The sequence below is a fragment of the Rhineura floridana genome, chromosome 5 (assembly GCF_030035675.1).
Source record: "Rhineura floridana isolate rRhiFlo1 chromosome 5, rRhiFlo1.hap2, whole genome shotgun sequence".
NCBI classification, from domain to species: Eukaryota; Metazoa; Chordata; class Lepidosauria; order Squamata; family Rhineuridae; genus Rhineura; species Rhineura floridana.
This window is the reverse complement of record NC_084484.1, coordinates 148405895-148550073: the sequence shown is the minus strand read 5'-3', so window position 1 is coordinate 148550073 and position 144179 is coordinate 148405895. Positions and strand designations below refer to the sequence as shown.

The 144179-nt window shown below is 41.2% G+C and overlaps 2 protein-coding genes across 7 annotated transcripts; both read right to left on the bottom strand.

Moving 5' to 3' along the window:
- Positions 1-36605: 36605 nt before the first annotated feature.
- On the bottom strand, positions 36606-76941 carry CCDC169 (coiled-coil domain containing 169). Of its 2 annotated transcripts, XM_061628412.1 has the most exons (8): positions 76562-76940; positions 70993-71075; positions 69723-69833; positions 69569-69609; positions 50526-50624; positions 50262-50315; positions 44094-44170; positions 36607-38783 (listed from the first exon to the last, which is right to left on the bottom strand). In XM_061628412.1, the coding sequence occupies exons 1-8, from the start codon at positions 76639-76641 to the stop codon at positions 38681-38683; spliced, it is 648 nt and encodes a 215-aa protein (XP_061484396.1). In that variant the 5' UTR covers positions 76642-76940; the 3' UTR covers positions 36607-38680. The 2 variants fall into 2 exon arrangements, with proteins under 2 accessions (XP_061484397.1, XP_061484396.1); XM_061628413.1 differs by lacking the exon at positions 50262-50315 and having other exon boundaries at positions 36606-38783; positions 76562-76941.
- Positions 76942-78564: 1623 nt separating this feature from the next.
- Positions 78565-103564, bottom strand: SPART (spartin). 5 transcript variants are annotated; one of them, XM_061628407.1, is made up of 9 exons: positions 103272-103559; positions 98580-99418; positions 96841-97038; positions 95639-95743; positions 91685-91805; positions 89666-89860; positions 86438-86596; positions 86249-86339; positions 78565-79832 (listed from the first exon to the last, which is right to left on the bottom strand). In XM_061628407.1, exons 2-9 carry the CDS (start codon positions 99387-99389, stop codon positions 79643-79645), a joined length of 1869 nt encoding a protein of 622 aa, XP_061484391.1. In that variant the 5' UTR covers positions 99390-99418; positions 103272-103559; the 3' UTR covers positions 78565-79642. The 5 variants fall into 5 exon arrangements, with proteins under 5 accessions (XP_061484391.1, XP_061484393.1, XP_061484392.1 ...); XM_061628409.1 differs by having other exon boundaries at positions 103201-103291; XM_061628408.1 differs by lacking the exon at positions 103272-103559 and adding an exon at positions 102807-103064.
- Positions 103565-144179: the final 40615 nt, after the last annotated feature.

Genomic DNA, 144179 nt, shown 5'->3' with positions numbered 1-144179 from the left:
CAGAGGGTTGAGGAACACAAACATCAACTCATCCATTTTTCATACACAGTGCTGTTCAACTGCACCTACTCTGTGTGTGTGTGTTTGTGCGGGGGGTGGTATCTACACTATGTTAGAAGCAAGCAACACTGATGCTGAATTGCCTCAAGACCTTCATCATAAGACTGTTTATCCCATAACAGCATGAATATGTCACTCAGATTTGAACAGACTGTTATACTACAACTTAAGAATCCTGCAGATGGTCACTTTAGTTTGGACTCCTACTTTAGTTTGGACTATATTCTGTTCACAAAGCATTTTAATTGTTTTAGTGTCAAATGATGTTCTGACTATGTCGACTGAGGACTAGTTACATAAGCAGGAAGGAAGGTAATGTCTCTCTGCTTTCTCCTTTGCTCTTGTGTTTCTTTTCTTCAGGAGTATCCCAATATGCGAAAGGATTAAATTGTTAACACAGTCTTGTCAAGAGGCACTGTCCCTCTAGAGATGCTGAACAGTGATCACTCTGAAGTGTCAGAGTTTTATTGCAATGTGTTAAGATAAATGATAGATAATCCTCATGATATGAAACAGAACACAGGCACACGGCTGTCAGAATTAAAACATGCACACCCTTAGAAGTACCTTAGAAATAATTAAAGAGTTCTCGGAGACACCATCAGAAGAGCACATCTGTTAAGTTCTTCATACACTCAGGGACTTTCTAACTGCTTGTTTAGTCATGCAAGCAAAACAACTCCAGCTTATCCAGGACGACACACTTAAAAGTTATGTCTACACTGAAACTCCACTAACATTCCTAACCTTTCCATTTGTTTCACATTTCCAAATTTCTACTTATGTTCTTACAAGCCTACATTACACATGCAGCTGCCTTCAAAGGGGCATGTTTGGAAATCTCAAGTGGTTCAGGATACATCAGTTTAGACATCTGAAAAAAAAAGTCAGTTTTAGGATTTGTACCTGCTATCAGTTTGTTTCAGACACAACTCAAAGTACTGACTTTTACCTTTCAAGCAGCTTGTGGCCTGGCTGTTTGAAGTGTCATTTTCTCCCATATAAACCTACTCAGTTCTTGAGATCTTTTCCATGTGCCCTTTCTTTCGGAGATGAGCCGAGTGGCAAATATAGAGTAGGCCTTCTCAGTGGTGGCATCGCTGACAAACGACGGAGGTACCTGTTACCGGCAAGACTATCCTCTTGCCAGCATATGCATAGGGCAGAGGGTTCTTGCTTTCTCCTTATTCCCATATCTACACAGTCCTTCTATGTTGAACCTAAGCTCACAGGTTATCAACAGCAGTCGTCTAGTGTAGGTGGAGAGTAGAATAGAGGAGACCCCACTCAAGAATTCTTAAGTCTTGAGAGGTACCAGAAATTTTTTATTTGGGAGTCAGACTTCAGACAGCAGAACAGTCATTATAATATGTGCTATTTTTTCATATCTTGCACACTACAACTAATAAAATGCATTCTAGGAGGCCTTAGCCATCATTGCAGAAACAGAAAATTGCAGAAAATAGATAGATGATAGATAGATCGATTATATATATATATATATATATATGAACGTAATTGTGATTAACCAAACAGAGGTTTTTATTGTATTAACAAAACGTTTCAGCTTCCGCCTTCATCAGCTGCTAACATACAAATGCTGTTACCAAGGTGGCAGTTATAGAGCTTTGAGGATGGAATGCTCAGAGGGGCTTCATTTGCAGAAGCTAAGTAGTGGTGGTACTGTCCTCCAGGTTCATAATAATAATAATAATAATAAATTTAATTTATGCATCGCCTATCTGACCAATGGCCACTCTAGGCGACTTACATGTGAAAAATTAAAACACAATACAATAATACAAAATACAAAATAGAACAGTGCAACAGCAAAACCAATAATAATACAGGGGATGAGGCATTTAATCATAGCATTTAGCCCTCCCCATGGTTCAGGCCATGTGGTGCCAATGCGTCAAGGGAGTAAATCCAAAAGTTCTCCCTTTCAGTCAATGCTGCTGGATCTGCTGGCATCTCTATCGCTGTAATGGAAAAATTCAACAGGCTGTGACCCTCGATGTTAAAATGCTTTGCAACTGGTTGGTCCACTTTTTTTGTCAAAATTGCCGACTTGTGGTTCCTGAAGCGCGTGCGTAGGTCAGTTGTGGTCTTTCCTACGTATTGGATATGACATCCTGGTCTTTTGCACTCGATGATGTAAACTATATTGCAGGACCTGCAGGTGATGTTCTGTTTGATGTAATATGTCCTGCCTGTCCTAGTGCTTGTAAAAGTGGCTGTCTCTCTGAGGTACACACAGGTGATACAGCGTTTGGAGTCACAAGGATGAGACCCTGGATTGGTGATAGGTGGCTTAAGCCTTTTGTATGTTTTTAATTATATGTGTCGTTTTATCTGGAAGCTGCCATGAGTTCCAGTTTTGGAAAAAGGGCGGGGTAAAAATAATGATAATAAATATAAATAAATACATAAGCACAGCTCTCACCAACAGTCTGCACAAATTAGGAGGTTGGCGAAATGCTATAAGAGGAGGCCTGCTGATGGCTCTAGTAAGATGTTCAGTTTGCCAGCAATGGGTAGCTCTCCCTGATTGCTCGGTGATAGTTAGGAGATGCTGGATGGAAATCTACCACAAATGGAATCCGTTGCTCTCTGCTCTTTGACACCTCAATATGATGGAGGAGGTTTTCTCTGGACAGAATGGAGGCTCGGTGGATGTTGCAATTGATAATATGCGAGTCATGGCTTCATCATATGCGAATCTCTTCATGGGTAAACTGGAACAGGAGATCCACTTTTACAAGCACTGGGACAGGCAGGACAAAGTATGATAACCTCAGTTTCATCATTTTAGTGATAGTTCTGGTTTAATTTGTTCTGACACCCAATTATTTGTCTTTTTCGTAATCCATGGTATGCGCAAAGCTCTCCTCCAACACTATCTTTCAAATGAGTTGATTTTTCTCTTATCCGCCTTTTTCACTGTCCAACTTTCACATCCATACATAGAGATTGGGAATACCATGGTTTGAATGATTCTGACTTTAGTGTTCAGTGATACTAATCTAATCAGCAAATCTAAGCATATTTAAATGATTTCAGCACATTACATGCATATTTTAAGCCATTATCTGGATCTTCCCATTACATACCAAATTTAATATTATTCAGCTACAACCGATCTTGTTTCACTAAGACTTTCAATGGCTGTTTTTGATCTGTTGAGGCTGCACATTTTTACAAGATGCTAGTATCTTTTATTTTATTACTGCTAATCATTGCTTCTGTTTGCAATTGTAATGATACTAATAGGTTTTAAATATTTTGTGAGGACGTGTTTTATGAATTTTATTGCTGTAAACCATTTTGTAGGCAGTCAAGCAGGACGGTAGCATGTAGATATTTGGAATAATAATATTCACAGACAAGAGAAAAGGCTATCTTCTCTTCCTGAATGGAATAAAAGAGCATGTCAAGGCACTTTTTAAAATGCTCAAGCCAATCTTGGAAGTCGTGGTTGTTGGGAGCAAAGCACCAATGCTTGTAACAAGTAACCTGAATTAGGGGTGGGGGAGATAGACAGAAAGGCAACTTCTTCACTTGCTGATTCCGTCTTTAGCAATAACTTGTTTGTTTTTCTCAGGCTTTACTTCTTTTCTTTTTCTAGTGAGTTAGTTGTAGACAGTGTGTCTAAGTGCTAGACTCATGACTCCATAACATGTATGTCTGTACTCAGAATGACTTTATTTCCCAGTAATAATAAACCTTATGTTTCTTAATTTTTTCAATAAGCAGTCTTATCAGACTCATTGTTTCTGCACTCCAATGCAGTATAAACCAAACTCCAACAGTGGTAAAAACTGATAATTTACCACCTCTAGCCAAAGCAACTAACCAAGCCAGGGGATGCATCTTCCATGATCAGTCTTCATGCTTATAAGATAAGACTTTTCCAGCTTTGTAAACTTCATCTTTATCCAAAAGCAAAGAGCAAACACATAGCTATTTAGTACAAAGAAAGCTGACAGCATCTAATGGCCCAATCCTGCTGCACCAGCATAGACACACTTGACATGGCATGTACCAGCAACTACATGACAGGACAATGTCATAAAAACATGACAGTGTGTTGGTGTTGCAGGCAGCAAATCCAACACAGATGTTAAGTATTCATAATTCCCTCTGCTAAAGCGGATAACTAGAAGCAGTCTCAATGTTACCTAACCATCCTCCCACTACTTATCAGAAAGACAAAAAGAATAAATGAAAATGTAAATCTGGAAATGAAACAGAGCACCTCTGAAATGCAAGGTTAGCTTATCACTTGGTTATGCCAGCTAGCTACATCCAATATAAATGCTGAAATCCTTACAAAGTGAGGGTTCTTTATCTGGGGTTCAGGGGGTCTGTGAACTGGGCACACACAAAAAATCAATTTCCAATGCAATAAAATTACATATATATATATATATATATATATATATATTAATGGGGGTCCATAGCTTTCACCAGATTCTCAAAGGGATCTGTGAGCTGAAGTCTGTTCACTGAAGGAAGTCTGTTTCACTGTTCCTGACTTTTAGGGTGCAAGAAGTATAGCTTACTCTGCAATCCACCTCACTTAGAAGTACTTGTGATTCACAAGAGAGTGTTCTTTTTAATCCATCTCTAAGACTGCTGCATCAACTATTTTCTACTCCAGACAAATTTAACCTTGCTTTTGTCCAACAGAAAGGCAAACATCTGCTAGGGTGTCGACCTACAGCTCAAGAAAGTCCAGCAGGAATCACCACTGTTGAAAGGTAATTTGCTCCTCGAGAGGATATACAAAGATGGACATTTCCTTTTTTTCCTGTTTGTTGCTCTCTAAGCTGGTGATTAAGCTTTTTATTTATTTATTTATAATTTGTAATTATTATTTATTTATATATATCCTGCCCTTCCTTCTAGTAGGAGCCCAGGGCAGCATTTAACTTTTAGTTTAGTCATTTTGCTGCCTTGATGGACAAGTTAATGCCGCCTCCCAGTCTAAGTACATTTAAACTGGCACTTGAATCTTCAGCACTGGTGACAGGACAGTATCCTCCACCATACCTGAGGGCAGGGGTCTAACTTCAAGTTGGCAGCCTGGGGTACTCCTGTCCTGGATACTGATTTGCTGCTTGAGCCCAAGCACCTGTTTCCAGCTTTGACTGGCTTGCCAGCTGCAGATGCATCTGGATCGGGATAGCCTGGCTACAATAAGTAACTCATGCTCTGGTAATCTCACAGCTAGATTACTGTAATGGGCTCTGCGTGGTGCTGACCTAAAATATGGTTTGCAAACTACAGCTGCTGCAAACTGCAGATGCCAGAGTGCTGACTAGTTTTGCTGCTTGGAATCATATAACACCATTCCTAAAAGATCTGCACTGGCTGCCTATAGAGTATCGAGCCCCATTCAAGGTTTTGGTTTTGACACATAAAGCCAAGAATGATTTAGGACCCAGTTATCTTTCCATATTGCCTTGCCTATGATTTAAAATCTGCTGGGTAGACCCTTCTTGGGAGAGTGGGGTGTGGAGGAGAGAATTTAGCTTGTCACACAGGCAGCACATGCTGGGATTCCATCTTCTGTGCAGCTGTTGGAGGTGTCCTCTTTTCCATCTGGCTAGGGTGGGCATATATTCTATTTGACAGAGAACAGTCCTCTGGAGGTGTCAACTATTTGAAGGGCTGTCTAGTTAAATTCTGCTTTAAAGATAAATGACCGTAGAAATGAGAGCTGCAGAGGGGCCTTGAAGCAAATTTTATGCAAATATGTGCCGGTGAGGGATTGTGTAAGTAGTTAAGGTCTCTAGTTCAACTCTCCCTGCGCCATATGGGAAAATTCAGAGTTTTGATAATTCCCAACAGCTTCTGCTAGAAGAACTTCAGCAAGGGAGAGCCCCCCTTCAGAAAATTAGTTCCTTTGTCAAATTGCTCTTACTGTAAGACATTTCCCATAATGTTCAATCAAAACTTTCTCATAATGTTCACCTGAATGTGTGAGGTTGGTAAAGTATATTTAATCTAGAAATGGATGGATCAGTTTATTTAGTCTAGCATATTGACTGTACTGTTGATTCGTATGGAAGTGACAAATAAATTTATGCTGCCTTTTCCTATTGTATCTTAGACTTATAGAATTGTTTTTATTTTATTTGACCTGTTAATTTATTGTAGTAGTTTTATATTTTTATTTATGTACATCATCCTGATGCTTTATCAGTGAGGGACATATATAAGTCAGCAAGATAAAGAGAGAGAGAAATACACCTTTGCCTATTGATGAAGCCTGAAGTGCTACAGCTTGGGATAGGGCCTTCTCTGTGATGGCACCCTGGCAGTGGAATAGCCCCCTCTCTGAGGTGTGGCTGGTACTGATACTGAAAATCTTCACTCTCCTCCTTTGGGGACTGAGAGCAATTACCTCAAGTTACTTGGCCTGTATCGAGAAGCAGCAGGAGCTGTGAATTGCCTAGTCAACTGTGGCTTGTTCTATTTTACTGATTCTTTTTATTGTATGATTTATTATTATGACCCACCCTAAGTTCCCCCTTTCAATAAAGGGGGGGATATAATTTTTATAATTAAATGAATAACCTGTCATGCGCTCCCTAAATTTTGTAGCACGTCTAGCTCTGTGGTCCAGCACCTTGCCACTACTTTCCTACTCACAGTCTCACTTTGCCTAATGGTTCATCTGTCTCTGAGCTTAGGATTTCCTTTATGATCCCCAAGCTAGTGAAGAAATTCAAGACAATATTCTTCCCCTCTTGTATTTTATAAACCTAGCAGGGGCTTGCTTGACTGATAGGACTCCCAGCTGGTCCACTCTACTAGAGAATGCTGTTGGAAGTACAACAGCAGGGATCATTCAGCCAAACAGGGAGTGGTGGAGGTGTTGCTTAGCAACCAGGCACAGTGCCATGATTTTTAGTGAGGTATCATGTTCTGTGATTGGCTGGGTAGTTCTGAGGGAATGTTTTCCTCTGTATGTTTCATTGTGTCTCCCTGCTCTGTACAAGGCCTAAACTGACAGACAAAACTTGTCTGTTCTTTCCCCCTCAAATTATACTGTTTGCTCAGTGAAGTGAATTTTGTGATGCAACTCTCCAACCAATGTTTAGAAAAATGAATACATTAAGGGAAAGTGTGCATAAAAATGACTATATTAGTGAAAATAACATAAAATTCATTATATTGGGAGAAATTGCTTGCAAAAATGAGTCGAAATTAGTACATTAGTCAAAACTACCTACAAAAATGTGTTTATTAGGAGAAATTCACACTGAAGTGCTGATGAATTTTCATGAGCACTTTTTAATTTGCAAATTGCTGCAGAAATGTGGAGAACTGAATTTAAGCATGGAAAAAATGAGTAACTGAAAGAACCAAATTTGGCAGAGCTTTTCATCCCTTCTTCTAATATACATGTATATGACTGCATTGTAAAGCCTTAGTCTTATTTTCCTCATTTAAAAAATGATAATCTGATGAATCCACAGAGAGCCGCTTCAAGCATTCTCATGTTTATTTTTAACAATTATTTCCTTTTTACTGGCAGGGGTGTGTTGTGTTTTTTGTCTGTAGAAGAAATAATAGGTAATTTTAAATAGCTTTATGCAATCACAGGTCCCCTCCCAACCCCACTTTTTAATGTGGGTGCAGCAATCCGCCCACTTCAAGCAGCTTTTAGAACTAGAGCCTTCTGCCACAGCTGCCTTGATTAGAATGTCAGCCAAGCCACCCATCTGGCCCCTCCCTCCATTCTGTTAGCAGCAGTAGTGAAGACGGGGGTGGGGCAAGGGGAGAGAGAGAGGGAGTTATTTACTGGGTGCTTTGGGAGGTTTTAGAATAAGACACTGTGCTCTTTTATTCGTGCTGTTTTCTTTTGTGTTTGGGTTAAATCTGTGTGCACTGTTGTTGTGCTCTTTAATTGCAGTTCACGGTTCAGCCCCTTCCCCCCCCCCAAGAAGATTTTGACATTTAACATTGGAGTACAAATTCTTTATGCACTGAGGGAACAAGGTCAAAAATAAATTGATCCATGTGTAGAGGAAAGGGGAACAAAGAGTCAAAGGCTGCCTCTGCTTCTTAGAATGAGATTTGCCTGGCTGCTCGATTTTATTGCCTTGGAAGATCATGAGAAGCCTTTTCTTTTTCTTTTTTTTGCTGAATTCTAGAATCAGGTTTAAACATTGACCTAAAATCTGCCACTGGGTTTAGTATATTTTCTAAACTGGCAAAGTGGATCCATGTGTGGGACAGTGTAATTTTTACTTACATAATGCCATTTATTGAATATGGAATCCTTACTGAGTCAAGCCAACAGTTAGGTCCCATCTGCACTATACATTTAAAGTAGTATCATGCCACTTTAAATAGTCATGGCTTCCCCCAAAGAATCCTGGGAAGTGTAGTTTGTTAAGAATATGGTTAGTCCCTCTTCCTTGAGAACTCAGAATTGGAGCTTTGTGAGGAGAACAGGGATCTCTGAACAACTCCCAGCACCCTTAACAAACGACAGTTCCCAATATTCTTTGAGGGAAGCTATGACTAGTAAGATACTGCTTTAAATGCAGTGGTGGCTGGCACCCATTGGGATTGGTGGGAAGAAAGGCGGAGAGGCCCAACAGTAGGTAGAACCACAGCCCATGATAGATGGAGTCAGGTCCAATTACAGGCAGAGCCAACTAATTCTGGTTTGGGCCCCGTTCTCCTCCTTGCTGAGTTCTATACTGAGAGATTATGGAGGAAGAAGGTGACAGGCAGGGCCATTCCCTGGACTGGATACAAGTAAGAAGGCAAGCAGGAGAGGACTGGCTGAGAGCAGAGTGAGGTTGGTGGGGCAACGCCTCATTTGCCCTAATGGACCAGCCTCCACTACTTAAATGTATAGTGCAGATGAGGCTTTAGTCTAGGTCAGTGTCTTGTCTCCCTGCTGCCTACCATGAATGCTTTAAGCGACCTTATAAACAACCCTCAGGATCTAATTAAATTGCATCCAATAATCTAAAGTTTCTTTCAATAAAAGAACACATGCCTTCACTGTTTCACCTAATAGTGATTGATATTCTGTCTTTAATGAAATTGTGTGGTCTTTTCTTTGACTTTTCTGTATTTGGCCTTTACCACAGTCTATAGCACTGAAACTGATAAATTGTGCTATTGTTTGCTTCTGTTGTTTGTAGTTGTGTGCTAACCTTCATTATGTGTTGATCCTCCCCTTCCCAGAGTGGTTTAATAATCATTCCCTCTTCGCAAAGAACTCTGGGAATTGTAGACTGTGAGTGGAATAACGGGTCTCCTAACAATTCTCAGCAACCTTAACAAACTATAGTTCCCAGGATTCTCTGGGGAAAGCCATGATGGCTTAAAGTTGTAAAATACTGCTTTAAGTGTATAGTGCAGATGGGGCCTAAGTCATACTTAGAGTAGACCCATTACTATGACTAATACTGGATCTCGCCTTATATTTGTAAGATTCTAGCCCTTTTTGTGTGACTGCTGTGAAGAGGCTCTGGGGCTGAACCTTTCACTCTGCCACGTTGTCCTGTGGCTGTTTCTGGTTTCCCTGCATTCTAGTGCAGTGTTTTACCATTTTTTCCCCATGGACCACTTAAAAGTTGCTGGGGGTCTTGATGGGCAACAATTATTTTTCTGCCTGTTTTAGCAATTGTAATGATCTATGCTAGATGCTGTATGATTTTTAATTGTATTTTTACAGATACACAGCAGGCTTCCTGAATGAAGCTCATGGACCACTGCTGATCTGTGGATCACAGTTTGGGACCCCTGAGGAGTCTTTTCTTATCCCTGGAGGCTTCCCAAGTGGTTAAGAACCTTGGAAAGTTCCATACAGGAGAAGGTACACCAGAATTTAGGGAAGCCAGCAGGAACTGTCCAGTGATGGGGATAGGGCTAAAGGCCCCACAGCCCTTACCTGGCATATTTAGGTAGGGCTGGGAGAGACTCCTGCCTGAACCCCTGGAGAGTTGTTGCCAATCAGTGTAGACAGTATTGAGCAAGATGGACCAATGGTTTGATTCAGTGTAAGGCAGCTTCCTTTGTTCCTTATACCTTCACAGTTGCTCCTTTACAGCTGTAGTCTTACTTTTTCATGTTCTGTATTTATATTGCTACTTTTTAAGTCTTATATTTAGTCACTGGATTTAATATACTATATTAGTGTTTGCACTGCTTTAAAACTGCTGCTAGGATCATATTTTTTCTTTTGATTTTTAGTGGTTTGATGTTATGTTTTAATGACTTTTTAAAAATGATTTAGTTATATTGTGATCCACTTTGAGTAGATCCACTTTGCCCTGAAAGGTAGCATCCAAATGCTGAAATAAATATAAGATGATATAAACAAAAGACCTAGGTCTTTTGTTGGTGTTTAATCTTCCATCAAAGCCAAATAGGAATAGTTTCAATTTCAGGATTCAAATTTTGAATTTTGAAAATGTCACATAAGTTCTAGAATCTAGTCTCTTCCAATTCTTGGGAATCATCTTATTTTATACTTAGTTACTACAAATGTTAATTGTTATTTAATTTTGAGAATTGTTATTTAATCTTGAGAACTGTATTATTTTATTGATGTACTATGTTTTATTGATGTATTATGTTCGTGTTTTTTGTAAGCCGCCTTGAGGGCCCTTTGGCCATAAGGCGGGGTATAAATTTAATAAATAAATAAATAAATAAATAAAAAATTCTAATCTGTCCTTTTTGAAATATGATGACCAGAAATGTACACACTACCCAAGTTTAAGTAATATTGCTTTGTAGAAGTGTTTTATGAGTTATCATTGTTGTTTGTATTTCCCTACCATTGCCTATTTTTGCCTATTCTTGCCTATTTGAGAACATTCATTCTTCAAGTTTTCTAAGACATCTTATGAATGATAGCTTCTAATTCAGAAATAAAGACATTGTGAATAAAATTGATGTGAAAAACTCTGCCCCATAGCATAATATATAACAAAATAATTGGATGTCACATTTCCAATGCCATCAGTGCCAGGATGGGTAATGGAGTCTCTTCCCTCAGTGTGTTCCTTTTTTTTAATCTTAAGATTTGGTTTTGTCTGCTGTTCTGGCTGGGGCTGAAGGCAGTTGTAGTATGAAACATCTAAAGTGCACCAGGTGGGCAGTTGACAACTTCCACTTTAATATGTATGTCACCAGGCAAATAGTCTCTCTTATTCCTCACTCTTGGGGAAGATCAAGCAGAAATACAACAACATTAAGAGTGGGCCTTGTGTATAAAACACTCTGTCCATAGTAACAGGATTAAGTAGATAAGAGTTCCAGTTGTGTTTCAGTACTGGAGACTTAGACTGGTGACATAAGAACCAACAGTTCTAGTCTTATGGATATGGAAGAATATTGATGGTTTTATTGATAACATAAAAAAGATGCAAGGATGACATTCATTCATGGAGGAACATATGATGAAGAACCAGAAATTTTAGAATGTGAGGTGAAAGCTGCTCTTAAAATACGGAAGAAACAAATCACCAGGAATAGATGGCATACCAAGAGAGTTGCTAAAAGCTACTGAGACTGAATCAGTCCAAATTTTGAGTAAAATCTGTCAAGAAATATGGAAAACTAAACAATGGCCCACAGACTGGAAGCGTTCAATATACATCCCAATTCCAAAGAAAGGGGATCCCAGGGAATGCAGTAATTATCAAACTATTGCCTTAATATCCCATGCAAATAAAGCAATGCTCACGATTCTACAACAAAGGCTTACCATATATGGAATAAGAAGTGCCAGATGTCCAAGCTGGATTTAGAAAGGGAAGAGGTACCAGAGATCATATCACAAATATACATTGGATGATGGAATGGACCAAGTAATTTCAGAAGGAAATTGCCCTGTGCTTTATAGATTACAGCAAAGCCTTTGACTGTGTAGATCATGAAAAACTATGGAATGTTTTAAAAGAAATGGGGGTGCCACAGCATCCAATTGTCCTGATGCACAACCTATACTCTGGACAAGAGGTTACTGTAAGGACAGAATATAAAGATACCGATTGTTTCCCAATCAGAAAGGTTGTGAAACGGGTGTATTTTATCACCCTATTTGTTTAATCTAAACACAGAACATATACGGAAAGTGAGATTAGACCAAAATGAAGGAGGTGTGAAAATTGGAAGGAGAAATATCAATAATTTAAGATACGCAGATGATACCATACTACTAGCAGAAACAAGTAATGATTTGAAACAAATGCTGATGAAAGTTAAAGATAAAAGCACAAAAGCAGGACTATAGCTGAATGTCAAAAAGAGTAAAGTAATGACAACAGAAGATTTATGTGACTTTAAAGTTGACAATGAGGACATTGAACTTGTCAAGGATTATCAATACCTTGGCGCAGTCTGTGCTGCCTCCGCAGGGTTAGAATTGTATATAGAGATACTCCTTCTGTTGTGTTAAATAAGGCATTTATTAGGTTAAGTTAAGGGATTCTAGAGGGCTGTCTCTATGCTCCCTTAGCCTCATAGTAACTTTCTGTCAGGTGACATCACCCCTCTCTTTAATTGGTTAGTTATTTTTTCCCTCCAAAAACCTGCCTCAGTTTGTTTCAGTCATCAGTGAAGCTAGCAGCAGGGCTAGTAGCACCAGAGGACAACACTCCTTTTTTAACTATCTCTCTCACAGAAGCTATCTCTCTCGCAGAAGCTACTTCTCTACCAGAATTGCCTCTTGCAGAAGCTTCTTCCTCAGAAGGTAACTCTCCACCATTTAATCTACCTCATCAACAATCCTACAATATAATTTACCTGCTACCAATCTTCTTCATCATCATCACCCTCCTCAGTTCATCATCCCCAGAGACTATATGCTTTCTTTTAAGTTTTTGTATACCTTTGTGTTTCCTGGTTTAATAAATAGTTCTGATTAAAAGAGAGAGATTGAGTTGACTGTCTGGCAAAGTGAGTTTCAGAACCACGGGCTCAAAACACAGTCATTAATCAAAAGGGAGACAATAGTCAAGAAATCAGAAGAAGGCTAGGACTGGGGAGGGCAGCTGTGAGAGAACTAGAAAAGGTTCTCAAACGCAAAGATGTATCACTGAACACTAAAGTCAGGATCATTCAGACCATGGTATTGTTGGCTCAATATGCTGAGTCATTCCTCATGTTGGGAATGGGTTAAAATGTTACTCTGTAAATGTGAAGGACACACAGCTGCAACAGATCAAAGGGCTTGGCTATATATTACAAGCTCAGAGAGCCAGGCTGTGTGGGGGGATGAAAGTAGGAGAGAAGTTTATGTTGGTGACTGGTTTATTGCTGCACTCTGATAAAGTTTGTTTTGCTTGCACAAAGCTGAAGAGTGTCGGAGTGCTTTCTTACTGGTTTACTATCCAGAAGTTCTGTTCATATGCACATTTCTGTGTTGTCCGAGCAACTGGCAGCAAGTAACCTGTTGGTACGGGACACGGAAGCTCAATAGAGGGTTATGGGCCCAGCCATAACAGAACGTTTGGCGCAGTGAACCAGCAGAAGAACCTACAACAGCCGAGGAAAAGCCAAGGGTGAAAAGGATGGCAGCGTTTGGAAGCGTGTCCATTCTCTTGGAGCGGCTGGGAAGCACCAACTACGCCTACTGGAAGGTAAAGACTGAGATGCTTCTGGTGAAGGAGGGCGTGTGGCACACAGTTGCAGAAGATGACCCCCCTGCACCCCCACCACCAGAGTGGAAAAGAGCGGAGGAGAAAGTGAAAGCTCTAATAATCCTAGCTCTGGAAAATGAACAATTAACTCATGTGAGGGGAATGCAAACCGCAAAGGGTGTGTGGGCAGCTTTACAGCATGCACACGTGAGGAAAACTGCAGGTTCCAAAGTCCTGCTTGCTAAACGGCTGTATAACACACGGTACCAGGAAGGAGAGTCCATGCAGAGGCATTTACAGAACTTACAAAGTTTGTTTGCTGAAATGCAAGAAATGGACGTACAGCATACACAAGAACAAATGGCTTACATAACGCTATCCACTTTAAATGATTCCTGGGACAGTGTAATAAGCGCGCTGGAAACTTTGCCAGACGCAGAGCTCAGCATTAATTATATTACAAGCAAGTTACTTCAAGAAGCTGAACGCCGACAGGAGAAAAGCAGACAGAGCCACAAGGAAAACCCAGAGCGGAGTGAGCAAGAATCCAAGGCATATGGAGTGAGACGTTGCTACAAATGCGGTTCCCGGAATCATCTACGCAGACAATGCCCAGTTGAGATGACAGGAAAAACACAACAAGGCAAGAAAGACTCTTTCACAGCGCATGTCGTAGGAACAAAGGAAAAAGACAAAGAAATGGACAGAAATTCCTGGGTGATCGACTCGGGAGCTAGTCATTTTTTGGCCAATGATGAAAAACAGTTTAAATCCATGACCCCAACAACACAACAAAAGGTCTACTTAGCAGATGGAAGCTGTCAAGCAGTAAAAGGGGTAGGAGTGGTGTATTTAACCTGTCTACAAACTCTAGTAACTAATGTTCTTTATGTTCCTAGCATGGATAGGAACATAATGTCTGTTGCCAAGTTAAATGACATGAATTATGTTGTACACTTTGAAAAAGGGGAATGCACAATACGTAAAGGCAATAATATATGTGTGAAAGAGTTTAAAGAGGCATTGTTTATTGTAAATGAAAAAGCCCCATCACGCGTAAATGCAGTAGGAAATAAGCCAACTCATGACAAATGTATTCACATGTACCACAAAAGGTTGGGTCATGTTAGTTATTCAACGCTTCTAAAAACGCAGAAACACAGTGCAGATCTGATGTTTAAAAACTGTACGAAGTATGAGAGCTGTGATATTTGTAATGAATGAAAGTCAACAGCAGCTCCTATCCATAAAGAAAAGCTGAAAAGCACACAGAGACCGTTTCAGCTTGTACACATGGATCTGGCCGGTCCCTTTAAGCAATCAAAAGGCCATGCCAGGTTTTATTATGTATTAGTTGATGACTACACGAGGTTCTCGTTTGTTTACTTGCTGAAAAACAAAGCAGAAGCGGCTGGGAAGTTGAAACACTTTGTGAAATGGGTTGAGGCTAGATTCAAAACCCGGATCTCAGGATTCCGGTCTGATAGAGGAGGAGAATTCCTATCCTCAAATCTGCAGAATTACCTCTTCAATAAAGGAATAAAACATGAACTAACAGCCCCCTTTTCACCCCATCAAAACAGGGTGGCAGAGAGGTACAACAAATTTCTACAGGACACAGTGAGAGCAATGTTAGCAGACTCCCCACTAGCTAGGGAATTTTGGGGTAAATGTACAGTATATGCTAACTATCTGTTGAACAGAGTATATACAAGTGCTGTAGACTGTACGCCTTATGAAATGCTGTTTGGAACAAAACCTTGTCTAAACCATGTAAAGAAATTTGGTGCAGTATGTTGGGCTCATATTCCGAAACCTCAAAGGAAAGGGAAGCAAGGTCCAAGGGCACTAAAAGGCTACTACCTCGGTTTTGAGGGGGCATATCATAGAGTGTGGGTGATTAAGGAGAAATGTCTACACGTGTGTAGGAGTGTGCAAACCCAGGAGCAAAACTTGGACAACAATACACAACACACAGAACTAATAATAGATAGCAATCACGAAGAGTTACAGGAAAGGAACATAAAGCCTAATCCCCAGGAAAAGAGGGGAGGGGAAAAGGAGGAAACCTCAGTAACAGATGTAAAACAGGAGGCAGAGGAAAGAGAAGAAAATGAGTGTGTGAGGGAGGGAGAACAAAACATAGCACAGACAGAAAGCTCAGAACCCATAGTAGAACCTGCACCCATCCTGAGAAGGTCAGAAAGAGCAAACCTTGGAAAGCCGCCAGAGAGATTTAAAATAAACAACCTACGAACAGGTAACAAAATACACGTTAAAGAATGCACACCTATAAATGAGGCAATCCGTGCAAGGCTACAGGATGGAATATGGATAAGGGAAAAATGGCAGGAAAATGAATGGGACTGACAAAATGTGTGTACAATGTTTGTATATTTGTATAAACACCTGTTGGAAATGGAAATGGAAATGAAATGTAACATAAATGTAACATGTAACAGTGGAGCAACAGAAGCACCCAACATTGTGGAATGAGGTGGGGGCTGTTGGCTCAATACGCTGAGTCATTCCTCATGTTGGGAATGGGTTAAAATGTTACTCTGTAAATGTGAAGGACACACAGCTGCAACAGATCAAAGGGCTTGGCTATATATTACAAGCTCAGAGAGCCAGGCTGTATGGGGGGATGAAAGTAGGAGAGAAGTTTATGTTGGTGACTGGTTTATTGCTGCACTCTGATAAAGTTTGTTTTGCTTGCACAAAGCTGAAGAGTGTCGGAGTGCTTTCTTACTGGTTTACTATCCAGAAGTTCTGTTCATACGAACATTTCTGTGTTGTCTGAGCAACTGGCTGCGAGTAACCTGTTGGTACGGGACACGTATTTCCCGTTCTCTATGTATGGATGTGAAAGTTGGACAGTGAAAAAAGCGGATAAGAGAAAAATCAACTCATTTGAAATGTGTTGGAGGAGAGCTTTGTGTGTACCATGGACTGTGAAAAAGACAAATCATTGGGTGTTAGAACAAATTAAACTAGAACTATCACTAGAAGCTAAAATGATGAAACTGAGGTTATCATACTTTGGACACATTATGAGAAGACATGATTCACTAGAAAAGACAATAATGCTGGGAAAAACAGAAGGAAGTAGAAAAAGAGGAAGGCCAAACAAGAGATGGATTGATTCCATAAAGGAAGCCACAGACCTGAACTTACAAGATCTGAACAGGGTCTTGTGACAGGTGCTGTTGGAGGTCACTGATTCATAAGGTCGCCATAAGTCGTAATCAACTTGAAGGAATATAACAACAAAATTGATAACACACATTTCAAATTTGCGTGCTGCCATTTTGGATGGCTTTGGAATAATAACATTCAGAAAAACAAAGCCAAAAGCATCAATGTCAAGATAAAATACCAAATAAAGCAGTAATGGCAGTATTCACATAAAGAACACAGATAAAAATAAAATTAAGAGCAGGAGCTACATTATTACAGCGCAGTTCTAACCAGATCAGCTCAAATGTAAGTCCTGTGGAATTCAATGGGGCTTACTCAAGTAGGTTTATGATTGTGCAATCCTAACCCCACTTGCCTGAGAGAGCAAGCTCCATTGAATTCAGTCGGACTTACATCTGAGTAGGTGAGGATTGCAGCTTTAGGCTTAATTGGGTTCAATAGGACTTATACCCAGGTAAATGTGTACTGGATTGCAGGCTTAGCCTGTTACAGCAGAATACAGAAACCAGTCTTAGTGCACCAGTTAAAAAACCAGTTTGTCAACCAGTGTGTCAACCCTCTGGAACAGAAATGCTTTTGCCCTACAAGGTTCTTGGGCTTTTCTACTTACTTTGTTAATGTGATCTTAATCTGAAGCACTGTTTTTCAACCTTGGGTTCCCAGATGTTCTTGGACTACAATTCCCATCATCCTCAATCAGCTTAGCCACTGGTCAAAGTATCATGGGAGCAGAGCTTGAAAAAATTGCTTTTTTAAACTACAACTCCCATCAGCCCTAGCCAGCATGGCTACTGGATTGGGCTGATGGGAGTTGTAGTTCAAAAAAGTAACTTTTCCAAGCTCTGCATGGGAGTTGGTCTAACAACATCTAAGGATCCAAAGCTGAAGAACACTGATTTGGAGGAAAGGCAACCTATATTGAGAAGGTTCTTTGCCTGTGGCTTGCAAAGCAGCATCAAGTGATAGCTGCTGGCAGTAGAGTTCATCTCTTTTTCTCTCTGTGCAACTTCAATTACTTTCTCCCATTTTTTTTACAAAAAAGCTGCACCGCAGCTAAGGATTATGGTATCTTTATTCCTGTTGCCTATCTGAAGTTTTATCTGCCCTAAGATGGAAAGTTTCTGCTTAGTAATAATGGTAGATGAGAGCCACTCCAAGATCAAACACTTCAAGTTCAGTATAAAGTGACAACATCTTAAAAGTTAGAATGTGCCTGCTTCTGTCCTGTAGTATGTGAAGCAACCACAGACTGTCTTCCTACTTACATAGTATACCACTGGGAGCTGCAATTAATCCCTAAACTGGGATATGGTATAAAAAGGCATGGTGCCAGAACACATTATTAGGTAGAAGCAGATATACACACTGAATTTTTAATAGCTGCCTGCTTCTACTGTAGCATGTGAAAGTACCCCATAGAAACATGCAAGTCATGCTTATATTCTTTTGGCTTTGACTGAGTGTAAATCAATGTGTTTAACCTATGTTTCATCTTCCATCCCTTTTACTTCCCACACCCCATCCCCAAATCTGCACCAGCAGCCACCAGGGAGGAATGCCTGATGGATCTGGCATCTACAGGAGCCCACTTGGTTAGCTCTTCCTTTGTCTGGTCTAGCTGCTAAGCCTCCCAGCACTCTCTTTATGTTAAACTCCTCCTTCACCTGCAACAGCAGGGAAGGAATCTTTATGCTGGATGGATGGGAAGTCCAACCTTCCAGCCTCTGCTTGCCACTTTGTTTATCTTATTCATTTATAAACATATTTGTAATATTTGTAGTGCTTTTTCATTAAAAACATAAAAGCGGTTTACAACACATTAAAACAACAGCCATAGAATAGAAACATTAAAAATACAATAAAAACAAGGGTCAACCGTTGCAGAAAAAAGCACAGTGGCTGTGGGGGAGATGAGCATGTAGCTTCAGTCCTTTTCTCACCTAGAGGAAAAGTGTTGCCCTGCAGTCCTTGCTGCGTGATCAGGCCAGGGCTGGGCTAGTTACAGGAAGCAAACAGTCAGAAGTAGCATTACAGTGCACTCTCACATTTTCAGCAATAAAATACACAGCACCACATACACAGATTGCAATTTCAGTTCTCCAAGTCCTAGTCTTATGCAGACAAAATGATATCACCCATGCATAGGAGACCGGTCTTTGTGGGGTGGGGCTCAAAGGCAACACAATGAGGACAAATGAGCATGACCAGGAGGTACAAAATGCCAACTTATTGTCGGAGGGCGGGAATGAAAAAACAGATGGGGTATGGAATGGAGTATCCTGAACAGAGGCACACCTAGGGTGGCCAGATGCAAAAGAGGATAGGACTTATACATTTTTAATACTTATGTACAAGAGAGAATTTTGCCATAAAATGCTGAAATTGCTTCTGCTATATTTTGTTGCAGGTCCCACTTGTTCTGCTGCTTCAGCCCTAATCCGCTATGGTTAGTATTTGCTTTGTCCCATGGCAGTGAACAAAACCAGCCACTTCTACCGCACAGATAGAAAAGTTTGACCTGGGATATGCTACTTAAGATCTTAAGAAGTCCTCTAGCTCACTTGGGCTCTCCACTCCAGCATCTTGGCTCCCATAGTGGCCAACCAGATGTCTGGGGGGACGAGGGCATATGAAATTTTGCTGCTTTGATTTTGTGTTGCAATGTTTTGGATAAAAATAAATGTTTTTGTCATAGCAGTCTTTGGGCAGAAGAGCAGGCAAGAAATATATTTAAATGCAGAAATGCATTTATGTCCCTGTTCCTGCTTTCAGCAAGGAACCCTGTGCCAACCTGAAGACAGGCTCCAACCACGGAAATTCCTGATGGTGCAAAGTCCTGATCTGTGCAATTATCCTCCCTTCCCCAACCCTCTTCACTTTTTCTTTTCAATTCTACTTTAAGGGAAAACCTCCAGTATGAACTGGGCCCATCTATGTGGTAGAAGCGTAAGGTCTCATCACTAGGGCCACCAGTCTTGTTCCTGTCTGAATGCATGAACCAGGATGGTGACTCTCTCTGTCCACTGCCCCAGTGTTATCTCTTTAATTTTAATGGAAACTTAACACCTTGGAAAAAGGCTACTCTAGCAAGATATTTTTCCCCATGGAAATATAAATAGTTACTGCCAAATAGGGATGGGTGAGAAAATCAAGTTGAATCTATCACATTTGCACTTTCTGAAGCAACATGAGAACCAGAACACAACCATCCTTCAAAATTCGTACTTATTTCAATTTTGAAATGCAGTTTGCTAATCAAATAATGTTTATAAAATGCATATGTTAGTGAAGAGTACACATAAAAATGAATATGTGAGCGAAAATAACATACAAAAATGCATTATATAATGAGAAATGGCTTGCATAAATGTGCACATTAGTCAAATCTGCCTACAAAATACGTTTATTAGGAGAAATTTGTACTAAAATGCTGGAGAATTTTCTTGAGGATTAAAAAAAATCTTTAAAAAATCTCAAATTGCTGCAAAAATGTAGAGAACTCAATTTAAGATTGGAAAAATAAGAAACTGCAAGAGCCAAAATTGCCAGATCTTTCCATCCCTACTGCTGCTAATTAAAACAAGGCCAGGATATATGCCTTTCATCAGAGATGCCAATATAGTTAAAGAAAATGATTTAATATTTAATTAGTCCAGACGTTTCTTGTCCTTTAGTGGCAGATGAAAACTTTGAAGTAACAAAAAGATAGTGAATGGGTAGCTTCTCCAGGACTGTGGCCACATTAGGAACATCATTCACAACAATGGCGGCAACAGCTTGTTTTTGGAAATAGTTTCTGTAAAGCGAGGGTTGTAGCATCTGCAGCTGCACTGTTTCCTATTAATAAGATGGTTGGCTCTGCCTGATTAAAAAACAAAGCAAAGGAACCCCTTCACAGCTGCCAATGGCCAAACTCAGGCCCCAACTCAGGCCCAGCGCTAGCACACGGCCAGGTTGGGCACTGGCCCGAGGACCCAGGATCTTATATAGGGCCCCAAGGGGCCATCCTGGGCTAAGCACAGGCCAGCAGCGGAGGAGGGAATAAGTGGGTGGCAACACAGGCAAGCCCCAGTCAACTCCACAGCAACAGAGTCTGTCCTGCTCAGCTGCACCTCTTCCGGTGAAGAGAAGTGGCAGGCCGGTTGCTAAGATGCTGCCCAGCCTGTTCTGAGTTTCAAGCATGGGAGGAGGAACAGAACTTACTGGTCTGTAACAGCAGAAGCCAGGCAATGCTGAGAAGGAAAAATGGCTGAAAAAGCACCTAACTATGTCTCTTCTAATCTCTGCTCAAAAGTAAGCTCTGTTGAATTCAGAGAGGCTTCCTCCCAGGTAAATGTAGTTAGAATTCCTGCCTAAGAGTAGGCTGTGGAGTTTGGAAGGAAGGTAAGAAGTCTTTCCTGGTTTTCTTTGGCTGCCATCCAATAATGTCTACTCAGAAGTAACCTCAATTGAGTTCAATGGGACTTACTCCCAGGTAAGTGCATTGGATTGCAGCCTTAATTACATAACAATTATTGCCTCCCCACCCCCTCATCCCCTTTGCCTCACTGATGTGATAGTGAGTGACTCTGTGTGTGCATGCATGTGCGCATGCGTTAAGACCTTCCCTTTCCTTTGACAGGCAAGCTTCCATTGTTCAGTTCTGTACTGGGGCTTTTGTATATGCATTCCCTCTCTCCTCCCCCCCCCAACCTCCCCCAGTTGTAGATGGGAACCTCCTATTATTATTTTCATTTGTATCCTGCTTTTTCTGTAAGGAGCTCAAAGATGGCTCTTCCCCTCCCCATTTTATCCTCTGAACACCCCTGTGAGGTAGATTAGACTGAGAGACAGTTACTGTCCCAAGATCACCCAGTAAGCTTCGTGGCTGAGCAGGGATTTGAAACCAGGTGTGGCAAAGGTCCTAGTTGTTATGTGACTCTTTAACTTCTTAACTTGTACATTTATAATGCCTGGTGGTAATGCAACATGTTCAGAGACTAATAGTTTGTCCCTAGAAATGCCCTTTTTTCAGCCCTTCATACAAAGCGCTATATTAGTAGTACTAATAGCATTAAATCTCCACCATTGTTGTGTGTTTATTCTGCACTAGACGTCAAAGGTGATTCCTGATATTAGACATTTTTATGAGGGTTTCTGATGGACTGAGGCATGCTGGAATATTGTGTTGCATATGTGTTTATATGGGTCTACAGTATCTGAAAGTTTCTCTGCATGTAAGCCCTGTGATGTGGAAGTATCCTTTAGTGTCATTTTTGTACACCATACACACTTCTTAACATATAGGGAATTGTAGCTGAATTATTGTGAATGCTTTTTTTGGAGAAATTGAATTTTAACTTTTAACAAATAGAATTTGTTTAAAAGGGCAGCCTTTCATCTACTGTTCTGTCCTTAGCTTGTCCTGGTGCTCTGATATAACAGTGCCACGTGGCAATAAGATGTTCTAAGATTAATTCTAGAATGTCTCCTTATATCTCAGCACAGTTGAATAAGTTGTGAGTACAGGAAAAAGGCCACTATGCAGAAGGTCCCTCAGGTTCAGGCCCCAGTGGCATCTCCAGGTAGGAGAGACTTTCTGGGAGAGATTCTGGAGAGCTGCTGCCAGTCAGTGTAGATAGTATTGGGCTAGATGGACTAATGATGTGACTCAGTATAAGTAGCTTCCTGTGCGAGTAGAAAATCCTGGTGGAGAACTGAAATGTTTATTTGAAGAGATCTTTGCAAATGACAGGAAAGGATGGATTCAACCCACCAACCCACACACACACACACTTTTTTTGTCTGTGAAAACATTAAAGTAGAGAAGCCAACAGAAACAGCGAAAAAAGAGAATTATTAATACATTTTGTAGAAGATCCCAGGCTCTGATACTATTCACATAATCTGCTTATCATTAACACGGTAAACCAGAATAAATTCTTAGGAGCTGAGACCTACAAAATAGGTACATTTACCCCAACAAATTAAAATAAATCAAAAAGTATTTTTATTTAATAAGAAGGGGTTGCAATATTGGTGAAGATTTGTTTTCTTTAAAAGGAGTGGGGCCACAAGGGAGGAGGAATGTGGTCTGTGGAGGAAAGGGAGGGGACAAGGACCCATTTATACCCTATGCCTGAGGGCCCCACGGCCCTGGCCCAACTAGATGTGATGTTTGTCCCAAAGTTTGCCCTTGCTGGTTCCGAAAATTGGAAGCTGCCCTATACTGAGACAGAACATTGGCCCATCTAGCTCAGTATGTCTAAACTAACTTGCAGTGGCTCTCTAAGGTTTCAGGCAGGGTTCCCTTCCTGACCCACCTAGGGAAGCCAATGATTGAACCTGGGACCTTCTGGATGCAAAGCATGTGTTCTACCACTGCGCTATGAACCTTCCCCATTTTTAGTTGATGTTTTAAAAAAAATATTGATATAGTAGGACCATGCCAGATTGGGATCATATCATGGCAGAAAAGGTTTAAACTCTTTGCTCCGCATCATGGTCTCAGTTAGAATCAGCCCACCCACCCCAAGCTACGGTTTGCAATGAGAAGACAGCTTGCCCATTTACATTGATCTATTGACATGAAAGAACTTTAAAGCAACTTCCATCAGAATTGTACACATGTTTACACTCCCTATAATTGGGTACATAATGTCAGCCTTCATCAGTACGAAGCTTGTTCTACAATTTTTAGTTTATTCCAAACATAGTTTTAAGATTTTCTAGTAGAGTTGCCAGGTTCAGGGCCTGAGACTGCAGAGGTCTTCTGTATCTTTAAAAGTTGTGCAGGGGGAAGGGAGAATTCCACCTTGTGGTTTTTCCCATTACAGTGTTGCAAAAACACCTGCACTTGGATGACTTTCTCTTCTCCTAAAGATACAGGATCAGGATCAGGCCCTGAATCTGGCAACCCTATTTTCTAGCTATTGCTTCAAAAAAAAAAATCAAAGTGTCTGTCTAGTTGGATTCCAGGCTTTCTACAGTTAGCTGCTGACTTGACTCTACTAAGTTTGTGCATGACAAATTGCTTTTGTTTTTACCCTTATTGCCTATTCAGCACAGAAAGTGAGGCTACTGAATGGGGACACCATTAATGTACATAGGCAGACAGGGTGTCTCTGTCTTTAAAAAACCACCAGAAATTGTAGATATTCAGTCTGTCTGGAAGTTACTTCCTCAGCCCTCCCTCAGCCCTATCATGATTGCACGGGAGTAAATCCCACTGAACTCAATAAACAAGCAAATGATCAAACCTCCCCTCCCCCTCCTGCCTACTCCCCTCCCCATCCTCCCCTCCACATCCTCTGTGGTCAGTTTCACCTATCCTAAGCATGATTGCAGGGGAGTAAATCCCACTGAACTCAATAAGCATGCAAATGATCAATCCATTCTCAGTAAACTTGCACAGGATCCCATTTCTTACCTCCCGGACTAAAAAGCAGGGAAATTCACTAATAGGCAAAAAACCTTGCAGTTTAAGAATGTACCTATAGCCAACAGATATTTCTTTCAAACTTTAAAAAGCAGGGAAACTGGGCAGCTATAGTGAATGCACCAGGGCAGCAGAAGACCTGACCTCCTCTCTGAGATATTGTACTGCCCTACAAATCTGTCAAAATGCAAACACAATTTGAGTTGGTACTTACCGGGCTAAAGGGGCGAGTTTTGCAGCCGCAGCCAAAGCCTGAGCCACCATCTTGGGGGGTGCGTGCAAGCAGGGCGCCGACGCAGCATGCAGCGAGGGGGCAGGGCAGGCAAGGGTATTTAAACCTGTGCTGCCAGCTTCCCGCCCTCTTTTGAATTTGGCGGCAGCAGCGGCAGTGAGCCTTGACCCTCACAGCGGTGAGCATCGATCTGCTGCTTCTCCCTGGACTTTGGAGCTGCACAGCAGCAGGAGGCTTAGGCTAGGCGGCCTTCTGGCTGGGATTTTCGGTTCCTCTTCTTGATTTTGGTGGACAGGAGGCTAGTGTGCGGTGCCATCCTTGTGTGTGGGGGCTCTCCTCTGCTCTCATCTCCAGTCCTTTGCACAGGAGAGCCAGGGGAAGGCTGGTCCAGTCGCGGCGGGCTTCTGTGGCTACCTTTGAGGGGCTCCCACTGCCTGGCAGCGGGCACACTAACCTCACACGCAGGGAGCCAGCGCCAGGCACCATAGACGCACATAGAATAAATAATGATAATAAATTTTATTTGTTGGTCGCCTATCTGTCCAGGTTAGTGGACACTCTAGGCGACTTACAATAATAGAGAGTACATAATACAAAATAAAATACAAGCAAACACAATCATAATCAATTTAAAACCAATTTCTATTTAAAACCTTATAAAATTAATCCTCCCCAATCCCATAGGCCCGCCTGAATAGCCAGGTTTTTAAGGCTTGGCGAAAACCCATCAGGGAGGGAGCATGTTGGAGATCAAAAGGAAGGGAATTCCAGAGGGTGGGGGCCACAATCGAAAATGCCCTCTCTCTGGTCCGCACCAGCCTAGCTGTTTTAACCGGTGGGACCGAGAGAAGGTCTTGTGAGGCTGATCTTGTCAGGCGGCATAATTGGTGATTCTGTAGGCGTTCCTTCAGATAGACTGGGCCGAAACCGTATAGGGTTTTAAAGGTCAGCACCAACACCTTGAATTGGGCCCAGTAAACAACTGGTAACCAGTGAAGATCTATTAACACTGGCGTGATATGGTCATGGCTGTGCTTAATCAAGTGTGCCGCCGCATTCTGTACCAGCTGTAACTTCCAGACCGTGTTCAAGGGTAACCCCACGTAGAGTGCATTACAGTAGTCTAAGCGAGAGGAGACCAGGGCATGTATCACCCGTGGGAGCAGATGAACAGGAAGGTAGGGTCGCAGCCTCCGTATCAGATGTAACTGATACCAAGCTGCCCGACTCACCGCCGAGACCTGAGCCTCCATGGACAGCCGGGAGTCAAGAATGACCCCGAGGCTGCGGACCTGGTCCTTCAGGGGTAATCTCACCCCATTAAGCATCAGGTCCGTAATACCCAGCCTTCCTCTGTCTCGGTCTTGTCGGGATTCAGCTTCAGCCTGTTCTCTCCCATCCATCCACTTACGGATTCCAGGCACTTGGACATGGTATCTACAGCCAACTCTGGTGAGGACTTAAATGAGAGATAGAGCTGAGTGTCATCCGCATATTGGTGACACTTCAGCCCAAAACTCCTGATGATGGCCCCCAGCGGTTTCACATAGATGTTAAACAGCATGGGAGAGAGGATAGAGCCCTGTGGCACCCCACAATTAAGAGGCCAAGGGTCTGATACCTCATCTCCCAAAGCTACCCGTTGGTGCCTATCTGAGAGATAGGAATGGAACCACTGTAAAACAGTGCCCCCTATTCCTAATCCCCCTAGGCGATCCAACAGGATACCGTGGTCAACGGTATCGAAAGCTGCTGAGAGATCTAGGAGGACGAGGAAGGTATATTCTCCCCTATCCAACGCCCTCCTCATATCATCCACCAGAGCGACCAAGGCTGTTTCAGTTCCATGTCCAGTCCTGAAACCCGATTGGAATGGATCTAAAGAATCCGTTTCCTCCATAGAGAGAGTCATCAGCATCTGGGTGCTGGTGGGCCTTTCTCCCCCCACCGCAGCTAGCACGCTGACACACATGGAGGGGGCCAGCACCCAGCACCATCTTTGGGCAGCAGGCCTTTCGCTCCCCCACGACTGGGCCGCTGGGTAGCCTGTGAGAGCTGGTCAAGCCACGGCAGGGCTGGTAGGGCTAGCTTACAGTCGAGTCTAGCGCTCAGCGCTTACATCGATCCAGGCTCCTTAGGCTGTAGTAGCACCGGTAAAGTCAGCTTTGCTGTGTTCCCACCTCTCCCTTCTGAAAGGCGTAGGCCTTTGGGTAGGTGGGTGGCCCGTTTGCTTCAGTCAGCTAAAGATGCCACCCAAAAAAGGACAAGATGGGCCAAAAGGGAAAGGCAAGGCCCCCAAAGCGGGGGGGGGCACCCGCCTCCTGCGGCTTTAGATGGGGGGGATGGGCCACCATGGGCAGCCATCTTGGCCAGGTTGGAAGCTCTAGAGCATGGCCCATGCCAGCCTGATGCACCTCAGTATCAATCTGTGTCAGGGAGGGCAAAGGAGCCACCGACTAAGCGATCCCGCAGGAAAACATAGCACTCAGTGAGCAGGGCTAACAAGGCCACTGTTGATGCCATTCTAGCTTGGTTGGATGCGCTCGAGGCTGGGCCCAGCAGCGCCAATGTGAGGATGACCAGTGCAGAAAAAGGAACAGCTCCCACTTCAAAGGCCTCCCAGGGTCCCACACCGGACAGCACACTGGGCGAGTCTCATTTTGCAGCACACCAACAGGGTCAGCCGCAGTGCAGCTGGCCCCCATGGGGGTTTCCTTACTGGCCCTTTTCTCCACCAGCTGGGACGGAGGGGTGCAGGCAATCAGGGATTTCCAAGGTGTGTGTGGATAGTTTGCCACAGCAACAGCTAGGGGAGGCCTGTGAGCAGGTGTGGCAGTCCCCTGCGGGGATGTCGACAGGAGGGGGGCTCTGCCCCCCTCATCTGCTGACTCTCTGGGCTCGGTGAGAGATGGGGCTATACCTTTTGGGCAGACGTCAGCCCCACTAGGCTTTTACCTACCCACCACCAAAGAAAAAATATGGAGGGGGAGTACATGGACCTGTTCTCACTTTTATACAGGGAACTAGTCAAAAAGGACAAGGACAAGGGTGATGACGTGGAACCGGATAAACCCAAGTGGCAACACATAGAGCACACTTGGGCTAACTGGTTGCCAGCATTCCTAACAATACATGGGGGTAGTGATGCAGAAACACCCACAGAAGGGCTCAGTACTTGTTAAATACCTCGACATCATATATCGAGGTTATTCTGAGTTCTAGGGGGCTGCCTGGCTCGCCTATGAGGGCGGCTCTTTATACTTCCCTCTCCTGGGACAAAAAGGAGGCTGACCTGTGGCTGCAGTTTGTCACACTCCAAGCCCGTGGCCGGCGACAGGACAGACAGCAGCCACCTCTTAGCTTGGCAGGTAGCAGCAGGTCCTCCCCACGGGCCGGCGGGGCAGGGGGTTCAACCCTGCCTGCTTTGCTGGGAGTTCAGCTCCAGCGGCTCCTGTGATCAGAGCCTCTGCAGATTCAGACACAAGTGTGCGATATGCAGGGGTGCACGCCTGCATGAGCTGCCCCAGGGGCGAGCCCTTCAGGGATGGGAGCAGGGATGCCACCAGCCCGAGAAAGCCGGGAGCTGCAGGCACAGCTCAAGGAAAAGGGCCTCAGCCCAGTTAAGCCCCAGAGCTCCAACACTTGCTCAGTCTTTACCCACTAGTCCCAGATGCAGTTTTTGCTGGAAGGCTTCACAATGGGTTTTCGGATCCCCTACTCGGGTCCCAGGTGGGCCTCTATGTCCTGCAATCTTAAGTCATTGGGAGGTATGGAATTGGTTGTAAAGGAAAAAATAGACAAAGAAATTAAGGCAGGCAGAGTGTTGGGCCCCTTTCCGGAGCCACCCATCCCCTCCCTCAGAGTTTCTCTGCTGGGCCTCGTTCCCAAGAAGGCGCCAGGAAAATTTCGCCTCATATACCACCTGTTCTTCCCTTGTGGTGAGTCTGTCAATGACTTCATTCCACTGGATCTATGTTCTGTCTGCTACACATCATTTGACTGTGTGGTGCGGATGGTCAGGGACTGCGGGATTGGGGCCCTCATGGGAAAATGTGACATCAAGTCAGCCTTCCATCTCCTCCCTGTTCACCCACGAGATTTGAACTGTTGGGCTTTACTTTCGCGGGAGAATATTGTGTGGATAGGGCATTTCCTATGGGCTGCTCGATTTCTTGTTTGGTCTTCGAGTGCTTCAGCTCTTTCCTAGAGTGGGCAGTCAGAGGATGGGTAGGCCTGCAATCAGTGGTGCACTATTTATACAACTTCCTGTTTGCAGGCCCTGCAGACTCTGGCGCCTGTAAGGCCTTTATGGCCCATTTTGTGGTGTGGCCTGAGTTGAGGTCTGGCATAGGGCAGCTCCTGGCTCAGGCAGGGTTTGGTTGCCCTATAGCTGCAAGCAGGCTTTGCTTGGCTCATCAGGATGCTCCTGCACTCAATTTCCCCTCTGCAGGTTCATTATTCTAATTGGGTTGTGTGTATTAAAGTAGCCCATGATTCAACCCAATGAACAGTATCTGTGCTTTATTTCAGCAGTAGGCCACAATCCAATCCACTTCCTGTGTAGCTTGGAAGAATTAGTGAATTAACAGTTGCACAGCTGCAGCAAGTTTAGCACCAGACAGTTGCAGGAAAATAAATCACAACTCCTGTACTTTACAGCAGTATTTTTAAAAATCTTAAAAGGATTATAACAAAAACAGGTAATAAGATAAATTATTTTTAAAAATCATTTCCAGATGCACCTGCTTCAAAGCGCAGCTTCTGACTTCAGCCTTTTACTTTTCAAATGCCAAATTCACAGATTATGCAGAGGAAAACCTGTGTTTGTCACTGAGTATACACACAACAGGGAACCACAGCCAGTCACAGCTCCCTAATGAGCCTATCTGTGTGATAGATGTCATTGTCATGCTCAGGCATGACAACTTAAAGATAAATTTTCAAAAAAGAAAAAAAGTCATGAGTGAGTTAGCATCATTTTACCCAGGGTAAAATGCCTTGGGACAATTGTGAAACTGAAGGAAGAGCCCTGACCATAACCAGATCTTTTTGGTTGAGCTCTGGAAGTCCTGCAGCTAAAAATTAAGTTTAAGTTTAATATATATGATTAGGCATATTATTTAGTATTTATATTGACATATGTAGTGTTTGTATTAAAGTCTTCCTTCACTTTCTGTCCACCTATACCTGAAGTTTCCCATTTTGATTCCCTATTCATTGTGATGCAGTTCTAGAATACTCTGTGTGAAGACCATGGTTTATATAATATTTAAAATGTATTTAATGTTACTAAGAAAAGCAGAAGTGTATAGAAAACTTACCAGATGCCATTTCTCCTTTCACTGTAGCACTCCAATGCGAAAAGACACATCTAACAAAATTAAAAGGAGCCAGACCTGCCAGCTCTAGCAGCTGTTGGACTCAAACTCCCATTAGCCCCAGCCAGCATGGCCAGAGTTCAGGAATGATGGGAGTTGGAGTCCAGCACCATTTTTTGATTTAAACATGTGTCACCAACCAGCCTTGAAGAGAGACTTGTCAAACCAGTGTGTTAGAGAACCATACAATCTTTTATTTCTGGAGAGAAAGAAACTAGAAACTATGGCGGTGAGGGTAGGGGAAATCCCACTACTTAGCAGAAGTGGAGAGCACATACCAAACCCACACAATTTATTGAAAGCCGATTTCAGTCTAAAGGTCTTTTAATGAGACAACTTTCAGTTTTAAGCTTTTTGAAAACAAATATACATTTTTAAAAGGCATATCTGCTTTGCTTTTGTGATTGTCTACTAAGCTGACAATTACATGCTTTTAGCACCATGCCTTGCCAGCTTCCCTGAAGACATCAAACAGTGTTGAATGCATACGAGTCAGAAATAAGGAATCAGAGGGAAAAAATGGAAGAAGTGATAGATCAGTAAGGAAAAAGCACAAGGACATGACAATAAAGACAGCACACAAGAATTGAATTGAGGCTAAAACATAACACACACATCCTGCGAAGGCGCTGTACATGGATTATTGTTTGTGTCACAATTTTATAGCTACATGTTGGATCTCCAACAAAATATTGTAGTGTGTGTTGGTCCTGTTCAGGGTTCTAATCAGCCAGCCATGCCCTTTTCCAGGACACTCCATTCTATTCCATTCTTACTTCCCTTCAACACTCAGTTAGCATTCAGTGCCCATAGAACATGTTCAATCTTCATTGGGCTATTTTGAGTTTTTTCTTTATCCCTTTAGAATTGTTGTTGCTTTTACTTTTGCACTGCTATCCAAAATGTGTGATTTCTATTTTCACATAAGGACATTTCAAGCCTTGATTCACAAATGACAAGCACACTCAAGCTCACCTGGAATAAATTACAAGCTAAGGCACACTTACTACTGAACTCAGTAGTACTTACTTCCATGCAAACAAGCATAGATCCAGCTGTTAGTTACCTCATAAATGTGTATCCTGTTACTCTTAAAAATTAAGGGAGTGGAATCATGTTATTTAATTCCAAACCTTTCAATACATTACTTAAAAACAAACTGCCAAAGATGCTCGTATCGCTTTCATCTGCAGTTTTTGAGGCAATTGAAGAAGGGAAAGCTTTATCTCGATTTTCTGCCTGATAGACATCTGCTAAAGGCAAGAGACGTATACCAGATGAGATGTCAAGTCTCATTATCAGACAATGAGATATCAGGTAAAAAGGAGCTTCTAGGTTTTGCTGCTGTTGTGTTTAAATCATTGTGAGGCACAAAGACCTATGATAGAAACTTTCTGAGTTCTTTCCTAGGAAGAAGCCATGCACTCTTGTCAGCTGCAAAGGTAACCAGCTAAAAAGGTCCTCTCCCTTATAATGGCTTGTCAATGCATTTCCTGCCCTCACACACCTCGAATTATGCTAAATTATGGGGCTACTAAGGATTTAAGGGCAGTAAATGACAGATTTGAGGAAAAGAAAGTAAGGAATTGCCTAAAGAAGCCTGAAGTAATGTGCATCCTCTTAAAACATTTTTGTTTAGGCAAGCATAACCCAGACATGTAGATGTTGATGTGTTTTCATCTTTTTTAGCTTATTGTTAATTTTAACTATCTTTTAAATGTTTGTAATCGTTTGTTCTTAACTGTTTTTAATTGATAATTTTAATATTTTTGTAACCTGTTTAGAGGTTGTATTACTATCAAATGGTATATAAATTTTGTTAAATAAATAAATAATATAAAACTATAGGTTGCCACATACAATCAGAACTGTGTTTGAGAGAATGAATGGATGAGGGAGGGGTGAGAAAAGGGATATCCAACCCACTTTTTGCTTTGGCCCTTCTCATTGCTACCGGTATGTTTCCCCTCCCCAGACCACTCCCCCCCAAGGAAATGCGACCTCCAAAAACGTTGGCCACTCCTTACATAGAGGCTGAATACCTGTTCAGTAGTGCAGTTTGATGCATGACAAAGTCCCATTAAATTAAATACGGTTTGCTTCTGAAAAAAGACAAGATTGCACTGTAGATGAAATAAGGTGGAGAGTGGACAACATTACTTCAAATCTGAAAAAAATCTTGAAGGCTCAGTCTCAGGCAGTCTAATATTTATTTATTTAGACTGTTTATGAGCTGACCTTCAACTTAAGCTTCCAGTTAAAAGACAAAAACAATACCATAGAATTAAACAGTAAAATAATATGAAACACAGAAACATCGGCATCCCCATTCCATAAACCTGCTAAAACAATGAAACAACAGTTAAAATAATATTTTTCAACATGATGGAATGCCAAGGCAAATAATAAAAAGTCTATCTATAAAGCTACAGACATAATCTAAGCATTCAGTTCACAGGGCCTATGGCATAGGTCATATATTATAAGATCTATTTAAATAACCAGGGCACAAGACATCCATAGCTGACAGGGCAACGAATCCCATATGTTTTAGAAGAAAGTTCCACTGAATTCAGGACTCTTTACCTGGAAGACAGTCCCACTAAAGTATGTATAATTTACTTCTGAGTAGGTATGCACAGGATTGTGTTGTAACCACTCTTCTTTGTCTGGCTTAATTATTTTAATTTATGAATCACTTCCTATCTTGAAGTTCACAATACAATAAAAATATATGCAACACAATTACATATAAAATTTTGTTTGATCCTAACATACTTTTTTCACCCAGACCTATCCCAAACTTCACTCGTTATTTTTTATTTCAAGCGTTGGCAATCTTAGGTAACAAAACGGCAACCAAATGAACTAAGCCTGAGGTTGAAACCCTAAGATTCAGTAGGTGCAGCCCAGGAGCTAAGGGGTGGTTCTTCAGGCAGAAAAGGGGTGCAGCCTGCTAGCACTTATTGTAGCCCACCTTCACATCCAGTTTCAAAATATATTATGCCTATCTGCTTCTGTCCTTTTTTTATATAAATCTTTCAATAAACCTTTATCCCAGTTGGTATCTGCCTTGGATTTGAATTTATTTTGTGTATGTTCTGTTGTTGTTTTAAACTGTTTTTTTAAAATTGTTTAAATGATAATGATGAAGAAAGGGAAAATAAAAATAAAGAATACATAAGATTTGTATGATGCATTTAGGTGTTCTACGTGGTTCACATGCATTATCTAGTTGTGATTCCATCAACATCCCTGTAAGGCAGGTATGGGGAACTTTGGCCATCCAGATGTTGCTGAACTACCATTCCCATCAGCCCCAGCAAGCATGGCCAATGGCTGGGGATGATGGGAGGTGTAGTTCAGCAATATCTGGAGGGCAGAAGCTTCCCCACACATGCTGGGTATACTGCAGACAAGGGGACTGAGAGTGATTTGCCCAAGGCCACCCAAGAAACCCATGACAGAAGTGAGGTTCAAATCAGTGACTTCCCAGTTCATAGTTTAGTCTCTCAGCCACTGATACACTTTGGTGGTGGTGAGGCTGGAGATTGGCCCTGTAGAAAACAGCTTCCTGCGACCTGGCTACCTGAAATGGCAGAAGCATTTCCAAGGCAGTACCTTCTCCAGGTTTTAGGGGCGTGCAGTGTGGGCCTCTCTCCTTCAGTGGGCTCTCGTCCTCTTCACTGCCACCCTTGCTTGCCAGTGAGAGGCGAGTCAGGAGAAGGCAACAGCCGATGCCCCTCATCCCTGTTGCTTGGTCATTTCCTTCCCCCAAGGGCCAGAGTTTGAGTGGAACAGGCAGCAAGAGTAATCATATCTGTGGTTCAAACAAAGCCTTTGAGGGAGAAGCATCACCAGGGGAGTCATCACCCCCTCTTCCAGTACCTTCTAGGCTAGAAGATGTGGCTTTACCTGAATACTGAGACTTGGGAGTGCATACACACACCCTGCAAACCTCACCACCCATGTGCCATAGGAACCAGCAGATGCAGAATCAGGCTACAGCTTTTTCAGAAACAGGCATCTCCTCAGAAGAGGTAGGGTTACAAGTATGTCCAGACCACCCAGCCTTCCAAAGGCCTCAGTATGCTACCGAGACAACAGCTCTCCCGCAACGGTGATTTGTCCAGGGTCCTGGCAGACTGTTTGCCTTTCGTTCCCTGTTGGCATCCTGCATAGCCCATCTTCACTCTTCTGTTGGACTTGACTTTGCCTTATTGACTTTGCTCTTTGGGACCTGCCTTTCCACTAGGTGCCAGTTTTCAACTCATCTTCTCCTGAGAGCTTTGAGCTAAAATATAAATAGGTTGGTTAGTCCAGTAGAGCAGGGTCACACAGTGGAGAGCTAAGGGAAGGGAACTGAAGGCTTGTTCTGCTGGGTAGCTGAATAATATTTCTGGGCTCTTACATAAGAACTATGGTTGTCAAGATAAAATTCTAAGCTTGCCATTTGCTGTGGTTGTGCTGTTGCTTTGGGACTAAAGCTGTGTTGCAAAGAACAACTGCTGAAGTGCCCAGTGCCTTGGCGGATTAAAGGAAAGCTTGGAATGGCTGACTATAAAGTTTGCAAGCAGGAATTGTCCAGTTTTGCTTTGGACTTGGAAGGACTATTACACTGCTTATGTGTAAAAGAAATTACTAACGCATTTAGGTTTGTGGGCAATTGCTGTGTTGTTTTGTGTAATTATGCTTCTAACGAAAGAATACAGGTTCACTTTTAACTATTTACATATTTCATTTCTTCTAAGCCTTATAGGATCCACGTAGGCAGAGGCTGCACTAGCTCAGAACCAGAGCTCTTGGTGGGCCCCTGCTAGGACATGGGCATCATCAAGTGTGCAAAAGGACTCACTTCTGATGCTGGCACTGTTTCAAGGCAGAGATGGTGTCAGACACTTGTATTGTGCAGGAAGTCTACACACAGTCCACTTTTGTAGAGCAGTCCTTATAATCAGATACATGGAGTGTTATTCTAAGTTGGAAGGAATGTATATCTATTATCTGCATCTATATGGGTCACTGTATGTTTATACATTTAAGCTTTAATGATAATGATCACAAGTGTAGTTCCTGCATTTCATTTCCATTTCTTTTCTCTATCTAATCTATCAACTTAGGATATCATTCCATGCATCTGATGAAGTGGACTCTGGTTCATGACAGTTTAAGCAATGATAGTTTAAGTCTTTAAGGTATCACAAGATTTTTATCTTTACTGTCCTGTAGTGTTAGTGTAATGTCAGGGGAAGATTATGGGAGCAGAAGGATAGACGGAAAGCTGTTAAGCCCACCTTTGAAATGCCATAGCACTACTAAGTCATCCGACCCTATGCAAAAATGGTACCAATTGTTCTGAATCCCAGTGTGAAATAGCAGGGGGACAATGTTTCCAAAATAGTCTATGCTGTTATCACTTGTTTTCTTGCACTGAAGCAGTGACATCAGGCTCATTCTGAAGGAGTTTAATTGCAACCTCACTTTAATGCTACCTCCTACAAGAACCAACCCTAGTAACGTTGCCCTTAATAAAACAAATGGCAGTAATAAATACTCCTCCATCAAAGCTCTTAAAACGCTTGAAGACAGCCCATCCATTAGGTTTGCACTGCCGTTTACCGTTTAAGCTTAACCTTGGGAGTTGGGGAGGTTAAATACAAGTTCCTTGTTGTCAATCTTTTAAAGAAGCCTGCTAAGGTTTAACACTGAATATTAATATGGATAAAGAAAATACATGCCTGAGAAGCCACAAGGTAAGACAAATTCTTCAAAACTCTTATTTGCAAAGGTGATTTGTCAGGCTCTTGCTAAAGCTTGTTGACACGTGCAAACTGAACAGCCACATCTGTGTTCATGGTAGCATGAATATGGCAGTATGCTAGCTTAAGTCCCCTGAACTGGGTTGCTACCTTTTTTTTTCTGGCAGAGCTCCTGTGCCTGTAATAGCTACCTGCTATGTTTAGCAGGTGAATATTTTCTAGCATGCAGATACAGTGAGATTAGCTTTACCTCCTGCATTACTGCTGGACAGGCAGCTACTAAAGGCACAGAAGCCTTATGAGGAAAACAAGGTGGCAACTCCACATACATTACACTTTAAGAAACCCTTTTACTGCACTTTAAATCCTGAATTTACTGAAGGAAGCCCTACAGACCTCTTTGAAGGAGCATAATCCTCTACACATAAACTTTGTTAAAATTAACAAAATTTATTGGAACTTTGTTACAGAACATTTAAGTGTCATGGATGTGCGTGTCTTGAAAATATGTCTATAGAGAACGAAGTACGATTTCCCCAGATACTTCATTTCTACTACAGGGAGTATACTTGCTGCAACTTTAGGAAGCAGTGAATTGAGATTTCCTCCCACATCAATGAACAAGACTCTGATGGGGGGAATGGGGACCATAGCTTAGCATAGCCTTCCTCCACCTTAGGGCTCCAGATAATGTTGTACTACAACCCCCATCATCCCTGACTTTTGGCTCTGCTAGCTAAGGATGATGAGAGATGAAGTCTGAGGACCCAAATCGGGAGAAGGTGACCTCCCCTCCATTAGACTCTGGCTTATTGCAGTGCTCATCAGCTGTGAGTCTCACTGTAGCTGGGAATAAGGCTACTGTGAACTCTGGGTCTTTAAGGTCCATGTGTCTCCTGGGTGAGTGCTGTCCAGGAGTGGACTTCTAGAATACTGATGACATCAAAATGATCTCTCTCATCAAATTCATACATTTATTAAATATCACAGGTGAAAACATTAAACTTTGCAGAACATCCAACACCAATCCTGAGAGGGCAGGCCACTCTTTCCCAGTGGCTACAAAAAGTAAGAAAAGGAAATACAACCACCAGAAAGTGCCAACACCGTGACCCAATGCTCTAAACAATTAAAAAAAAGGTGTGTCTTACAGTATCAAAAGCCACTAAAATATCCAACAAGATAAGCAAGAAAGCATTTCTGTCCATCCCCAGAGGCAGACCAGGGCTGTATTTATCTCAAAACCATGTCTCCAAAGTTAGATTGAAAAGTGTTGAGGAAGTATGCTTCATCCAAGCATCCCTGCAGTTGCTCTACCACTCCACAAAACTTACTCAAAAAGATAAAGTTGAGCAACTGCCTATAATTGGCTAGTTCCTCCTTGTTCAAATATGTTTTTAAAAAACAAGGGGACAAGTTTCTTTCTTTTAAAACAGGCAGGACTCAATCTTCTTCCAAGGAGGTGCTTATAATTCTAGCCAGCGGCCCACCAAAATCCTCTTGGTTGGGCTTCACAGCCATGATGAACAAAGATTTAAAGCACAGATGGTAATCTTCACATCATCTTGCACCTTGTCTTAACTCGGTGCACAAAGCACATGCTCTGCATGAAAAAGGTTCAATCCCTAGTACCTCCAGGCAGGGCTGGGAAATACCCTTGCCTAAAACCCTGGAAAGAGCCACTGCCAGTGTAGTATTGAACCACATGGACCAATAGGTCTGACTTGGTCCTATGTCAACATTTTCAGGACAACTAGAAATTGCAACAAGTGGATGCATTAAATACATTCAGTATAGACTCACTGCCAACAGCAGTCTCCAAATAATACTGAAGACAGCAAAATTGTCACTGCAAGTAATGGATGAGTCATCTTCCTTGTTAGACTCTGAACCACCTGGAAAAGCTCAGCCAGATGCTATTCAAAAGAAAAATTCTCTTTGCTGCTGTCACCGGTTATGCTGGAGCAGTGGCAGCAACACAATGCTAGAGGACATTCTATAATACTTGACCAAAATAGTGGGAAAGTTACCAGTGTTGTAAACATGGCTTAACTTTTAGATGTCCCATTTTGGGGATGGGGGGGCAACATCTGCATGTGGTTGTGAGCAAGCCATCCTCCTCCCCCATTTCCCCCACTCAACTTTGTCCTGTTCTAGTCCCAAGAAGGAGCCGGTGGGGCAAGACAGGTTGATTGTTGTAGCACCAAGGAGAGCCCCTAGTGAGCAGCTTGCACTTGTGCAGATTCTGGTTCTACAGGCCTGGTGCTGCGGGATTCGGTTCAGTGGTCTTCTAATCACCAACACCAGGGTCAGAGCCAGGAATCTGGTCCAGCTCCTCAGCCAGTGGCACTGAAGCCTCAGTGACTTGGTCTCTTGTTCATGGCTGGACTCCAGGGACGTGAGAAGCTTTTTTCCCAGGACTTCAGCAATCCAAACTTCTTTAATCCAACAAGACAGCTGTGCAAACGCTCCAAGTTGTTCCATTGCTTTTTAAGCTGGTTATAGATTGCTCCAGCCATTTCCTTTAACCCCCCCCCTTGCTGGTGTCTCAACAAAAAATGCCTCCCTCACAACATTTGGGTCTGGTGAGAACAAGCAATGTCCACCTGTCTATGGAATGTAGTTTAGATTCTAGGGGTCTGGCAGCAGTTGCTATTCAGCTTGAAGTGGAATAGTAATGATTAGTTGCTGCTAAAATCACACATATCTGGAAGCACCCTGGAAGTGAAGGACTAATGAGGAGACCCTGCAATAAACTGCAGACTTCACCAGGTTTTTTCAGTACATTGATATACATTGAATATGTCATGAATCGAACAGGTGATGCACATATCTTTATATGCAAATCTACAACAGTCATTCAGGCTTGTTCGTTCCTAAGTGTGATTAGGATGAGGGGGGCTTACTTATAATATATTCTTTCTCAAAATAATACTTTCCATGTTGCTACAATTCCTATTGGGGGAAAGAAAAAACAAGTGAATAGAAAACCCTGGAATAAGAAATCAGAGCTTCAGTTTTGGAAGATGCTTCACTCCTGCAGTCTTTTTAATTGGTCCTTTCTTTGGGTCCAATATTCGTTGATTTCTTGGAATATTGCACCTTCCTCTGAAACATAAAGAAGGGCAACCAGAATTCAGAAAACACAATTTCACTTGCCTTTGTTGCTGCAAAAATTGAAATTGTTTGGCAATCTTATACTATAACTACATTGCTACCACCATTAATCATTATAAAAAACATGGTTACTTAGATTTTGAAAAGCAGGTAGGATGTTAAGCTTAAAAAATAGGGTTAATAAACATATAAAAGAGGATGTTCCTGGAGACTAATAAAAACACTTTAACAATCATTATTCCTAATCCATAATTTTGGAATGATACAATTTATAGGAATATCAACAGGATGCTGAAGATTTGGACAAAACCCAGGAAGGTTTCAAGCTGATAATAACTGATATAAATTATTTCTTTGTAAGAGAGGGAATTTTTTTTCTGTGTGTCTAATTAAGACTTCTCTGCAGGAAGTATCCTCCCCAGAATCAGTCTTCAGTTCTGTGGCCTTACATATTCAATTAAGGAAACTGGCTAGACATACTTTTCCCAGGGTTTGTAAACACAGATGGGCACATCAGCATAAGTCATTTTTAAACATTATTGCATTTATATACCACCTTTTCCTCCAAGGAGCTCGAGATGGTGTACATAGTTCTTCCTCTATTTTATCCTCACAACAACCCTGTGAGGTAGGTTAGGCTGAGAGGTGGTGACTGGCCCAAGGTCACCCACTGAACTTCATGGCCAAGTGGGGATTTGAACCCTGGTCTCCCAGGTCCTAGCCCAACATTCTAACCACTTCACCACATTATGCCCCACTGAAAAGCATTTAGTTCTGAAAGCGCTGCAGTGGCTGCCAGTGAACTACTGGGCCCAATTCAAGGTATTAGTACAAGCATATAAAGCCTTAATGGCTTGGGAACCATGTACCTAAAAGAGCACCTTCCCCAATATCAACCATTTTGGACCCTACGATCAGCAGGTGAGGCCTTGGGGGTGGTGCTACCATTGGTGGCTGCCCGGTTGTGTTGACCCACGAAAGGGCCTTTTTGGTGGTGGCTTCCCATTTCTGAAATGCCCTCCCCAGTGAGGTGCATCTGTCTCCATTTTTTTCATGAGGAATTTAAAAACATTCCTGTATACCTGGGCACTTGATGGGTGAAGGAGACTGTCCTGGTAATCCAGAGATACTTGGATGGAAGAATGTTTTTATCTGTTAACTGTTTTAAAATGTTTTTATCTCTTATTGTTTTTAGAATTTTTGTTGTTAAAATATTTTGTTGATGCGTTTGCCACCCTGGGCAACTTCAGGAGGAAGGGCAGGATATGTATTCTATTTTTAAAAAATAATCTTCTGGAGTTGGGCATTCACAGTTTGCTTACAGGGAAAGGCACCCACCTGACAGACCTGGGTCAGATTTGTGGGGAGTAAGACACCTGATTATGACCTTACATTTAATTCTGCAACCACCTCCTGCCGCTCAGTACAACATGAGAGACCCAGAGTTTTCCATACATTTCAGAGAACTCTCTATGCCAAAGCAAAGAGACCAATCTCACCCCATGCCCTCTGTCATGCACCAACAAAGTCACAGTCTTCTCAACCTAGCTTTTCTTCACAATAACCCCATGAGGTAAGATGAGGGATTATGTATGCTACTCTGAGCTTCTTGGGGAAAGATGCAAATATAATAATAAAATTAATTCAAACAACAGCAGGTTCTCATTTCTACCTTTATGCCATACTTTGGAAGAAGACAGAAGTAACAAGAGGGGGACTCTCTGCTCTGCATTTCTCCAAAGTTTGGTAGAAAGGGGCAATGAATACATGTTAGGTTATCTCAGGGGTCGTCAACCTTTTTGGGCTAATGGGCAAATTTGGAATTTTCAGAAAGTGCTGTGGGCACCTGTCACAAACTGGCTTATTGTGGGGTGTGTGGCATAACACAAAGAGGCTGTGGTGGGAGTGTGTAGGAGAGGACGAGCCAGTGCAAACAGGAAGTGAGCAGTAAAAGCAAACATTCTTTCATGCATTGTAGATTTTTGAGGGGATATTAACTGAGACCTTTCGTGGGAACCATAGCAGACACCGGCAGGCACACTGGCACCAAAGGGTGCTGAGTTGGTAACTCCTGGGTCATCATGAGCATGTGGTCCTCATGAGAAGAGATGGCAGCAAGAATTGACATTTTGACTAATAATTTTCAGTGTAATAAGTGAAAATCACACAGGGATTTTCAGTCACATGGTACTTTTTAAATCAATGAATCAGCAGAGTTTGATTCCATTTTTAGTTAATATGTAAAATGAAACTAAAAGCTAGCTTACTGAGGGATCTTTACCTCTTTTCCTAAACATGACTCATTTTGATAGACACGACACAATAGAAAAATGTGGTTACTGTAAAATGGAAACATTTGTTGTCAGGGTAGTTAAAGAATAGTACAAAGATGGATTCCATCACCACCTTTTCAGTACTGGGGTTCTAATCAGTGCTAAATGTAAATGCACTGCTTTCAAGTCGATTCAGACTTATGGCGACCCTATGAATAGGGTTTTCATGAGGCTGAGTGGGAGGGACTGGCCCAAGGTCACCCAGTGAGCTTCATGGCTATGTGGGGATTCGAACCCTGGTCTCCCAGGTATTAGTCTAACACCTTAACCACTAGTGATCACAAATAGCAAAGCAAGAGGTGGCATTTATTCCCAATGAACTGTGTGGGAGACAGACTGTAGAAGCTGCTCTTTAAAAGTGAATCATTCAGGAAATCTTCCTCCTACAGTAGGGAAGCTTGCCCTGATTGGCCATGTATGGTGCTCTTAAGCATCAAGGTCTATATGTTATGGAACTTTCCCTATCACTTAAAATATCACCTTATTGTTCTTATTAGTAGATAGGGAAGTTTGCCTGAGGAATGTTATCACCTCCTCAAACACTTTAATGATGTGAATCCAAGCAACCGTCTTCCACATCCTGAGGAGGTTTTCAGAGCAGTTCCTGTCTTGCAGAGATCATCATCAACATTGTTTGCATGAACTACATCACCATAAATACCTGGTGCCCCACCACTGGGGAGGCAGGTGTCTCAAAAAAGAAAAATTTCCCATCTATCTGTCTGATTTTCTGAATTTGTCCATGAAAGCAAATGATTAGAAATCAAATAAAATTATTACAGCTGCTATTAAATTCATACAAACAAAGAAATAAAAAATGTGTGTGTGCGTGATCAGTATCCTGTCATTCAATTATATAGAGCAAAACAAAAACAAAACTATTCATAAACATTTGTGATTAATAAAGTTGTAAGGTGTGCCAGAATCCAAAGAATCATCCAATGAATCCAGCTAACTTAAGGGAGCTTTTTTGGACAGCAGGCCCTACATAACACCATATAGCCATTTCCTCTAGAACTGAGGAAATTTTCAAAAGCAGGATGTGGTTTGGAATGGTAATCTCCTGTTTAAAGGGAAAAGTCCAAAATCTGTCTTAAGTAGCTCTTGGGATGCTGGCCACAGTTAAAATTCAGAGTTTTTTCCTGTATAAAGCTATCCAGCATTGCTGTAAAATAGTTGTACTCAGCAGTGACACATAGGGAAAGGGAGTGACGGCAGCACCTGTGAAGCTGCCAATGCCAGCCAACCGTGCCAATGCCAACCGTGACTTTGCTGCTGCCTTGCCGTACCCCATCCCTGTCTTGGTGAGTCGCAGTGCAGTTGCTGGGAGCACACCACTGCTGTTCTGCCTCCCTCATGCACCGTTCCTGCTTGTACTGCTAGGATCAGAAACCATATTTAAGATGATTTTCCAAACAATGAATTGTTCATCTAAGCCAGGGGTAGCCAATGTGGTGCCTTCCAGATGTTTTGGGTTATAACCCACATCAGCCCCAGCCTGCATGGCCAACAGTCAGGGATGATGGGAGTTGTAGTTTACAACATCTTGAGGACACCAAGTTGGCTACTACTTATTAAAGAATGAAATGTTGATTTTCATTAGATAATCACAAAATGTCAGTCTTCTTAGTATTGTTTTAATATAATAAATTGATAGATTTAATTAAAAAGACAAAGTAGTTAATAAGCCCTTAATCTGTGGATAGCCAAACTATGGAGATTATTAAAATGAGACAGCAGGATCTGGCTTTCATAATGGGATACTTTATTCTAGTTCTATGGCTGATTGTTACTGCAATAATTATTTCTTCTATATTCAAACTTGGCACACAAGCACCATACAGCAGAACAGTTTTATTATATTCTCAATCCCCTCAAAATGGGTTGGCTCTCTGTTCGTTATGAACATTTAATAACATGGAAAGCTTTTTGTGGCACCTGTATAATTAAAAGACCGAGTCTGACTTTTACAAATCTACCTGAAGCCATTAGGATGTGGCATAATGCCATGTTAAGATTATCATCTTCTTTATATAAAAGAGAATTGTAACATCTATAATATATTAAAAATCAAGTAGAAATCGTTGCTCAAATTTTCTTTTTTTGTGGGGGGGGGAGGCTGGGGAAGGAGAGGTTAGGATAATGAAGAAAAATAACATATTTTTCTTGAGATTTAAAGTAAAAATATGGGCTAGAATCCAAAGAGGTGTGCAACCAGACCTGCAAGCCAAAAGAAACTTCTAGCTTATGTTTTGACTTGCATTTCATAAACCAGTGAACCTTCAGCCACTGAGATGTTTATTTTATTTATTTATTTAAAATATTTCTGTCCCGTCATTCTAGCCTATAATAGGGCACTCAGGGCAGCTTATAATAAAATCGAGCACGTACATAATAAAATTGTACACAATAAAAATAACAAAAACATTAAAATAAATTAAAATATATAAAGTAATATATATACATATACACACACATACGTTGCTGAACTATAACTTGCACCATCCTGGTCACTGGCCATGCTTGCTAGGGCTGGTGAGGGTAGCAGTTCAGCAACATCTGGAAGGCAAAAGATTTCCTACGCCTGACATAAACATTAACTGATGCATATTTTGTTTTGTTTTTTACAATGGAATAAGCCAGCCTTTGCCAACCTGGCTTCAGCTCATGGTTAGCAAAGAAGAATGAGCTTAACCACAAGCCTGGAGTTTGACAACATGCTAAAGCAAACCTTGGCTTAGTTGAGTGTGGCACTGGTGTAAAAAAGATTGAGGAAGAGCAAAGTGACTATGAGCTCTTCTCCAGGAGCCTACATGTTCATGTGATCTTGATAAGCCAGTTTGCCTTATTGTGTCATGTGAAACAGGACATGTTGTGATGTAAACATGGTAAATCTCAACATAGGCTGTCCTGAGCTCCTTGAAACCATGGTCTGGATTTTTAAAAAATGATAATTAATGCTATTTACCGCATACGCTGGTTTTCCTTCTTTTTTTCTACTGCATCCATTTTCTGCCTCTCTGACAGTTTCACTGATCCTGAAATCTGAAAAGTAAACATGTGTTACTTCCTAATTCTACATGCAAACTGGAAATACTACAGATATATTTGCCAGAGATATGTTAACACAAAACTGCATACAAATATATGCTGTGTTTAATTTCTATGGCATCTGGTTCACCTTAAAGGGTCATTGTGAAGATTACTGAGGTCTGGTTAAGACAAAATGTAATATAATGATTTGGCACTGTAAAAATGAGTATTTAAGGATAGAACCACCTCTCCCTAGAAATAGTGGTTTTCAATCAAAGGGCAAACACAAGCCATAGTTTTTACCAGTTCTGAAAAATAGCAAACTATTTGTTTGAAACCAGGAAAGGAAGGAGGGAATTGCCATATATGAGGTGAAGAAGCAGCTCCCAAGTGTAAAGAGTCATTCTAAATTGCACTAAAGCACCATTGGGTGTTATGTCTCAACTAGCCCTGAGACAATGTATGAGGAAAACTTTGGAAAGTGTTATATAAATGCTACCATATTTTCAACCAATGAATGAAAGCACCTGCTGAGAACATCAATCTTAAGCATATCATTATATGAGCAACTGACCACTGCTGTTGTGGATTGCTGGTTAATACTTCAGGTTGGTTTATTGAGAAATCTATTACAACGTGAATCTTAGAGCACTCTTGCATGAGTGAGCAAAGGTGTGTTTAATAGTAATCCAAAATAATGACTACTCTTTAAAAACATAAAATCATTTTAGACATCATGATGTTAGAAGGGGAAAAAACATGTCTGTAGAGTTTTAAAACATCTGCTTTTTAGTTTACATACCTCTTCGGATGCACACCTCCTCTTCGGATGCACACCTTAATGTGGTGAGGGGGTTTGAGTGTGTTGAAGAAGCTGAGAGCAAAGCCGTCAGGAGTCTCAACCAAGAGGCTAGACTCCTAGCAGGGGCACCCAAGGCGGAAAAGTCAAAGCTGAAACACCAGACTAAGATGCATCCAAACTCAGAGGAAGGCAGTGGTAAACCACCTCTGAATATCTCTTACCACGAAAACCCTATGAACAGAGTATCCAAAATGCAACACGAGATAGTGCTGGAAGATGAGACCCCCAAGTCAGAAGGCACTCACTCAGCTACTGGGGAAGAACAAAGGACAAGTACGAGTAGCGCTGTGACTAATGATGCAGCTGGGTCAAAGCCGAAAGGAAGCCCAGAGGCTGATGTACACAGATGCGAAAGGAGAGTCCAGAGTTGTACGACACACACAATAGGAACATGGAATGTGAGAAGCATGAACCAGGGAAAGTTAGAAATTGTCAAGCAAGAAATGGAACACATCAAGATTACAATACTTGGCGTGAGCGAACTAAAATGGATGGGAATGTGACATTTCCAATCAGGCAACTACAAAATATTTTATGCAGGAAATGAGAAATTAAGAAGAAAATGGTTGCTTTAATAGTGAGAAGTGATGTAGCAAGAGCAATTAGGAGCTACAACGCAAGGTCTGAGCGAGTTGTTTAATGAGATTAAATGGGAAACCTATCAACATAATCATCATCCAAGTCTATGCTCCGACAGCAAATGCAGAAGAAAAGGAATTGGATAGATTTTACGCAGAAGTACAGGAAGAAATTGATCACACGCCAAAACAAGATGTGCTGATAATCATGGGGGACTGGAATGCAAAAGTAGGGAACAGAGAAGAATTAGGAATTGTGGGGAAATGGGGCCTAGGAGACAGAAACGAAGCAGGAGAAAGGCTTATTGAATTCTGTGAAGCCAATAATTTGTTTCTTGCGAACACATGTTTTGAACAACCGAAAAGACGACTGTACACGTGGACATCACCAAATGGCCAATATAGGAATCAAATTGATTATATAATTGGTAGCAGAAGATGGATAAGTTCCATACTTTCTGCGAAAACAAGACCAGGAACAGACTGCGGTACAGATCATGAACTGGTCGTATCGAAAATCAGAGTAAAGCTAAAGAACAACAACAAAGCAATAACAATGCCAAAATACAATTTAAATAACACCAGAAGCATATAAAGATCAAATAAGGAACAGGTTTGAGGCTTTAAACTTAGTTGACAGAGAACCAGAAGAACTATGGAATGAAGTCAGAGATGTTATCAGAGAAGAATGCAAAAAGACAATACCTCCAGCTAAAAAGAGAGAAAGACCCCAATGGATGACTGAAGAAACTCTTCAAATGGTTTAAGAGAGAAGGAAAGCAAAAGCAAAAGGCGATAGAAACACAGTCAGAACCCTGAATGCAACAATACAGCGACTAGTACGTAGGGACAAAGAGAACTATTACAATAGTTACTGTATAGAAATAGAAGAGGACAACAAAAAGAGTAGAACAAGAGCCCTGTTCCAAAAGATTTAGAGAAATGAAAGGGAAATTTAAACCAAGAGTAGGGATGTTGAATAATCAACAGGGGAACACAATTACTGACCGAGATGAAATAAAAGGAAGATGGAAGCAATACACTGAAGAACTCTATAAAAGAGATGCCAGGATGGCAGATTCATTCACGGAGGAACCATATGATGAAGAACCAGAAATTTTAGAATGCAAGGTGAAAGCTGCTCTTGAAATACTTGGAAGAAACAAATCACCAGGAATAGATGGCATACCAAGAGAGTTGCTAAAAGCTACTGAGACTGAATCAGTCCAAATTTTGAGTAAAATCTGTCAAGAAATATGGAAAACTAAACAATGGCCCACAGACTGGAAGTGTTCCATATACATCCCAATTCCAAAGAAAGGGGATCCCAGGGAATGCAGTAATTATCAAACTATTGCCTTAATATCCCATGCAAGTAAAGTAATGCTCAAGATTCTACAACAAAGGCTCTTGCCATATATGGAGTGAGAAATGCCAGACGTCCAAGCTGGATTTAGAAAGGGAAGAGGTACCAGAGATCACATCGCAAACATACGCTGGATAATGGAACGGAGCAAGGAATTTCAGAAGAAAATCACCCTATGCTTTATAGATTACAGCAAAGCCTTTGACTGTGTAGATCATGAAAAACTATGGAATGCTTTAAAAGAAATGGGGGTGCCACAGCATCTGATTGTCCTGATGTGCAACCCACACTCTGAACAAGAGGCTACTGTAAGGAGAGAATATGGAGAAACCGATTGGTTCCCAATGGGAAAGGGTGTAAAACAGGGGTGTATTTTATCACCCTGTTTATTTAATCTGTACGCAGAACATATCATACGGAAAGCAGGATTGGACCAAGATGAAGGAGGTGTGAAAATTGGAGGGAGAAATATCAATAACTTAAGATATCCAGACGATACCATACTCTTAGCAGAAACCAGTAATGATTTGAAACGAATGCTGATGAAAGTTAAAGAAGAAAGCACAAAAGCAGGACTACAGCTGAACGTCAAAAAGACTAAAGTAATGACAACAGAATATTTATGCAACTTTACAGTTGACAATGAGGACATTGAACTTGTCAAGGATTATCAATACCTTGGCACAATCATTAACCAAAATGGAGACAATAGTCAGAAGAAGGCTAGGACTGTGGAGGGCAGCTGTGAGAGAACTAGAAAAGGTCCTCAAATGTAAAGATGTATCACTGAACACTAAAGTCAGGATCATTCAGACCATGGTATTTCGGATCTCTATGTATGGGTGTGAAAGTTGGACAGTGAAAAAAGCGGATAAGAGAAAAATCAACTCGTTTGAAATGTGGTGTTGGAGAAGAGCTTTGCGTATACCATGGACTGCAAAAAAGACAAATAATTGGGTGTTAGAACAAATTAAACCAGAACTATCACTAGAAGCTAAAATGATGAAACGGAGGTTATCATACTTTGGACACATAACGAGAAGACATGATTCATTAGAAAAGATAATAATGCTTGGAAAAACAGAAGTAGAAAAAGAGGAAGGCCAAACAAGAGATGGATTGATTCCATATAGGAAGCCACAGACCTGAACTTACAAGATCTGAACAGGGTGGTTCATGACAAATGCTCTTGGAGGTCACTGATTCATAGTGTCGCCATAAGTCATAGTCGACTTGGAGGCACATAACAACACCAACACCTTTCAGCCATAGTATTATATAATTTCCGAAGTGCCTTCTAGCAATGAAATGTACAAACTCTTTGTGTAAAAAAAAAGAAAGAAAGAGGAGTCTGTTTGGAACTCCGTGGCCATAGCAAACACTACTAGACCTGTGTATGTTGCTCCTTCCATTTACAATGTGGAAACATTTAAATGGAGGTCTTATTGATTTTCAAAGGAAGGTGGGATGACTAACTTTTTCCAGATTCCTCCAATTGATTTCAAAGATGGTTAACCTAAATCTTGCTGAATAGAGAGTTAGATGCCTATGAATGGACACATACCCTATCTATTCCCTTCCTTTCTTTCTCTTAACTGTCCTTGTATATGTGTTATAAAACACAAATGCATCACTATTAGCCAACCCAACAAGGCAAAATTGTTCTTCAGCAATTGCACCTCATTCCATAATACACAGATAATTATACAGAGTGAACCATTTGCCTGCTGGTTAAATACATGGAAACACGGCTAATTGCAGCCTTCCCTTTTCTCTGCACTGATACACAATGAACTGAATGACAGTTGTTTGCTTGTAATTGAGGCAAAGCATCACACTAAGCTACTACTTTGTATACTATTTAAGGAAGAGCTTTCTTCAGACAATAGGAGAATCTTTCCCAAAATATGTTTTATACAGTATATTATATAATAGTATAATTATTCAAAGCCTTACTAATTTGACTGACACAACAAAATATTGGTAGGACATGCCCCTAGTTACAGTTCTGTAATTTGAAAAACATGGTCCAAAAAGGTACCCGGATCCAAGAAAAGCCCAGAAATTAAAACTGATACACTTCTCCCCAAAAGACAAGGAACTCTGCTCCAAAATGGTTAAGGCAATTCAAGATTAGTAAAAGAGCAGAAATTAGGCATATATAGTCCTTGATTACTAAAGGAGTATGAAAAATGGGATATTTTGCACCAAACAGTCAAAATGCAGTGCACCAGTCCTGTACAGAACAAGCCATGCCTGCTGGGTTGTGGGGCTACCAAATCCTCTTCAGATGGATTGCAGAAAGAGGGCACTTCCAACAGGAGATAGGATATGAATCATTTACATAAGCTTCATTTACATGTATGTATGCTATGAATGTATATATGTAATATGTGCTGTATATGAGACAAACAGCACACTCCATTATGAGACACCGAGTATTTTTCAACTGTCCAGCTTTCGAAAGGCTCAGATCTACTGCTGCAAAAGACTATTAATACATAATTACAAAATAGATTTTGTTGGAAAAGCAGTCTATAAATCATATAAATAAATAAAGAATGGCTAAATCTATAAAGAAGCCTGTGCCAAGGAAGCCACACACTAATAGGGTTGGCTGAGGGAAATCTGTCTGAAGGCAGGTTGATGCTAAGGCATGACACTCGCATAAACGCAGACAGCAAAATGCCTTCATAAAAGGGATTCTCCCTCATCTTCCCCACTTCCAAGTAATCAAGCATGGGAGTGTTTTGTAAAGGACTGGGAGGCTTTTGCATTTCGAAGTTTAATTAAACTCAAGTTGTAAGTCAACAAATGTTGCTGGTTATTCACAGGGAATGATCTAGTCAGGACTAATGTGGGAAACAAAAATATATAAATGAAAATCTTTCACCTTACAATGCTCTCAAAGTGGTACAAAGGCTTATTTTTAATAGAACTACAGCTGAGGGAGAAGAAGGAAGTTATATATGGTGAACCTGTCTATGAGCTGTAAAAGTTAATGCAGCACAGAAATGAGGGTGGTGGTGGGGGAACAAAGCGGTCAATTGGCTGTCAAGGGTAGAAGCTTTGTAACAGCACCAATTCAACCATTTAAATTCAACAAGGGCAAAAAGATGGCATGAGTGATTAACATCCCTTTCTAGCATTCCAGCTGAGTCAGACTTAGCTTTGCAGAGCTTTCTGGTTTGGAGGCAAATCAGCTTAAAATAGAGAAGAAAAGTCAGCGTGAAAAGAGTAACAATCACCTTAGGATAAAATGTTTTCTCATCAGGCTACAGAGATTTTTGGACTTACTTGTGAAATCACTGCTAAGTATGCATGGCGTTCATCATTAGCTTTATGGTAAGCCTAAATTCCAAAACAACAGATAAGTAGTTACAACAGAAGAAGTGACAAAAGATTAGAGAACAAGCATAGCCCAGGATTGATTTATTGATTCATTCATTCACTCTTGCCTGGTCTTCATCAGTGTCATTGTAGGCAACAGCATATCAGCCTGCAAAAGAGGGCAATACTTCAAAAGGATGTGAGGTGTTGGTTATATATTTATATATATACCTTTGCTTCTTGTTCCAATCTAAGCTCATAATCTTTCAGCTGGTTCTGGAGACTTTTCTTCTCCTCTCCCAGTTTTTTAAGAAACTGATTTAAAGAATCCTGTCATTAGATACATAAATAAAATAAAAGCACAGGTTTATACATAGTTTCTTGTAATTTCACTAGGTTCAGAAATGGACCATTTCTATCATTCACAATTTATGGATGTATGCTTTAAATGCTTAGCAATTGCAGTCGCTGTTCTTCCTGCTGTTTACTAGTCTCCTGCTCACTTGCCAAAGAGATGCAGAGCAAGACAAAACAGGCCACATCAGTTCTGCAGTGTAACGTTTCAGTATTTTAATGAGATGCTTGCAGCTCAGTTTGGTTTTTGTCCTCCCTCAGTTGAGCAAAATGAGTTCCCCATAACTCCAGTTTTGGTAAATGCAGTGGATAGGGAAGATCATAGGTCAGCTGCACAAGCCTACTTTGCTTTACCAGCTTCTTGGTTATTCTCAGTGCCATTTGCAAAATTCTGTGTCAGTTCTTTTATTTGTCAAAAGGCCTATGAGCTGATCCAGTTCAAATATAATAACTATGGCTTCCTGCTACTTGAACTAGCTGAAGTGAGGCTTGAGCTGCTGTGTTTCTCCTTCATTTCTCGTAATCAGAGGAGATTAGAAGCTTCCACTTCTGATTTTAAAACAAACCACAGTTCTCTGTGATGTCCAACTTGATGGAGGTATAGTCTATTTAAACTAGTTTGAAAACAAGCCAGGATCCAAAACATCTGTTTGATTCTGGATTGTTCTCCCTAGCTGTAGTTTTAAACTAACACTTGCTTACCAACAGGCATCACCAGGAATTTTACAAAAAGCTTCCAATCTCCACCTTATGGGTATGAAAGAGAAGGAATGTATGCCCCAGAGGTTTGCTACAGCTCATTCACACAGTAGAAAACCAAGGACTGCCATTACATCTCTATGTAGGGTTGGGAGTGACCCTATCTAAAACCCTGGAGACCTCCAGCCTGCAGGCCATTTCAGCCAAGCCATGCCCACCTACTCTACACCTGTCACTGTGAGGCAAGTAAAAATTTGGCTCAGCCAAAAGGGGAGCTGCAGGCTGCAAAGCCCTGTGCAAAGAGGGCTCGCTCCTGCAAAGTCTTGTACAAAGCACTACATAAGATAGTGCTTTGAAAGAGCCCTGGCAAGACAGCTTCCCATCTAAACCAAAGAGTAAACAGAAAAGATTATGCTGGTTTATTCAAGGCCTCTGGTGGACTGATGTTTGTCCAACAGAAGCTCTGTACTTTCTTTGGATAGGGGAGAAGAGGGATGGCCTGGCATCTGCTCACTTTGTCCTGGTATCAAGTCAACAAATCTCCCAGGCACCCATCCAGCAGAACCAGTGCTTCTCCTTTCATGAAGATCTTTAGACTGCTACCAACAGTGAGCTATGAATGGACACCATAAATTATCTCAAACTGTCTCAAAATGTACAAGTTGTATAGACTACTTTAAAGCACGGTACACCCATCATGTCTCTTTTTAAACCTTGGCCTAAAGAGTCAAGATGAAGGGATAATTAGTACCACTACAGACTACTACTAATGGTGACAGACATAGAAATAAATCCTGGCAAGTAAAACACAGGACATTTTGTTGGATTAGACCCCAGTAAGCTAACCTCCAGTGTGGTGTAGTGGTTAAAGTGTTAGACTGGAATCTGGGAGACCAGAGTTCAAATCCCTGCTCAGCCATAAAGCTCACTGGTGACTGACCTTGGGCCAGTCACAATCTCTCAGCCTAACCTACCTCACAGGGTTGTTATGAAGATAAAATTGGGAGGGGGAGAACCATGGTTGTACTCTACCTTGAGCTCTTTGGGAGAAATGTGAGATAAAAATGTAATAATAAATAAATAAAAATTTTGAGATAAAGATGGAGATATTTGTGTGTCACAAAAGTCCAAAGATACAGATTATACGGCAATATGGTCAACCCCATTATCACTGTGGAAACATATGGGAATCAGCTTCTGTAAAAGATATCCTGACAGTGCAGTTCTACACAAGACTATTAGAAGTAAGCTCCATTGAGTTCAGTGGGACTTACTCCATGTAAATGGTTAGTAAGGATGCAGTCCTACACAAGGAGTAAATCCCACTGGACACAGTGGGGCTTACTTCCACATATACACATTTATTTTGTACCACCCTTGGTCAAGCAGCTGTTTGACCAGAAGTTAAAAAAAATAGAACTCAAGGATCCTTCTTCAAACCACCTTCAACTTAGAAAAATAACCAATCAACTCAAAATAGGCTAAGAATCCACCCATTTTTAATTATTTTATTTGTTTATCTAAAATATTTACATACTACTCCTTCATCAATAATATCTGGGTGGTTCATAACAATATCATTCCAATAAAACCAACACATTACAATGCATCATAATCCATAGTAGACACCAGATACATATCACCCAGGTTGAGATATCACAAATGCCTGAGTGCATAGAAAAGACTTTTGCAAGTGTTGAAAGGTCATTGAAATTGCTGCTTGCCTTATCATGTAAGGGAGGCAGTTCTATAAACTGGGCACCGTAACAGAATAGGCCCTGCTTGCAGGTTGTTGCAAAATGAACCTTAATGGGCCACATCACAACTAGGGGGGGGCTCATCCAAAGATCTTAGCACACAGACAGGTTTATACAGAAGAAGGTCTATGCTTTGCTAATTGTCAAGTGCTGGGGAGAAAATATCAAGTGGTGGCTCTCTCCACCATATCTTGCCATTGAGCGTTTCCAAAGGCATCTGGTTGGTCACTGTCAGAGAGTGAATGCTGAGGTAGTTGGATGCTGGGTCCAACAAAGGATGTCAAATCATGTTTTTAAATGTAAGAACATTAGAAGAGCCTACTGCTCTCACAGTCCAACCAGATGCTTATGAAGCGCCTGCAAGAAGGAGCTGAGTGCAATAGCACTCTCCCCACCTGTGATTTACAGCAACTGGCATTCAGAGCCATACTACTTCCAACAGTAGAGAAAGAACATACCCATTGTGGGTAGTAGCCACTGATAGCCTTATCCTTCACAAATTTGTCTAAATTCTTCTTGTAAAGCCATCCAGGTTGGTTACCATCACTATATTAACATCAGTTCATCAGAACTGATGAGTTGTTTCATATTGCTCAAGACCAAGTTTTTATCACAAGGCTATGCTTTCGTAATGGTCAAATGAACAAGCAAACCAGGAGGGAAAGGCACTCCTTCCCAATTCCTTTCCCACTATGGGATAGAATAGAGGGATTCTCACTGCCTGGTGATTTTTTAAAATGTTAAGTGGCTTATAAATCTTTTAAATAAATAAATAATAGGAATTACTGAGAAGCTAAAATATATTTGTTACCAAAGTAACTTTAATGCAGGATCCAGCACAGTCCAAAAGAGAGTGCTACACCAAAGGCAGAAACAGGATTTTTGATGCAAATGTTTTTGGGGCAGTCCAGCATTCCACAGCCTAGCTGCCTAGTACAGCCAATTGTGATTTTTAAAAAGTTTATAATTATATTATTAGCATTTGTCTTATGCATGTATGCACATGCCTCTGCACATAACAGAACAATGACCCCAGAGTTCATTACAAGTACCAGAAGTAAAATTCCTGTACAGAGATGGACAGATCAGCCTATTTCTGCTCCAAGTCAGCTTTGCATGTGTTCAATAATTAGTCCATTCTGTCTCATTTTCTGTGGATTTTTCTTGAAAATGCAATAAATTAGCATTTAAGTAATACACATTTTTATTTTCACTTTTTCCTAAATTATTCAGTTTATTCATATTTTGTACACCTTTTCCATATAAAATGTGCAATTTTTTGAACCAAGACTGCATCACAAAATACAGAAGTACATAATCCAATTGTTGATTATGTTCCAATCGGCATATAAGTTTGGGAACTGTGAAGTAGGTTGCAGTTTAAAATGTGGACCAAATGAAATTCTTCTCTATTCCTGTATTTGGAGTGGACCCCCCACCAAAAAACCCCCCAAATATGTTTGCCCCAAAGCAAGTGGGAGAAAGAAATCTTTGCAGTGCAGACAGAATGACAACACGTCAGGAGCTATAAGCTTCATCTGTCACACAACTCCAATGGGTTTTGACAAGGTGAACAAACATTTACCAATGAGTATCCCATTTCACTTCAGAGACAAGAAACAATCAACTAAAGGAGCTGAAGAGTAAGCCAAAGAAGTATTACACGCCTGCTTTCCTCCCACTGTGAATAAGGTATGGGTAGAGAGGTGATACTGATCAGGACTGCAGTGGGGTGGTGGTGGTTAAAGACCCTATTATCCAACCCCCTCACACATTACAATTCTCATTTGACTTGGGCTTCCCTGCATCATCTATTAATTTTTTTATATACTTAGCTACACAAGGGCAAACTACATGACAGATACCACGTCTAATTTGGCCCTGAGAGAGCAAGCTATAAGCTAAAACCATCTAGGGATACACGAGCACCTGTCTCTGGAGATTTGATGCAGGGCTATGGAATTTGCTTCTGGTAAATGGGTTAAGCTGTGTGCCTCCACCTCTGGTCACCATGTCTATTTGTAAATAAATCCAAGTATTACAGAAATGCCTTATGTCTCAAGCAAGCATCTGCTACCAGGCCAAGTTCAAGGTTCTAGTTTTGGTGTACAAAGCCCTATACAGCTTGGGACCAGGATACCTGAAAGACCATCTTACCCTTTATATACCCAGTTGATCACTGCGCTCTGCAGGTGAGGGCCTCCTGCAGATACCATCTTATCAGGAGGTTTGTTCTCCACAATATAGGAAACGGACCTTTAGTGTGGCAGCACTTACCCTGTGGAATTTCCTCCCTTTAAATATTAGGCAGGCGCCATCTCTGCTATCTTTTCGGTGCCTTTTGAAGACTTTCCTCTTTCAACAAGCCTTTTAGGTTGAGACCTATCCCAGTCTGCGTCTGTGTTAGAATTGCTTAATATGTTTTTTAATAATGTTTTTAACCCTTTTTCAAAGTTTTTTTTAAAAAATGTTTTTAACGCTGTTGTTTTAATGTATTTTAAGATCTGTTTTTATGAGGTTTTAAAGTGTTTTTAGTGCTTTGTTTGCCGCCTTGGGCTCCTGCTGGGAGGAAGGGCGGGATACAAATTAAATAATAAATAAATAAATATAAATAAATAAGCTCTGTCTCCAAAACAAAACAAAACCAGGGTAATGGCTACTCATGCAACATCTTGCTTCTCTGGGATGTGGGACTGTGAAATCCTAGGTATCTTTACTTACAAGTGAGTCCCACTATGTTCAAAAGAGCTTCCTTCCAGGTGAGGACGGAACAAAATTTTGTTTGGTATGCATTTTCAAGGGAAAGTATCTAATTCACACTTCCCAAGCCAAAACACAAACCAAAATGCTGTTAGCATTCTCCAAATTTTGCGATGCAGTTCTCTACCAAAACTATATATACAATGAAGTATATATAGAGGAAAGTCTACAGAAAAATGCTTATATTCATGAAAATATGCCAAAATGCTTCAAAGGAAGGGAAATTGCTTGCAAAATGTGTATATTAGGCAAAATTGTATAGAAAAATATGTATATTGCATTAAATGTGCACAAAATTTCATGACTTTTTAAAAAAAAATCACAAACGTATGCAGAAATGGGGTGAACTTAATTTAAGATATACAAAACTGAAAATGACAGATTTGTAGATTCCTACTGCCAGGTAAGTGTGCATAGAACTGCAACCTAAAACAATGTTATGGAGCATTAGAACTTGGTGGGCTGCCGAGACTTCCCAGGAGGATCCCTCCGCCTGTGCAGCCTCTAAGACGGGCTCCCGTCTTGGATGAAACTTTTTCAGTTAAATCCAGTCAGAAGGGTCTTTTTTGACTGGGGATAATTTCTTCCGGATAAGGAAGAAACGTGAGATTTCCCACACAGCTTTGTTGTGATTGTTGGAGACTGGAATTCGTCAGAATTGTCTGTGAAAGAAGGTCTTCCAGCAGCTCGGACGGAGCGAGGATTTCTAGCTAAGCTCAGCTGAATAAGTGACCCTTTTTTTTTCTTTAAAGATAAACGGTCTAACAGGCAAGCATTCTCCTGTCTACGCTTATCACTTTCTTATCTATACAGCTAAAGAGATTTGTCAAAGAATCCAGCAATTAAGATAACCTGGGTGAGTTAAAACTTTCCTTCTCTTTTACTCACGGAACTAAGGGGGAAGAAAATAAAAATAGCCTATCTTTTTTTATTGCAAGAAGCTGACATGGAAAATAGCATTATAAAGATTACAACGGATGAGGGTTTTCTTTTTGATTTATAAGACTTTTGTTTGGGACTATTTTTTCTGATCTACTTTCTTTTTGACGAATCTGCTCATTCTTTCTGCTACTAGTTATTCGGACGCTGTGAACTAAAGCTGTTTTTGCACTTCTGGGCATATAAGAGATAAGGGCTGTCTAGAGTGTGACGCCAGTTGGTTTGAAAGATTAACTCCTTTGTAACTGGATAAAGAAATAAACTGCTCTTTGCTTGGGACATTGAAAATTGAAGGAGTTTTGTTCCTTTGGCTTTAAGAATGACAATTAAGAAGATCATGGATGTACAAGAAGGGACTTTATCTTTAGACATGTTTCAGAAAATAATGAATGGGATTAAGTCAATAAAACAAGAACTGAGAAATAATAGTCAAGCGTTGAAAATTGAATTTGACGAAATGAGACAGGAGCTGAAAGAAATTCAGGATTCTATGAGAAAGGAGAATAAAGATAGATCTGGAAAACCAAAAAAGGATGAAAGAGAAATTAAAGGCAAGGTTCAAACTATGGAGATTGGATTAAATATGGACATGGAAAAAGATTTGGATTTCCTGGCTGTGATGGATCCTGGAGACAAATATTACGGTTTGGAACTCAGCGCTGTCCCTGAAGGAACTGAAGAGATTGGAGATAAAGATATTATCGGTTCAAAAAAATTCCTGGACTGGAAGGATTTGATGGAACTTGAAATGGAGAAAGCTAACAGAATTAATCCCTGTTTTGTGTCAATGGAAAAATCTTCAAGAGATGTGCTAGTGTATCATGTAAAAAAGAGGAACAGAGACGCGGCTTTGCAACAATACTTTAGTGATACGTTCGGAATTGATGGCAAGAAAATATCTGTGAAAAAGGAAATTCCTATCAGACTCTTATTATATGACTATGACAGCAAGATTATTGGGCACGTAAAGATGGAAGATGGAACCAATACGGATAATGGAAGAAGAGCGATTTGAAATTACTGGACTTAGTAGACTTGATGAGTTGGATTAATTGACATGTTTATCTAGAAAAAAAATTGATGGACATATATCTCAAGGATTGGAAACTTCTCTTTGACTTTTTGTGGAAGAATAAAATGATATGATGTTAATGAGATTTGTAACCAATTAAGATAACCGCTGGAGGAAGGTGATTTTATAATCTATTAAGATACAGGCTTGTTATATATTATAGACTTATAGCTGAACTACGACAAATCGGAAGTCAATTTTTTTATATATTTTTTCTTTTTATTGTATTAGTTATGGATTTGTGTTTTTTCTTTTTGTATTGTTTTGGTTTTGAAAATTTGAATAAAAATTAATTGAAAAAAAAAAGAACTTGGTGGGCTGCCCTCTTGATTTCATGTCTTATTTTTGGCATTCAGCAATGCCTCTGATTTCAGAAGACAATAGCCTCATCAGATCCCTATTTCTCTTCTTCTGCAATATTGCAGTTTAAAAGTATTGGGTGGCACTCAGCCTCTGTTTTTTTAAAACCATTAACATACACAGTAATCACATTCTGGGTAATAGAGCACATTGCACAATTAGCAATGCAAGTAGCGTTTCTAATTAATTAGTCCCTAGTATTCAAAACACATTTTAAAAAACCCTGCAAAAGATTGCAAATTTGTTTTCCCCAGAATTTGGCATATTAACTGCTGAGCTAGTGACATTTTCTTCTAGTCTCAATTCCCTTTGATTTTCTCCATTGGGTAGAGGCACAGATGTGATATATTTGTCTGACACATTGTGAAAAAGACAGCCACTATGAAGCCCCTGTAATCTAGTCAACCTGTCATCTGAAACTGAATGCAAATATTGGGTCAGAGAGAGAACAGTATCCCCTCCTTCCAAAACTAACAGGCGGTCTCTACCAGCAGCCTTAATGACATATATTATAAAATTACAAGCCACAACTGTGAGGCTTATATGATGCCAGCACTCAGGAAACCTAATGTTGGTTGCAAATCTAAGTGGAAATAAAACTAGATAGGCTGCACTTTGTCTGCTACCGAAACAAAGGTTCCATTTTACCTACATGGAATTTTTATACTGTATGTAATACTTGTGAGAAAACCGCCCCAGGCCTACTCTTCAATTAAACATGAAACTCAGATACAATAGTTATGACAATTTTAAGACAGTTGTTGTCACTGAAACCAACGGGACTGCAAAGTGGGTATATCTGCCTGGATTGTGACCAATATGTTAAATAGCTCACCAACCTCTGTCAGAAGATAAAGATTCCGAAACTAGGAACCTAGAAGCCCAGAGCATATTTAAATATGAAGTGCCCCCTGGTGGCTAATTTTAAAATTTACAATAAAGTTGATTGAATAAACCCACATTACTTTGGCAATTCTATGCCAGTTGATTTTCCTAGGATATTTTCCAGAACACACTGGGAAGAATTGGTTCATTCTGCAGCTGATGCAGTCATCAGAAGGAAAATCATGCCCTTATTAGGGCTTCCATTCAAGGTTCTATCATAGAAAGTCAGTGCCTCACTCAGTAGAGATAAAGACATCCCCACAATATCCTGTGATGTCTGCTAGGCAAGGTCTTGGAGTGGGTGGTTGCTAACCAGCTCCAGACACTTTTGGATGAAACCGATTATCTAGATCCATTTCAATCCGGTTTCAGGCCCGGTTTTGGTACTGAGACAGCCTTGGTCGCCCTGTATGATGACCTATGTCGGGAGAGGGATGGGGGGAGTGTAACCCTATTGATTCTCCTTGATCTCTCAGCTGCTTTTGATACCATCGACCATGGTATCCTTCTGGAGCGACTTATGGAGTTGGGAGTTGGAGGCACTGCCTGGCAGTGGCTCCGCTCCTACTTGGTAGGTCGGCTCCAGAAGGTAGTGCTTGGGGAGGATTACTCGATACCCTGGGTTCTCCAGGGGTCCCGCAGGGGTCAGTTCTGTCCCCCATGCTCTTTAACATCTACATGAAGCCACTGGGGGCGGTCATCAGGAGTTTTGGAGTGTGTAGCCATCAATATGCTGATGACACGAAGCTCTACTTCTCCTTTTCATCTTCTTCAGGTGAGGCTGTCAATGTACTGAATCGTTGCCTGGCTGCAATAATGGACTGGATGAGAGCTAATAAATTGAAACTCAATCCAGACAAGACTGAGATGCTGTTAGTGAGCGGTTTCTCTGATCAGATGGTGGATACTCAACCTGTCCTGGGCGGGGTTACACTCCCCCTGAAGGAGCAGGTTCGTAGTCTGGGAGTTCTTTTAGATCCTTCATTGTCACTTGAGGCCCAGGTAGCCTCGGTGGCACGAAGTGCGTTCTACCAACTCTGGTTGGTAGCCCAGCTACATCCCTATCTGAGCAGCGACGACCTCGCCTCAGTTATCCACGCTCTGGTAACCTCAAGACTGGACTACTGCAATGCACTTTACGTGGGGCTACCTTTGAAGACGGTTCGGAAACTGCAGCTCGTGCAAAATGCTGCGGCCCGATTGTTGTCTAGGACTAAACGATCTGAACATATAACACCTGTTCTGGCCCGTTTGTACTGGCTGCCTATATGTTTCCGGGCCAGATTCAAAGTGTTGGTTTTGACCTATAAAGCCTTACACGGCGTGGGTCCGCAATACCTGATGGAACACCTCTCCTGATATGAATCTACCCGTACGCTGCGTGCAACATCGAAGGCCCTCCTCCGGGTACCGACTCATAGAGAGGCTCGGAGGATGACGACAAGATCTAGGGCCTTCTCAGTGGTGGCCCCCGAACTATGGAATAGTCTTCCTGACGAGGTGCGCCTGGCGCCAACATTGCTTTCTTTTCGGCGCCAGGTTAAAACTTACCTCTTTTCACAGGCATTTTAATACATTTTAATATATTTTAATATATTTACAACACTTTGGTATACTAAATTAATTGTGTATTATGTTTTAGCTTTTGAGTATTTCTGTTATGTGTGCAGTAGTTATTACGTGGTTTTATCATATTGTATTTTATATTCATGTTGTTCACCACCCAGAGAGCCGTTGGCTGTAGGCGGTATAGAAACTGAATAAAATAAATAAATAAATAAATTGTGAGGAATATTATCCTCAGTTTCAAAATAAGCAGCAGTGCCAATACTGTCAACCTGTAAGGAAGAATGCTTATCCTGGCAAGCTGGAGACTTTACCTGTAAGTCAATTTACTCATAAAAATGGCAACTGGCCACCAATATCAGCAAACTGGTATAGCACCTTACAAGTATATTGACATGCCCTTTGCAATCTGATCTGCCTCTTACAGCACAGTCCTAACCATGTTTACTCAGGTGTAAGTCCTACTGAATTCAATGCGGCTTACTCCTAGGTAAATGCAGCCTTACCACCCCTCTACTACACTCTGAAAGTACATATGGCAAATATGCAAGGAGTGAGACAGGAAAATTGAAGGACAAACCAGGGGAAGGGCTGTAAGAACATAAGAAGAGCCTGCTGGATCAGGCCAGTGGCCCATCCAGTCCAGCATCCTGTTCTCACAGTGGCCAACCAGGTGCCTGGGGGAAGCCCGCAAGCAGGACCCGAGTGCAAGAACACTCTCCCCTCCTGAGGCTTCCGGCAACTGGTTTTCAGAAGCATGCTGCCTCTGACTAGGGTGGCAGAGCACAGCCATCACGGCTAGTAGCCACTGATAGCCCTGTTCTCCATGAATTTGTCTAATCATCTTTTAAAGCCATCCAAGCTGGTGGCCATTACTGCATCTTGTGGGAGCAAATTCCATAGTTTAACTATGCGCTGAGTAAAGAAGTACTTCCTTTTGTCTGTCCTGAATCTTCCAACATTCAGCTTCTTTGAATGTCCATGAGTTCTAGTGTTATGAGAGAGGGAGAAGAACTTTTCTCTATCCACTTTCTCAATGCCATGCATAATTTTATACACTTCTATCATGTCTCCTCTGACTCGCCTTTTCTCTAAACTAAAAAGCCCCCAATGCTGCAACCTTTCCTCGTAAGGGAGTCGCTCCATCCCCTTGATCACTGTAGCTCAGTGGCAGACCATCTGCCTTACGTGCAGAAGATCCCAGGCTCAATCCCCGGGATCGCCAAGTAGGACTGGGAAAGAATTCCATCTGATATCCTAGATAGCCACTGCCAATCAGTGTAGACAATACTGAGCCAGATGGACCAATCAGTCTGACTCAGAGTAAGGTGGTTTCCTGTATTCCAAAGCAAAATGAACTGCAGCAGAGGGATGTTGGTGTACAGCAACCTCAAGACAATAGTTCTGTACAGAGCTACAGTCTTTGGAAGTATCTTTTGCCTCTTGTCTATGGATTTAACAAGGGGGGGTAATATGCCCAGAATATATGCACTTAGTCTTGAAACCTACTTAAATATCCAGTTCTGAACCTAAAAACTGGAAAGTACTAATAAGTACTTTCCGCACACTTCTAAACAGGAGTAGCTCACCCTATGCATCAGAGTTTAAGAAGCAGCTGCCACATTAGACTGCCTCAATTACCTGCCCCCCCCCCAAATCCCAAACAGGGAAATTTAACATCAATTAAGTGGGCATCCTACAATGTAGTGGGTCACTGCTTGATTCCTGCAAAAGTAGGTCAATTGTTTGTTGCTGTTTATGAACTACAAATTTCTGTGCACCATGTTGGTGGTCTAACCCTTAAAAAACAATCCACAGGTGGATCCATGCTCTTCACCTATAATCAGAGGAAACTTTTTTGTCCCAGAAGTGAGAAGAGAAACTGATGAGAACTGGAGCCGTGCATTTGGAGCAATAAGGGTAGCTAACTGGGCTGGATTTGAGCTATTGAGGGCAGTCCTGTTTAATATCACCTAACCTTGATTTAAGAAATTGCTATTCCTCTAGTTGTGTATAATTGCCATAGCAAGCTCATACTGGAAAGGAAATTATTTTTATCTATTCTACAGTGGTATAATATTTGCCAATTGGCTGTTTCATAACTAAGAAACAAGCAAACTCGAAGACTAGAAATACCACAACCCTACACTTTGGCTTGCTAGTCTCATTATCCACAGCCACCCCCCTTCATCTTGAAACCCAAATGCCATAGCAAAACTGGTACAAGACCTAGGGTTACAGAGCGTATGACATTCAGTGTGATTGATAGCATGCACCCCAGCTTCCTCAGTTATTCCCAACAAAAAACTGCTAAGATGATGTTAACAGAATTGCATGTATCTATCTACAGAAGCACTATTCATCAATTTATTTGCATATAAGGTCTCTCAAGTTGTTTTCATCACTGTGACAGAAAGAGAGGAAGGCTATATTTGCAAAAGTATCAGTGATGGACTGGATGGGAGCGAACAAGCTGAAATTAAATCCTGACAAGACAGAGGTGCTCCTCGTCAGTCGGAAGGCGGAGCAGGGAATAGGGATTCAACTTGTGCTGGATGGGGTTACACTCCCCCTGAAATCACAGGTTCGCAGTTTGGGAGTGCTCCTGGACTCGGCTCTGACTCTGGAGGCACAGGTCTCGGCTGTGGCTAGGAGTGCTTTCGCTCAATTAAGATTGGTGCACCAACTGCGCCCGTTCCTTGACCAGTCAGACTTGACCACGGTGACACATGCCTTAGTTACATCTCGATTAGACTACTGTAACGCGCTCTACGTGGGGCTGCCCCTGAAGACTGCTCGGAAACTGAAATTGGTACAAAGAGCTGCAGCCAGGATGTTAACTGGGGCGGGATATAGAGAACATACAACCCAGCTGTTGTATCAGCTCCACTGGTCGCCCATTTGTTTCCGGGCACAATTCAAGGTGCTGGTTTTGACCTATAAAGCCTTATACGGCTTAGGTCCAGGCTATCTGTCAGAGCGCCTCTCCCTCTATGAACCTGCTCGGACTTTAAGATCCTCCAGCGAGATTCTACTTATTACCCCTTCCTTCCTGCAAGTTCATCTTGCAGAGACACAGAATAGGGCTTTTTCGGTGGCCGCCCCTAGACTGTGGAACTCTCTCCCTATTGAGGTCTGGTTGGCTTCCTCATTATCAAATTTTCGTGCACAGGTGAAGACTGTTCTATTTAGACGGGCTTTTAACCAATGTAGTTAGTTTTAACCTATGTTTATTTAATTCCACTTTAAATTGCTTAAACTGAATATCATGTTTATTAATTATTGCTGTTTTAATGTTTTAATGTAAGCCGCCCTGAGTTCCTCAGAAAAAGGGCGGGGTATAAATATTTTAAATAAATAAATAAATAAATAAATAAATAAATAAATAAATAAATAAATAAAAGGGAAAAATTAATTTCTAAAGAAAACTTTTGTACTTTGATGAAAGGATTCTGGCTGGCTAATGTTGCAGAAAGCAACATTCACAATGCACGCTCCAAAGAAATTGCATTTTGATTGCTTCGTAATTATTGCCAATATAAAAGAAAGCATGAGGAGCACTAAAGAACATACCAATTAAATAGAGCTCACAGCAGGGATGGTATTGAGCTGTGCTTGATTGTGGGGAGCAGTGTCAATATCCACCCCTAACAGGCAGACACAGATCCTCCTAATCTGCTATACCTGTCAGTTTTACCCTGCTGTGTCTAATCATGCCCATGAATTCTAGTCCACCATCACTTTGGAGAAGAAATTAAACTAAAAAGATGTACTTAAGAACACCAGTATGCTTAGATAAGAATGGACTGTAAATAACTCTCAGAGCAAACGGCTGTGACCTTTTGCAGCAATTGTGCATTGAACATCCAATTTGCTCCTTCATTCGTCATCCATGCATTTTCATTAACATTAAATATTCCACAGTATGCCTGTCCCCATGATGCCTAAACAGCTACTTTATTATTATTACCATATTACTTTAACTCAAACATATTAACCTTTGCAGGTGAAATGAAAATGTGAGGGAAAACCAAGTTCTGGTAGAATAGGCTATTCTGATTTGTACCTCTGGTGAAGACATAAATGATGGTCACAGGCAAAAGGCAAACTGACTTCAGGTTGATTAGGAAAGGGGTCAACTAATAACAAGTAATCTTAAGAAAAATCTCAGAAAAGAATTGCTTTCCCCTCAAGAGTTTTAAATTAACTCAGAATGTTGCCATATTATCTTAAAATGGCTTAAAATGTCATATGCTCTTAGTCCAAGATCTGGTCACAAATTGCTGCTCACATGGAGCAAAGCAATTACAGTCCAAGAGAAATAGTTTTGGAAGATGAGGAGGAGGATTTATTTCTCACCCTTTAACCTAAGGTCCCAGGTGAGTGTGATGGGTTGCTAGAGGGCGCTGGTCCTTTGCTGGCCCACAGCCCATTAGTAAGCCCCAATCGACACCAGAAGGCACCAGCAAGCAACACCCAGGCAATGACTGGACAGCCACCTGTCCTGTATGCTTTAAGTTTGATTCCTGCATTGAGCAGGGGGTTGGACTTGATGGCCTTATAGGCCCCTTCCAACTCTACTATTCTATGGTTCTACATACTGCCTGGAGAGTTTACCTGTGGGAGAAGGAGGGTGGGGCACTCTCCATCAGCTGCCTGGTGCAGAGAAGGAGCCCAACTGTTGTGTTTTAGGCAGAAGAAAGTGAGGAGAGTCAGGCAGGTTATACAAGGCCCCTGAGAGAGGGAAGGGAGCCCCGCAGAGACACAGGGTAGAGGTTGGGGGGAAAGTGGTCTGTACTTCCTTCATGGAGGCCCTCTTCAGCCTATCCCCCTAATCCTATCATGTTTGGCCAGAGCAGGAATGCCAACAGCCCAGACTCATCTAGCCTTCCTTCACCCTAGGAAGACATAGCGTCCCTTGATTTGAGCTTGCCAAAGGCACTGAGGTTGAACACCCCTGTCTGCTCTGCAGAAGAGCCTCCCTGGAACACTGAAGCAGCCCTGAGAAGGTCTGCTAAAGGACTTGGTGCTGGGGAAAAATGGGGCTGGGGTGACATTAGATAATGTGAAGTAACATTTCTGTAATAAAGCTGTATATACAACTGATCAGACAAGAGTTGGTGCTTTTGTTTTCACCTCCTTACCACGTGGGACCCATGGAACCCATGGAGCGTGGCCAGTTGATTTGACCCTTCCCCAGGGACAGCAGGTCGCAAGAATGTAAAATACAACATTAAAAACACTTTCGCAAGAATAGGGCAGGTCTTAAAAATATACGTCTCAACTATCACAGACAAGGGTAAAGAGGTGTGTCTTCAGCATACAACAAAACCTGAATCATGAAGGTGACAGATGCATTGTGAAGGTTATAGAGACCAAACCCAGTGACACTCCCAAGCCTAGGAAGCTGTACAGCCCCAGAGTGTATCCAACCAAGCTCTGAAAGACCTTCCTAACTTAGCACAGACTTTTATTACTGGTACCACCAGCTCTCCATCTAGCCTATTTAAGCCTTGGGCTTCTGGGGAAACTTTTGAAACAAAAGCAAGCAAACAGGCCGGTTAGCTTAACGTCTGCTCCAGGAAAACTGGCAAAAAGTATTATTAAATACAAATTAACAAAGCATATAGAAGAACAAGTCCTGCTGAAGCAGAACCAGCATGACTTCTGCAAGGAAAAGTCCTGCCTCACTAACCTATTAGAATTCTTTAGAGGTTCAACAAGCATCTAGACAGAGGTGATCCAGTGTACAAAGTATACTTAGACTTTCTAAAAGCTTTCAACAAGGAACCTCACCAAGAGTCCTGAGTAAACTTAGCAGTCATGGAATAAGAGGAGAGGTCCTCTTGTGGATCAGGAATTGGTTAAGTAACAGGAAGCAGAGAGCAGGAATAAATGGACAGTTCTCCCAATGGAGGGCTGTAGAAATTGGAGTCTTCCAAGAACCAGTATTGGGACCTGTGCTTTTTAACTTGCTCACAAATTATCTAGAGTTAAGGGTGAGCAGTGAGGTGGCCGTTTACTGATGATACTAAATTGTTCAGGGTTGCTAAAACAAAAAGGGATTGTGAAAAACTCCAGAAGGACCTCTCCAAACTGAATGAATGGGCTGTAAAATGGCAAATGAAATTCAATATAAACAAGTGTAAACTTATGCATATTGGAGCAAAAAATCTTAATTTCATATATACGCTCATGGGGTCTGAACTGGCAGTGACTGACCAGGAAAGAGACCTTGAGGTTGTAGTGGATAGCTCGATGAAAATGTCTATCCAGTGTGCAGCAGCTGTGAAAAAGGCAAATTCCATGCTAGGGATCATTAGGAAAGGTACTGAAAATAAAACTGTCTATCACAATGCTGTTGTATAAATCTATGGTGTGGCCACATTTGGAATACTGTGTACAGTCATGGTCGCCTCACCTCAAAAAGGATACTGCAGAGTTGGAAAAGGTTCAGAAAAAGGTAACCAGAATGATCAAGGGGATGGAGCGACTCCTCTATGAGGAAAGGTTGCAGCATTTGGGGCTTTTTAGATAAGAGAAAAGGCTAGTCAAAGGCGACACGACAGAAGTGTATTAAATTATATGCATGACATGGAAAAAGTGGATAGAAAAAAGTTTTTTGCCTACTCTCATAAAACTAGAACTCGTGGACATTCAACGAAGCTGCATGTTGGAAGATTCAGAACAGACAAAAGAAACTATTTCTTCACACAGTGCATAGTTAACTATGGAATTCGCTCCCACAGGAGGGAGTGATGGCCACCAACTTGGATCACTTTAAAATAAGTTTAGACAAATTCATGGAGGACAAGGCAATCCACGGCTACTAGCCATGATGGCTGTGTTCTGCCACCATAGTCTAATGCAGTATGCTTCTGAAAACCAGTTGCTGGCAGCCCCAGGAGGGGAGAGTGCTCTTGCACTCAGGTCCTGCTTGTGGGCTTCCCATAGGCATCTGGTTGGCTACTGTGAGAACAGGATGCTGGACTAGATACGCCACTGGCCTAATCCAGCAGACTTTTCTTATGTGTCAGGAGGCAATGGAGTGTTCATGTTGGAAGTGGGGCAAGAGCAACTCCTGTTTTGTTCTTTTGTTTGTGCTCCAGAAGGGAGATAGAGCTAAGGTCCTCCAGATGGATAGGCTTGTTTACCTTTACTTGTGATGCTCTGACTGACTTCCTTCTGTCACCAGACTGTTACGTCTTTAGGGAAGCTTACCTGCCCCTCCTCCTTCTGCCCTTTCCACTCCTTTCCTCTCTAACTGTCCAGGAGAGAGGAGACATCCCTTTGTCTCTGCTCTCTCTAAGCCATGAGGCTAACTCCCGCACCTGGGCGTAATGCCTCCAACTTAGCTAGTTAGTTAGAACTAGGTATGCTTTTCTATCTACAATGTATTTCTATAATTAAAGTAGCTTTTCTTATTTTACTAAGTCTCCAGTCTCAGTGATGCTGATGCAGGGTAAAAGCCTGCTTTCTTAGGTAAACGCACGCACACGCTGGCACATTTGCATTTCAACATCTGCTGTTACTCTGCTGCTGTGGTGTTGCTTTAAACGAAATTAAGCACACAAATTACACACAGCATAACAGTTCAAACATGTCTCATCCCTCCATATGGTATTTTGTGGTCATTATAGTACATGCACCCAAAAAACTGAAGCTTAATCCAGATACGCCAGAAGTGCTGGGGGTGGAGAAACTTACAACTCTAGATAGTTAATGAGGTTGCAGTCCCTCTGAATGGTCTAGTTCACCATTTGGGTGTGCTTCTGTTTGTATGCCAGCTGTGACCGTCTCTGGAAATTCCAGACCTTGTCATGGCTATTCATCCACTAGTGACTTCCAGGCTAGTCTACCATAATGTGCTTTACATGGGGCTGCCTTTGAAGATTGTTCAGAAACTACAACTGGTGCAGAATGCAGCTGCCTGGCTATTAGTTGGGGCCAGGAAATCAGCTCATGCTACACTGATACTTCCTCAACTGCACCAGTTACCAGGGTGTTTCCAGGACAAATTCAAGGTGCTGGTGAAGACCTTTACAGCCCTAAACAGTTTGGGATCAGGTTATCTTAGGGATAGCTTGCACTCATATCAACCTAACTAAGATTTATGACAGAAGCCTTGTAAGATGCCCACCAGTAAATTTTATCAGGCTGGTGGGCACAACAAAATAACGCCTTCTCTGCAGCCCCCCCCCCCAATATTCAATTCTGGAGAAAGTTAGGCAAACTCTTCCTTTGATCTCTTTTAAAAGCTGTAAAACAATGGCTTTTAGAGACTAAAGTGAGACGCCAGATGTTGGTTTGAAATTGGGCCATTTGTCCATTGCTGGTTTCAATGTTTATTCCTAAAGGTAATAGGATTTTATAGTTTATTTTTGCCTTGAATGTTTTGGATATATTTTATGGACTGTACACCACTTTCTGAGGAGATTGTTCTAAAAAGCAGTATAGAAGTTTCTCAAATAAACAGACAACCCGGAAACACCAACACCACCACAATGCATGAAAAAGTCCTGAGAAACAGGGTTTATTCCCACCATTTGCCAATGCGTTATTAAATCCAAACTGTACACATAGCAGTGATCACCTATGACTGGCTTTCCAGGGGTTGGGTGCTGGCACAGCTTTCCCTGCAGCTGTCATGGGAACAGGCCAAAAGTGGCTGAGATAGTTACCCACAAAAACACAAGTTAAAAACCATAACAGTTCAATGGTAAAAGCCAGCCATTATGCAGAATTAAAGTCAAACCATTTCTCAACCTAAATGCTACAGAGCGAGGGGGGGAAAGATTACCAGCCTGTCTGCAATACAGAACAGATTTCTTTATATGATAGAATGACTGGACATTTATTCAATTAAATGCCATCATACTTACCACATGCATTTGATCAAAGGAGCGAACGGAAGCCAATCTGTCTACAAATTAGAGAAAACAAAAACATTCGCCTTTTGAGCAACAATATGCAAACATAGAAGATCTCTGTTTCTACTAGTTGTCAATGCCAGACCAAAAAAACCTTATGCCGTACCTGTTGGGCTACCACGAACATGCTCCATCTTTCCTTGGAGAAGACCAATTTGCCTCTCTAATTGTCTATTTAATTCTATTTGGGTTTCATATCTGGTTTTCCATTCACTGTCTTAAAACAACAAAAGAAGGAAGTATGATTCAGTACATCAAATTATCACAAAGAACTTTTAAAGCTTACACTCTAATCACAAAGCATGCATTGACCTATGAAAACCTGAACATACTGTAGTTAACATTAACTATGGCTTGCTTGAAACTCTCAAAAACTTTGCTGACATTTTCATCTGTAACAAAAACTGAAAGGCTAATTAACCCCACAGCATGCTAGAACAACATCTCATAGGTCCTCAGTCCATGGGACAGCATATCCCAGGAGAATGAGGCACCTAATAGACTCTTTCCCCTGCTAAGAACTGGGCAGGATGACTGGCTGCTGGCAGGGAAAGACCCTTACTGATCTCCGTACTAGTCCAGAGCAAGGGAACTGTTGTCCCCACACACTGGAAGCCTAAACCTAATCTTATCCTTACAGATGGCTGGCAAATTCCTTTTGCTAGGTAGATGGGTCAGGTGAATTCTGATTATGTGAGCTAATTTTTAAGATGGGGTACCCAACACAATGCATGCCAGATGTTAGACTATGATTCCCATCAGCCCTGACCATGGGCCATTAAGAAAAGGTTTCTTGTAAAAGAAATCTTTCTTGAATGTTTAGAATGGGAAAATCATCTGAGATTGGTGTTTGTGTGTGTGCGGGGCGGGGAGAGGGGGGAGAGAATAGGAAAACCAGCATTTCATTTTGGAACTTTTTGGAATAGTCAGAGATAAGAGACAGAATTTGTGTGTGTGCGTGCATGCACACGTGCTACATATTGAGCCTGAAGGCACCTTGTCATGCAGGATTTCTCTGGAGATTTGTTGAGTATTAGTGGATCTGCTGTCTTGGGAGGTGGGCCTCTGCCCTCATTTTTTCTTTACTTCAATATTCATAAATAAAGCAAATATTACAAAAATGCTGCAAGTCTCTAGTGTGTTTGCCGCCAAAGGAACCCCAAAGCCGGTTGCCACTGCTCCTGCGGCTTCTTGCTACTCAGGGGTGGGAAGCACGCAGTAATTTGCTTTGAGCAGCAGGCACAGCTAAGTGTCTGGCATTTTAAAAGATATTTCAATACCAATGCCTGAAGACTCTTGTTGTGTTGTTATTACAGTTAGATATACATCATGGGCTTTTTATAACGTCCCCAGAAGCCTAGATGTGAGCCTCTTACCTTCATCCTCAACACTGTTAAGTCTTTTCTCCAGTTCTGCTACTGTACTTTTCATTTCAAATACTGAAAGTTCTAGCACTTCTCTGTATTATGGAAATAATAAATGGTTACTTAATTTAGAAACTTATAATAGGCCAGGGTGGGGTGGAGACCTTTTTCAGTCCAAGGGATGCATGCAGGAGCAAGCAGAGGGCCAGAAATAAAACTGGAAGGGCAACAGATGTGACTGTTATCTTTGTACAGTGGGCTACAATCCATGCACGCAAGTGCCAGAGGTTTCTATATCACACACATACATTCTCCATCCAGGCAAGTAAGAGATATTATCACAGTTCAAGGACACATTCCAGCCAGGCAGAAGCACTAAAGGTGCAGAGCTGGGGCATGACTTAGTGAAACAGGAGAGAGAGGGCTGCATTCGGGCCACATGCCAGAGGTTTCCCACCCTTGCAACAGTCCAAAAAACTATGGTGTTCAGACACATGAAAATGGTATTTGTGTGTATATACAGTATAATAAATTACTTAGAAGGCTATTTAGAAAGGATTCTTAGAATGTTTCAAAAACCAGAACCAAGCATCTTCCCAGTTCAGAGCCGATAAAACTGTGAAGCAGATGTCAACACAAACAGTAGATTCCTCCCTTCCCCAGAATTAGCTGGGGGGAAAACATGCAGGTGTTAAACTAAATAGACAGATGGTGACGTTAGCTCTTGCTATTGAGCAAGACCACGCTAAGACTTTGCAAGTCTCAGGACAAATGGATTATTGAGTTTCCCACTCCTGTTGAGGCTGTATGTACTTTCACTATTCTAGTATGTTAATTTCTTGTTCATATTTTATCATACCCAAGAGCAAACTTCCATTCCCTATCCACAGCTATTCAACATTAATGCATTATTTACTAGAAGATTTATATCCTGCCTTTTAAATCTGACTGAAGCTGCAATCCAATACACACTTACCTAGGAGGAAGTCCCATTGAATCCAATGGAGCTCACTTCTGCAAAGACATGTATTGGTTGCAGCCTAAATGTTTTAAAAGACTGTTTCCCATTGCTTCTAGGTAATGCTGCAGCTCTGAGTTTGATGGACCCTAAACTTATAGAGTGTAAAATGGTCTTCACCAACCTAGTGCCCTCCAGATGTTTTAAACTGCAATTCTCATCAGACCCCAGCCAGTGGTGCTGGTTGGGGGCTGATGGGAGTTGTAGTCCAAAGTGGTTGGAGGGCACCAGGTTGGTGAAGGCCAGTCTAAAGGAAATGGGGAGCTGCAAATTACAGCCATTCTATACATGATTTGACTATTGTTATTTGATAGGTGTAAGGCTCAATAATAAAGTCACCTTTGTAAAATGGTGGAAATAGTGATGACATATATGCAAGGGTGCTTAATAAGTCACTTAAAGCTGAACAGGTAAAAACCAACACCTTGCACAATAGGAGGACACAGGTAGAAAGTAACATCCAGGAGCGTTGGGGGATTTTGCTCTGGGCAACACATCTCATAAGGAAACAGGCTGCCATGTTCTGCATCACTGAAGCCTCTAAACTTGTGGCTTTCAAACTGTGTTGTGGGGAACCTGCAATTCCTTGGCAGCTAACCAGACGGTTCTTCAGTAAGATCAATAATGGTGGACATATTGACTGAAAGCAAGCAAGCAAGGAAGTGATACAGAGTGTAATTTAGGGAATGCACTCAGTTCATGTGAGATGGCACAGTCTTAGGTAGTGCCCAGGGCACTACACAGGGGGTTCCACAGCAAGACAATGTGGGAAGGATTCCCCAAATATAGAAAGCTTGAAAACCATTAGGGGTAACCAACACGGTGCGCTCCAGTTGTTGTGGACTACAGCTCCAATGATCTCTGTCCTTGGAGATGCTGGCTGGGGTTGATGGGAGTTGGAATCCAACAACATCTGGAAGGCACCACATTGGCTACCCCTGCATAACCGTGAGCCAGGAATGAGCAGAAGGTAGATCAACTGGTAGATTGTTAAATGACTGCTGGAGATCAGCAAGCATCACCAAGACCCACAGCACGCTCCTATACATGTTTACTGAGAAGTAAGCCTCAGGATGTTCAATGGGGCTTACTCCTACTGTGTTTATCAATACCAGCAACAAAAAAGCCTCCCCATCCATGGCTAAATAAAGCTGGAAGCAAGGAAGATCCCACAAGTCCAAAGTCTGCCCACTCTCATCCTAAACCGTTTTCAAGACAGCTACATGCAGAACAATTGCAGTATCACTGTAAATTTAGGGGGCAACCACCCGCCTCCATTCTATGTCTGGTAAGTGCCTGCTGGATGAAGCCAAAGGCCCATTTAGCCCAGCATCCTGTTCTCACAGTGGCCAATCAGATGCCTATGGGAAGCCCACAAGCAGGACTTGAGGGCAACAGCACTCTTCTGCTGCTGATCTCTGGCAACTGGTAATCAGAGGCATCCTGTAGGCAGCACGTACACACTTTGACTAATAGTCACTGATAGCCTTATCCTCCATGAGCCTGTCTAATCCACTTTCAAAACCATCCAAGCTGATGGCCAACACACCCTGTGATAGAGTATTCTACAGTTTAACTAAGTGTTGTGTGAAGAAGTGTTTCCTTTTGTCTGTCCTGAAATTTCCCACCATTCAGCTTCACTGGATGACCCCATGTATTATTAGAGAGAAAAAACTTCTCTATCTCCTTTCTCCATACTGTGCATAATGTTATTCACCTCTCTCATATACTCTATTACTCACTCTTTTTTCTAAACAAAAAAGCCCAAACACTGTAATCTTTCCTCATAGGGGAATTGCTCCGGACCCTTGATCATTTCGGTTACCCTTTTCTGCACCTTGTTCAGCTCAACAATATCCGTTTTGAGGTCTCCATCTGCACCGCCTTCTCTTTCACATGATGTCTCATGTGACAATCTCAATTTTCACTCCTTCCCAGCTTGAAGACAAAGCGAGAAATTTATGGTACGCTAAGAACTGAATGTCCATGTTTACAGGCGTTTACGTGTTTGGTATTGTGGTATTTTATAGATCATTATAATATAAATTGATATTAGTGCTGTGTTTTGTATATGGAATTCTGGGTGTATATATATAAGGTGTACGTATATGAATGAAAAAAGAAAGCTTCCTTCACTCATGAACCTCACTGGGTGACCTTGGGACAGTCAGTGTCTCTCAGCCTAACCTACCTCACAGGGTAGTTATGAGGATAAAATGAGGGATAATAAGACACATGTGTGCCACCTTGAGCTCCTTGGCAGAAAGGTGGGATAGAAATAAATAAATAAATAAATAAAATTCCTCGGGTCAATCAATGCACGAAGACATTTATAGCATCTTCTGTTGCTCAGCCACACTATTAAATCCCCAGTCCCTGGTCAGGAACAAACATAGGAAACTGCCTTATACAGAGTCAGACCACTGGCCCATCAAGCTCAGTACTGTTGTTGCCAACTGCTGGGTTTCAGGCAGGAGTCCTTCCTAGTTCTACCTGGATATGCTGAGGGCTGAACCAGGGACCTTTTACATGCAAAAAATGTGCTCTGTTCCAGGTCTACAACCCTTCCCTAAGGTCCTACCCAAGGCACTAGCCTTGTCATGAGGGATCTTCCCCAGTGACACGACACTAGAGGTTTACTTATTTTGCATTCTTGTATACCACCTTTCATCAAAATATGTCCTCAGAGCAGTTAACATCAAAATAAAACATATCAAAAGGAACCACATAACCAAAAAAACAGATACATATACAAGTAACAACCAGCAATAGAACTATAACAATTGGGATAAAACACAGGAGGACCAGAGGCTTAACAAAAAAAGGGAAAGTTAAATTAAACATGGCCTCCGAAAGCTTGGGAGAACAAATTTGTCTTCACTATGCAGGGGAAGCCCGTCATTGCCATGGCCATCTGCATATCCATGGGGAGAGAGTTCCACAACTGGGCCGCCACCACAGAGAAGGCCATGCTTTGGGTTCCTAGATAATGGCCCACACCTGTTGGTGGAACCACATGCAAGACTCCTCTGCTGATCTCAGGGCTTGGACTGGTTGATGTAAGGAGAGGCGTTGTGACAAAAACCTAGGTCCCAAGTGGTTAAGAGCTTTATGCATTAAGTTAGTACCTTGAATAAGGCCAAGTAATACATAGGTAGCCAGTACAAATCCCACGGAATAGGTGTAACAGGACATCGCACAGAACTATCAGTCAAAACTGTTGCAACTGCATTTTGAACTAGCTGCAGGTTCTGAATCGTCTTCAAGGAGAGCCCAATCTGGAGCATGTTGCAGTGTTTTAGATATATGAATGTGGAAGATGGGGGTGCCCATTCTAGCCTTGTCACCATCCCAGTTCCATCCCTAGTGTGTCCACATCCTTGGATTCTATTTTACCAGAATATAGTATTTATTTATTTAAGAATATTTATATTCCATCCTTCCATTGTAAAAACAATGCTCAAAGTGAGTACAAGATATCAAAAATCACCAAAAAGGCATCTGAGTGCTGAGATGTACATTCTGTATCCTTTGGCTTCATAGAATATTTAACAATGGCCTTTAGCATACTGAATTAATCAGACAGCCAAATACAGCGGTAGCAATAAATATACTAAAATGAATTTCAATAATAAATATGAGTGAAAAGTTGTAGTGAAAAGTAGTAAAGTGGTAGTTGGTAGTAAATCCTATCATTTTCAAGCCTAATTCCAGCAAGGGGTGTGTATTTAGCAAGGGAGTAACAAACATTGATATGAGGCTTGAAAATAGCCTTTTATGTCAGCAATAGAAGACTCAAGTGTAAATGACAGGGAGGGTTAAGGAGGGGAGTCTGCAGATGGGGAGGCACCCCCACCCCCCTGTATATAGATGCCTTCCTCTCCTCAAACTACACCCATACACGTGCAAACACAGTTAGCTGAAAAGGACAGGTGACAGCAATGACACTTTGCCCCATCTCCAGGTGAACTCATGCAGTGGCCTCCTGCGTAGGCAGAAACCAAAGCCTTTGCCCATCAATATTTTAACATTGCCTTAATGTTTACTATGAATGTGTAGTCAATGTCAACGCTGAGAGTTACTGTGATGTATTGGCTATGAATGTTACGTAATTAGCTTGGATGCCCCAGATTCAAGTCTTCCCTCGGCTATAAACACAGGCAAGCCATTATTCCTCTCCCTCCCAGCCCCACTCTTGCTTCTGTCTCACAATATGGGGATATTCTTACTGCCCTACGCTACAGGGCTGTTGGTAAGGATGACTGAAACCATGCAAGTAAAGCCTTTTAAAGCTCTAGCTAAAGTATTATTACAGGACACAGAAGGGACAACGTGTATCGTCTGTGTGAGCATTTGTGGAAAAGAGTATTTCCTTCAAGTAACCACAACAGTCCAACAACCGGGGGGGGGCTACTTGTCTACCCCTCTGGCGTCCCCCAAGGTTGGGAAGAAACAGTACTGGAAGGGGCGGGCTCTAGTCGCCCGTGAGTCAGAAACTAAGCAGGCACGTACGCCCCTTGCGCACGTGCTTTTCGCCGCGTGGCTCGGCCAAAGGAAACTCACTTCATCTGTTTCTCCTGCCCCAGGTCCAGCGCAATCCGCTCAAAGCCCAGTGCCTCGCTGCAGTCTGCCCCTTCCCCCATGGCTCCCTTCGCACGGCGACCGCAGCCCGTCCCCTGCGCCAGCACAGCCGCACTGCGTCTTCGTCGCCTTGGAGAAAGACGGTAGGTGGGAGGCAGGCGCGGGCGGTCACGTGGCAGGGAACACTCGCTCCCGTTCCGTATTGTCACATCACGGCATCCGCCCCAGGAGGCTTGTCGTTCAGACGGGACAAAGCTGCCGTCGTGCCTACGTCAGGGTGGGGCCGGCAGACGGCGTCCTATCCCCTCAGGTGGAGGAGCGCAAGCGCTGGTTTGCGGAGGAATGACGGGCTTAAGCTCGTACCCGCCACGCATTTAAAGTACATTTTCTACCCTCTCAAAGAAGCCTGGGAATTGTAGTTCACCCGTCACAGAGCAATAATTCCCAGGACCCTTAGTTACACGTCCCAGAATTCTTTGGGAGCCAGGAAAAATGTGCTTTAAATGTATTGGGCGTACGCAGCCTGACATAGTTCTTTTCCTCTTTATTGTCAACGTGGTGGCTGTCGAGATTGCTTCCGAGGACGAGCTATTTGTTCTGGAGCTTTAAAGAAGCTTGGTAGAAGTCACGCTGCCTACTGTGCCTCATGCTGGAAAGGGCGCTTGAGTGTTTAATGCCACCTTGCTGCCCTCGAGATAATTACGGGAGAGGGGGAGAAGGTGCACTTGGAGCGGGGCGCTCTCCGCTGCAGCTTGAGGAACATCAAAGAAGAAAGGGCAACAGACCATGCCAACTGTAGTTAAGAGGCGTATTTGTGATAGCTTACTTTCAAAATATTTTTGATACAGTGTTTAGCTGAAACTTGGAAGGTAGCCTCAGATAATCTAGCTTTTCCTTCGGAATGTAGTATTTTCTACCCCCGCAAGAAGCTGCATGCTTTAAGACAAAAACCTTTGCCTGCCAGAAAATTAGCTATTAAAAGGTACCAAGTCCGCCAGTCTGTGTGTAAATGAAACCCAGGGTAGGGTTGTGTTGTACCGGTTCCAGTGTGTCTCCAACTCCAAATGGGGCCATGGTGCTAAAACCACAGTAAGATCAGCTTGAGTACGTTTTTTTAAAATTTATTTTATTTATTTATTTATTTATTTATTTATTTAATTAAGCTTATATACCGCCCGACTAGCAACAGCTCTCTGGGCGGTGAACATTAAAAATACAATAAAAATAACACAAAACTGTACACAAAACTGTACAGTCTAAAATCAAAATATAATAATTTACAATTAACAGGAATTAAAATGCCTCAGAGAAGAGAAAGGTTTTAACCTGGCGCCAAAAAGATGATAGTGTCGGCACCAGGCGCACCTCCTCGGGGAGACCATTCCATAGTTCGGGGGCCACCACTGAGAAGGCCCTAGATCTTGTCACCACTCTCCGGGCTTCCCTATGAGTCGGAACCCGGAGGAGGGCCTTCGTAGTAGACCGTAGTGTACGGGCCGGTTCATATCGGGAGAGGCGTTCCGACAGATATCGTGGTCCCGTGCCGTATAAGGCTTTATAGGTAAGTACCAACACTTTGAATCTGGCCCGGAAGCATATTGGAAGCCAGTGCAAGCTTCAGGCAAATTTTGCAACAGATTGGTAGATCTACCTCTTACCCCTCCAGGTGTGGTCAATGGAAATGCTTTGCTGTGGGCTCAGGCAGAGACAGTGATTGGCCCCATGCTTTGCTGTAGGGATCCTGAAAGGTCTGAAGACGGCAGAGAAGAAGGGCATGTGGCCAGCAGAGGGCAGAGTCGTTTCAAAATGCAACCAGAAAAATCGTTCTGGCTGCTTTTGGAAGAACTAGTGTGCCCACAGCCTCAGTTCTTTCTCAAGGGTGGGTGATCCACCTATACAAAAGTAGTAACAAATATAACCCCCCACCTCTCAGCCACTTCTCACTGTAGTTTTGCCATTCAAATAAAAATGAAGATAACCAATACTTGCATGTTAAAGTTTATTTATAATTTTAAATTCATAAAACAGTTCAAGTAGTTGGCTCCTTAACCACTGAGTGAATCCCTCTTCAAGTGCCATTGTTTCTCTGCTCTAGGCTAGCCTAGCCCCTCACTACAGTTTTTAGTATCTGTGAAACCGAAACTTCACTTAAACTGAAGTCAAAATAGGAAGCAAAGCCAAGGTTAGAGATTCAAGATTCCCACGTTAATAGCAGATGAACTCTTAGATACTGATGTGGAGTGGTTAACTATCTTAAATGAAATGCATTGCATTCTATCACAAGGCAACAAGATTCACTTCTGAATATAGGCTGAAATTTTCAGTAAGACAATTTACAATGGGGTAAATCCTATATAACATAGGTCAGAACCATTAAAGCTTTTATACAGAGTCCAACATTTTCTTTAGTGGCCTCTGCACTATCAGAGCAAAAATCTGTTCCCAAATACTGGCTGGATAATGGCTAAATACAATGATACCAAGTCCTTCATATCAAAATAGGCTAGCATTTTGTTTCCTATTTCAATGAAATCTAGGATTTCACAAAAGTTTGGTTAACTCCAGGTCATTAATTCAGGACATACCAGTATTCCAGTCTTTGGTTTGTTCAAGAGTTTGGATTTTCCTTTTTTTAAAAGAAGGACAAACAAGATCAATCAGTTTGTTTACAGCTAAAGTAGTGCATATTATTTGATAAGACAAGTTCAGTTACAGTAAGTATACAAATGATTAGTTGCTTATAATCTTGTCTACGAATAGTTACAAAAATAGTCCCTTTATACATGAAGCTAGACTCTAATTTCCACTTTAATTTGAAAATAGGCATTTGAGTCCTCCTTTTGTGGAGGTTAACTCTATTGCAAATTCATATGTCATCTAAATCATATAATACTGGAGTGACAGATACCAAAAACCATTCATTTTCAAAGAGGCTGGACTTCCAAGTACAATATGTTTCAATCCAGGAACCTTAGGAGTTAGAAACACAATATTAACAGTTCGGCTCTTTAAATAAGCTATATGATAAATTAAGGCTTTGGAAAATTTATCCACACAGTGTCTTCAGTATCCATCCTTTTTCTCTTTCTTCTCTACAATTTTATATTCATCCAACACCGCATGGCCTGTCTCCTTTGCAGTTTTTTTCACTATAGCTTTGATTCCAAGGTTGTCGATATTAAAAGCTGCCACACCAACATTGATAGCAGAACTCACTGCATTGTCTGTAGCATGGCCAGCATCATCCCCGTACCTTAATGTACATAAGGAAGATGTCAAAAGAGTTTCTTTAGTTGTACAGAAACACTGAAATTGTTCAGTCCTTATATATATACCCTTAATCTCAAGTAGCTTCTTTAATATTAATTTGAAAAAACCTGAAATCAATAAGCAATCAGACTGGCTTGATTCCTCGAAATTTTTCCAGAGCATGGAAGAGGATGATTAGATAATGCAATCATGATTTTATAGGCCTGTTAATCTGTCCCAGATTTAATGAATTTCTTTTTGGCCCTTGCTTCAGTTTTTTACTCAGTCGTTTTAGATTCACCTTCCAAAGTTGGGCTTATGTGTGATAGACTCAAACTTTGGTCTCCCCAGAATCACACAGGAGATCTCAAATGTTTGCTGAAGCTGTTTACTAAACCATTTTACACCAAGGGTTCCATGACCAAGATAAATGTAAAAAAACCCAGTATTAATACTTAGAAAGACTTACAAATGTTAAAAGGTATCACTGTGAACGTTAAGATTCCTTAAATTAGTCAAAATGTTTTCTTGTAAATGAGAGTCTCGGTCTATAATTCTGTCCTGAAAAAAGTTAAGTTTTTTTTCCTTATTATAAAACAGTGAGAATAGACCTCTGCTGCTCTGAAGGCTCACTTTGTTTTCTTAGTATATGCATAAATGACTGAAAGGGTTTTCAGCTTCATCTTAGTATTTCCCTTGTTATATATAGTTATTCACTCCCATAATTCTTTCCTAAAGAAGGATAAACTTGCTCAGTTCTTCCCAACCAGAGGGCAAGTATTACAACCTCATTCCAGTGATTTCTTAAGCATTTCAGCTGGCATGATTGATCATGTAGGAATATGGCCCAGTTTAGGTAAAGTTATATTCATGTGTCTCTTTGAGATAAGCTATATAAAGAGACTTAGGTTCATATAAAAAATCTAAAAAGTTATAATAGGGCAATAAACTTAAATACAGACTACTTAACAAAACTGAGGAAGCCACACTATGAAGGATAAACCCTAAAACCCACATGTTATGCAGTGATAAAATAGTAGCAGTACACAAAGATTCTGAAGCTATTGTTTTCTAATCTTGCAGAGTTGCCAACTGAATTTTGAAGCCAAAATATTCCAGTGCATCTCTGAAACATTTATTGCTATCCTGATCTTGACCAAACTCAATAGTAATCCGCCTATTTCATTAAAATTGAGTGGAAAGTGCGGGATCCAACACTATATTTTTTAGGATGGGACAACAAAGCAGCCTTATAATTATTTGCCAAACACAGCAAATTTGATTACATTAACTGGATAGTAAAATATTTACAGTTTCATTAGTTTCACCATGACATGAGCCATAAAAACCCATATTAAAAGATGACAGAAATGACTCAAGGCATGTGAAAAGTAACATGAGTATCCACCACCATCTCAAAACTGTTTCTTCTACCAACACTGGGCAGGGGTTTGCACTATTAAAATATTTATTAAAGCAGGTAGATTAAAAAATGCCAAATAGTTCTGTTACAGTTCTAATGTAAGAGCTTGTTTCTCATATTCTACTGCAGCTGTTCATTGTTAGTTCACATTAGTGATTTTTGGACCCTTTTAAATGACCACAGTTTAGGATTCACTCAGAGTTTGTTCCTCCAGATAGTAGATTGTTTTGCTTGCTAGATTTTGGATACTTAAAATTGTCACACTTGTTCAAATAGTGTACACACACAGTTAAAAAAAATATAAGCTGCCTTAAAAACAGTAACAATGAGAATATGAAGTGCATCTACTATACTAATGTTACTAGGATTCGCACATGCAGCTTAAAGTAAGCTATAGTACTTTTGTATACAACCAATTTTTGATGTGACCTTCATCTTGAAAAAATTCTCAACTTATTTCATTAAGCTGCATATTTTATTATTTATTGCCTTTCACAAACAGATAGGAGATGGGGTGAATACTCAAAACAATAGTTAGTTGTAGATAGCTGCAAGTTACTTATTTCTTTTCACTCTTAGTGGCAATTGAAGGTTGCGTTCCATTTTTCCTATTTTTAAATCTAAAATAAGAACAAAGATTAACATGAATTGCAGTGTAGAAACAATACATGCTCTTAAGCCTTTCCAGCAAGAAATACTTCATGGAGATGTGCCATTATTTTGGCGCAGACAAGGTAGACCTGAAGGTGACAGAATCAAAGAGGAAGCTTCAACTAAGCCTTGTCATTTTTGTAGGTAGAATAAACCAGAAATTGGAAATGTCAGTGACATTTCTCTACCGCATTTTGTCCCATGCCATCTGCAAGCATTTTTGTTGATGTAGTGGGCTACTACATAGTTGTCCTCTTTCTTTAACCCAGAAAAAAAAAATTCAAACTTTGGCAAACAACCCAAAGCTAGACATCATTTTATCCATCCCACCAAAGATGGGACTTTTAGCCAAGTTCATTTTCATGCCATTTTCACTTATGAATTCTGTGCCTCCAGGTTTGTGTAGTCTTGCTTTAAGTCATGCAGAAATAAAAAATTTCCAACAGCCTTCCAGATCTCAACTTGTACCCTGTTCAAATCTAACAGAAAAGATTATGGGATAGAAGTATCAATCTTCTCTTTTGTTTCTTTATTATAGGCCAGAAATATATGAGGCCACGTTTCCCTTGGTCTATACGTCCTTCAATAACTCTTGCCAAAAAATTAATTTGGCCAACTCTTACCTTGCTAGTCCAAAGGAAATTCTACCCCACAAACATTTTTCCTGGCCTGTCTGCTCACATATCTGGTATTTGTCATGTATTGTATGGATCCCACCCCCTCTAGGATGCACTCCTTAACGTGGTGAGGGGGTTTGAGAGTGTTGAAGAAGCTGAGAGCAATGCCATCAAGAGTCTAGACCAAGAGGCTAGACTCCTAGCAGGGGCACCCAAGGCGGAATGGTCAAAACTGAGACACAAGACTAAGAGGTATCCAGATTCAGACAAAGGCAATGGTAAACCACCTCTGAATACGTCTTACCTATGAACAAAGTATCCAAAATGCAACACGAGATAGTGCTGGAAAATGAGACCCCCAGGTCAGAAGGCACTCAACGAGCTACTGGGGAAGAACAAAGGACAAGTACAAGTAGCACTGTGAGTAATGACACAGCTGGGTCAAAGCCAAAAGGAAGCCCAGAGACTGATGCGCACAGATGTGAAAGGAGAGTTCGGAGTTGTACGATGCACACAATAGGAACATGGAACGTGAAAAGCATGAACCAGGGAAAGAAATTGTCAAGCAAGAAATGGAACGTATCAACATTACAATACTTCAATCAATCAATCCATTACAATACTTGGCGTGAGTGAATTAAAATGGACGGGAATAGGACACTTTCAAACAGGCAACTACAAAATATTTTATGCAGGAAATGAGAAATTAAGAAGAAACAGGGTTGCTTTAATAGTGAGAAATGATCTGGCAATTAGGGGCTACAACGCAAGGTCTGAGCGAGTGATATCAATGAGATTAAACAGGAAACCTATTAACGTAACCATCATCCAAGTCTATGCTCCAACGGCAAACGCAGAAGATTTTATGCAGAAGCATAGGAAGAAATTGATCACACACCAAAACAAGATGTGCCAATAATCATGGGGGACTGGAATGCAAAAGTAGGAATTGTGGGAAAATGGGGCTTAGGAGACAGAAATGAAGCAGTAGAAAGACGTATTGAATTCTGTGAAGCCAGTAATTTGTTTTTTGCGAACACATTTTTTGAGCAACTGAAAAGATGACTGTACACGTGGACATCACCAAATGGTCAATATAGGAATCTAATTGATTATATAATTGGTAGCAGAAGATGGATAAGTTCCATATTTTCTGCGAAAACAAGACCAGGAACAGACTGCAGTACAGATCATGAACTGGTCATATCGAAAATCAGAATAAAGCTAAAGAACAAAACAATCATAATGCCAAAATACAATTTAAATGACATCCCAGAAGCATATAAAGATCAAATAAGGAACAGATTTGAGGCTTTAAACTTAGTTGACAGAACCAGAAGAACTATGGACTGAAGTCAGACATACGCTGGATAATGGAACGGACCAAGGAATTTCAGAAGGAAATCACCCTGTGCTTTATAGATTACAGCAAAGCCTTTGACTGTGTATATCATGGAAAACTATGGAATGCTTTAAAAGAAATGGGGGTGCCACAGCATCCAATTGTTCTGATGTGCAACCTATACTCTGGACAAGAGGCTACTGTAAGAATATAATATGGAGAAACCGATTGGTTCCCCACCGGAAAGGGTGAGAGATGGGTGTATCTTATCACCCTATTTGTTTAATCTATATGCAGAACATATCATACGGAAAGCTGGATTGGACCAAGATGAAGGCGGTGTGGAAATTGGAGGGAGAAATATCAATAATTTAAGATATGCAGGTGATACCATACTACTAGCAGAAACCAGTAATGATTTGACATGAATGCTGATGAAAGTTAAAGAGGAAAGCACAAAAGCAGGACTACAGCTGAACATCAAAAAGACTAAAGTAATGACAACAGAAGATTTACGTAGCTTTAAAGTTGACAATGAGGACATTGAACTTGTCAAGGATTATCAATACCTCGGCACAGTCATTAACCAAAATGGAGACAATAGTCAAGAAATCAGAAGAAGGCAGCTATGAGAGAACTAGAGAAGGTCCTCAAACGCAAAGATGTATCACTGAACACTAAAGTCTAAAAGGACAGATAATTAGGTGTTAGATAATTGGGTGTTTGACTACGACCTGGGAGACCAGGGTTTGAATCCCCACGCAGCCATGAAGCTCACTGGGTGACCTTGGACCAGTCACTGCCTCTCAGCCTCATGAAAACCCTATTCATAGGGTCGCCATAAGTCGGAATCAACTTGAAGGCAGTACACACACACACACATCACTGGAACCTAAAAGGATGAAACTGAGGTTATCATTCTTTGGACACATAATGAGAAGACATGATTCACTAGAAAAGATAATAATGCTGGGAAAAACAGAAGGGAGTAGAAAAAGAGGAAGGCCAAACACGAGATGGATTGATTCCATAAAGGGAGCCACAGACCTGAACTTAGAAGATCTGAACAGGGTGGTTCATGACAGATGCTACTGGAGGTCGCAGATTCATAGGGTCACCATAAGTCATAATTGACTTGAAGGCACATAACAGCAACGTATGGATCCCATTGTGGAAAATCAGAATCAACTCTCATATTACAGAAGTTTTGCCTCATCACTCAAGGCCAGTTCTTACAGAACTGAAGACTAGATGAGGGGCCATTCCACAGCTTGCCCTAATGTTTTGCAAAATATGTTTTTTTACATTGTCCTGCTCTACCACTGTTGATAATAACCAAGTCATCTACCCCTTTCCTACTACTTGCAAGATTCTCCATAAAACACTTTCTTACTGTGGTTGCGTCTCATTTTCTTTGAATCACAAGACTCAAGTTCCGTGTAGTGACGAATAACCATTTAAAATTGAGAAATACTGCAATTAATATAGATTTCTCATAATTTCAACACCACTCATTCCTAGAATTGAAATACATCCAGTATTTGGATGGAATTGGGCTGGCAACAATCCCACTCTGCACTAGGTTAAACCTAAAATAAACTGGAGAATATTCACTGAAAAACCAATTTAGGTGTGCTACTGTCCCTTAACTATAAGTGATCTCCTGCACCTGCTTGGCCTTTACATAACAGCAGCAGTTGCACATGTGTAGCAGAAGTTCTTCAACTGCATATGAAGAGAGAAGTAGGAGATCCAATGTTAACAGCAAGAAGGTGACGCAGGCCAAATTCTCCTCTTGCTTACCACTTACTTCCTTGCAGCCCCACTCCTGAAGTGCTTTTCTCGCAATCCAGCTCTCTTCTGACATTGCAGGGCCAGACCACATATGATGGTAATCACGTCATTTGCCTTTGAGTGCAAGATTATTTTCATTCATAAATTGCCAGTACAGGGAGTTCCCATTGATGTGAATGTGGATCAGGGCTGCAGCAGGGGGCAAGGGTTAACTCCCCAAGGCAGGATCCCAACCCATATCTGTCTTCTCTGTGTTGGCAATTTATGAAAGAAAAGGCGTGCAGTCAAGGGCAAACTACGCAATTACCATCACCTGTAGTTTGCTACCAAGGAGAAAAGTCTTTGATAGCAGCTAAAAAAAATTAGCTCCTTCATTTACCTTCTGCTGTTAAAAATTGGTTTGTCCTTCTCCCCACCCCTCTTTCTAAGTTCCCTTTTTAAATACAAGGAAAGGCCATTATCATGACTAGTTTGGCTCCAACAAAAGCAACACTTTTTTTGTTTGATTAATACGATTTGTTGAACTCATGGTCTCAGTTTCCCAATATTCGTTCATCAAAATTTCTTGTAGAGTAGAGGAAAAGTTAACTTACTTGTGCTTGACAGTCTGAACAGTCTCTTTAGACACACTTTTAGCAATACACTTTGCAGCGCTTTCCAAACCATGCCATATTGTTGAAAACCCTGCAAGGAGAGACAGCTTATTGGAACCAGAAGGTAGTGAACAAACAATGTTTAATAAACATGCACCACACATTGAGGAAGTGTTATTTTTATGCTACCTTGAACACTGCTTGCTGCTACAACCAGAGCACCATCAACAGCAGATTTTCCATCTTTATCTTTCTTAAGGGATTCTGGAACCAGCTTGCTTCCATGCTTCTTGACATGAGGGGCTAACTCTCTTCCAACACAACTTGCTATAGAACACACACCTTCAACTAAAACAGAAAGCATTAAGAACATTTTAATTTTAATTTTCTTGTCAGATTAAGCCACTGCATTCAGTGACTGAGCCACTGAGTTCAGCAAATTGTTAAGGATCATAAAGCAACATTTAAGTCAGTGGCTTATTTTCCTTAATAATTTCGTTTGAGGAAGCAGCAAATGCTGTGAAACTGCAGTAATAGTGTCTCCATTGGCTCTTAATGAAGGCCAGGTAATGAAGGCTTCTGAAAGATGGTTAACTGAAAACATCTGTATACCAGCCTTAATCCATTAGATTCCAGGACTGTGAACATACAAACATGTTGACAGAAATAATGAATCATTTTAAAATATAACATAAAACCTTATAATAAACACCATGAGGCCACAACTAAAAACATACAGCAAGTGATTACACAAATTAAGAATATAAGAGGAGCCTCCTGGATCAGGACAAAGGCTCAGCTAGTCCAGCATCCTGTTCTCACAGTGGCCAACCAGTTGCCCTTGGGAAGCCCACAAGTAGGACCCGAGCGCAAAGAGCAGTCTCCTCTCCTGCAGTTTCCAGCAACTGGTATTTGGAAGCACACCTGGGAAAAGGAATACCTGGGAAAATAAAAGTGTCTTATCCAGGTGAAAAATGCCACTATTTCTGCCTGGGAACAGAACAGATCATGTTTCTATCAGACCCAGCTGTTTTACACACTCCAAAGCTCCCCCGTCTGAAAATGTTCATTATGAACAGAGATCACTTTCATTTCCATCCAAATCTCAGGAGGGTAAAGGACTGTAATTCTGTGGTAGATCACATGTATTGCATGCAAAACATTCCAGGTTTAATCCCTGGCATCTCCCATCTGAAGGATCAGGTAGAATGTGATGTGAAAGACCTCTGCCCAAGTCACTGCAGAGCTGCTAACAGTAAGAATAGACTGTGCTAGATGGCATTGGGACAAAGGGTGGAAGTCCCCCATATCCTTCATCTCTATACGGTCTGGACTGCAACAGCCCAAAGCAGCATTTGAGTTAGGATGCCAAGAGCAAGTTCACATAAGAAGAGCCTGCTGGGTCAGGCAAGTGGCCCATCTAGTCCAGCACCCTGTTCTCACAGTGGACAATCAGATGCCCATGGGAAGTCCACAAACAGGATCTGAGTGCAAGAGCACCCTCCGGTGGATCGGTATTGGGACCTGTACTTTTCAACTTGTTCATTAATGATCTAGAATTAGGAGTGAGCAGTGAAGTGGCCAAGTTTGCTGACGACACTAAATTGTTCAGGGTTGTTAAAACAAAAAGGGATTATGAAGAGCTCCAAAAAGATATCTCCAAACTGAGTGAATGGGCGGAAAAATGGCAAATGCAATTCAATATAAACAAGTGTAAAATTATGCATATTGAAGCAAAAAATCTTAATTTCACATATACGCTCATGGGGTCTGAACTGGCGGTGACCAACCAGGAGAGTGACCTCGGGGTTGTGGTGGACAGCACGATGAAAATGTCGACCCAGTGTGCGGCAGCTGTGAAAAAGGCAAATTCCATGCTAGCGATAATTAGGAAAGGTATTGAAAATAAAACAGCCGATATCATAATGCCGTTGTATAAATCTATGGTGCGGCCGCATTTGGAATACTGTGTACAGTTCTGGTCACCTCATCTCAAAAAGGATATTATAGAGTTGGAAAAGGTTCAGAAGAGGGCAACCAGAATGATCAAGGGGATGGAGCAACTCCCTTATGAGGAAAGGTTGCAGCATTTGGGGCTTTTTAGTTTAGAGAAAAGGCGGGTCAGAGGAGACATGATAGAAGTGTATAAAATTATGCATGGCATTGAGAAAGTGGATAGAGAAAAGTTCTTCTCCCTCTCTCATAATACTAGAACTCGTGGACATTCAAAGAAGCTAAATGTTGGAAGATTCAGGACAGACAAAAGGAAGTACTTCTTTACTCAGCGCATAGTTAAACTATGGAATTTGCTCCCACAAGATGCAGTAATGGCCACCAGCTTGGATGGCTTTAAAAGAAGATTAGACAAATTCATGGAGGACAGGGCTATCAATGGCTACTAGCCGTGATGGCTGTGCTGTGCCACCCTAGTCAGAGGCAGCATGCTTCTGAAAACCAGTTGCCGGAAGCCTCGGGAGGGAAGAGCGTTCTTGCACTTGGGTCCTGCTTGCGGGCTTCCCCCAGGCACCTGGTTGGCCACTGTGAGAACAGGATGCTGGACTAGATGGGCCACTGGCCTGATCCAGCAGGCTCTTCTTATGTTCTCCCCTCCTGCTGCTACCAGCAACTGGTTTTCAGAAGCATATGGTATCTGACTATGGTGGCAGAGCACAGTGATGATGGCTAGCAGCCACTGATAGCCTCAACAATTTTAGTCAAGCTTCTTATTCAAACACTAATTGGAAAAAAAATAACTGGGTCCATCAGATGTGCAGGGATGATCACGGACACCAGAACCAGATCCTTGGAATGTAACTGTTGTTCACTGAAGGCCCTGATTAAGCTTAGCCCTTGTGTAGAAATGTCTGGCCATTTAGAAGTGCAATTGCCATGCTCTACATCTTTCAGGCATACAGATTCAAGAATTAAGGCAGGGGAAAGCTATGTTAACTACTTCAAATCCTGCTCAGCCATGAAGCTCACTGGGTAGCCTTATGCCAGTCACTAACTCTCAGCCTAACTTAACTTCACAGGGCTATTGCGATGGATAAATGGGATGACCTTCAAAGACACTACTATGACCTCTTTGGGAGAAGGGCAGGAAGAAAGAAAGCTAAAATATACCATATATATGTATTGAGAAGCTATAGGATGTTTTGAAATGGTTATTAAGACAAGGGCTTTTAGTTTCTCATTGGAAACAACACAAATAATCCAATGATCTAGCCTAGATCTAGCTATGGTATCATGTCCTCCATATTCATGCACACTTTACAGGGGAATATGTTTTTCCTCAAAATGACCTTTTTAAAAATCAGTATTATTCCATGTCATTTTTTTTAAAAAAGGAAGACTGAAGAAATAAAGCATCAATTCGTCTCACAACCTTTAGAAGGAAGTTTGGTGCTCACATTTTACCTAAGAACTGGCTGACTTTCACAGCTCCTCCTGTAGCTTGCTTTGCTACATGCAGTCCTTTTGCTACAGTTGGGTTGACTTCTACTGGCTTTTCATCTGGCTGAATGCGTTCTCTAAGTTTAGAAGCTCCCATGTGGATTGCTTTTCCAGTATATTCTGCTCCTTTGACCAGGCCCCAGCTCACCCAAGATGCTCCTTTAAAAAATAAATAATCACCAACAGATTGACTGATGCAGCAGAATTATCAAGTGATAGCACGTAGCATTTCCTATCTGCTGACTTCAGTCCAGGGTAGTATACTGAGAAATGCTTTATGAGCTCACACACTTGTGCTTCTCCCACACCACCTTGAATAAGGCACAATTCCATCTCCCACAGAACAGCAGTGGAATGGTGATAACAGGAAGTCTTTTCCCACTTTGCTATAGAATGAAAGTGCAGCCTCCTGCAATCCTAGGTGCAAGCTTCCTCTCTGCTTGAAGAAGGATCCACCCACTGAAGTAAGATCTGTGGAACTCTCCTCTATGAACAAAGCAGCTTTGCCCATATATACTTGTGTCTGCTTATGTAACTATTTATTATTTGATTTATATCCTGCACTTCCTCCCACAGGAGTCCAACCAGGACAACAGTGACCATTCCACCATGACACTCCTGTTTGGGAAACCCCCTTTGAACCAGGCTCTTGCTACCTTCCTTTGAAGCAGCTATGATTGGAAATGACAGCTCATCTCCCAAAATCAGATCACACTTACAGCTGGGTCTCCTGGCCCTTCAAGGCCAGGAAAGGCAGTGACTATAACGTTAGGGGTTCTTCCTGCTAGGAAGCAGGCAACACAACATCATCACTCTCCTCTCTCCTATCTTAGAAGGCCACTACAACATCCTGATATTCTTCATGTCCTAGAGAACAACTGCCTCAGCAATGTTGTCTCTCTCGTCTCTTATCTTGCCAGGAGAAGTTGCACTGTGAATTATAATAGCACTAAGTTGGTTCCCACCACCACCACACCACATGTTCTTTCTGGCCCAAGGCTGATGCAACAGCCTTTAGGAAGCATTGTTGCAAATGCTCAGCAGAAAATGGTATTAGCGTCTGAAAGTTAGCTAAACTGTGTATGTGAACTGCACTTTGTAGCTTCAGAGCTACTCTATTATGCAGACAGACAGTAGAATTATGCAATGTACCACTTCAGACTAGGGCGTGTGTGTCATGTTTTTTGAATGTGCACTCTCTCAGAAGCTTTGTGCATATAGTCAACAAGAAGGGAGAGGGGTAGGTTCAATCAAAGCAGGTTAAATTTTTCAGGGCAGAGGGTTGAAATATATCTCCCATCCCTAAACCTGCAGTCTGATGAATTCTATCTTGGGCTGCTCATATATAAATAGGTGTTAACTGGTCAGTGGTCTCCCAGTTTATTCATCCACAAAGATGCTACCCTAGCACCCAATGAAACAAATATATCAGAGAAAGCCAATATATCCAACAATACAGACAGTGCACACTTTTTTACAAAATATACTCTGAAAACTATGAACAATTCTATTGCAAAAGTGGCTGGAATTAATAGTTTAGCTTAGGCTTTTAGATTGGAAGATATTTTCACCGAACTAAAGAGAAACTTTAGCCCAGTTCAGGTGTAACATGTGGGCTTAAAGCAATGATGGTGTATTCACACAAGGACTGCCCTCTACAAGTCTTGTACGCATCATTTCTACTTCCATCCTTTGCATGCTGAGTGTGAAAGACATGGAGCCAGCATGCATGGGGACATTAGGGATGGGGCTTGCATTCTCTCCCACATACGCTTTAAGCCAGGGGTAGCCAGCAAGGTGCATTCCAGATGTTGCTGGATTACAACTCCCAGGCTTGACCATTGGCCATGCTGGTTGTTGAGTTTCAACAACACTTGAGAGCACCACATTGTTTACCTCAGCTTTAAACCCGTATGTGTTTACCCAAACAACAGAATAGGGCTTGAATTAAGTATCAATCTATAGTATCAATCCTAAGGCTACCTGATAAGATTCCATGGGCCACTCTCTCACTCCAGTCAGGTAACTCTCTCTCCTCTTCAGGTGCTGCTTCAATATGCACAGTCTCACCCAGGTTAATGACATCACTTGAAGCATCTGCAGGCTAAAAGGATGAAACATATCAACAGCAAGATCAAAAGCCAAGGGAAACCAATGAAATATTATTATTATTATTATTATTAGAATTTATTACCTGCCCTGCACCCAAAGGTCCCAGGGCAGGTTACAACAGTTTTAAAACACATAATTAAAAACAGATAAAAACAACCTATAGCACAGTCCAAATGATGGGGAGCCATCAACGGAAGAGTGTTGGAAAACTCTGCAGCATCTACTCCCCGTTTGGGAACTGCTGGCCCGTCTGAGCAGGGAAGAGCCAGCTCCCATGAACAGGCCTACCGGGAAGTAAGCTGTCCCTTTAGGCCACCATGGGAATATTTCTACTGCACCTGTCTATTAGTCAGTGGAATTCTCACGGGGACTGGAATCCGCAGGAGTGTTCCGAGGGGGACTGGGTGTCGTACAAGTTCCCCCCCCCCGACTCCTCCCCGCCACATTTTCAGGGCTTCTGCTGGCTCTGTCCACCAGGCTGGTTGTCCCCCCACAGGCTCCTGGTGGCACTGCAGCTCAGCCGGGATGGGGGGCTTCTGCTGGTGGAGCCTGGTGGCGCTGGAAGCCTGCCAGCTCACCTGGGGGTCCACCACATCCACCTCCTCCCAGCCTGGCACAAACAGGATTTGGACTGCATCCCTAAACCATCAAACTAGCTACTGTGTTATCTGACAAAGAAATTTACATGATGACTATAAAGTTTCCTGTTTAGTCCTACAGAAGCTACAGTTTTTACAGAGCTATTAAATTTGGCTTAAATTGGGGGAGGCTAGGGCTTGAGAATTTAAGCCCCCTCACCTTTCCACTTATGATTTCACCACGGATACACCTTGCTATAGCTAAAGGATTCACTAATCTTCTCACAGACAGTGTGTTACAGAATTTATTACAACAACCAACATTCATCTGTTTCTTTGTTCAGATGCAGGACAGTTAAATTGGTGATGTAATTCCAGGCTATTTCACAATCATGCTGTTTTACATGAACAAAAACATTAGCTTTGTTCCTGCCTTATTGGCTGTTAGATTACCAGACCAAAGTGCCCATATTTGGAGGAATAATAAGCATTAACCAGTTTCCTTTCCCTATCCCTAATTCTTTCACGCAGATTATTCTAGTTAGTATGTTCTTAGATTATCTTTAATGCTTTATTCACCTTGGAGATTTTACACTATAAAAATGCAGGTTATGCATACATTTATATTTAAGAGCAAGAACGCAGTCCATCTCTTGCTTTTAATTTAAGGGGAAACCTCATTTTCCTCAATTCAGTATTGTTGTCTCTCTACATTGCCTCTCTTTGTTCAGGAAGTCATGACTGAAAGAATAATACTTTGGAGGGGGCAGAATTTGCTCCTATTCCCCATACATATTTATAAACAACAAAAGTGCATTCATTCTATTTGTTCTTGAGATTTTACACACTGGAGCTGCCAAAGCAGGGCAAAGTGGAGCATGTGATGGGTCTTTTGTTAGAGAAGACAGCCAGCTAACAAGGAAAGATTTGGGATTCGGAGCCAGACACCAACCCACGGTTAAAAAGATTGCAATAACACAGAAGGGCAAACAACTGCATTAGAGAGAACTTGTTTTTATATTAGATTGCTATGAGGAATTATTGTGTGTGGTGGAATAAAGGAATTATCACAGATATGCATAGTCACACAGCTACAGAACTGCCATATCATTTTGAGATTAGTCAGGTTCAGTTCCAATCTATCTTTTCTCCACGCAGAAATTTCAAAAAAGCACATGCACAAGAATCTTACATCAGAATGTAAAGTCGACATGGATTTTGCATTTCAGTGTAACATCTTTTATACATTCATGAAATATAACATTGTAAAATCAGCCCCTTTGTGTAACCAGGATAGTCGCCTCAGAAGAGTGAACAAAGGAGATTATGAGTAGTATGTTAAAAGTGCTGGGTTGACATCCTATTTTGACTATACTGCTCAAAGTACACACTTAAGAGCTGAAAATAACACACATGTGAACTGCAGGAACCAAATATAAGCAACTGGTGTATATTTCTGATTAATCCTCTCTAAGCTCCTTAAGTGAGCCACAGGCCAAAACTCAGTTTGGTTAAGTCATGCCATTATGTACAGTTGCTATGTATATATTTTAAAGCACTCTTAAAGAGTTCTGTATTGGGTTATCTAGAGTTCATAAAACAAATAATAATATTCCCCTTTTCCTATCTATTCCTAAACATTAGCCAACTTATATTAAGCTGAATTTGGTTGCAACTTTAATAACTGAGCTATTTTATCAGAATTCTTGACAGCACCAAATGTCTTATAACCCACAATGTCACAATCACCCATAAAACATAAGTAAGCATTAAGATCTAAACCACAGTTCTTCCGGAGCTATCTCATGGTACCTGCAGATATTAATTCCTCAAGAATTAAAAAGTCTTAAAAAATGCCATGTCCTAGTTTGTAAGCTGTACTTAACACCAGCTTCCCAGTTTGGACATGACAAACACCTATATTTCCTTTGAAGCCAAGAACACAAGGGAGCATGCATGTATAAGGCCTTGTTCTTACTATGATAAACTGGCTAACCAGACCAAGGTGGTTACCTCTGAAACAAGGCAGTGTTGTAAATTTAGATGAACAGAGCTGGGCAGTCTTTTATCAGTCAGTCTTAATGGTGCCGTTCCTACACAAAATAAGTTGTGGGGTGTCCCTTGGGGTGGTGGAAGCACAGAAGAAAAATATCCCCAGTGCCCCATCTTCATCTCTTTCTTCAGAGGAAGAATGGAGGGTCCTTCCTGCTCTTAGAGCAGAGTCATTAAGCCTAGTTTATCCTTGGGGCTTTTCTGACTGCCACACCTACTCCCAAAAAGAGTTCCTTCAGACTACCTACTACTCCCTCTGTTGCCCCCGTCCCCTACTCCACAATATAGTACATCTCTCTCTCTCTCTAGCCAGGGCTTGCTATCAGGCTCCCAGATGTCTGTCGCCTACTGTCCTCTAGCGAAGGCTCATGTGTTTCAGAATGATAATTTCTTCACTCGACTCCTTGTTGTGCCCCCTCTGCTGCCCCCCTTGCTGCTGTTCTGCCCCATCCCCTTTATGCAACCATTAGGAGAGAAAGCACTGAGCCTCCAGCCACAACCACAGCATGCCACAGAGGCTAACATCACCCAAGCCCAACTTCCCTGGCATATTTATTCCAGAAATTAGCGATAGAATCAGCTTGGTTTGCACTTGCTCTTTTTGAAAATTACAGAAGTGACTGCACTGAGTTTTACTAAGCCTTGGGTCCATTTCTCTTAATTTGTGTCTTTCAACTCTTCTGTCCCATCCCTGATAACTTCTGATACCTCAAATGACTCCTCCTGGTTGTGTTACATGCATTTTTGTATACATGGCATATCCATGTAGGTTGCCAAGCAATAGAACTCCAAATCTCTTTTTTAAGAAATGTACCTAACAAGTGGGACCTGCAACAGTCCACTGGCCTTTTTAAAGGGTTTTGTCCCCTAAAAATTTGTTGTGCTTTTGCAAGCCTCAGATTTCCCCACCCTTTCCCAAACATGCAGATACCTTTCTCATGCGTGGGTGGTGCCATTCTGGCTGCATAAGGACTGGCATTTAGAGAACCAAGATTTCTTGTTAGTATATCTGATTAATATTTTCAATGTTTTAATAATTTGTTGTCTCCCAAGAGCCATTGTTGGCGGCATATACATTTTACAATAAATAAATTTCCCATTATCACAAAACAGTAATTTCTATGTCTTAAGTTTAAGATACATTAGGTTCATAAAAGTTTGCCACCATTTTTGAAGTTGCAGTCCTAAAGTTTACCTTGGCTCTGAGATCAGATATTTGTTTTAACAGATCCTCAAAAAGCTCTTTGTGAGATCTTGAGCGTTGAGATGGTAAACCTACTCCCTCATGGGATCCTGGAACCTGTGATACCGTATCAAGGACATTAATAGATGTGAAGGCTCAAAAAGGAATCTGTTTTGCACTGTTATACACCATCAGGCAATAATATCACACACAGTGCAGAGGATTATCCTTCTTATGAACCGCATGCAAGTGAATTCATGCATTAGTAAACATCCCCACATGTGAAGTAACTGCAAGATCAGGTTGTCATCATATGGTCAGTTCCCCAAGTGATTATCTTAATGTATTAAAATACCTTTATAAATTACAAAACTTCTCACTTTTAGTAATCAGTTTTAACTTCACTGTTAAAAATGTTTGCCTCCCTCTTAACTCCAGTGTGGTGTCGTGGTTAAGGTGCTGGACTACAACCTGGGAGACCAGGGTTCGAATCCCCACACAGCCATGAAGCTCACTGGGTGACCTTGAACCAGTCACTGCTTCTCAGCCTCAGAGGAAGGCAATGGTAAACTCCCTCTGAATACCGCTTAACATGAAAACCCTATTCATAGGGTCACCATAATTCGGGATCGACTTCAAGGCAGTCCATTTCCATTTTAACTACTGCCATTAGATTTCACACCTCCTTAATACTAGCCTTATTTACTAAAGTGATGGCCTCTCAGATAACTTTTTCCTACACTTCATAAATAGACTGACCAAATTTGTTCTTAGTTATCTTATTTGCCTAGTTTACAGAGAATTTTGTTTTTTCATATCTGGAGCATTTTAAGATTTTGTTTAATCATTGCTCCATTGTGAGCAAGTGAACAGGATACAGTACTTCTAACATACTACAAGCTATAGTACCATCTCCCTAATATATGTTCAATAGTTCTTGGGGGGGGGGAATCATTATCCTCCTACCTTTACTGCCCCTTGCAGCATTACACTGTAAACTTATTTTCAATCAAATTATTTCAGATGTTTCCCAGCCTCAAGATGAGCCATTTTCTACACAGTCAAAGGAAAGTCCTTGATTTGGTGATGCTGAAATTCATTTATAGTACTCTATGAAGCAGACAGTTTTAACAGCTCATCAGTGTCACCTGGTAATACTTGCACATTGCTATGTTTTAAATGACTTTGCTGGATGATGGTATAAAGTTGTTTACCTGTACTCTAAGGTCAGACATCTGTTTTAGCAGATCTTCAAACAGTTCTCTGTCAGTAGCTGGAAGTTCAGAAGATAATACTACTCCCACATAGGATCCTGACACCTGTGACATCAAGTCAGGGAACATGTAGACTCCTGTGTTACAGCAGAGGACTGGTGACTGATTGCACATAAGAGGATATAGCCAGTCACAAACCTGGAAGACAGAAGACCAAAAGGCCATTTTGAACAGAACATTGTACATTCAAATGAATACATTAACACTTAGGAGATTTAGGTTATCAGCAAGTGTGAAGAAACCAGTATGTGTTATTGTTCAAACAAACCTAGTCTTTGACAGTTACCTTACCACTTTACAGTGTTTTGATACGTTGCTATCAAAGAAGCACAGAAGACACATTTGCAAGGTTGTTTTCAGACTTGTACAAAATATAGCTTTCATTGTGCTAAATGAAGCTTCAAGAATACTTCAAGAATGATCCCAGGCTATGGTCTGAAGGCACATGAGGCCAGCATCCTGCTGAAACTAAGTTGGGTCAGGTCTGGTCAGTGCCTGGATGGGAGATGGCCTGGGAACCATATGTAAGCCACCTTGGGTTTCTATCATGAAAAGAAAGGCAGGGTATAAATGTAATAAATAAATGAGTAAATAAATAAATACTTAGCACCATGCTTAAGTTGACTCCTTGCATCCAGGATATCAATCCTGAACATGTCCTTCAACTCATGACATACAATTAAAGTTCTACGCCACTGATACCAATAGTTTAAAAGACCATATTAATTTCAAGAAAGACGTTTGCAATAAAGGGCAGCAGTTTTCCATATTAAAATAACTTCCACTAAAGCTAATGAAATAAGTATGGATGATCTGTGGTCTAAGGAGCTACTTTATACCAAGTCAATGCATGCCACCTGTGGATGATGTGAATCAGCTGCAATCAGCTTTGCAGCTTTTGGCACACCAGTATGTCCCAGTTCAGCACAATGAAAGCTCAATCCACCACATGGCGGAAGAGCACAGAAATGCCTGCACAGATTTTCAAGGAGCTACCATGCACTAGTTCACTGCATGAAGAGATGTTACCTCAAACAAAAACAAAAAAGGTTAAAAATGTCCATTTTGAAAAACATAGGACACAAAAGATTTTAAAAAATTATGAGTTAATGACATATTTATGAGTTAATGACCAACTCAGACTTCCCAAGGCAATAATTATCCTACCATTAAGCCTCTTACACTAGAGATGGGGAACCTGTAGCACTCCAGATGCTGTTGGACTTCAACTCCCATCAGCCCCAGCTGGCATGACCAGTGGTCAGAAATGAGGGAGTTGCAGTCCAGCAACATTTATTAGAGGGCCACAGGTTCCCCACCCCTGCTCTGCACAATACAGAGAACCCTGCATATTTGAAAGTGGTGCTTGTCAGACACTTTGAGTATCCCTGTTGTCCTGAATGAACTGAGAACGTACCTAACATTTCCTGGTAGCTGCATATTGCAAGGGAAAACTGGAAGTGGAACACAGGCTTTGGGGAAGCTTGCCTGCCATTAAGAGTCTTCCCATTGAGGAACCTCCAATAAGCCCCCCTAAACATAGCTTGAAAACTACTGTTCTCATACAACACAAGCATATGAGCTTTGACTGCCCCACAGCTGCTGGCATCTTCTTAAGGAGTCCTGCCCAAAGGCTTGACATTTTGCAGCCAAAGCCCAAACAACATTTCAGAAGTTACCTGAAGGAAAGCAGGTGGACGATTCTGGGCCACCGCTGCATCCGTGTCCAAGAACTTCACAATGCGAAGGTATCCAGGATATGAGGGGGCACTAACTTGTCCATCAGGAGTAACATAGAATATCTGTACACCACGGGGAATGAGGATCAGTTCATCGGCATCTACTCCTAAACTTTGAACAGGAGGAGGCTGTGTGCATTTTGTATAGTAATCATCTCCAACGGATGAGAACTCCCCAGAGTCTGTCCCATATGACACAGTATAGTGCCCATCAGTGGCCTCAGGGGTATAAGCAGGAGGTGCTTCATTGGGCATTGCAGATGAAGGACTCATCACAGCCAATTGCCCTTGGCTTGCAGATCCAATGCTTCTACCTGCTTCACATGGCTGAGATTGGGATATCAGGGAATTTGGGACAGGAGGCCTCTCTGGCTTTTCTTTGGCTGGAATTGCTGGGTATAACCTGGGCATTTCCATAGGGAAACATGCTGCAATGGGTTTGTGCTGTGCATTTTCATTTAGAATGCTCAGGCGAGCATTAACATTTTGTAGCGTCTCTCTCATTTTTTGCTGCATTAGCCTGGCAGACTCCCACCGGGCCCCAGAGCATTCAGGACCTTGGGATGGAATGCTAACTCCCCTGAGCAAGTGGTCAAGACCCTGCCTGTAGTAATTCCTTGCATCTTCCTTCTGTCCAAACTCATCTGTATTCAGGCCTTTATTAACAAACACAAATGCTTTCTTGTATTCTTCTTCAATTGCCTTCAAATTTGCATCTTCTTGCACAGCTGAATCCTGTTCTTGAGCCATTACTGCAAACTGCAACACAGCAGAAGTAACTGGAGACAAAACAGAAGAGAACACTTAAGTTAAAGGATACATACTATGTGGATATCAAATATATAGGAGAGAGAGAGAGAAACACGGAAATGGCAACAAACAGCAATTAAGAGACCCTCTTACTGTAAAACAGGTTGCCTTGCCTTAAAAAAAAGACATAGGACTGTATCTAACATTACCTCTATTCAGAGGAGACCCACTGAGATTAATGGACAAGTGAGTCAGCTCCATTAATTTCAATGTGTCTACTCTTGAGTAGGCCTAGCATTGGATACAACCCATCATTCTGATCTACAAAGCACTTTCAGAGTTACATAGCACTGGTCTAGTCTCAGTGCTGTGCATCACTGTTGTTATATGCCTTCAAGTCGATTACAATTGATGGCAACCCTATGAATCTTTTTGGATATATTCATAGGGTTTTCATGGTAAGAGGTATTCAGAGGTGGTTTACCATTGCCTTCCTCTATGCCATCCAAGTACTAACCTGGCCTGACCCTGCTTAGCTTCCAAGATCAGACGAGATCAGGCATGTTCAGGGTAGTATGGTCATAATGTGCATCACTAGTTAACCTTTACTCTACAGAGCAACCATCTTTATGAGGGTTCGAAGCTTAATGCCCCAAAGTCACAGGAGTTGCCATGTATTTATTTATTTATTTATTTATTTATTGCACTTGTATACCGCCCCATAGCCAAAGCTCTCTGGGCGGTTTACAGCAATCAAAAACATTAAAACAAATATACAATTTAAAACATATTTTAAAAACAATATAAAAACAATATACAATTTTGACCTCACATCAGTTGTACATGCTCTGGTAACCTCGCGTTTGGATTACTGCAATGCGCTCTATGTAGGGCTGCCTTTGAAGACAGTTCAGAAGCTACAGCTAGTGCAAAATGTGGCTGCCAGATTGTTAACAAGGACCAAGTGGTCCGAGCACATAACACCTGTTCTGGCTCGCTTGCACTGGCTACCAATATGCTTCCGGGCCAGATTCAAAGTGTTGGTATTAACCTATAAAGCCTTATACGGCACGGGACCACGATACCTGTTGGAACGCCTCTCCCGTTACGAACTGGCCCGTACACTACGTTCTGCTACGAAGGCCCTCCTCCGGGTTCCGACTCATAGAGAGGCCCGGAGGGTGGTGACAAGATCTAGGGCCTTCTCAGTAGTGGCCCCCGAACTGTGGAACAGTCTGCCCGAGGAGGTGTGCCTGGCGCCGACATTGTTATCCTTTCGGCGCCAGGTTAAAACCTTCCTCTTTTCCAAAGCATTTTAATTTAAGTTAACCTGATTTTCATATCTGTTGTACTGATTTTAGATTGTTCTTATTTTATATGTTCTTATTGTATTATATTGTGTATTTTATTGTATTCTCTGTGTTCACCGCCCAGAGAGCTATTGCTAGTCGGGCGGTATAAAAGTCTAATAAATAATAATAATAATATAATAATATTTAATGCAATGACTGAAAAGCCGTCAAAAGCTTTTTATATTCCAGGATATTTCAATCAAATTCTTTCAAATGTTTCCCAGCCTCAATATGAATAGTACGTTAATCTTCTAATGATAAGAAGTCCAAGTTTTCTATTCGTTGCAAACTTATGCCAAGCTTCTACAATCAGCAGTATCAAGTAGTAAACACTTTTCCTGGATGGCACCCCTACACAGTTGAATTCTCCCCTGCTTTTCGATGTGCAGGGAGATTGTGTCATGGGAACAGCATTCAAACATGCAGCCTCCTAGTAGTCTGATGTGCTACAAGAAGTTTAATCCCACAGTGATGCTGATTTGTAAACTGGCCCTGAGCATATCTTAAGGAACTGGAGTGCAGAGAAGGATTGTGTCCAGCACTTAGGTCCATTAAATGAATGTATGTTGCTTGACACTTAATTGTATTACAAGTATTCAGCTGTGCAGCATGTTTACTCAGACATAAGTAGCAACCAGTTCAATATGGCTCACTCCCTACTGTGGTTTAATTGTAGCCTAGAGTATCCAAGTCCCAGGCAGAAAGTCCTTTTGCAACAAGTAAAAATGTAGGTGATGCAACCAATAACATGTCTATGAAGCTTAAGAAACATTTGCTGCTAGTAATAAATAAGTTATGGCAGAACCCAAAGCCCCAATCTGCTGTGCTAGGGGTGGGGGCTGAACAGAGCAGAGGTCTCCATAAGCCCAGCACAGCTCTGTCAACCTCCACCCATGGAATGTTGCTAGCATCATTCCACCAGTGCAGAGCTCCCTATTCCACCTGTCAAAATTGCAGGCAGGCGGAAGTAGCACAGAAAGCTCTAAAATCGGATCACAGGAAAATGGAGGGACAGAGCGTGCCTGGGATTTTGAGCCACCCCGCTACTGTCACTTGGTGACATTGGGCCCAATTGCTATGACAGTTCTAGGCTGGCATAGTCCAGAGTAGCTCTTGCCTGTCCACCCTGCCTTCTGCCTCAGAGTGAAGGACATGATCCATAGGGAATTATACAGTGGTGGCTATATCACTCCACTGCCCCACAGCTGCCCAGCTGGGATTTGGATTGCTCTGCCAGTTATTCAAAAACTGTTTCAATAAAAACAAAGGAAATAATTTTTTTCTTTTTTGATTTTCAGGAATGTTTGGGGTTGGGATGGTTTGGAAGCATGAGAGTTCTGCCACAAATACAATTGCAAACTTGTGATGTTTCAGGGAACAAAGTACTTTTCGATTTGCTGTAGGCAGCAATAAACATGCAACAGATCTAGCTGCTAAACAGCAAACATCAGCAAGGCGCATGAAAGATGAAAAAGGAACCTGGTCATAAGCTTATGGTGGATCATAGCCAGTCTTCAGAGCTCCAAAGTTCAGCCTTAACTTCGCTTGGGTAGATAAGAGTCAGGCAATCATTAAGCATTCTATAATACCATCAAAATGCCTGGTCTGAGGGGACATCATACAGTTACCTCACTGATATCAGGTGGCCTGTGTCTGGTCACTATGTGGATAGGAGACCACATAGAACCCCATGTGCAAAAACCTTGAATTTAATCATGGAAGAAAAACAGTATATGTACAATTCAAAATCTACTATGTATACAAGAACTATCTCATAGAATGGCAGCCAAATATCTCACACTACTTGGAAGGTGACAGCAACATGGTACACAGAAACTTTTACTAAAGACAACACTATCCACATAACTATGGCTGAAACCCCGTGCACCTTTATTTGGAAGCAAGTCCTGCTAAACTTACTTCAGAGTAAACAAGCAGCATTACAGCCCATCTTAAGTCCAAGTCTCCACACACATATTTAGAACTAAATCCCATTGAACAAAGTGGCCTTGGTCCTTACTAAACAGCCACAGAGCTAGGCAACAAGTTAAATGCAGTTATTTACCAATAAAGCAGAGCGAAGCCACCTCCCGGAGTTAAGAAGATAGCACCAGCAGGATAACAGTCTATTAGTAGACCACCAGCCAGGTAACTAGCTGATATATCCAAATGTCTCTTTACGCACACGCGCGCGACCAGAACATTCACAGGACTTAATTTTAGCCTGGGTTTTACCAGGACTCAATCCCAGCACGTTTTTCAAAGAAGAGCCCTAACACTAGCGCCCGTCTGAAAAAGCAAGGCCTCTAAGCATATACAGAGTGCATTTTCAGCACCACATACTAGCAATAACCAGCTGAAGACGCCTGGGAAGTCAAGAAGGTGGGGTGGAGGAATCAGGCGTCAAGGAGCTCCCAAGAACACTCGGAAACCCCAGCACCTATCTCTTCAGAAGTTACCCTTTAACACGGGGAACTTTTCCTGCTATTCCTCGCTCTTGCCGGTTCCTACATCCCTCCCCTTCACTCACGGAAAGTAGGAAGCGACGACCTCCGAGAGCTCTGTAAAAGACTCGCTTAGGCACACGCCGCAAACGAGCCCCCTCCTATATGTTCTTCAGCTGCCACCGCTTCAGCTGTTGCAAGTCCGGCCCACGCAACGTCACATGACCAGCTGCCGTCAGCCGCTTGTTTCGATCCTTTCCTCCCACAAAGAAACTTCTGGGTTGCTTCCCTCCAAACCCTTTGGCCGCCAGGGGGCGCGCCAGTGGCTCGGGTTGAGGTCGTTTTCTTTCCGCGCCATCTGCCTGACGGGGCTTGCCTCTCAAAGATCTCTGTTTACGATCCGCAGAAGAAGAAAAGATTAATATAACAACAACAAAATCCAAGCTAGAGATCTGAATTGTTTTATTCTGTCTATAATCCGATCACGGCCGCCCCTCCCCCAGGAACTCTGGGCATCGTCGTTTTGGGAAAGTGCAAAAACCCTCACATCCTCGCAAGCAAGGTTACCAACTGGTTGCGGGAAAGGGCGATTGTGGGACTTGCTCCTATATCTTTAACAGAGATCTTCTACACGGTAATCAGTATGGCGTGGAGAGCTAAGCGGTATATCACCTGCTGATTCTGCTGCTAAAGTGACAGCTGTAGTACAGGGCCAGATTTAATGGCTGTCTAACTCTGTTCCTGAGGGGGTTTGTAATAGGAGCACCCTCTTTAAAAGGGTTGCTAGGTCCAAATGTTTCAGAGTGTTTTAGTGCTGCAGTCTTTATTTGTTAGGGCTGCAATCTTTTCATTTTATCAAAATTTATAGGCTGCCCTCAGTATTTACCCCCACACACAGTTACAGCGCTCATAAAATTAAAAGAATAATAAAAACAACAACAGTAAAACAACAGAATCATAGAATAGTATAGTTGGAAGGGATCTATAAGGCCATCAAGTCTAACTCACTGCTCAATGCAAGAATCCAATTTAAAGCATACCTTGCAGGTGGCTGTCCAGCTGCCTCCTGAATACCTCCAGTGTTGGAGAGCCCACCGCCTCCCTAGGCAATTGGTTCCACTGTCATATTGCTCTAACAGTTAGGAAGTTTTTCCTGATGTTCAGCTGAAATGTGGCTTCCTGTAACTTGAAACCACAGAGACAACAGTAGTCATCAATAAAACAAAACCAGTCCTAAGTATCAGCGGGAGTAAGTCCTACTGAATTCCTGGTACTATTTCCAAGCCCTTTTTTATAGTGTGTGGGCAATAGGGGGTAATAGCCCTCTGCTCCACAAATGGAGAGTCACTTCAACTTGGACAAAACAGTACACTGCAGGTGAGAAAAGAGAAGGAAGTGTGGGGCATTCAAATGAACATCCAGCTCCCTGCCACCTTTACCACAGATCTCAGACTCTTAAAAAAGGTACTGTTTCTGAGCAAATATACGTAAGATTGTGTTGTTCAGCTACATTAGCGGTGCCACCCTATCCATGTTTACTCAGAAGTAAATCCCACTAACGTCAATGGACTATATATGTAGACAGGGTCGGCACCAGAGGGTGGCCAGGTCGGGCCCTGGCCGAGGGCCCCTAGGTCCTAAGGGCCCCCTGGGTCCTAAGGGCCCCCTGAAGGGCCCCTCCTTAGGGTGGACAGGTAGCACTTCCTTTTGCGATCCACACCAGCGTCAGCTCCTGACCCTGCCATGGATTGTGAGACGGAGCTCCCAGGCACCCCCCTACTGCTGCACTGGCCCACAACACCTGCCTGCATGCCCCACCTACCACTCACTTGATGTAAATGCTGGTTGCTCTGCAGGCACAAACCTGCCATCAACCAAGATGGCAGCCAAGGTTTCCCTAAGGGTCTCATGCCCCTGCCGCCATCTTGGTTGATGGCAGGGATGCGCATGCATAGCATGCATGCTTGCCATCAACCAAGATGGCGGTGGAGGAATCAGCCCCTTAGGGAAGCCTTGGCTGCCATCTTGGTTGATGGCAGGCATGCGCGCACAGCGTAGACAGCATTCGCCAAGGGAAAGGTAGGTAGGTGGGCGTGCATGCGTGCGGGTGCCCAGTCTCGGGACACGCAAGTGCCCAAGGGCCCTGGAATTCCTGGTGCCAGCCCTGTATGTAGAATTTCATGCAGAAACATGCTGACAATCATGCTGCAATTTGTGAGTGTACTTACAAGGACCTAAATACCATTTAAGGCAGTGGGATTTGCTCCATGGATTTAGGACCAGACTGCAAGGCAGAGATTTTCCTCCAGCTGCAGCTTTACTCCATCATTTTACCACATGACTATGGGAGAAGTGGCAGCTAGTAAATTTTCCCTTCTGTACAGCTCATAAAGCAGGGGTGGCTAACCTACAGCCCTCCAGATACTGTAGTACTCCAACTTCCATCAGCCCCAGTCAGCATAGTTAATGGTCAGAGATGATGGGACCTGGAGTCCAACAACATCTGGAGGGCTTTAGGTTAGCCACCCCATCATAAAGAGTTATTTGGTTCTGGTATCCCTAAAACCACTTCTCTGTCCCACTGTCCATGTCCCTCCACAAGTTGAAATCCCATTCCTTCCTGTATCCCAGGATCAGCTCCAGGTTTGAGGGAGCCCTGGACAATATGCCCTCTGGTGGTTTCCCTCCTTCATCAGTGGGTCCTGGTGGGCTTATGTGGTGGCAAAGGAAGGCAGCAGCAGCACTACCTGTAGTGTCAAATAGTTGGATCTAGCTGCTATTTTAAGTCCCCACAATGCTCTGGGGTGATGTTACATCAGTGGTATCCTAGAATGTTAAAATGGTGGCTAGACTCAAGTTTCCTATGGTACTTGGAGCGCAGGCCTAGTTTGTTTTGTTAAAGGCCCAGAGCAAGTATCAGCATAGCAGTGGGCCCTGTGGGCACTCTGAGCTCAGCACCTATCACAGGATGATAGATGCTGGTGCCAACCCTATTCCACCCTCCTTTTCCTATCCCATCTCTTGACAAAACAATAAGCGTTTAAATATATAGGTGTTTTCCCCTCATCCTATTTTATTACTGCTTTCTTGAAAATGAAATGGACTTCCTTCAAGTCGATTCTGACTTCTGGCAATGCTATGAATAGGGTTTTCATGGTAAGCAGTATTCAGAGGTGGTTTACCATTGCCTTCCTCTGAGGCTGAGAGACAGTGAGAGGCAGAGCCACAGTCACCCAGTGAGCTTCATGGCTGTGTGGGGATTTGAACCCTGGTCTCCCAGATTGTAGTCCAACACGCTAACCACTATGCCACACTGGCTCTACAGCTTTCTTACATGTATTTTAAAAACAAACCAGTATAATCAACCTCATTGTGCGGCTTAACTAAACTGCTGGGTCAACTAGTCCATCCCTTTGGCTGCCAGCCTGTGGTAGGATTGCCACAGTGTTAAGTAGAAAACCCATGCCTTTTGCAACTGCAAAGTAGTCAGAAACAAATAGGTGGCCTGGAAAAGCTTCACTTGTTGATTTCTGCCTGTGGCATAGGGAGCTGCCTCCATAAAGAATACATTAGCCCTTCCTCCAAGCTATCAGCTTTTGTGTGCATGTACTGCTTCCACTGTGCACTGGTACCCTTGACTGTCCAAACTGACGTTTCCTCACAATGTTGCTCATGTATCATGGAGGTATTTGGACATGATTGGCATCTCCCTGTGCCGCTATTAAGGTTATTTTAAAAGCCAAGTAAGAGATACTAACAGGGTCCCCATGTTTTAATTATTTGTATAGGATGGAGATTTAGTTGCCAGGTACAAATTTGCCCAAAGGATTGCCAGGTCTTTGGCCCTGAAACTCAGAGTTTCTCAGGGCTACAAAACTGCATATTAAACTTCAGGACTGCCAGCTAATATTAAATGTTTGCCTTGGAATGTTGGGTCTAGGACCTTTTCAGTCATTTTAGTTTAAACACTACTTTAAAAACAACTCATAATTCTGAATGAAAAAACATTGTATAAGAGGATCCCCTCCCCCCATGTTTCTGTAATGTCCAGTTTGTTTGGAGTATTTATACCCCACCCCGCTAGCCAAATGCAATAAAATGACAAAGATGTATCTTGCACTATACATTAAAGCACGATCATACTACTTTCATTCCCCTGCTCCTGAATCCTTGGAACTGTTGTTTGTTAAGGATGCTGGAAGTTGTCAGGAAAGTTGCTAGGAGATGCCCTGTTCCCCTCACAGAGCTTCAGTCAGAGTGGCTGACTATTAAACCACTCTGGCCACTGGAGCTCTGTCAGGGGAATAGGAGTCTCCTCTCAGCACCCTTCACAAACTACACTTCCCAGGATTCTTTGGGGGACATCATGACTGTCTAAAGTGAAATAAAGGTCTCTTGTGGGTGTGGCCCCTTGATTAGCCAAGCAGCTGTGAGTCTGGCTTTTAGAACACTGATGGTTGGTTCTTACTGAGCTTTTCCAGGCTTATAATTGATTCCAATGCTAAATTTCTTAAATTAATTAAAAATTGACCAGGCATTTTTTAAACTTTTAAACAGAAGATGAAGGTCAGAATATGGGGCAAGGTCAGTAATAGGATTACAGGTACTCTGTGAACATGGCTGATTTTTAATTAATTTCAACAAATTATGAGAACTCTGACAGAAAAAGGTCCAAAAGGGGTCTGAATTTTTTCTTTGTTTTTACGCTTTGAACTCTCGATTCTCTCTGACTGTTTTGTGTATCACCATGAAAATTTAGAGGGTTATTAAGCAAGCATTTCTGAGTTCAGGAGTATAAGTTTTGTAAGGTTTTGAAAAATCTATGCTGACTATAGAATACAACCGCTCTTGTGGCTGTATAATTAGTGAAATTAACATACAAAAATGCATTACATTAGGATAAACTGCTTGCAAAAATGTGTACAGTCAAAACTGCATACACAAAAGTGTTTATTAAGAGTTCACACTAGAACGCTGAAAATTTTTCATGTGTATTTCTTTAAAAATTGCAAATTGCAGAAATGTGGAGGATTGAATTTAAGACTGGAAAACAGAAACTTGAGAGAACTGAAACTGACAGATCCTTCATCCCTACCTACAACCTGTTCCCAAATTCTTAAAGGAACAGAAGCTCTTCCAGAACAACAGTGGCCATGTTGAGTAAAGTATGGAAGAAGCAGGATTCATAGAGCCTGATGCATGATAAAAGCTTTCAATTACAAAAGAGGAATAATCTTATGCAAGAAACCTTTCCTCTTTGCACATGGGAAGAGCAGTCCTATTCATTCATGGATTTGGCAGTCCCATAACATTGTATGACCCCTCAAGTGTCAGGTTTGGGATGCCAGAAACTTAGCAGCCCCTAGTGATTCGAGAAGCTGAATCCAGCTGAACCATTCAGACACCAATTCCTCACTTCATCTACCCTCCCAGGTGCATCCTGAACTAGGTTGCTGTATCTGGCTACAGGGAGGGATAGCCTTGAGAGAGAGGAAGAAATTTTTCTCTTGCTGTTTCAAACCTGGGCCTCCAGAGTTATAACCCATGTGATAAAGACAATAAAATAACAAGTAAGCACACCATCACAAAAATTAACAATGCAACAGCATATTTTTAGAGCTTTAATACTCTTTTTGTCACTAGATGGCAGTCTTCTCATTGCTTCCAAATAAGGTCACAGTATGACTAGCCAGATTTCCTGGCCCATTTAGGAAATGAAATACGATGTAATCCAAGTCACACTTCCCCCAAAACCTGTCTTCCAAACTGTGTAAAATGGTTGTCAACCCAAAAATTACTTAGCTGAAAAATTGTCACATACAAGGCTATGGAAAACAATTGATGCCGTATTCACTTTGCCAATTTTGCAATGTTATTACTGTTCAACAACAGCAAAATGTTACGGTACACTGGGAACATGCAAAAATGCATTGTGCACAGCATACCATTCAGGAAGTTTACTAAGACTACATAAACTGCACATCTTCAGCCTTCCACATCTTAAAATCTGTAGCAGACATGAACACAGTGAAGATCTGAGGCTCCTTCTGTTCCAGAATAAATAACTCAGAGGCAAAACAGACATCCAAGAGGAATAACCACAGTGATGATTTTTTGGCTGGTTTTGGTATAAGGAGAGATTCATATTAAAATCCCCACTCAGCCGTGAAGCTTACTGGATGACCTTAAATCAGTCACTATAACTTAGTTTAACCTACCTCACAAGGTTGTTGTGATGCTAGTATGGGTACGGGAGGGGACCATGTTTGCTGCCCTGCACTCCTTGAAGGAAAGGCAGGATATAAATGCAATAAATAAATAAATAAATAAATAGCATAAGTTAGGTCAGTAATCTTCTAAATTCAATTCCACATTTTTTGCAGCTTTACTGAAATCTGCAATACTTTCATGTTCATTGCAGAAGCAAAGGGCGCAACTAGACGAGACAGCAGGAGATCTGTGATCAGACATCCCGTGTTTATTTAAAGTTAAATGTAGCTGAGGAGTGGGGATTGAATCAGGCTGGGGCTGTGATGCCAGAGGAGGGGGATTTAGCCCTATCCCTCCACGATTTCATTGACTATAATCCTCATTGGAGCTACTGGTTGCCCTGACACAAGAACATACAAGTCCCTAAGATGTTGTTAGGTGAGAACCCCCATCATCCCCTGATGGGGATGGGTTGCAGTCCAACAACATTATATTGGTTTCAATTGTATTTTATGTTTTATTGTTGTACACCACCCTGATATATTATGATAAGGCAGTATAGAAATATTTTTATAAATAAATAAGCATCTGGGGACCCAAGGTAGGGGAAGGCTGTTCTAGTCTAAACAGCCAAACAGTTCAGATGTCTAACCCTAAGGTTGGCGCAGGAAGTGCAGTGCCAAGCAACCTGGAGACAACCTGTGCTCGCATCCCTGCCATGAACTAAGATGGCGGCAGAGGCTTCAGCTCCTTAGGGAAACCTCAGCCTCCATCTTTCTTAAGGGCACCACTGCATGCACAACCGCAGAACAAGCCAAGTTAAGGAAGGGAATGGCAAAGTCCCAAAGCTCTCACTGTGTGCGAGTCGCGGAGGGGAAGTGCTGGGGCCTGGGGCAGGCTTTTGCCCAAGGGCTCCGGTGTGTCTGGGGCCGTCCCTGGGCGCGCACACGTGTGTATGTGTGCATGCGCACATATGTGCCAGGGCAAGCTGGTGCCCAAGGGCCCCTGCATGTCTGGGGCCGGCCCTGTACATACCAACACCCCCTCCAGCACACTGAAGATATTCTTGGATTCATCAGTGTTATTTTTCTAGGTGTCAGATGCCACTCATATGATTTTCAGAGACAATTCTCTGTGTTTAGCTGCTATTGTTTGGTGTGGTGGCTTATTCCATTGTGTTACCCACTCATCCCTATCTATTTCAATTCCAAGTTCCCTTTCCCACCACAATTTTAATTCTGATGTATCTCTTCCTATGTCATCAACCAAAATTTTATATGTATTGGATGTCAGGCCCTTTGAATCCTCTGAATATGCTAATATTAATTTCTCAAATCTGGTAAATTTGCATGTTGCAGCTTCTTTTATTTCTGGATTATTAAAAAAATGATTTGTTCCCATAATAACCATGGGAATGGGATTTCTTGCAGTTGATTTTTTTAACTTATCTTCTCCAATGGACATTCTGTTCTGATAAAAATCACAGAGATGATATAATCCCTTTGCACACCACCCCTTAACATCATACTCATGATTTTTATTGAAAAACATTAGGTGGTGTGCCAAGGAAATCAGAGGAGATATTGTAGCGGGTAAAACCATTACTTTTTCCTTCCAGGCTTTAAACAGTGTTCATGTGAAGCTATTTTCCATTTTATTCAAAGATTGGAGTTTATTTTAAGAAAGGGGAAGACATTTATTGGGATCCCATCTTTTGACATCATTTCTATTTGTGCCCATTGCTTACTTGTATCTCCTAATATAAATGGGATAATATGGCCTGTCTGATTTGCCAAATAATACATTTCTAAATTTGGAATTCCTCATCCTCCCACTTTGGAGTAATAAACCTTTTTTACTAACCCGTATTCTTTTTTGTCCCAAAATAAATTGATTTATCTGTCGCTGCCATAAACATAATTTCTTTAAAGAGACCTTGACTGGAAGAACTTGAAATAGAAAGCTAAGTTTTGGAGTTATACTCATTTTTATCAGAGCCAATTTATCCATCAAAGTTGGATTCCCCCCCATCTTTTCACATCTTTGTTAATACTCTGCCAGACTTGACCACAATTTTCCTCATACATTTTGTTCAAATTTCTAGTGATCTGTACTCCTAGATATATCAGCTTGCTGTGGCCAGCGGGGATACCTAAGAGTCTTGAAAATGAATTTTGAACATTAGGTGGGACATTAAAGCGTAAGACCTCTGATTTTTGAAAATTCACCCGGAGGCCTGTAACTAGTTCAAAGGATTCAGATTCTCTTTTTAAAGCCACGGCTGTTTTCCAAGGATCTGAAGTTGTAATTACTATGTCATCTGCATAAAGCCCTATCACATACTTTTGATCTTTTATGTTTACTCTGTCACAATCTAATTGCTAGGGGTTCTAACGCTAAAATAAACAAGGGGACAAAGGACACCCCGCTTTGTCCTCCGTTGAATTTGAAACAACTCTGAATCCATATTATTTAGCCTTATTTTAGCCTTAGAAATCGAGTATATACTTTCAATCAATTCTTTAAATTTTGAGCCAAACCCCATTCCTGTTATCACCTCAATCAGAACCCCCCATTCCAGACAATCAAAGGCTTTAAATACATTTAGGGCTTGTACTGCCAGAGGGGAGGAGGACTATAATGAATAATATTTAATATTTTACGAATAGAATATGCTATTTGTCTATGAGGGACAAACCTAAGCCAAATACACTTGTTAATTTCTTCTTTAGCCTATTAGCCATTACTGTGGCAAATATCTTATAATCTTGATTGATTAATGAGATTGGCCAATAAGAGTCAACTTTTATTTGATCCCTAAATGGCTTTGGAATTGTAACAATTTTTGATTCTGGTCACGTTCTCGGTAATGAGGTTCTCTGCATTTTATTGTTACATAATCTCACTAAATAGAGAATGAGAAGGTTTTTAAATGTGTTATAATACTCTGTAGTGTACGTATCGGGACCTAGAGCCTTTCCAGTTTTTAATTGCTTTGTAACCTCTTCTATCTCCTCCCTGGATATCCAATTCTCTATCATTTCTTTATCCTCCTGTAGCACCTGTGGTAAAACAACTGAATCTAAAAAAACAACTTTTTCTGAAGAAGGTTTTGTAGATCTATATAATTTTAAAAATCAGAAACTCTTTATTGATGTGTACTGCAGAATACAAATTTGTTCCATCTTCTCCTACTAAACAATGTACTCTTGCTTCCCTCCCCCCCTTTTTTACTTCTTCATGTTAATAACCTGGAACACTTTCCTCCATATTCGTCATATTTCTGTTTCATATACAGTAAATTAATCATTTCTTTGTTTGTGTCTAAAAGGTCTAATTCCCTTCTTTTTAATTCTGCCTATATTTCCTATTTGATCCTGTTCTTTTATATTCCCTTACCAATGCTTCTGTCTTTTTCCAATTTTTTAACATCTTCCCTTCTGTTTTTCCTTAAAACGTTATATTCTTTAATACATATGCCCCTCACTATCGCTTCCCATAACAACCTGCTTGAGATCCCTTTCTTATCATTCTCCACAAAATAATTTTGTGTTGTTTTCTGAATTTTATCTTTAAAAAATTGATTTGTTAACAAAGCTGAGGGAAAGATCCATGAAACTCTGCAATCTCAGTCCTAACCTTTACCAGTGTGTAATCAGTTATTCTTATCTGGCCTGTATCGGAGTTTGTTACTGACTGTAAGAGATGAGAGGAAACCAGGATATAATCTATCCTTGTTTTCAAATTATAACGGTTTGAATGAAATGTGTAACTTTTACCCTGAGGGTGGAATTTGCTGCATACATTATGTAACCCCCCATTCCTTTAACACATGCAGTAATTTAAATTATTTACACATCTCTTTCTGTAATGATCCCCCAGATCTGGCCTTTGCTAAATCTAAACATTCCAATTAAGATCCCACCCTAAGATTACTTCTCCTTGCGCAAATGAAAATAATTTTCCCAGTATTGTATGTATAAATTTCAGTTAGTTTGAATTAGGGCATAGACTGATCCAGCTGATAGTATTCTAGTTTTTTCTAATATCCCCTGAATAAAAATATCCCTCCTGCCGGGAGGAAGAGCGGGATATAAATCAAATAATAAACAAACAAACAAACAAATACATAAATAAATAAATAAAAATAAAATAAAAATAAATAGAGTTTATCTTTCATAACTCTACAAACCTTAAAATCGAGATTGGTGTCAAATATTATTGCAGTTCCTCTAGTTTTGGAGGAACCGCTTGCTACATATTGTGAACCAAACCATCTATGACAAAGTTAGATTTCCTTCTGCATTACTTTATGTGTTTCTTGTAAAAAAAGTAATATTAGGATCCATCTCCCAAATACAATTTGTTCTTTTACATTTAATTGAATCACCCATACCTTTGACATTCAAAGTCAAAGTTAAGTCTGCCATAGCTGATATTAATGATTTGAAACGAGTGCTTATGAAAGTTAAAGAGGAAAGCACAAAAGCAGGACTACAGCTGAGTGTCAAAAAGACTAAAGTAATGGCAACAGAAGATTTATGTAACTTTAAAGTTGACAATGAGGACATTGAACTTGTCAAGGATTATCAATACCTTGGCACAATCATTAACCAAAATGGAGACAATAGTCAAGAAATCAGAAGAAGGCTAGGACTGGGGAGGGCAGCTATGAGAGAACTAGAAAAGGTCCTCAAATGCAAAGATGTATCACTGAACACCAAAGTCAGAATCATTCAGACCATGGTATTCCCAATCTCTATGCATGGATGTGAAAGTTGGACAGTGAAAAAAACCGATAAGAGAAAAATCCACTCATTTGAAATGTGATGTTAGAGGAGAGCTTTGTGTGTACCATGGACCACGAAAAAAACAAATAACTGGGTGTTAGAACAAATTAAACCAGAAATGTCACTAGAAGCTAAAATGATGAAACTGAGGTTATCATACTTTGGACACATAATGAGAAGGCATGATTCACTAGAAAAGACAATAATACTGGGAAAAACAGAAGGGAGTAGAAAAAGAGGAAGGCCAAACAAGAGATGGATTGATTCCATAAAGGAAGCCACAGACCTGAACTTACAAGATCTGAACAGGGTGGTTCATGACAGATGCTATTGGAGGTCACTGATTCATAGGGTCACCATAACTCGTAATCGACAACAACAACAACAATAGCTGATATTATAAACCATTAAATCTATAATCTCTGTTTTTAGTAAAACTATCTTTGTCCTGCAGTACTGGTTGAAAGTAAACTTAAACAAAAATTTAGGAAATTTGTTTCCTAAAACCTACCACCAACTCCCTCCTTAGAAAAGTACATTAGAACATCAGTTGTCCGTTCCCACGCCTAGACTGTCTGCTTCTAGGATTACATTTCAGGTTTAAATGCCTATTTGTAAAATTAAGCACATGCAAGGGGGAATTCAAATATTTACCCTTTGGGTTTCTACATTTGCTCCATTGATGCCCTCATAAATCAAGATATCTTATTGCTAATTTCAGAATTCAAACCTTCTGTTTCCTTACAAAATTGTTGGGACATCTTTATTTTATTTTCTCTGTTCATTATGGTCAACTGGGATAATAAATTGATATTCGCTTCCCTTTTCATTATTAGTGTTTACTTGTTTCGTGCTGAATTAGAACCCAGGAAGTGATTTGGCCCTGTTGTTAAGTCTGATATACTGTTTTCCTTTTGCTTTCACCTTGTTTGCTGTTCTTTTGCAGCTGATTCCCGTCCAGTATCAAATGTCTACCCTATCTCTTCATTCCTTCCAGCTGCTTGCTCTGAATGCTGAGGTTGCAAGGGAGGGTCAATATTATTATTTTATATCCCACTTTTTAAATTAAAAATGTACGAAGCAGCTTTCAAAAATATACAATAAAATATAAATATGCAGAGCAAAATATTAATAAAACAATAGTAAAACCTACAGCCAAATATAAGACAGGCAGTGTGATGTAGTGGTTAGAGTGTTGGACTACGACGTGGGAGACCAGGGTTCAAATCCCCACATAGCCATGAAGCTCACTGGGTGACCTTGGGCCAGTCACTGCCTCTCAGCCTCAGAGGAAGGCAATGGTAAACCACCTCTGAATACTGCTTACCATGAAAACCCTATTCATAGGGTCACCGTAAGCCAGGATCGACTTGAAGGCAGTCCATTTCCATTTTTTCACAGCCAAAAATAAAAAGCAGAGTCAAGTTGGAAGATTAAAATCAAAAAGTAAATGCACCCTGAAACAAAAAGGTCTTTAGCAAATGTCTGAAGACTAAAAGAGAAGTGGACCAGCAGACCTCTTACCTCGATACCACAAGTTGGGTACCCAGCCATATAAGCTCACATAGTGGTGGGATCAAGAGCCAAACCACTGACAGTGATCTTAATGGATGGACCTGCTCTTGTTAGAACAGATTGATATGAGACATAACCTGACTGGATCCAAGCTGTTTATAGCTAAATCCAGTGTTTTAAACAAATAGGCAACCAAGGTAGATGTTGCAAGATCAGACTAATATGTCCCATTCTTTGGGGTCAAGATAACAAAATGGTTCACATTTTGAAACAACTGAAATGTATGAACCATCTTTAAAGACATTGAGAGCATTGCAGTAATCCAGCCTGGAAATAACTAGTGTATGGATAATTCTGTCTTCTCCAGACAGGGCTTCAGCTGGCAAGCAGCCAAAGCTGGTAGAAGGCACTCCTTTACACTGACACTACTTGAATATCAAACACATGCATTGCGTCAAGGAGCACCCCAAATCAGGCACCTTATCTTTCAAGAAGAGTACATCCTCATCTAGAACAAGCTGAGTAATCTCTCCCAGATGCCAGAATTGCTGAGTAACTATCCAGATTATTGTTCATTTTGGTCAGCTCACATCTGCTCTTGAACTGTTGCCATTGACTAGTGATGTAGTCAATTGATGTTCCAGTCACTGAGCAATCAGCAATGCATACGTGATTCAACTTATGATGCCCCTCATGGTTACCTGAACTAAGAAATGGAGCATTGACTATGAGAAATGGCTACCCCAAGTCAAACAGTCTCCTCCTGGCTCAAAACAAAGGGTCTCATCCTATTCTGCTGAGAGTTTGCATTCTCGTCCACTGCTTGAAAACTTTTAAAGGTATATACAGAATTTCTAAGCAGAAATCTGGAAGTCCCTGCTTGCAATTTATTATGTGTGGCTCTGGTGAAGTGTTTCATGTTGGTTCTCCAATGGGTAGTAGCCCAATTAGAGATTTAACAAATTAGCAGAGTTTAGCTTAGTGTAGCCAGCTCAGCGTCTGTGCTGCATGGGTGTGATTTTACCTGAGAGAAAAAGAGCTTTTATCTTGCTTTAAATCGCTCAGAGTTAGACGTGGTTTCAAAATAAGAAAAGACTACTTTATTAATAGAAGTACATACTGGATAGGAAAGGTGCTACTTCTGTCTAGCTAACTAAGTTGGAGGCTGCAGTGACCATGCCTGGACATTGCCCCTCATGCTAGAGAAGAGGAGAAAAAGAGAAAATGGCTCCTTCTCCTTCAGTAGTCAGCAAAGAGAGAAACAGGAAGGTGATTCAGAGGTGTGAATAGCTCCCTGAGACATAACAGTTTACACTGAAAAAAGGCAGACAGAAAAGATGAGCACAGGTCAGTGACAGCCTAGCCAGCTATGAGGACCATCTCTCTCTCTCTCTATGCAAAGAGGACCAAAGGGAGTTGCTCTTGTCACACCTTTAACATTTCAGAGATGTTAGTTTGGCCCAATTATGTATTATCTGAAATTACCATCAGTTTTCTGATCCTACAGTTCAGGTCATTTATCCTTTTTTATTATGTTGACTGACATAAATAATGTCTAAGAGGTTCCGTTTTCTTTTGCAGAAGCACCTAAAAAATAGAAGGTTAATCATCCAGTTCAAACTGCAGCTTGAGGCATTTGCTAGATGTTTAAATGATTGCTAAGATATAGTTTATGATTCCCTAGGTTGGGCTCAAGGAAGAATTCAAATGCTCAGAATTTATGCAACTGTTGTGGGGAGTCAATAGATACCTTTATGATATAATTTACAGCAGCATTTAGCGGATGATTATGCACGCAAAACAGCAATGGAACATCAAGGCCATTTATTGTAGGTTCTTTAAATGATTTTATGTCAAGATGTGTAGGTTATAAAACACAAAATACTTATACCCTACAGCGTCTATTACAGAATAGAGAACGGGTTTATCAAGAGATTGACTTTGTATTGTGTCTCAAATACCAGTCGCTCTACTAGTGCAGTTAAGATGTCAAAGGCAGCAATTTGCAGAGGAAAGCAACTCTTGTTTTGACGTATTTCTCCGAAATTCAGAAAGTATTTGATTTGAATGTACAGCTCTTTCATGTGGCAGACAAAAACAGTTTGCCTATAGCACATCTTCCACCAGCTTAACTGTAATATGGTTTGTTTGTTTTGACATTCAAGTAGTTTTAAGAAAATATCCAGTGTATATTCATGCATACTATTAGTCACCTGTAGTTGCATGTTGTGTATCTTCTTCTTCTTATTATTATTATTGCATTGATCTATGCAAGGACTCTTGTCAACCTCATTTCTGGGCCAATTCATACATAGTAACTTTTCCTGCACATTTCCTTGTAAACTAAAAAAGCAATCTGGCCACATGATGGAGTAATCAGATGACTAGTTGCATACTTTTGTAGCTGTGATCTATGATATACATTAATTGGGCTGCACAACCAGAGATGAGACTTGCCTACCTGAAGTGCCCTTAAGGGTGAAATTGAAGGGACAAACTGGCCAGCCATTCTCAACTCAGTTGACTGACAACTCTTATGGAAGTAGCTTGCACAAATCATTCATGGCTGATTCTGATATAATACATTCCATATATTTTAGTCCAATTAGGAAAACATTTGTGTCATAAGGTACAGTCACATAACTAGGATTTGGCAGGGATTTAGAGTTCTTCCAGACAAGCTGTCTATTCACACAAAGCTCACACTTTCTAATGCAATTATCCTATCACTTTTTCCAGCTGCAAAAAGACAAAAAAGGGGCAGAAAATTGCACTGGAAAGTGCAGGATAGCAATCACTAGCTAGGAATATTGTATAACCTCTGTGCAAACCTATCAGGATGAATGCTCAATAAACAGGTGATGTTGTATAACCTCTGTAAATTTCAACATATCAGCAAGAATGCTCAATAAACAGCCAGTCTGGAAGCTCCCTTAGAAGCATCCTGCTCACAAGATCATCTCAAGAAACACTGTGTAACTCTTTCTGGCATAACTTGCCCCTGAAGCCTCATTTTCAAGCTTAGCTTTGCATGAAGTTTTTGCTGCAGTCCATCTGTTCACTGTTTCTCAGCTTCCTCTGCCTCTGAGGTAGTCAACTGTCAATCTGATTCAGAAAAAAATCAGAACTTGGAAAAATTACTTTTTTTTAACTACAACTCCCATTAGTCCCAGCCAGCATGGCCACTGGACTGGGCTGATGGGAGCTGTAGTTCAAAAAAGTAACTTTTTTCCAAGCTCTGAAAAAACCCACGATCCTCCTTTTCTGTGAATTCAAAATAGATTCAGTGAGCTGCGGTTAGGACTTGCCACAGACACTCTTGAGGGACTTCCCAGGAGGATCACTCCACCTGTGCTTGCCTCTAGACGAGCTCTCGTCTCAGAGGAAGCTTTTTCAGTTTTAAAACCAGTCAGAAGAGTTTTTTTGACTGGGAAATTTTTCTCCCAGGCAAGAGAGAAACTTAGAGATTACCCACAGAAGTTCCGTGGTGTTTGTTGGACTGGAATTCATTGGAATCGCCTATGAAGGAAGGTAGCCAACAGCGTCGGACGGAGCCAGGGATTACAAACAGGCTCTAACTGATTAAGTGAGACTTTTTTTTTCTTCAAAGAAAAATGGAAATTAACAGGCAAGCATCCTCCTGTCTATTATCATCATTTTGTTATCGTTACTGCAAAAGAGATTTGTCAAAGAGTCAGCAACAAAGAAGCCCTGGGTGAGTTATAACTTTCTCTTTTACATACGGAATTAAGGAGGAAGAAAATCGAAATAGCCTATCTTTGTTTTTTATTGCAAAAAGCTGGCATGGAATTGAGCATTTTAAAGATAAAAACGGATGAGAGGCATCTGATTTGAAGAGAAAATTTGATTTATCTGATATTTGAGTATTATATGTCTGGGACTATTTTTTCTGGTCTACTTTTTTTTTTTTGGCGAATCTGCTTATTCCTTATCCCACTAATCATTTGGACGCTGTGAACTAAATCTGTTTTGGACATATAAGAGATAAGGCAGTTCGTGCTGTCTAGAGGGTGATGTCATCTGGCTTGGAAGATTAACTCATTTGTGACTGGAAAAAGAAATAAACTGTTCTTTGCTTGAGAATAGTGACTATATTGGAATTGAAGGGGTTTTGTTCTTTTGGTTTTAAGAATGACAATCAAGAAGGTGGCTGAGACCCTGGATGTTCAGGAAGGGGTTCTCTCTCTAAATATGTTTCAGAAAATAATGAATGAGATTAAGCTAACGAAACAAGAGCTGGGACAGAACAGACAAGAGATGAAAATTGGATTTGGCAAAATGAGACAGGAGCTGAAAGAAATTCAGGATTCTATAACTGGACAAGAAAAAGAAGATGAAAGAAAGATCAAAGGGAAGGTTCAAGCCCTGGAGATTGGAATAGATTTATCAAATATGGACCTGGAAAAAGATTTGGATTTTATGGTTGTGATGGATCCTAAAGACAAATATTACTGTTTGGAATTCAGCGCTGCCCCTGAAGGAATTGGTGAAGAGATTAGAGATAAAGATATCAACGACTCGAAAAAATTCCTGGATTGGAAGGATTTGATGGAACTTGAAATAGAGAAAGTTTATAGAATAAATTCCAGATATGTGACAATGGAAAAACTCTCAAGAGATGTGTTAGTGCATTCTGTAAAAAAGAGGAACAGACATACAACTTTACAACAACATTTCAGTAATACATTCATAATTGATGGCAAGAAAATATCTGTGATGAAAGAAATCCCTATCAGACTCTTATTATATGACTATGGCAGCAAGACCAAGATTATTGGGTGTGCGAAGATGGAAGATGGAATCAATACTGATAATGGGAGAATGGGAGAAGAGCTATTGAAATTACTGGACTTAGTAGACCTGAAGAGATGGATTAATTGACATGTCTATTTGGAGAAAAATTGATGGATATATATCTCAAGGATTAGAAACTTCTCTTTGACTTTTTGTGGAAAGAATAAAATGATGTTAATGAGATTTGATACCAATTAAGATAACCACTGGAGGAAGGTGATTGTATAATTTTATTAAGAGACAGGTTTGTTATATATTATAGACTTATAGCTAATCTACGACAAATCGGAAGTCAATAGTTTTTATTGTAATAGTTATTAATTTGTTTTGTTTGTTTTGTTTTGTTTTTGAATAAAAATTAATGATAAAAAAAGGACTTGCCACAGACACTCTTCAGTGAACATTGTGTTTCTATTTGGGGCTTGTGAACAAAGTAAGGCACACCAGTGGCAAAATATTCCCAATGCAGAAGTATGTTGTAAGGTTCAGAGATTAACAGCTGGTTCATAATCATGCTTACTCAATCTGTCAATTTTCGTTTCTTTCCAGTTTCTCATTTTTCTACGCTTAAGTTCAGATCTCCACATTTCCACATTAGTTTGCAAATCCTTTTTTAAAAATAAAATCCTTATGAAAATTCATCAACATTTTCATGGAAATTTATCCTAATATACACATTTTATATGCAATTTTGCTTACTATGTGTGTGTGTGTTATGTGCCTTCAAGTCAATTACGACTTACGGCGACCCTATGAATCAGGGACCTCCAATAGCATTTGTTATAAACCACCCAGTTCAGATCTTGTAAGTTCAGGTCTGTGGCTTCCTTTATGGAATCAATCCATCACTTATTTGGCCTTCCTCTTTTTCTACTCCCTTCTGTTTTTCCCAGCATTATTGTCTTTTCTAGTGAATCATGCCTACTCATGATGTGTCCAAAGTATGATAACCTCAGTTTCATCATTTTAGCTTGTAGTGATAGTTCTGGTTTAGTTTGTTCTCACACCCAATTAATTGTCTTTTTTGTGGTCCATGATATGCTCAAAGCTCTCCTCCAATACCACATTTCAAATGAGTTTATTTTTTCTCCTATCTGCCTTTTTCACTGTCCAACTTTCACATCCATACATAGAAATTGGGAATACCATGGTCTAAATGATTCTGACTTTGGTGTTCAGTGATATATCTTTGCATTTGAGGACCTTTTCTAGTTCTCTCATAGCTGCCCTCCCCAGTCCTAGCCTTCTTCTGATTTATTGATTATTGTCTTCATTTTGATTAATGACTGTGCCGAGGTATTGATAATCCTTGACAAGTTCAATGTCCTCGTTGTCAACTTTAAAGTTACATAAATCTTCTGTTGTCATTACGTTAGTCTTTTTGATGTTCAGCTGTAGTCCTGCTTTTGTGCTTTCCTCTTTAACATTCCTCAGCATTCGTTTCAAATCATTACTGGTTTCTGCTAAGAGTATGGTATCGTCTGCATATCTTAAATTATTGATGTTTGTCCCTCCAGTTTTCACACCTCCTTCATCTTGGTCCAATCCCGCTTTCCGTATGATATGTTCTGCATACAGATTAAACAAATAGGGTGATAAAATACACCCCTGTCTCACACCCTTTCCGATGGGGATCCAATTGGTTTCTCCATGTTCTCTCCTTACAGTAGCCTCTTGTCCAGAGTACTGGTTGCGCATCAGAACAATCAAATGCTGTGGCACCCCCATTGCTTTTAAAGCTTTTCACAGTTTTTTGTGATCTACACAGCCAAAGGCTTTGCTGTAATCTATAAAGCACAGGGTGATTTCCTTCTGAAATTCATGGTCCGTTCCGTTATCAAGCTTATGTTTGCGATATGATCTCTAGTCCCTCTTCCCTTTCTAAATCCAGCTTGGACATCTGGCATTTCTCGCTGCATATGTGGTAAGTGCCTTTGTTGTAGAATTTTGAGCATTACTTTACTTGCCTAGGATGTTAAGGCAATAGTTCGATAATTACTGCATTCCCTGGGATCCCCTTTCTTTAGAATTGGGATGTATATTCAACGCTTCCAGTCTGTGGGCCATTGTTGAGTTTTCCATATTTCTTGACAAATTTTTTTCAAAATTTGGCCAGAGTCAGTCTCAGTAACTTGTAGCAACTCTATTGGTATGCCATCACCATGTTCCTGGTGATTTGTTTCTTCCAAGTATTTTAAGAGCAACTTCACTTGCTTTTTAGTGAAACCTCACATTCTAAAATTTCTGGTTCTTCGTCATACGGTTCCTCCGTGAATGAATCTGTCATCGTTGCATCTCTTTTATAGTTCTTTGATATATTACTTCCATCTTCCTTTTATTTCATCTGGGTCAGTCAGTGTGTTCCCCTGTTGATTATTCAGCATCCCTACTCGGTTTAAATTTCCTTTTTATTTCTCTAATCTTTTGGAATAGGGCTCTTGTTCTGCCTTCTTTATTATCCTATTTCTATACAATTACTGTAATAGTTCTCTTTGTCCCTACGTACTATTTATTTATTTATTTCCATTTCTATACCGCCCCTAGCCTATGGCTCTCTGGGCGGTTCACAGCAAGGAATAAAATACAATACAGTAAAAAAGAAATCAGATAAAATCCCTAAAACAGACAGCTTAGGCATTTAACAACTTGATATAAAATTAACTTAACATTAAGCAATTAAAATGCCTGGGAGAATAAAAAGGTTTTAACCTGGTGCCAAAAAGGTAGAAGAGTAGGCGCCAGGCGCACCTCATCGGGAAAACTGTTCCATAATTCGGGGGCCACTACTGAAAAGGCCCTGGATCTAGTAACAGCCCTCCGAGCTTCCCTATGGGACGGGACTCGGAGGAGGGCCTTAGATGTTGAACGTAGTGAGCGTGTAGGTTCATAGCGGGAGAGGCGTTCCGCAAGGTATTGTGGTCCCGCACCGTGTAAGGCTTTATAAGTCAAAACTAGCACTTTGAATCTGGCCCGGAAACAAATAGGTAGCCAGTGCAAACGCGCCAGAACAGGTGTTATATGTGCGGACCGTCTGGTCCTCGTCAGCAGTCTGGCTGCTGCGTTTTGCACTAAATGCTGTATTGTTGCACTAGATGCTGTATTGTTGCATTTAGGGTTCTAACTGTGTTTCTTTCTCCTTTTGCTTTTGCTTTCCTTCTCTCTTTAACCATTTTAAGAGTTTCATCAGTCATCCATTGAGGTTTTTGAACTAGAGGTGTTGTCTTTTTGCATTCTTCCCTGATGTCTCTGACTTCAATCCATAGTACTTCTGGTTCTCTATCAACTAAGTTTAAAAGCTCAAATCTGTTCCTTATCTTTATATTCTTCTGGAATGTTGTTTAAATTGTATTTTGGCATTATGATTGCTTTGTTCTTCTTTAGCTTCTCTGATTTTTGATATTACCAGTTCATGATCTGTACTGAAGTCTGCTTCTGGTCTTGTTTTCACAGAAAGTATGGAACTTATCCATCTTCTGCTACCAATTATATAATCAATTAGATTCCTATATTGACCATTTGGTGATGTCCATGTGTACAGTCATTGTTTCAGTTGCTCAAACAATATATTTGCAAGAAACAAATTAATAGCTTCAGAAAATTCAATAAGTCTTTCTCCTGCTTCATTTCTGTCTCCTAAGCCCCATTTCCCCACAGTTTCTAGTTCTCTGTTCCCTACATTTGCATTCCAGTCCCCCATGATTATCAGCACATCTTGTTTTGGTGTGTGGTCAATTTGTACCTGTACTTCTGCGTAAAATCTCTCCAATTCCTCTTCTGCATTTGCAGTTGGAGCATACACTTTGATGATGGTGATGTTAATAGGTTTCCCATTAAATCTCATTGATATCACTCGCTCAAATCTTGCATTATAGCTTCTAATTGCATTTGCTACATCATTCTCTCTATTACAGCAACCCTGTTTCTTCTTAATTTCTCATTTCCTGCGTAAAATATTTTGTAGTTCCGTGATTGAAAATGTCCCATTCCCGTCCATTTTAATTTACTTGCGTCAAGAATTGTAATGTAGATACGTTCCATTTTTTGTTTGACAATTTCTAACTTTCCCTGGTTCATGCTTCTCACATTCCATGTTCCTATTGTGTATGTCATACAACTCCGGACTCTCCTTTCACATGTGTGCACATCAGCCTGCGGGCTTCCATTTGGCTTTGACCCAGTTGCATTTGTCACAGTGCTACTCGTACGTGTCTGTTGTTCTTCCCCATTAGTTTGCTGAGTGCCATCTGACCTGGGGGGTCTCATCTTCCAGCACTCTCTCATCTCATCTTGCATTTTGGATAGTCTATTCATAGGGTTTTCATGGTAAGAGGTATTCAGAGATGGTTTACCATTGCCTTCCTCTGAGTCTGGATGCATCTCAGTCTGGTGTCTCAGCTTTTACCATTCCACCTTGGGTGACCCTGCTAGGAGTCTAGCCTCTTGGTCTAGACTCCTGACGGCATTGCTCTCAGCTTCTTCAACGCTCTCAAACCCCCTCACCATGTTAAGGTGTGCATCCTAGAGGGGGATATCCAAATTACTTTGGCTAAAATGGATTGCAGAGAATAGAATAGAAGTGATTCCAGCAAGATCCCAAAGGATGGCTTTCACACAGCAGAATCCTGTTTTAGCACCAAGTGAGCACCTGAAATCAATAGATATTATCCTTGTGTTGTGTCCTTTTGCATTTAGTTTCCAAAATCACAAAGATCTCTGCTTTTCACTGCCATATCTGGATGAACACAATATTTGCGCTTGGAGGGCATTAATAATAAAGATATTTATCAGCATACTACTTTGGACTGAGACATTTTTTCAGTGGACAGCTGCATGCAGATACTCTTTTTTTTTTTTTTTCAATAATTTTTATTCAGATTTTCATAAAACATACAAGACAAAATCATAAAACATTCAAAGACAAAAAACAAAATCAAAAATAGTTAAACAAAAAGAAAAAAAGAAAAAAAAACAAAAATAAAAAATAAAGAGTAAAATATTGACTTCCCATTTGTCAAAGATCAAATCAGTTATAAGTCTATAATATATAACAATCCTGTCTCTTAAGTCATATTATAAAATCACTTTCCTCCAGTAGTTATCTTACTTAATCATCAAATCTCATAAACATTACTTTATTCTTTCCACAAAAAGTCAAAGAGAGGTTTCAATTCTTTAAGAAATATATCTATCAATTTTTTTTTCCAGATAAGCATATCGATTAATCCATCTCATTACTAATTATGATAATCTTATTGTCATAACCATAGTCAAAATAAACATTTCAATTAATCCATCACATCAGAATCTGTTAGGTTCAATAATTTCAGTAGCCATTGTTCTATTATCTCTATTAGTTCCATTTTCCATCTTCCATCTTCAGTAGTCTTGTTAAGTCCAGTAATTTCAATATCCAATCTTCCATTATCAGTATTCCATAATAATCTTGCTGTCAAAGCCATAGTCATATAGTAAGAGTCTGATGGGAATTACCTCTATCCCAAATATTTTCTTGCCATCCATTCTGAATAGGTTGCTGAAATACTGCTGTAAAATCATATCTCTGTTCTTTTTTTCAAAATACACTGGGTCATCTCTTAAAAGTTTTTCCATTGTCACATGGCTGCAGTTAATTCCATAGATTTTCTCTATATTGGGCTCCATCACATCATTCCAGTCCAGAAGATTATCCATGCCATTGATAACTTTATCTCTAGAATCTTCATTCATTTCTTCAGAGATAACATTGAGTTCCAAACAATAGATTTTATTTCTAAAGTCCATAAACTCCAAATCTTGTTCCTGTTCCACGTTGGTTCCAATCTCCGGGATCTCCTCTCTCACAGGGACCCCTATTCCAGTCTCCAGGGTCTCCTCTCTCACAGGGACCCCTGTTCCAATCTCCGGGGTCTCCTCTCTCACAGGGATCCCTTCCAGGGTCACCTCTCTCACAGGGACCCTTATATCTTTAATCTCCTGCTTCATTTTACTCAATTCAATTTTCATTATCTCAATCTCATCCATTATTTTATGAAACATAGTTATTTCCAGATTTTCAGCCACTTTCTTAATTGCCATTTTAAAAGAAAAATATAGGAAAACCACTTCTTATTTCAGCAACAATTGGGTTAATTCTCCAAACTTGGTAACATCACAGTATAAACAGAGCAGACAGCCTTATCTCTCCAATAGTTAAGTAAACAAAATGCAGTTCCCAGGATCGAAACAATTAATGGCAATCGTCAAGAAACAGATTCGTCAAAATAAAATAGACCAAAAAGAGAGTAGTCTCAAAACAGTATAATATTTTTCAAAATAAAAATCTGGAATAGAAATCCCTCTTCTGTGTATATCTTTAGAATGCAAATCCAGGACAGCTTTTTGCAACAAAAACAGAGATAAGCTATTAATTAGTGCGTAGCAGAGAGAAGTTATGGCTCCCCAGTGAGATGTCAAAAACTGATCAATCTGGCAAATCTCTTTTAAACAGCAACAATTTAAGTCAAGTAAAAGAAAAATATAGAAAGAAGGGTGCTTGCCTGTTAGTGCGTTCTCTCTTAGAAGATAAGATGAACGTTCGCTTTAACAGATAGAGCTTGCTGTTGAAAATCCGTCCCATAAATCGTCGGCTGGACCTCGTCCCATAAATTAATGAGATCTGGTCGTCCCAACAAAAATAGGCTTTGAGGTTAATCTCTTCGTTTCTCCCTACCCGGGAGAAGTTTAATCAGTCAAAAAAAAAAGAAAAAACTGACTGATATATCTGAATAAGCTTCTTTTGAGGCAGGAGCCCGTCTCAAAAGCAGGCACAGGCTAAGTCACCCTTCCCGGAAGTCAGCTGCATGCAGATACTCTTATCTACTCTTATCAGATCAACAAATGAACTTAGAAAAATCGTTTGGGTAAACAGTTTCTCGTGAATAGCCTTTATAACTATTCACATTGTAAGGCAGCGACAGTTTATTTTCTTTAGATAGAAGTGCATGCGTATATTCATCACTTGCAAACTCATCTAAATGATCCATGATCCATTTCAAGCTTTGCAAATGTCTCATTTAGGTCATGGGAGCTGCAGTTTTTTTGTCAGTTCAACTTCTTGTTGGGACATTATTATGCAAGAATTTATTTCAGTTGTACACAGCTCTTTGTCAGGCTAAACGGAGAGGACAGCTAGCTAAAATAATTTGTGTGCCACCAAATTTGGACAACCAAAATTACGTAAAGGGGTATCATTGTTTCAACATGAATTCTTTGCTTCAGAGTGGGTGTTCAACCCCTTAAAAGAGGGGTGGCCAATCTGTGGCCTTCCAGATGCTGTTGGACTCCAACTCCCATCATCCCTAGCTAGCATTGCCAACATCAGGGATGATAAGAGTTGGAGTTCAACAATATCTGGAGGGCCACAGGTTAGCCCTGCCTTAAAACATCAATTTCTGTAGATGACACTTCAGGATTAACTATTTAACAATGAGAGAATGGAAAACAAATAAATATCCATTTAAGTTTGCTGGTTAATATGGTGTTATTTATAGTAAGAAATTCTGGTTTGTTTTTTACTCTTCTTTTTACACAGAAATATCCAAAATAGAAGATAAAAAATGATCCCTGATGCTGATCCTGCATCTAAAAATGTTGTTACAATAAGCACAGGTAACTTGTTTGTTTGTAGTACAGAAATTTGTCTGTCTGGTTTTAAATGGTGTCTCCCCTATAGTGAACTGTGTTTCTGGAGTGTGACTGGATGGGAGAGGAAAACTGCTTGGAGAATGGGAAGTTAAGAGGAAAAGGAGTCTACTGGAGGGTAGAGTACTGAGGAAGAAGCAGTTGGGTTTGTCAATTAAAGCAGTTTGTTGGTTTGGGACTGGGGAAAGAATGGACGGAGTTATTAGGCAAGGAATAGGTCAACGACACAGGTGGGCAACATGTTGCAGTTTCAAGGCCCACTGCAGGCTTGAGTCTTCAAGGTGACAAATATTATATTGAAATTCAGCTTCATCCACTCTCTAACTTGGATATGATGAATTCACAGTGTAAAGAAGGAGCATTGCTAATTAGCAGGCAGATTACCCCTAGTGTTTGCACATTCTCTGTAGTGTCTTAACTGACATCTCTGTGAGCATGCACAAATCCAGTAGACTTCTTGGTGGTAAGAAGCTAATGTGGGATCGAAAACCATGAAAGTATGACTTCGTCCAACAATTCTCTGTTGAAAAAATGGAAAAAGGCAAGAGATGAGATGTAAGTATCCTGAGGTACCTGTGGCATTAAAATGTGACACTTCCACTGTTCCATTGGACTGAAGATCAATGACTGGTTTGTCCTCCGGAGCAGGGAAGGGAAACCAGAAGCAGTCCTTCAGATGTTGTTGGACTCCCAACTCGTACTCACCCCAGCCAGCATGGCCAATGGTAAGACCCTCACTTTACCTAGAAAGAACAATGAAGGATGCCGTAGTGTCCTAGGCTGTGGTAGGAAGGCTTAAACACAGCTTCTGGCTTGGCTTCCTTTGTGGCCCTCTTTGGTTCCCTTAGCCTCAGGAATTATGGAGATACCTAGAGTATGTGTATTTGAAGTCCTTGTTTTGTCCTCTGTTTCCCTTCCCTTCGTTTGTTCTCATTTTATTTTAGTTATACGCCTTTTGGAGCAGGGACTTATTTTTATTGTTTTATTTCATGTACAGCACCATGTGCATCTGATGGCGCTATATAAATACATAATAATAATAATAATAATAATAATAATAATAATAATAGAGGGGATTAGTAAATACCCAGTTCCTCCTCCTGCTCATCCTTGACTATGGATAGGATCTGTTGGACAGTGCCAGTTCGAAAGCATTCTGTCAAACTAGCCGGCTGCTATCAATTCAAGTTTATTCTTTGTCCGCTAGCTGCTGCTTTTAGTGATCCAGGGTTTTTTTCCTTGGAAAAATATTGATATTAATATAGATTTTTACAAGGATATATGGATCAATATTTTTAAAGGAAATATGGATAAATGACAGGAAATGTGAATAAAATTATCATTCTTAATGATATTGTAGAGGTGGATTTTAAAAAAAATATCAAAAATAGACATGGAAAATGACTGCATAAAAATTCCTCAGTGATAGAGAGTAAGCAAATTAATGGAAAATTCGGTATTGAATCTGAATTGGGCAGAATTCTAGCACATCCCCAGCCTTGACTGCTTCCAGTGGAGAAAAGGCTTCAGATGTTTCTCGTGCGAGGCCTCCCCCCACATCAGCCATATATTGTGTTGCAACCAGGTCAGTCTCACAAGAATTCTCCAGCTTCCCCTGAGATTTCTGGGTTTCCAGTGAACCAGGTGCCATGGCAGGGCATCAGAGATGCAGATCACCCTGCCACTCACTTGTGGTTCTGGAGGTATGCACAGCTCCTTAAACAGATGGTGTATGTGTATTGGTGCCCCACTGTGGGATTTATCTTTCTCTTGCCAACCAAGATGGTGGGCAGACAGGATGAAGAAAAGGTGTCTGGACTGGGAGGGGCAAGTGAAAAAGAGGACAGGGCTCCCTCTCTTTTATTAGTTGTGTAGCTGCATGTCAAGCTGCACCTGGTGAAATTTTATTATTGTTCTTGTTGTTTTTGTTGTTATTTCCTGACTCTTCTACACAACTATAACAGGTGGAGGAGCCATATCCCCCTTTTCACCCAGCTACCCTAACCGGGATTGCCCCTACATGCGAATAAGCTATTTGTCCCAAAAGCATTACTGCTTGCCAGTGAATTGCTGACTGCAAGGCTGGTTTAGTAAATAATTCCAGCTGATTGGAGCAAGGGAGCCAAACAGGTGAAAATACAGCTTGGAGACACAACCAGTGTGACCTTTTCCCAAAGGGTTACTTTTATATTTACAGAAACACTGAATATATTGCACTGCATGTTGCACTAAATGGTGTTAGCAAAAGAAACAGGAGAGGAAGAAAACACATGAGCTTGATCTCATTACATTCCAGCTGCCTCTGTTAATGGATGTTTGCCTAAAATCTCACAGTTCTCACCCAGTCCTAATTAAACCTTTGTATAAATCTGAACATCATCTGACAAGTGCAGGAGAACTGGTGAAAACTGACAAGGATTTTTTTTTTTTTGCTAGTATTTGTGTTCCTGACCTTCTGTTCCGCTGATTAAAACAGTGTTCTCCTGCACCAAGTAAGACTTCTACACTATGGAAAAGTTAGAGGTGGCATAGCGGAACTGTTATATATAGCATTGTATTCATACCATTAGTAGCTGTTAAGGGAAGATCACTAGCAGAATAAACAAAAATGAAGAATAGCAAGAACGAAGTCTTCACATGGCACAAGAGAATGGCAAAGATGTAGCACTACACATAGGAACATAGGAACCTGCCTTATATTGAGTCAAAACGATTGGACAAGATCTCTCCCCACCCTGCCTGGAGATGCCAGGGCTTGAACCTGGAACCTTCTGCATACAAAGCAGATCCTCTACTGCTAAGCTACATGTCCTGCCCAGAGTGAGAGTCATGAAACCGAGGCGAGGCTGGAATTAATTCCTGTTTTATTAGAGTAACATCAAAGGCAATGTGTTTCATAGACTTAGCTGTGCTCACTCACTACATTCCCTAACTAAGCTACTTAAGGTTACTCTGCAGTGTGTGAAGAAAGTTGACTCAGCAACTGGGTCAGGGGGGCGCCGCCTTAAGTAGGGAAGGTTTTCGCTCGCAATCTCTGACTCCTGCAAAGTCCCACCTTTTCTTGACGTCTCGTGTGGGGCGAAGGGGGGCAAGCCTCCGCTGGCTCATCTGACAGCACAGGCTCGATAGATGCCTCAGGAGGCGGGAAAGCGTTTGAAGTGCCAGGCTGGGAATCCTGGGGGGGTTGGAGCTGGCACGCCCGCCCGGTCATCCTTCAACGGCTCTGTTGAGGTGTCTGTAGGGGGAGCGAAGTCTGCTTCGGCGGGAGAACTGTCTGTGGGAACTGGCAGGCTGTCAGCTACTCCCCCTCCTCATTGTCCTCGAAAGTCTCATCTACCTCTGATTCCTCCCCCTGCCCTATCTGAGGAGGCTGGGACTTGGCCGGCTCCCCCCCCGATTCCCCTGGGAGAGCTGGGGCTCAACACTACAGCCCTTTCCAAGACGCACATAGTTCAAAGTAGGCAATGCCCTCTGCTCTCTCTCTTTTCCTGCAAGCCCAGTGAACATGGTAGAGATGTATGATAGACTAATTGGGTGGTACTCAGTGCTAGTCCTACTCAGAGTAGACCCACTGAAGTGAATAGATATGACTCACAGTCATTAATTGTAATGGGTCTACTCTGAGTAAGACTTAATTCAATACAACCCATTATTATTTGGTCGTACTTATATGCCACCTTTCTGCCAAGGCACCCAAAGCAAAAGACAGAATATCAGAGTTCTCGGGCTTCAGGAGCTGATGGCATGTGCTCCATGGTCTGGGCTTCTCTACTTCCACCTTCCTTCAGGGCACACAGGTATTAGGGCACATGTCCCTCCTGGCCAAGCATGCATAGTCCAGGAGAGAAAGAAAAGAGAAGAAATGGAAGGAAACCCAGTGCTACAGGACACCAAACCTAAATAGCCAGCTGTACCCATTCAAATGCATTGTGCTCCCAGACTGACTGAGGGTAGTGTGTTTTGCAGGGCTCCTACGTTCAGTTTGATAAATTACTTGACTAGTGGTTTTTAATCAACTAAAATATGTCCCTTATTGAGCAGAATGTTAGCAACATAAATGTTTTAAATATAATTCATTTTAACAGGTACTCATAAGAATGGCAGGTGGCAAGGGCCATCTTATAGAAGCATTCTCACGCACACAGGAGAAATGCCTCTTCTAAGAAAATAAGTGGGACCTGCAACAAAATATTGTGGAGTGCTCTGTTCATGTTTCAAGCCACTAAATTCCATTCCCATTTCCCACTTTGGTTTTCTGCATTCTCCCTCCTTGCAACAGTCAATCTGTGACCAGTGGACTTTTTACTACATAAAAATCCACATTTCAGAAAACTGAGTTTGCTATTAGTTTATAGCAGGCAGGAGTGGGTGGGAACCTTTTTTAGCCTGAGGGCCGCATTCCCTTCTGGAGCGTTATATTGTGGTGTTTGAAATATTCATATATATTTTGCCATTTATTAAAAGCCCTTTTTTGGCAGAATTCTTCAGTTTTGTATTGGAATCCAGAGCTCATTGGTAGAGCACGTGCTTTGCATACAGAAGGTCCAAGGTTCAGGCCTGCCATCTCCAGTTGAAACAGCAAGTGATGGGAAAGGCCTCTTCTGGAGAGTGGCCGCCAGTCAAAGTAAGCATTGCTAGGGTAGACGGAGTACCTAGCTCAGTGCAGCTTCATAGGTCCATAACACAACCTGAAAGTCAAGGAGAAACAAGTACAAAAACATACACTAAGAACTAAAAATGATGCAAATATTTTTAAGCTATTTATTATACAACCTCTCTTTCCTCCGCTTCACTTCTTATTGTGAAATCCCTGCATCTTTTCACCTTCCCTTTTGATAATAAATCTGTATGTAAAAATGTGCAAAAACCAAGCCATGATTGGTCAGGCAGAATGTAAAGCAAGTACATAAATGGTTAAAAGAATTCGCTGCCCGTTCCAATCCAGGCACCTGGCAAACAGAATTTTGCAAAGAAAATGTTTTATTGCACTTGACAGTATTATTAAACGTTAATATCCTTCATTGTCTAATACTGTGATGTTCCTTTAGCTCAAATAAAGAGTTTTAAAGAACTATTCACTAGATTCTCTAACAATGTTTAAAAGTAAATCAAAAGTGAAGAGCGCTACCGACCCAGGGCTTGCAATAAATAACACAATTTTATGTAAGATTTCAAATGCCATGCAGCAACCAACAGCATATTGAACAAGCAATGTAGGAAATGTTGAACCTTCAGGGAGCTAATGATCAAGGATTCATGTCTCTTGAACCCATTAGCTATCAGTTCCCAAGTTAATTCAGGATTCATAGAGAAAGGTGGGATGCTTTCAGTAGTAGCTGCAAGGATAAACTTTCCAGGGCATAGTCTTTCTGGAAACAAATCACACACACACACCATTCCTCTTTCCTCCTTCCCCTTGTTAAACTGCTGAACAAATGAGAGAGAAGGAAATGTCCTAGCATATGGTATCAATGGGCCACCTGAAAGTGCTTCCCTAAAACCCACCCTATGTGACACCCTGTGTGATGAATTATTATTATTAGCATTAGCAGTTGTGCCCTGCTTCTCAGATAAAAAGGCTCCCAGTGGCTTACAAATCAACTAAAAAAGGTTCCTGCCCTCAGGCTTGCAATCTTAAAAGGCATATCAAAAAAGGAAAAGGGGATGGGGAAGGAAGTGGAAAAAACAAATTCAGGCACAAGTTCTTAAAATTATAGAATCCTTATAACAACCAGCTAGGATGGGCAGGAGAGGAGAAGCTAAAAGGAGCTGGTTGATGGAATGCTCGTGTTTCCTGCTATCCCTCTATTTTGCAATCTGATGAAATGATAACTGTCAGCAATTCAACGTGACTCCAGCTGAAATCCACAGATGTTGTATTATTACAATTAACATCCTTCTGTGCAAGAGATTGCACAGCCCCCTCATCATCTTCCCCTCCGCCACCCCATTCCTCCTCTCCCCCCGCTTCGTTTTCCCCCCTTAGTTTTGCCACCAAAATTAGCAGCAGCAAAACTGGTGCTTTCTCCCCTCCTCATTCTGATGAAGAACCAAGGGGGTCCTTCCACAGAGCAAGGCATCTTGCGAGAGTTGGCTAGGACAGTGCCTCTGCTGCTACTGCTGCTGCTCCTGGAGCAGCAGCTAAAAAGGCTGTTTAAACTTTGAAAAAGTTTAGTTATGTTAAAACTTTTCCTAAATGTAAACACCTATTTGTAGCTGTCAGGGCAAGCTCCAGTGGTGACACAAGTGTTCTCCTGGGCTCCTCACTCAGAAAGCCCTCTTGGCCATTCCTCAGAGGCTAGGATGAGGCAGGGGGGAGGTGGAGAGGCTGCAGAAAGCCCACCTGGGCAGGTGGATGGGTGACGAACGGCAATAATGAGAGCTGGGCAATAATGAGGCAAGTGAGAAGGGGGCCTGGGAAGGTGCCAATTTGCCACTCACCCCACTTACTGCCTGAATTGTCTCAGCTTGCCTCATGATAGTACCAGCCCAGAATCTTTCTGTAAATGTGTTTATTTGTGCCGCTCAATTACCAGTGGCTTCTCCAAAGTTTCCAAGTACAAAACCAGTTACAGAATATAAACGTGCATAATTAAAATACAAAATAAAACAGTTCCATCAAGATATAAAAATAAACTCCACAGTTAAAATGTTCAATAAATCAAGTCCATTTAAACAGCACCGCCATTAAAACAACACTCAAAGCAGAAGGTTTCGGTCGGGAGATTAGGGGAATGCTTGTCTAAACAGGTGTGTCTTCAGGAGCCGAGAGAATGCCAATATCAACAGGGCCTCTTGTATTTCAGCAGGGAGAGCATTCCACAACAGTGATGCCGCTAGTGACAAAAACCACCTCCATGCTATCACAAGCTGATAATCACTCAGTGAGCTTTCTCAGCCCAACCTACTTCAAGGATTGTTGTAAAAATAAAATGCAGTGGCAGAACTATGTGTGCTAACTTGGAGCCCCCTGGAGAAAAGGCAAGATGAAGAATATTATTAAAGTAGAAGTGGGTTTATAATCCATCTAATTTTGAAATTAATTGTTATTTCCTGATGTATTGAGATTTTCAAATTTGCTGATTTGAGGTTTGCAGTCAGCTGATCTCATGTTCAGCATGTTCAGTCCTCCTCCGTGCCTGAGGACTGGAAAGTGGCAAATGTAACGCCAATCTTCAAAAAGGGATCCAGAGGGGATCCCGGAAATTACAGGCCAGTTAGCTTAACTTCTGTCCCTGGAAAACTGGTAGAAAGTATTATTAAAGCTAGATTAACTAAGCACATAGAAGAACAAGCCTTGCTGAAGCAGAGCCAGCATGGCTTCTGCAAGGGAAAGTCCTGTCTCAGTAACCTATTAGAATTCTTTGAGAGTGTCAACAAGCATATAGATAGAGGTGATCCAGTGGACATAGTGTACTTAGACTTTCAAAAAGCGTTTGACAAGGTACCTCACCAAAGGCTTCTGAGGAAGCTTAGCAGTCATGGAATAAGAGGAGAGGTCCTCTTGTGGATAAGGAATTGGTTAAGAAGCAGAAAGCAGAGAGTAGGAATAAACGGACAGTTCTTCCAATGGAGGGCTGTAGAAAGTGGAGTCCCTCAAGGATCGGTATTGGGACCTGTACTTTTCAACTTGTTCATTAATGACCTAGAATTAGGAGTGAGCAGTGAAGTGGCCAAGTTTGCTGACGACACTAAATTGTTCAGGGTTGTTAAAACAAAAAGGGATTGCGAAGAGCTCCAAAAAGATCTCTCCAAACTGAGTGAATGGGCAGAAAAATGGCAAATGCAATTCAATATAAACAAGTGTAAAATTATGCATATTGGAGCAAAAAATCTTAATTTCACATATACGCTCATGGGGTCTGAACTGGCGGTGACCGACCAGGAGAGAGACCTCGGGGTTGTGGTGGACAGCACGATGAAAATGTCGACCCAGTGTGCGGCAGCTGTGAAAAAGGCAAATTCCATGCTAGCAATAATTAGGAAAGGTATTGAAAATAAAACAGCCGATATCATAATGCCGTTGTATAAATCTATGGTGCGGCCGCATTTGGAATACTGTGTACAGTTCTGGTCGCCTCATCTCAGAAAGGATATTATAGAGTTGGAAAAGGTTCAGAAGAGGGCAACCAGAATGATCAAGGGGATGGAGCGACTCCCTTACGAGGAAAGGTTGCAGCATTTGGGGCTTTTTAGTTTAGAGAAAAGGCGGGTCAGAGGAGACATGATAGAAGTGTATAAAATTATGCATGGCATTGAGAAAGTGGATAGAGAAAAGTTCTTCTCCCTCTCTCATAATACTAGAACTCGTGGACATTCAAAGAAGCTGAATGTTGGAAGATTCAGGACAGACAAAAGGAAGTACTTCTTTACTCAGCGCATAGTTAAACTATGGAATTTGCTCCCACAAGATGCAGTAATGGCCACCAGCTTGGACGGCTTTAAAAGAAGATTAGACAAATTCATGGAGGACAGGGCTATCAATGGCTACTAGCCATGATGGCTGTGCTCTGCCACCCTAGTCAGAGGCAGCATGCTTCTGAAAACCAGTTGCCGGAAGCCTCAGGAGGGGAGAGTGCACTCGGGTCCTGCTTGCGGGCTTCCCCCAGGCACCTGGTAGGCCACTGTGAGAACAGGATGCTGGACTAGATGGGCCACTGGCCTGATCCAGCAGGCTCTTCTTATGTTCTTATGTTTGGTGTTAAAATCTAGACCTGCAAGGGGATTGCATAAAAGAGTGAATTCACAAGTGTACTTGGTATATCTAGCACAATGGATTTTGTTAATATGCCCCATGGGCAGATATGAGCTGAATGTATGGGAAGTATACTTCTGATAGTATGATAAACACACCAGTCCAGAGCTCCTTGCTTTAGTGACATGGATTCACAGAAAACTCATTTAAATTTAGACGCAGAGCTTGGAAAAGTTACTTTTTTGAACTACAACTCCCATCAGCCCTAGGCAACATGGCCACTGGATTAGGCTGATGGGAGCTGTAGTTCAAAAAAGTAACTTTTCCAAGCTCTGATTTAGAGATGAAAAGTGTTCACTCATTCACTCTGCAAGGCACAATCAATGTCAGCTGAACTTGGTGGCAAAAACTCCTTCTGCCTTCAATGCATACAAAAGCAGCCTTGAACATTCTTGAGTTTATGACAAAATCCATAAGAGAGAAGCTCACTTCAAAGTCTAGTATATTGGAAGTTGATTAAAATCAATAGTTGTGAAGTTTCTGCACTGTGTCAGGTACATTTTTGATCTTCAAAGTCCACAGCAACAAGTGTGCTTCAAGCTTTTCTATTATTTCACAGTAAAGAGATTAAAGTTCATAGGTCCATCAAGAACACACACCACATGCAATTCAGACTGATGAGATCAGTCATGGTGCCACAGCTGGCAAGGAAGTGATGAGGTAGCTAACTTGGCAACAAGTAGAACAAATTATCTGCCCATTTCAAGGCTTCATATATTGTCCTTGATAATTGTCTTGTCCTCAGATCATGCTCATCACTTGCATGATTTCATTATGTCAGTACTTTAGACTTGTCTTTTTAGTGACTAGGTAAGCAATTCACTTCATTACAGTTACTATAGCTTTTCCTGTGGCTGCTTTTTTAACTGTATTGTGAATGATGTGTTTTGCTTTGCTCTATTTTCACCAGAATTCCTTATTTGTTGGAAAAGCTTCCCTGCACTCCAGAAAATAACCTTTGTTGTTATGTTCTGGTAAAACCACTGAGGTCATGTTTTGAGAGGACTCTGATCCTAGGATTATAAAACTAGGCAAGTGCTCCTAAAATACCTATCCTGTTTTTGGATTTCACCCAGCCCACACATCATTCTCTCCAGTTATTCAGTTCCCTGTTGATCCTCCAGTTCAGTTTCTCTTTGAGCATTGCACAATCACTTGTTTTATTTTTGAAACAAAAATCAAAGCTGAAATGTATTAGGAGATAAACTAAAAGAGAAAAGAATAGTGGTGAACTACCTTGGGTCCTTCATTTGCTTTAATACTCAACATTGCAATTTGTATTTGCAATTAATATATCCCACATTTTTAATGGCAATATCAATATCAATAAAAGCCCTTAACTGTATTCCCAGCATATTTCAAACATTTATGTCATTATGCAATGTCATTGGTTGGTCAAAGACATTAATATCGAGAAGCACTCAATATTCTACATGCCAGAAGCAACCGGACTTCATTAACAAGACATGCATTAGTTAAAAAATGGCATGTCTTTGACAATAATATAACTCAGGGCTTTGTGGGATATGTGAGAACATATATTTGCATTCATAATAAACTCTTTGGAAGACTGCCTTTGGAAAATTGGCTACAACGCCTAAAATGCTTAATTCTGTTTCCAGTGAAGGTAAGCAATAATAAGGCATGTTCATGAAGAGGCACATAAACAATGGTTTAGATTGTGCAGAACTACTTAAAAGGAAAAACAGGTTTATTTGTTTGTTTTTAAAAAGTACATTCTCTTTCGTGTAAGAGTTTTTATAGGACTTTAAAATGTAGAGTACAACGTTGTTAATTTATGTGGCACATCCGCCCCATTAAGATAAGTGAATCCTAATATATATTATTACTTTTATATCAGAAATGTGCAATATACTGTATAAGCAGTAAGACAATAGTAAAGGTTCCCATCAGACAGGATAACGTCAAAGACCAAGCATCTCATAATATTGGAGCAAGTGGTTTGTGATGTAAGGAAATGGCTCTAATATCATACCTACCGTAGCTATTGATGTGTTCAAATAGTATGTGCGTGTATAAAGTGTGGAGGGGCTGTGGGGTTGTGTGCCTCCCCAAATCACCCATTCCACCCCATCCTTCCCACTGGGAAGGTCTGAAGGGGAATTCTTCATCCAGTTGAGTGAATGTGGCTTGAATCATACCCGCTATGGGGAGGATTTTTCACATATTCAGCTAAACACTTCTAGAATTTCCCTTCAGACTCTACTGCTCAATGGAGAAAGACGGGGAGGTTAGGCAAGGACAGGAATGTTGGAGACCAACACCTATATTTTTAATAGCAATGCCAAATACAAATTGTGTTTGGTTTGTATATTGAACAAGTGTGAATTAGGTAGTTTCTCATTAAAATGCAAACAAAATTTCTCGGTATACACACAATACATTTAAAGCACATGACTTCCCCAGAGACCCCTGGGACCTTTAATTTTGGCCTTGTCAAGCTACAATTCCTATCATCCTTAATAAACTACAATTCCAAGGATTTTTGGGGGGAATGTCATGTGCTTTAAATGTATGGAGTGTATGCAGCCTCTGTCTCCTATACTTCTCTTTCTTCAGGCCTTTGCCACCCACCTTCTTTAAATATCCTCTTTCTCATCCCACTAGCTACTCAGTGTGTTTAGAATTACTGCTGTAGCCAACAACATGTCATCTTCCCTTTCACCAACTATTGACAGGTTGTGAACTGCCCCTTGAGTGCAAGATACCATAGTCCACAAACAAATACCTGAACAAACAGAGTGCTAGTTAAATTTGAATAAAAACCATACCCAATAAAATCAGAACATTCTTCTCTGTACTTCCATGAGTGCTGTTAATTTCCGCATGTTTTGATGTCCCTCTTTATCTGGTGTGCATACTCTTTAAACCTCACTACCAAAAATAAAGGCCTATTCAGCAGTTATTGTTCCCATATGAACTTTCTTGAAATGCTCTGTCTTTCTGAATATATGAAGCTATCTCTTATTTGTGCACTGCCACTGGTCCATGTAAGGTAGTATTATCTACTCTGACTGACTGGAAGATCTGAGCTTTCAAGTAGAAGGGCAGATTCACACCATACATTTAAAGCACATTAAATGCACATTTAAAGCACATGACTTCCCCCAAAGAATCCTGGGAACTGTGGTTTTCCCCTCAGAGCTACAAATTCCCATTACCCTTAACAAACTACAGTTCCCAGGATTCTTTTGAGAAAGCCATGTACTTTACATGAGTGTTGGAATGGAGGTCTTTCCCAGCCTTGAGTTGAGTCCCTTTGACTTCAAGGGGAGAATTAAAAGCACATACTTAAATCTGTTGCTAAAATCAGTGGCACTTTAAAACTGCATAATTTTGGCTGCCAGATATCTGGAGATTCCCTAATAGAACTGGGTTTTTTTTAATTGTTTCCCATCATTTTTACAGAACAATAACAACATCCAAAGGAGGGCAAGAGGAAAGGTAGAGACATGGAGAACAGAATTTCGGTCAAAGTCTCTCAGTACTTAGGCTTTGCCCCTATGTGCTTTGCGTGCCAGCTCCACACACATACACAACCTCCCAAACACACACAGGGACTCCTAACCCCCATGGGAGTCCCAAACACACACACACAGACTCCTGAACAGATTGCCCCCCCAAATGAGTTGCCAAGCTTCCTTTTCTCCTCCCCTTTAGACCTTTTCTTGTGAGGAGGAGGGAGATGGCCAGGTGAGGCAAGTGGCTGGGGCACCGCCTCAGCAACCGTCCTGCTCTCCCACCACTTCTCTCCTCCTTGCCTTCTGCCACTGAGGCTGTCAGTGAGATGGGGGGCAGCAACAGCAAAGCAGAACCATTGATAGGGAGCTACCCCGGGCTGTCCTGATTGTTCCTCCATGGCTCGCCTGGGCCTCCTTGCTCTCCCACCTTGCTTGCTCAGCTGCCCAGTTGCCATCTTAGTTTGCCCAGCCACCATCCTTGCTTGCCTGCCCACCTGCCGTCCTCACTTGCCTCATAGCATTGCCTCACACCTGGTGCCTCCCCCCCTCATGGAATGTTACCATCACACTGTGTGATGGCTTATAAAAATATTGTAGATATAATTATAGCTATAGCTAGAAATACATTGCAGGGGTCCTTTTCTTAACTATCTAGTTCTGTAGGAGCTCTATATGGGAGCTCTATGGTTCTGTAGGGGAACTGCTATAGCTCAGTAGCACAGCACATGCTTTTCATGCAGAAGATCCAAGTATCTCCAGGTAGGGCTGAAAAAAACTTCTGCCTGAAATTCTGGAGAGCCACTATCAGTCAATACAGACTATTGAACCTATGGTCTGACTCAATGTAAGGCAGTTTCCTCTGTTCTTAAGCTTGTGACATGAGATATAGACTGTGTAGGCTGTCTATATGTCCAGATATGTGTCCAGTAACTATTGTTATTATTATTATTTATTTATACCCCAAAGGCCCTCAAGGCAGCTTACAAAAAACACAAATATAAAAATACAATATAAAATTAATTCATAAAACAATACAATTTACAAAACACAGTTTACAAAAGTTAAATAACTGCTCTTAGGCTAACAATGTAAAATGCACAACACATGAGGGAAAAGGGACAGGGAAGAACAAGGAAAAAAGCACGCTCAGGCACCAGTTCTTAAATTACAGTTCCTATCATGACCCGCTGGAATGGAAACAGGTAGCCTGATAGCATGGTGGCTACTGGAGAGGGCAAGGGGAGCTAGTCGCTCAGCAGAGGCGATGAAAGCTCACGGATGGATCAGCTTTAGCATTGGAAACAAAACATCTTTGCTGCTGAAGCCACGAGGTATCCTGGTGAGCACGTTGCGCGGAGCCCTCCTCCCCTGCACTCTGCCCCTCTCATTCACCTCTCGCTACGGAGACGCTGGATATGCTCGGGGTCAGTGGGGGCCGGCCAGCTTGACTCCGGGTACATGTCCCAGGCCGGCAGAGTGGCTGCTGCACCCAGGGGTCCCTCGCTGACGGCCCAAATTACTGACTTAAAAGTCGAAAACTCTGTCACATCTTCTATCCAGTGTATATTTGTGGAAGAAGATAATCTTTCCAGTGCTGTAATATCAGCCTTTGGCTATTAGGACTCTTAGAAGCAAAAAACAATGACTGCCTGTCAATTTACGTATTTTAATAGGAATTCACATCTGTAAAACATAGGTGTAAACTCTATCTCTTTTCTTTAAAAAGCAACAGTTTTATATATTTAAATATTTATAAACCATGCTTTCATACAAATACAGCATAAAACAACATTACAATAAAATAATTAAAAATGTCGATAAAACATCAGTAAATACTGCTTGGTTAAAAAAAATCATATTGCAACAGCCTGAATAAGACAGTTTTCAGCAAATGTCTAAAAGAAGGCAGGAATGATTGCTGCTGAACCTTTGCTGGCAGGGAGTTCTCCAAGGCAGGGCGTGCACACTAAAAGATTGGTCCCTAGTAAAGGCCAACTGAACATTGTAATCATTGACTACAAGTACCCTATCAGAGGATCTTAGTAATGAAGGCAGAGCATAATATCCACTGAAGACATTTGTGGAATCCATTCATCCCACAAAGATATGGTGTCTACTTTTACTTTGCCTTATCCAGGCATATATTAGCATAGTGATCACACTGATAAATTACTGAAGTCTGTAAAAGAGACTTTAATCAATGAAGTAATCCTGGAAGTTTTATATATAATAACCAATTTGTGCTGCTATCTATAAAACAATCTTTCTGGTCTGTCTCTGTCTGTCTATCTAATTTTCTTCTTGTATTATAGTATGCATTATGTCATGATCACCTTGCCAAAAACATGTCATAACATTAACCTATTTGTGATATCCATCCCTTAAGGAAATAAGAAGAAAATCTCAAACAGTAAGTGAATTGTAATATGATCAAAAAAAGGCTACTTGTTTATTTGGTCTTTATTATCTCATAAATGAGACCTGAATAAATGCTAAGGGCAAACAGTACTGATTGTCTAGTTCACATGGATACTACAAGGCTTGGCTTGCACAACAAATGGGAAACTCTTCAGAAGCTGTGACGGTTCCTTCGTCTCTTGATTAAGTATCCAAAACACATTTGTCCCTGATGTAGGAGGTAATCTTTTCTGCTTTTTGATATAAATGAGGGGAGATGGCAGAACTAAAGAATGTCAGCTGGACAATAGGGGGATATACCCCAAAGCTACCTGTCTCCAAAACTGGAAAAGGTTGGTAGATAATGCAGTTGACCTTGCCTGGGAGTAAGCCTAATTGAACTGACTTACTTCTGACTAAGTAGACATTGTAGAATTGCACCGTTAAGTGTTCTCAAATGGTGATTTTGAAATTTGACTTGAATTTAAAATTAAATTGAAATTTGTGTTGATAAAAAAATAAAGAGAAGAACCAAATCAATATCAGATCTGTTATAACAAGGAAAAATAAATGAAAGGGTTGAATATCCTCACAAATATTATTCCAAAATATTCAGTCTTTTTTATACATTTTAAGGCAACAGTTTTATCAGCATGGTACATTTAATATTTTTGTAACTTGCTTTTTTCTAAAATCTCTCAGTCTAACAACAACAAAACACCTTGAATTATTTTGAAAGCAAATTTGAACTAATTAAACAGCACTCTTAACTGTGCTCAGAAATGAAGAGGCAAACAGTGTAGCTGTAAGAACAGGTCAGATGTGATCTACCTGTTAATAACCTAGCTGCTGCATTTTGTACTAACTGACTTTTCTGGGAAATCTTCAAATGCAGACACACCTTAAATATATTGCAGCAGTAGTCAAATCTGGAACTCCATTTAGTTCCATTTAGTCATCTGCCCCCCAAATAATCATTTTCCAAAATTCCAGCAAGCATTCTCCCATTCAGAAGGCCATTATTTGCTTTGATGGGTATTTGCATGTAAGGCACATACTTGCTATTACCAGTGTTCTAAAAATAAAACTAATTATCTAGGCTTTCATGAATCAGGAAGGCATGGTTGATAAATTATTTCTTGTTATAAGTTGGGTTTTTTTTAAAAAAAGATTTTATATATAGGCCAATAAATGGCAAGCTCTTACAGAGATTAGATTCCATTCATCCTGAGCTCTGATGAGCAACTGTCTTCCTCTGTGACATCAGAGATGGTCCCAAGTAGAGATGGGCCAATCAATCAGGTGGATGAATGCTAAAGGGCCATGACAAATATTTCTCTTTTAGAGACT

What these genes read in the sequence shown, in the direction of transcription:
- CCDC169 (XM_061628412.1), bottom strand. Translation starts at nt 76,641, where the DNA reads ATGGGGGAAGGGGCAGACTGCAGCGAGGCACTGGGCTTTGAGCGGATT. An exon ending in CCTTTGATCAAATGCATGTG is followed by an intron (nt 50,625 to 69,568) that starts GTAAGTATGATG and finishes ATCTAATGACAG; the next exon opens with GATTCTTTAAATCAGTTTCT. An exon ending in ACTTAGCAGTGATTTCACAA is followed by an intron (nt 44,171 to 50,261) that starts GTAAGTCCAAAA and finishes TTTACTTTTCAG; the next exon opens with ATTTCAGGATCAGTGAAACT.
- SPART (XM_061628407.1), bottom strand. Translation starts at nt 99,389, where the DNA reads ATGGCTCAAGAACAGGATTCAGCTGTGCAAGAAGATGCAAATTTGAAG. An exon ending in GAAAGTCAGCCAGTTCTTAG is followed by an intron (nt 86,597 to 89,665) that starts GTAAAATGTGAG and finishes TTTCTGTTTTAG; the next exon opens with TTGAAGGTGTGTGTTCTATA. An exon ending in GTTCAGACTGTCAAGCACAA is followed by an intron (nt 79,833 to 86,248) that starts GTAAGTTAACTT and finishes ATGTACATTAAG; the next exon opens with GTACGGGGATGATGCTGGCC.